The sequence below is a fragment of the Conger conger genome, chromosome 9 (assembly GCF_963514075.1).
Source record: "Conger conger chromosome 9, fConCon1.1, whole genome shotgun sequence".
NCBI classification, from domain to species: Eukaryota; Metazoa; Chordata; class Actinopteri; order Anguilliformes; family Congridae; genus Conger; species Conger conger.
In genome coordinates this window covers 15226075-15340744 of record NC_083768.1, presented here as the reverse complement: position 1 = coordinate 15340744, position 114670 = coordinate 15226075, and the positions used below count along the sequence as shown (strand labels likewise).

Here is a 114670-nt window from a genome sequence, read left to right as displayed (position 1 = left end):
AGTGGCCACTCCACTGAGACCACCCTACTCGTGGTCACTGAGCCACTGCAATCTGCTAGAGCCAAATCCTTCTCCTCTGTCCTCATCTTTCTTGACCCGTCGGTAGCCTTTGATACAGGCACCCATGAGATTCTGCTCTCCTCGCTGATTGGGATGGCTGTCATAAGATCCTCACTCGCATGCTTGACTCTGACACTCTTGACATCCCACCACCCAACCACCTGTCCTCTGGACCCCATCCCCTTTCCCTGTCTGCAATCCGTCTCTAACGCCTCCCTAATCAACACTTCCCTATCTTCTGGCTCTATGCCCTCTACCCTTAAGAGGGCCAGAGTCTCTCTTTACAAAAAACCTACTATTGACCCCCCTGCTCTATCTGTCTATATTATCGAACAACTACCGACCTATCTCCTATTTATGATGGAATTTAGACCTGGAGACAGATGGCAGAACATGAACACTTGGCCATTTCTGTGTGGATTGTGATGCATGTTTGGAGTCATTGTTCAGCAAGACAACGCCCAAATCTCACATTCTAACAGAAACAACCAGATTTTCTGCCAAGATTTCCTTTGCTGAATTTATTATGTGATTGATCTTAAATAGTGCCCCTGGACAACGAAATCTCTCCAAAACATCAAGGACCCACCTCCATATTAGACAGGTATGAGGTGCCTGTCCTGGTATGGGCAGCCTGTAGCGTAGTGGTTAAGGTACATGACTGGGACCCGGTGTAGCCACAATAATATCCGCACAGCCGTTGGGCCCTTGAGCAAGGCCCTTAACCCTGCTTTGCTCCAGGGGAGGATTGTCTCCTGCTTAGTCTAATCAACTGTACGTCGCCCTGGATAAGAGAATCTGCCAAATGCCATTAATGTAATGTAATGTGGTATGCATTCCATGTATGTAATGCCAAACGATTAAATTTTTGTCTCATCTGATCATAGTGCTCTCTTCCGTCATAATTCAAATAATGTTTGGCCAGCTCCAGATGCTTGGTTTTGTATATTGTTCTCAGTAATGGCTGTTTTTTTCTGCTACCCTTCTGTTTTATGGTTCTTTTTGAGATTCAACCAGTCTCCCTAATTGGATCTTAAACTGTGATCCTTGGGTTCTTTATATCCTCCCTCACCATCTTCATCACCATCCGTGGGGATAATGTGCACCTTTTGTCGCTCTTCAGACCACAGGAAAACTAGCTAACACAACATAATTCAAATGAGAGCCTTTATTAGAAAATTGGCAGTTCAGGCAGGCAATTGTCAAACACAGGTAGATGGAAATATCAGATGTAAGCCAGTTCATAATAACAATAATACAGGCAGGGGTTTGTAACCAGGGCTAAGGCAAGGATAATCCAAATCATAGTCAAGGTCACGGGTGATAGTTTGTAATCAGAAATCACAAACCGAAAGTCCAATCAAAGTCTATACACAGCGGGTCAAAAGCAGACAGAAGGGTAATCCAGTAATCAGAACTCAGGGCACACAAAATATGTCGGAACAAAGAAAAGCAGCTGGAATAACCGCTGGAGAGAATGACAGGAGCACATTACAATCTGGCAAAGAACTGAAGAAATGAGCTGACTTAAACACACAGACAATGAGGTGAAATGATTAACAGGTGAAACAAATAACTAGAGAACATAACTACAGAATGTAAAAGGGGACATAAAATGTGAAACGCTAAGGAAACAGACAAAAACTGCAACAGAAAAACACAAATCATGACACCTGTGTCCTCTCAGAAATGTGAAAGCATTCCATTTTTGTATTATTGCCCTTACAGTGGTGAGTGGTATGTCTAACATTATGGGGGTTTTTGTACCCATTACCAGAGTGGTGATGGTCAATTACAATCTGCTTTTTCTTAATCGACAGTTCCTTGGCCTTTCTATGCTGATGGATGACAGGGATTTTGCATGCTTGTTACCTCATTTTTATACTCAAGTGAAACTGGGAATGATGGAATGACACAATATTGTTCCTTTAGACTGAGATAAATAATTTTCACATTGTTTATTTACAATAATTGTTGGGATGCCAATAATTTTGACACCTATGGCCTTCAGAAAAAAATAGATTACTAAATAAAAAACATTGCAACATGAGAGGAAATTAATTGAAATGAAAGCATTTCGTTTTCCCATCTCTTTGAACATAACGTATAGATCAGGGATCATGATCTGCTGGGTTTCCACCCTCTCTGTACTGTGAAGACAGTCTGGCCAATAAGTAGCACTAACCATTCCTAACCAAGTACCTGGGCGGAAAGAAAAAGATGATTTGATGATTGCTGATTATTATCTATTGTTTATTATATATTTTTTCTTCATTGACAATAATTCTGAAGCCAACTGTATATGCAGTGCAAGTATCTTCTGGCAGGTGTGAGAGGGAGGAGACTGTGGTGTGGGGCAGCCAGTGTGTGTGTGCACCAGAGGAGGCTCCTCTAAGACAAAAAAAAAGAAAGAAAAAGAACATACGTATCATACATAACACATTTATTTAATGTTGAATTATCATATCAATGATTGTTACCTTTGTGATTTTGCCTCTGTTCAAAATCATGTCTGCTTCGGGAAAACAGCACCCCCGCTCGTGAGGCAAACGCTTCACTATGCCTATATATTTCAATGAGAGACATTATAAGGCATAAAAGGCATTGATTGGATATTTGTGGATTTATGATGCGTTTTTAAACCCACCCGTGAAGCATGCTTCACTCATGTCTTCCAATCATGCGCGCTCTCTTGTGCTCATTCTTGACATGATGATTGACATAAAGTCTAGCCAATCAGAATATTACAGTTCAACTCAGTCGGCACTTGCTTCACAATTTTTATTTTTTGGGTTGTAAAGGGCTTGCGTATTGTATTGAGAATTGAGATAGTGAGTAAAAGTGATTATTATACAATGTAACACCTGATTACAATGTTACATTATTTTGTTTATTGAATATTCATAAGTGATGGATAGTGAGATGGGTACATGACTACTTGTCATTGTATTCTGTTTTGTGTTCATCATTTAAGAGAAGGCAGTTCAATTTAAAGGGCATGACCATTGTGATTGGTTGTCAATTTAAACCTGTTTAACAGGCTGCCTTTATCTGGCCGTATGATATGGTCATTTATCACTTCAAAATGGCCTAGGTCAGCAGGTAAAGCATAGCACTAACGGGTTCGATTTTCCCAAGGGGTGATGGTGGGTTTGCTTCACCAAAAATTGTGTGCACTGGTGTGCACGTGTGCGTTTGTATGCAGGCATGAGTGCACGTGTGTGTAAAAAAACCAAAAAAAAACCTTTGTACTGAAATAATCGAGGAACCGGTAATATAAAATAAGACCCTACATGATGGTCTATTGGTCTATTAATATGTGCAGCAGCATTCACTTGGTTTTTTCTGTTTCTGCTCTCTACCTTACGCCAAATACAAATTGTAATTCTTAATGCCTCAGATCATTTTAGCGGATTAGCGCGATGTTATGATAACACCTTGCTGGGCAGCCTTAATCTGAATGCTAAGATTAAAATATTTGCTTTTGCGGATGTACTGTATGGTACTGAAGTAAATGTGCTTTGTTTGCCCTCTAAACGTAAATGAATGAATGCATTTATCCTACTAGAGTTCAAATGGCTCCCTGCCTCATTCTGTAACCGTCCTAAATCTAAAAATACCTGACACCCAAATAAACCCCTGGAAATATGCATATTCAGCATGTGGTTCTGCTGACATCACAGCATCCCCTTGGAACATGGAATAAGTGAAGTATCATGTGAGATTAGATTCTGCATGGCAAAATTCACTAAAACATAAAAAAATTAATTCAAGTAGGTTGTCTGCAGTGCTCCAGACAAATCCAGTTGTGTACGTCTTACAAATGGAGAGATGACAAAAGGTCTGAGCTGTGTTTCTCGATAATGGTGTCTCTTAGCGTTTTACTAAGACTGGAAAGGTATACCTTACTAAAGTTGTTTACTTTTCTAGGTGTGTTTCCCGAGCTAACCCTTAGGAAGGGATAGCTTCTACATGCAATGTTACCATTCCCATCGACGGCACCTGGATCAATTATTCACTCCATGCAGCGACTGTTTGACTGCAAAAGAAAATGGTGTTCTTTATGAATAAAACACTGCAGGAATACTTAAAAATATTGCTTGTCACAACTGGTGGGAACTTATTAATAAAATAAAAAATTTACAAACAAAATTATCCAACCCTATACAGTATATAATTTTCGCCAAATGAGTGCAAAAACCCGGCACATCAGATTGTGGTATCACACCTCATCCCACTATGCCTCCTGGCAATACGCCTTCTTTGGCATGTCATGTTTTATTTACATTATTTTCATATCTTTGTCACAGTGCCTTGAATGACTTTGCAATCAGGATTGATTTGCCAGAAGCACTAATTCACTATTTTCTCTGAAACAAAGAAAGAACTATGGTTAAACATCGCTCCAGCCCACAGAGAGAGTGGGAAATTGTCAGTTTATAAATATAATTTAAAAGGCAATTAGGCAACATGTTCAGTAAAGTGTAACATGCATCCATCGTAATGTTTAATATTATTCTTTGCATGAAAACGCTCACATTAATGTGGTATTTTAGTAACATTATTAGCCAACTATAACTGTAGAATTATTAACAGCTGATTTCAGAGGCTTGTGGGCGTAACAGTGGTAGCTACTAGCGGAGTGAGCTGACAGGTATAGCTAAGAGTGGTCCAGACCACCCTTAAGAAAGTATCACTTACAGAAGGTATACTTAGCTAAGAACGTTTCGGGAAACATGCTTAAATGTGAAGGAATAGCTTAAGGTATAACTTACAAATGACATAGCGTTAAGAAGCCTTCGGGAAACGCAGCCCAGAATGCTTTAAAAGCATGGGTTTGAAAGTATGACGTCAAATGAATTAAGGACCCAGGACATGCTTTGGTGAAATGGTCTTAATGAGCAATTGCATTTTTATGTCATATGATATCACTTTACAGCTGTGTCATCGGTCAAAAGCTTGTGGCAGAATAAGCACCGCAGTTCATTGGTCATCCTGGTCACAGGTCATCTAATGCAGGTATCACCATCGCATACTGTAATTCTACAAAAGTACTTGTACATATGAATGATCTATTTGTTATTATCTGCATTTTGTATAGGCTCTCTGGAACATAATGAGCCCACATAGGAGCTTTTCTAACCAGTATCAGTAATGCAGTTGCAGAGAAAATGCGTTACCCCCATCCATGTATAAGAAAATACAGTATAACTTCTGCACAACAAAGAACCGACTATGGGCATGTTATTGAACTGATGACCTAAAAGCAGCAAATGACATTACATTACATTTTCAACGGTGTATAGGATTTTTTTAGCCCGCATAAGGATATCATAGCATTTTCAATACGCACAATGAGACTTTTTTTTATGCTTTGGCAAAAACAGTTCTAGAGATTTAATGCCGAAAAAGGTTGACGTTTTACAAAAAAAATGTATTTGCAATGCCTACATCTAAATGGTAAAATGGTAAATGGTTGGATAAAGTGCCTTCATCCAAAGCGATGAACTATTGATGCTTCTCATTCACCCATTCATACACACATACACACCAACGGCAATTGGCTGCCATGCAGGGCACCAACCAGCTCATCAGGAGCATTTGGGGGTTAGGTGGCTTGCTCAGGGACACTTCAACGCACCCAGGGCGGGATCAAACCGGCAACCCTCTGACTGCCAGACAACTGCTCTTACCGCCTGCCCCAAAAATACATAGAGGACTTCCTCTGGAGTGAATATTCATGAGGAAGACAGAGAAAAAACACTTTTGACTCCACAATAGAGGGCATTTTATATGTGAGCATCTAAATACATTATCAAAATATGTTTTTATTCAGTATGCTTATAAAAAAAGAGCCAGCCAGCTTTTGAATAATAAATAGCATGTAAAATTGTGGAATATGTGTGGCTTGTTGATGGGTGTGAGGGCATTTGACTAAATGATGATCTTCTTGACCTGTTGCTGTCTGGGGAGAGCAAAAGGAGAGGGAGTTTGAGACAGAGAGGTAGGGGGAGGGTGACAGGCAGGCGGAAGTGCAAACCTTTTTTTAGGATAAAAAGTGTTGTGAAATTTAATTACCAAAATGCAGTATTTTACTGATAATACCCATTATATCATTTAGTTTCCATGTGTCCTTTTGGAGTCTCCAAATGTCATTTTTCGAAGCGCACAATAATCTGTATCCACTCAAAAACAGAAAATCTTTTCAGTGCGAAAAAACCTTCCACTTTCACTTTACCAAAAGTGTTTTAGTATGTTTTGAAATAATTCGGAAAGGGTTACCTTTCAGAGGAGACCACGATGATCCTTGTAGTCAAAAGGGTTCAAGAATAGTTACCATTTTATTTTGTGTATGTCATTTTCAAGCTTGTGTCAAGAAAAGGGGTGATACTTAAGGGGTTAAGCAACTCCTCCCGTGTCAGAGCCCACACATTTCCCATAGAAATTCATTAACTGCAGGATTTTCAGCCTTGCTGTGGGCTGTGTTTGCAATCACAGTCTCCTCCATCCTCAACCCCACCCACTCACCCCTTTCTTTACATTTTATAGCCATTTTTATGCCAATTTTATTTGGATGGTATATCTGTTTTGATACCTGTTGTTATTGAGGAGAAGAAATTCCACGGTTCACTGTGGTTTTTGGACAAGCCCTGTATGCTTGTGGTTTTGCTTCCCTGTGCTTGTGCTCCTTGTGCCCCATCATTGCCGTAGCTCGCTCGATACAAACGCTCCACTGAAGCTTGATGCCACCCCACAGGCTCTGGAGCCAGACCCACCCCTCGCCATATAGAAAACAGCAACATGCCCAGAAAAGGTCCCAAGCACATCTTTGAAGAAGAAATACAGGCACAGGAACATGGACTCATATCAATGATGCAAAGACCGAGATGCATCATTGATATGACTGAGCATGGTTTATATTTTCTAGGTAAAAAATCTTACAAAGCATGCCAACAAGTGGTTCCCCTTTAATGGTAAAGTGGTTCCATAAAAGGTAGAACTAAAATCAATGACTTAGAACTGATCAAAATAATTGACAAAAGAACAACTGATGAGCTGACCTGCATGCGGCCGGTGTGTTTTTATGCATAATGTGTGAACACTGTTGTGGTCTTCTCTTCCACCCTCTCTCAGGAATTTTTGTTTATTTTTTGACTCAGTCACATTTCTGTCTGTTGCTCACTTGATTATTTGCTGGGTTTCACGAGGATGCTTCTGGATCAGAGCTGCTGCTTTACTGCTATTACATCTAATGTCTTTCCCTCTGTTCAGTCTGTTGCTAATTTTGCCCCTAACCTGTAATGCCTGCTTCCTCTATTACTAATCTCTCTCTCTCTCTCTCTCTCTCTCTCTCTCTCTCTCTCTCTCTCTCTCTCTCTCTCTCTCTCTCTCTCTCTCTCTCTCTCTCTCTCTCATCCTTTTCTTCCCTCTCTCATTTTCCCCTGCAGTCCCTCTTGCTTTGTTGATGTGCCTGTACCTGCTATGGCTTTGACAAAGTGTTCTTTCCCTGGGTATGTGTGTGCGTGTACAGGTATGTGTGTGTGTGTGTGTGTGTATGTGTGTGCATTTGTGTGTACGTGTGCGTATGTGTGCACATGTGTGTTTGTGTGCATGTTTGTGTGTGTGTATTTGTGTTCACGGGCACACATGCACCCACTGACTGCACATCACATTAATGTGTATGTGTGTGTGTATGTGTGTGTGTGTGTGTGTGTGTGTGTGTGTGGGTCTGCCGGTCCTGATGCGCAGTGTGATTAATGTGTGTTCATGCGGTGGCCGTCCCTGCCTCAATCGGTGCCCGTGTGTGACGTGCTGGTGTGGTTCTGTCCTTCATCACCTCTTTCTCTCCGCTCTCTCTTCCTCTTTCCTGTCTTCTTTCCCTTCCACATTATCATCTTTTTAACAATGTTTTCCTCTGTGTGAATCTCTCTCTCCCTCCTTCTCTCTCTCTCTCCCCCTCTCCTTCTCTCTCCCTCTCATTCGCCCCTCCCCCTCCCCCCCTCACTCTCTCATTGATAGTGGGGTCGACGTGACTGGAATACCGAGCAGCTAATCATTATTCTACAGGCCTGGCGCACAACTCCGGCTGCACATCAGCTCTCTCTCTCTCCCTCCCTCCCCCCTCTCTCCCCCTCCCTCTCTCTCTCCATCCCTCTCTTTCTCTCCCCCCTTTGCACCCCTCCCAGGCCACAGGCGACACAGGGCCCACGGTCAAGCCCCGGGAAGAGGGATGATAACAGAAAACATCAGGGTGAAAGGAGCCATATTTACAGAGCGATGATAGTCTGTAGATGAGCACAAACCCACACCTGCTGCTTCTCATAATAAAGATAACGGTCAGTAATAATAATGAAAATAGAAATATATGCATTACGATATTGTGTAACATGTCCAAAGACGTATTTATCATTTCCCAGTGCAAATTGCTCGATGCAGCAGGACCCCAAGATTAAATCCTTTCACTCAAGGGATGTAGATTACTTGTATTCATTTGTCTAGACAGCTTTATTATGACCACAATACTGCGCACAGGTGTGGAGTGTCACCTTGACCATAGCTAGCAGTTGTGGCAATTGATAGTCCTGTATGAACTCAGAATGGACGATTGACAGCTATTCTTGTCAAGCGAGACAATTCAGTTGTCGTGCGCTGTATTCAAACTGAAGCGGCATCACTGATCCGGTGATGGGTGTTGGTATGATTGATGGCTGTTTAATTATTGTCTGCCCTGATCAAAGATCTGTAACTGTAACATCAGTGATTCAGTGACTCCTCAGGGTTGAGACTCATTCAGCTGAGTACAGTTTGTGATGTTATTATGCCGTTTCTCTGCTGCCACCATTAGTGAAATAGAGATAATATTCCTTCATTAAGAAAAATCTTTTTATTCTTCCTTTGAAGTTGAACTAAGATGTAATATATTGTACATATTAGAGAACACATTATTGTTACAGTCATTTATGAAATGAATGAAGTAAAAATGTAGATAATAGAAAGCCATACACCTGAAATTTAGAACATGCACATTTATTTGGATTTCATAATTCATTGTATACTTATCTCAAAACATTGTAACATACAATACTATTACAAACAGCTTAATTGCAAAAATAATTATGTATTTTGACGTATACCATATATTTAGAATTACGGTCTTTACTGAGATTTCATATTTTACCATATATTGACATACTTTCTCAAGTGTGTGTGTGCAAGTAAAAAAAAAACGAAAGACTATTGCCCATTTTGGACTACAATTTTGCATGTAACCCATTACTTCCCAAATCTCAGTCTATTAATTCTCTATATAAACAGTATGTCTATAATGTTTAATAACCTCTATAATGTCTGTGTGTATATATATATATATTAGATGTATTAGATGTACTGCTGCCAATCATGTGGCAGCAGTGCAATGGGTAAAATCATGTAGATACAAGTCAGGAGCTAATGTTCACATTAACCATCAGAATTTTTTAAAAAATTTTATCCAAGTGATTTTAACAAAAAAAAAAAAAAAACATCCAGTGAGCAGCCGTTCTGTGGGCAAAAACACCTTGTTAATGAAAGAGGTCAGAACAACCAGACTGGTTAAAGGAAGGTGACAGTAAAGCAAATAACCACACATCACAACAGCGGTATGCAGAAGAGCATCTCTGAACACACAATGTGTATACACTCCGCGATCTCTTTATTAGGTTGACCTGTACACCAGATCTGGTCAATACCATTGTGGTGTATCGACCTCCTATTGAATAGCACTTTACACTCAGTGATCACTTTACTAGGTAGACCTATACACCAGCTTGTTAATGCAAATATTTAATCAGCCAATCATGTGGCAGCAACTAAATGCATAAAAGCATGCAGACGTGGTAAAGAGGTTCAGCTGTTTTTCAGACCAAATGTCATGGGGAAGAAATGTGATCTAAGTGACTTTGACCGTGGAATGATTGTTGTTGCCAAACAGGGTGGTTTGAGTATCTCAGAAACCACTGATCTCCTGGGATATTCACACACAACACAGTTAGCAGCAGTTCTCCAGGCAGAAACAAATTGTAAATGAGAGACGTCAGAGGAGAAGGACCAGACTGGTCAAAGCTGACAGGAAGGCGACAGTAACGCAAATAACCATGCATTACAACTGGGGCATGCAGAATATCATCTCTGAACACACAATGCATCAAACCTCTAAGTGGATAGGCTACAACAGCAGAAGACCAATAAGTAAAAAAAAAAAAAAAGTCTAATAAAATACCTAATAAAGTGCTCCCTAAATGCATATATATATTTATACTGTATGTATTGATAGATGGATAAATCGGTAGACAGATAGAGAGAGAGAGATGGCGTGTGCCCGCAGGCACGGCACTTGGACAGAAAGCGCAGGCACACAGAGCTGGATGTGATGTGCTGTAGGGAGCTGCTGTGGGTCAGGGCTCTGTGAAACACTCCAGTGGAGAACATGATGCTCTGTGTTTCCCTCCACTTTGTAATTCTGGCTCCAGCGCTGTCACGGCACAGTTACAGCCCCTAAACTGTGGGCTCTGTGAGAAATGCGCCGCCTTTTTTCTGCCTTCTCTCTCTGCAGTCGGAATATGTTTCTGGTCAGGGTGTTCCCTGCGACCCTTCAGCGATAACTGTACAACTGACATTGGAGAGAAATCACAGGGGAACATTGATCTTTCTCTGAGTGTCATATTTTTTTTTTTACAAAAGACTGGTTGTCGTACTTGTAATACAGTCTATTAAAAGGGTATTACAAGTATTAGTTGTGATTTATGGTGCCAGTGCCTTTACAGTGTAAATGACAAAGAGCCCCACAGTGACTTAATTTGTTTTAAGTCATGTTTTAGCATGAATGTTTGTGTGTTCCTAGCTTGGTAATACCTTGTGTATGTGTTTGTGTGTCCTTAGCAGTTGTTACCTTCATTATAGCTGTTTCCCACTGTGTGAGTGGAAAGGCATAATTTACCCATTTACCTTCTTGGTTGAATTAACATTCCTTTGTGATGCGTGTGTATGCATTTTTTCTAAGTGTGACTACCTTGGAGTTTGCATATTTCTGTATGCACATTTATGTAAAACTGTGAATATGTGCATTATGTTTGTGTGTGAGTATAAATGTGTGCCTGTGTGCGAAAAGAAGGAGAGGCTTTTTGAGCACATGTAATGTGTATGCCTGTGTGTGAGCACATACGTCTGTACCTGTGTGTACACATTCACGCCTATGCGTGTACCTATGTGCGTGTGTGTGCGTGATATGTGTTTGAGACGGTGTATGTCTAGGATTGACCTGGGGGGATGAAAGAGAGGGGGCGGTCCATATTTGCCTTTTTACGAAAACCCGAGAGGGAGAAAGGGAAAGAAGGGGGGAGTGGGTGGTAGGAGCGGGGGTGGGGGTGGGGGTGGGGTGGGGGGGGGGGGGGGTAGGATAGGAGGGCGTAAAGAGATGAGAGGGAGAGAGAGAGAGGGAGAGAGGCAGGGAGTGCTGATTGGATTGGAGAGAGCTGAAGAGGTATGGGGATACAATTGAGCAGGGAGCGAGTGAGAGAGAGAGGGTGAGAGAGAGAGAGAGTGTGTGTGAGAGAGAGAGATAGAGAGAGAATGCAGTTTGCAGTCCTGCACTGTGGAATTACGACAAACCAAAATGTGTCGGGGGCTGAAAAGGAGAAAAGGGGACCAGGAGAGGCGGGAGAAGCGGTAGTGTAGCTTTCCCTAAAACACAGTTCTCCTCTTTAAGAACACTGTCAGAGAAAGGGAGGGGGGGCCAGTGCTTTTTATTCACCAAAGAACGGCCTGCAGAATTCTAACAAGGGTGTCATTGCTGTTGCGTCTGTCGGTATACGCGTGCGTATGTGTGTGCGTGCACGTGTGTGTGTGTGCGCCGACGTGCCAGGTCTTCGTGCATTGATCCGAATCAAATCTTTTTTTTTTTTCTGTCTCTCTTCCTTCTTCTTATCTCTGGAAAAGGAGTTTCATGGTTTTTGCGCAAGAGGGATTTGACGGGCGCGTACGACCGCGTCGCGGTCTCCTTAGCACCTTCGCCCGGTGTAGCTGGGCTCTCAGTATAGCTGTCCTATTGGTATTCAGCTGATGGATGTACAGAGGCTCATTCCCTTCTCAGCCAGGCTGGAATCACAGTGCCGGGATTGTGTTTGCCTGCCGAGAGGGAACTAAAATGGGTGAGTGTGTGTTTTTCTCTCTTTCTCTCTCCCCGTATCTTTCTCCATCTCGCAGTCATTAGTCACACTCGCTATTTCCCCTTCATTCCCTTTTTTCACCATCAAACGCTCCTCTGATCTTTCTTCGTCCTTTACAAAATTTCATTCTGACATCCATCAGCTATCCCCCCCCCCCCCCCCCCCAACCCCCTGCCAACTTGTCTCTCACTAAACACACATCAGTCTTATTCACTGTCATCGTAGCAGCACCATCAACATCAACAAGCCAGTATTTTAGATGTGTCTGGTCTCATTTAATATGTGTTGCTGGAATCGTTTCTTGGTCTCCAACCAACCCTGAACACCACCCCCCCACCCTACCCCTGTCACATTTAATTTCCCATTCTGAACATAAAACTTTGAAAAATGATCTTAATGTATCATACTAGGGAAAGGCTTGAAAATTTAGAACATCAGTGTAAAAATGGATGACATTCAGTCAAACCTATTAAAACCAGCGCTACAGTGACTTTCAAGCTTGGGTACTTTGCATAATATGGTGTTGCCTTGTAAGGACATAGTACTGGTATACTGTTTTAGCCTGTATGACCACATGATGTCTAAGTAACAATGTTTTGGGAATTATGCTGTTCTTTTGGTAATAATGATTTTGGCAATGCTTCCGCATCACATTTACACATAAACACAAATTAGCTGGAGTCTCTCAAACACTGTGTGTTAATATTCTCCCCCATGGCACTCAATTTACCACAATGGCACACAACCCACCTTTCCTATGTGAGTGTCCAGTGTTCCAGTTTTCTTCCTGTGGGATGGGAGCACAGTGCATGGGAACCTGTGGCTTTGAAATCTCTCTATCCTTGGAGCAAAGAGAACAGAGGGATGGTGAGGCACAGATAAAAAAAAGTGTGGCTACAAAGAAGGAGGGATCAGCAGAGAAGGGCAAAGAGGCAATGGAGAACCAGAGACTTTAAGCTGGGGTTATGTGCCTGGTCTTCTCTTTCCCATGCTCTTTTCCCATCTATTTATTTATACGCCCCCCCCCCCTCTCTCTCACACTTCCTCTCCTCCCCTTCTTCCTTCTCTCTTTTGCTGCAGGGCCAGAGGATCTCTATGTTTCCTTTTTTACCTGGAGCCACTTCCTCCGCTGCCCAAGGCAAAGCATACCCGCGTTCGCCCGCTCCCACACGCGCTAGCGGCTAAACGCGCTCCCAGGCTCCCGCTTACCTCTCAGGCCTGCAACCACAGATTTCAGCTGGAGCCCCAGTTGGATCAGTGAGCTGTTCTAGGTCTTCATACAGAACCAGGACTGGGTCTGGGAGTGACTCGTGTTTGGAAGATAAGAATTCTAGAGAAACTGGGTTTGGCAATGCGTTGATAGGCACCTGGAAGCACGAGGGACAGCTATTGGGTTGCATCACCTTCCGTAAACTTGGATTTGAACCTACAGCTGTACCAAGTAAAGGGAAGAACTGGGACACTGGGCCAAATTAATTGTATTAATGCTAACACTGGACAAGATTTTGCTTGGTGACAAAGAGATGGAGCTAAGTTGAGGGACTTACAAAGGAGAGACGTTCTCACAAGCGGACACCACAATGGGATTCTCGGAAACCATCAGAATTTTCCGCCAGATATCTCGGCAAAATCGCCCGGCTTTTCTTACGCAGGCCTTTGTGGGATTGCGGACGGGACTGTGAGCGGAGCAGGGGGATAAAGTTTTTACTTTCATACCTCCGTTTCCTTTTTTTCGGTGTGCGGAGGGAACCTCTGTCAGAGGCGTCGGTGCGGAATCCGGGCAGAACCTCGACGCCACGCGGAGAGGGCCAGAGCGGTAGAACGGAGAAACCGAAGTGAGGAGGCGACAAAGAGAACGAGGGAAGAAAGGGAAGATAGAGAGGACTCAGCCTGGAGAGCTGTGAAGGAAGAGAAGGAAAGAGGGGAAGGAGTAGGTGGGGAAGACGGAAGAGCGGCTCGATGGCTGGAGGGGACGGAGGGGCGGCTGGATCCGTGGGCTGGGGGGGTTAGCGGTTAGCGATCCCTGGGCTGGCATTTCCCTGGCTCCTCAGTCGCGCGGTTGCCCTTCGATAGCGCGGCACTGACGTTAGCCGCTCCGATTAGCCTAGCCGCCGGTGCGTGCTGCTGGAAGCGCGGGTCACCGCAATAAGGGGGCAGCTGAAAAAGCAGGCGATTCCCAGCCTCCGTACCTCAGGCTTCAGCAGGGACACGGAGAGGGGAGCGAGGGACGCAGAGAGAGAGGGTCTGAGGGACAGAGAAGGAAACGGCGAGGAGGGGAACAGGTGCAGCTTCGTTTATCTTCTCATTCAGCTTTTTGCTCTCCTCGTCTTCTCGCTTAGAGAGACATTTAAAAAAAAAATCCGCCTTCAACTGAGAAGGCTTCGTACGTTAGAGAGAGAGGGGGAGAGAGAGAGAAAGAGGAGAGGCCTTTTTTCGGACCGAATCTGCTTTTTCATTTATTTTCCCCCCGCTCCGCCGTTTCGTCAGCCGCCACGGGCTCAGTCACTCCGTCACTCTCCGTCTCTCTGTCGCTGAAAGAACGAGACGCCATCCCTCCTTCTCTCTTCTCTCTCTCCCTCTCTCTCCCTCTCTTTGATAATTGGAGGCTGTGGTATTTTCTTTTTTTCCTATTTCAATTTTTATTTTTCCAAAAGGAACACTGCTGTTTTTAGAGGTCAACAAACGAGGAATCTGACATTTTTCCCTGGTGAATAGTGAACCATACTCCCCGTCACAACCACCACCCCATAAAAGATAATTAACCCCCCACCCCCACAGAGACCTCAAAGCTGCTGACCAAATCCCACACCTTAACCCCCCTCTTGGATTTTTTTTTTTTTTTTTACCTCTTCACTCAATCCTGGCTCTGTTTCTTCTGCTGCTGTGTTGGCTAGCTCCTACAGGGATCTATGGAAAAGCGTGCCTAGTATCGTCTGATTCATTCCGTGAGTACACTTCTCTTTTCATACGTAAACTTGTTTCCAGCGCTTCTCATATATTTTACCTGTTAGAATGTTCCCCTTTATTCACCTGATCTTATAAATGCATCGCGTATTTGTGTACATCCGTTCATTTACTGTATGATTCTGTGTGCCTCAGCTATGGATTTGAGGTTGTAAATACAGTAAATCTTTTTTACATACTTATTTTGTATGGCATTGTAGGTTTTTGTACTGTGCGTGCGCGTGTGTGTGTGCATGTGTGTGTCTTCGTTAAGCATATTAACGGTTCTGTTCACTCAGATGCTCTTAAATGTTAATTCCCTCCGGGTCACATGTTTGGTCTCCAGGGATCTGAGTTTGTTCTTTTGAAATTGCTGTCTCTAAGTGAAAGCTTTGTAGAGTGTGTGTATTGATTGATAGTGAGGTTCCTTTGATAATTGTGAGGCAAACAAAACAGAAAAACTGAATGTGTGAAAACACTCTACAGGCAGCAAATGAAAATTGTGTATGCAATCTCCATATAACTCCATAAAAACACACATTAAGTTGAACAGATACACTGTTCAGCAGCCTGTTTAACTATGGATAGGGCCATTAACTACACTCCTAATGTACTTCTACTTTATACAGTTAGATAATTACTGGGGAAATGAACAGAACAGAACAGAACAGCTCTGATTGGCTTATTGGCCTTTATTGTTAGTACACTGCAAAGGCCGGAGATAATTAAGATTATACGTAATCACTTATAATTGATTACTGGCAAAGTAAAATCATAATGCTTTTCATATTCCATGAATGGCGAAAAGAACGTAAGCTTCGGTTATTCACTTTTAATCCAATCAGAGCTCTTCAATTTGATGACCAATGTACCATTGTACTTAGAGCATCATACTTTTTGCAGGTAAACTACCTTTCTCGGTTTTTGCAACGCAGTTATTACCGTACCTGTGTACCTGTGGTAAAACAGCGCAGCGGATAATTTTGGACACGTTTCTCCGGTTGCGCTGTTTGTTTTCAGAAGGAACCGTAAATGGAGCGCAGCATGATTGGGGCTATCCATCAATTTTTGGCAGCTTTGCTGCAGATCTAGTTATAGTATGGAAGTAGAGGTTGTGTTGCATCCACGTGCAATTTTGCTTTTATCTGACCCCTGGGCTGAACAGTGGAGGCAACCTATGCACCACAGTGTTCAGGTCCACAGTAGAAATTCCTGTTGCTTTGTTTTCAAGATCTTTCCCCAGAGCATCATGGGTAAAAAAGTCCTCCATCACTGTCCCTGCCCTGCTGGCTTGTTGATGTCTGAGGAGTGGGACTGAAGCTCCACTGAGACAATGGAAAACGGCCTTTGTAAAAAGTACAGCTCGATTTGTGTCACTGAACAGGCTTGGCCTGAACAGACAGCTTATGTTAGGATGTGCTTCGCTGTGTGATCCTCCTGAGCATTTTGCCATTCACCCTTGATTAGCACTGCCTGAAACCAGGAAGACACGAATGAGGAGGTAGACATTTTCAAACAGCTTTGGACATTAATGGAGATTCATGTATGTGGAATATACTGATGTTTATGGAGATCATCCGGAAGGCTGATATCAAACCTAGGCCAATTTATTTTATCTGTTTTTTTCTTTTCTTCAATGTTCAAGACAATAGTACAGATTACGCAATAACACACATACCGTATATAGTGCCTGAAAATTATCCAGCTATTTTCATTTTAAAAATCCAACATCTACTTCTGCTACACCTCAGCTAGCTTGATATCCATTTACTGCCCCTGTCGAACTAAGACCAGTTGCGATTCAAAGATGCTTTAAGACAGTTTAAGCTGTGTGACACCTCTAGCTGGTCACAGCTGGTCTGTGGCTAGTCAGAGCTGTTCTCTAGCTGGAAAAGCTGGTCAAAACTGGTTAAACTGGTAGGGTAAGCTGGTGAACATCTGGTTGACCTGCAAAAAGTGTTAAAAACACACCTCAAATCAGCTTGGAAATTAGCTGGAATTTTCAGCAAGGGTCTTACCACCTGCTACTGGATTAGGGTTTAAAGAACATTTATCCAAAAAAACATGAATTACCATACTGAACATTTGAATGTCTTTTTTAAGTCTACAGTTAGATATACAGTATTATGTCAAAGGCCATGTAATCTTATGTTTCACAGCATTGCCCTCAATTCTAGGTGCTATGCCAGGCTCTACAATCTCTGAGGAGCATACTCGGATGTGTTATGGAAAGAAGAATTAGTTGGTGCTTCATTATGGTAAAGTGAGACAGACCTTGTCATATCATTGTAAGTGAGCCATTAGTATCAAACAAGGAATGTAACAATATAATATTCTGCCTCTTAAAGAGCTAATGCAGATCAAGCTGCTATTGCTGTTTACTGACTGAAAAACTACCAACACAAGCAAACGAATCATGTTGAACATTAAATTCTCTCCAAAACTCTCACCAAGGAACAGGTCCCTAGGATTAGTAAGAATGAAATCAATGTTCACCAAGCAGAGTGTAGGTCTTTACGTAGAGTCTTTTAAAGGGGCAGTCTTTACTATCTTGTTCACCTTGATATTATTCCAGTTTTATTTCTAAAAATAAAATTAAAAAACAACATTATGAGGAAGCCCAGAAAGTGAACGACCCAAGCCGTTACCCAGTGCAGACCGCTGTGAGAAGCCATGAAACGGAGGCCTGGTTCGACCAGCTCGACACCATCTGTGTCAGTCACACACTCTGCCACACAATTACTGCGCAACTACGCTGGACTGCAGAGTGACAACTAACTGCACATGCCCTCTGGGACAATGTACCTGCCAGTGTGCGCTCTCTGTGTCCAGGACTAATAGAGGAGATTGCAGCAACGGGGCATGCCTGCAGTTATGAATGGATAGTTTACAAAAAAAACATGGGTGTTAAATTTGTGTCCGGTTGGATCCGTACATTTTTTACTCTGTCTTATTAGGGCTATATGACTGTGTCCTTGCCGTGTTCCAGTGGACATTTGCATCTGGTTTTCAGCGTTATGTACTTGTGCACATGCATTCTTCTTCAAGCTAAATTCCAGTTAATTCTGTTTAGATATTACTATTCTAATTGAACATCCATTTTAAATGGCAGTCATTTATCAAAGTACAGCCTTAGGTGTCCTTTAAGCAACAATACCATTACTGCTCTCCATAGTCTTATTGGCCTACTTGGTGTATCAACACACTCAGTATTTTACACACTGGCATTTTAGTGCTTTATAAGAACAATTTATACAGGACCACAAATAAAATTAATCAATACCGAGATCAGGGTCCATATTCATTCATTGGTCTTTTTTTTGGAGCAGACAAGATAACAGTAAAGTTACCATCCAGATGGGGTTTTTACCATTGGTTAGATGGTAAAAATGTAATTACCCAGGTTGGCTGTAGGCTTGGCTTGCATTAACATTCACGCAATCCTATTCATTTCAACCATGGAATACAATCCATCTCTGGAAGCTGAGGCTACGAGATCAATGGAAGGGCCTATTCATGCATGACCAGCGCACTGGCTGGTCCACACCCCCAACCCCAAAAGCAGAATCAGATCAGCGGAGGCCAAGAGTTCAGCATGCCCATGAAGTAACTGCATTTAATAAACAAATGTGCTACTCCTCTTGTTAAATGGTCTGCATTTATATAGTGCCTTTATCCAAAGCGCTGTACAATTGATGCTCACCCATTCACAGACACTCACACACCAGCAGAAATTAGCTGCCACGCAAGCTTGTCAGGAGCTATTGGGGGTTATGTGTCTTGCTCAGGGACACTTTGACACACCCAGGGTGGGAACAAACCAGCAACCCTCCGATTGCCAGGCGACTGCTCCTGAGCCAATATCACCCCACACTCTTCCCTTTCCAGAAGAAGAGGAAAATGGATATCATATAAGATACTCTAGTGCTGAGACTAGTTAGCCTATCTCAGGCCCACATATGCAGATACCTGTCTAAATACAAGGCATTCAGTAACCTGTATGATGATCACCTGCAAGACAGGAGGAAAGGAGGTGACAGAGAGAGATATTTTCAGGGATGTCAGCAGGAACAGATTGAACTGCCTCCCCCCTCCTCCAACACAAGGACAGACAGACACACACACACACACACACACACTGCTGACCTGGGTATGAAGCGCATTGATTATCTGTCCCCCGGTCAGTCTCCTGCGAGATGCCGGCACATAGTTCTTTCAGCCCAGGCAAATTTGTACTGGTGGGGGGAACATCCGCAGGTCGCTTAGCTAATCTCGCCTGGGAAGGCTGTATGATCAGTGGGCTGCGCTCACTCCAGGGGAAGCAGTGAAGCAGAACCAAAGCTGGTGGGCCCTCAGCTAGCCAGGTTTTTAGGATTCTGCCCGCAGTTTACAGTCATTGCCAGGTTATTCAATTTTTTACAAACATAAATGCGTGTAAGCAGGGTTTTATATTGAGAAACACGTAGGGCTCTATTTTCACCGTCTCGTCTATGCAACGTGCAAGTGCATTCAGTGTGTGAACAGACCCAATTTACCTAGTTTCAAGGTTGATAGTGAAAGCACAACATAAGGCACAAGGCTCAAATGGGCTGGACTTACTGGCTTAATTAATTGGTGTCTTGGGTGTAACATGCGATGAACCAATCAGAATGTCATCTTCCATTCCCTTTAATGCCACCTGCATTTGACCCTTGGTGGATTGCTAATATAGTGACGGATTGAGCAAGACTTCGACAAATGTACCTCTGAGAAAAAAGATCAGCTCATGCGCGACTACATAAAAATAGTCTGATTTATTTGTGTACTGTGGTGCAAATAGGTTTTTTTTCAGAGTATTTAAAAAAAAAAAATTTCTTAGTTAGACTTTTAGTTATATTTCGAATCATTTTGTTCAGTTGTGGAGGGTGAAATCACCAGGGTTGTATTTGCTTAAAGTATGTGAATTTGGTCACTATATTCTAAAACATGCAAAGAACAAAGAATAGGGTCACAAAATGGTGTTCAAATGGTGAAATTATTTTATTATTATTTTTTAGATCTTATCCAGATGTTAAAAAAATGAAAACATAATTCACAGTTAATTCCTGAGACCAAATTAAAATCACTGCAATGCATTAAGGTAAAATGTCCAAATAAATACAATATTCACTGGACAAATTGACAATGGACTTCATTCAATCAAATAAACCACTCTGTCTGCTTACCAGACAATAGATGAAGCAGCTCTTCTGCCAGTGGATTCCTTCTTGACAGAACTGCTGGTGTGTTTCAGTTCATTGATTGGACATTCACATCTAAAGTCCTGTAATGTGTCTTAATTTATGTCCGGTCATCCATGACTTTTGGAAATACACCAAAAATGACCATGGCCACATACCTCATTGTAAGACTAACCCACCCACACAGGTGCAAGGTCATTTGCTATTTTAACAGCCTAGTCACTGGACGGAAAAATTACAACAGCTTCTACCTGAAACTAGGAAAGACATTGTGTTTGGTTTACCAATACGTTATGCTGAGGTAGAGCCCCTAGTCATGCCAAAGTAATGAAACAAAACCATCTGAAATGGTAGCCTTTGGACCATGGAAACATGTGATTCAAGTGTGCTATCAGTTGTGAGTGAATGTGACCTAGTCCATGGGACTAATTCAACATTTCTTCATTTGGACTGTAAATCCTGTGATTTTAATATTTTGGGAGCTTGTTACTCATTGTCTTGTTATTGAAATGAACTGCATTACACATAGGGAAATGCTACCATTAACGAAACAGACACATTCCGTTCGCAATACACAGTGGCGTTGCTGTGAGTATTAATCTGCAAATACATTTGTGTCAGCTGCAACTCATAAATCTAGCTGCTAATTTCTGCTGTTGTCTATGATGACGATGAGTACAACAAGGGCATCCCTCCATTAGATTTAGAAGAAAAACAATATTTGAGAAGACACTAGGAATGATCTAGGAATGTTACCAAGCGACGCTTTAAAAAGCCCTCCACAGTTCCGTCTTCTGGCATGTATTAGCGGAAAATAAATGGATGCATTTCTTTCAAATGAAATAAATTGAACCAAACCCATTTGAAACCAGATTAGCCTGTTTACAAAGCACTGGAGTATGCTTAATCAATCTAACTCATTGACATTTATTTGATATATTCCTCTTAACCGCGTTGTATTTGCTGAAAAGGAAAGGTTGAAACAACATAGAATGGAAGAAATAAGTAGACCAGACCATGAGTAGACCAGACCATGAGTGTGATAATAAAAGAAGATGTATTTAAGTTTTACTTGTTTGTACACAAAGAGATGTCCTGACGTGATACCTTGCTGTTATATAAGACGCACTCCGGAGAGGACGAAAAACCTTGAAATTTGTAAAATCTGTGAACAATTGTGAGGGGAAAAGAGTCTGAAATTTCCCCTGAAGTAAACTAATTTAAAAAGAAACTTTTTAAATCAATTATTAAGACTTGAACCAGAAATAAATGTCAAAATAGCCATGGGCTTCCACAAAGCAGTTTTGTCAGGTTGAAGCAGTCAACCTAGAGTAGTTTCCTCATTCCACAGTCCCGGCTTCATGGTAGATCAGCTTGGAGCTGTCTGAAGCAGGTTTTCTCCACTCTGATCAGTGTTAACCTGGATGATACAAGCTCTCAACAGCATCAGGCAGTAAAAAGTGTACAGAAACTGTGGGACAAGGAGCTGGCAGAAGTTTGCTGTGCAAATTCTGCTAACACACTGTGTTCTTGGACTTCAGCTCTGACCTGTTACTTGTTTGTGCTCTCTAAAATCAAACATCAATTGGACAAGCCAGAAAATACAATTCCACATTCAAAATTGGGTGAAAAGGGGAAGTATCTAGGTTCAAAATGTGTTGGGGGGGTCTATCATGTCACGCTCAAGCAAATGTTCACAAAGCACACCTCTTTTTGTTGCAAATGCCATGGTGCAACATGTGCTTCTCTTCCAAAATGGGGTAAAGGGGCCTGATCTTACCCTGAAGGAGTGGGGGAAGGGGAGATTGGGAGTGGAAATGACGAACTGTGGTGGCAGTTTTAAATCTAGCATTTTGACCTTTGCTGTACGATTGCTTGGGGAATTTATTTGTTTCTGTGCTGAAGCTTCAGTTTATTTCATACAGCAAAGGAAGGACAAAGTGTTCTCCTCTTAGCTAGTGTGTAGTGTCATTTTAATAACCTTTCTGGTGGCTGGAGCTGGTGAAGGTCAAACTGTTAATTCAGAGTCTGCCAACCAAAACATGAATGGTTGCCTTAGAAGCACATCTCCGTTATTCCTGGTTTTCTCTCCTTTTGGTCAAAAACCATTTTGATGTGCTTGTGAGTGTATTTTTGTGTTTATGTTTCCCCCTTCAAAAGGTTCAGACTTTTTGATTATTGGTGAAGAATGAGTTGGGGCATGGCTGCTTGAGGCTGTGATAGTCTATCAGGGTTGTACAGAATAATTGGCTTCACTTAAGAAGATGCTAGTTTGCTATGTGCAATGCGGGTAAAAAGGGGAACCTTGGATATGGGCTATTTGATCAATTCGTTTTTGTTTTAGCTCTAAGAGCTAATAGCTAATAGCTAAGACCCTTAAAGCAGCATTCTTCATGCACTGAATGTATGGACAGAATGTGGTCTGGACAGTTCAGCATTGCAATAATCCACCCCTGAGGAGAATTGGATTATTTATATTTATTTTTTTAACACTTAAAGATTCCATGAAGGACAAGACAGAACAAAGTAAAAAAAAAGGACTCCCTGCTGATTTTTTAAAATGGGAAATTCCAGTAAGAGGTCAGGGTCTAACTTTGCATTCTGTTTTTTGAAAAAAGTCCATGTTTAAAAAAAACGAATTCTATAATCACAGAGCTGCATGCTCTTTCAATTGATAGTGCTTAATATAATTTGATATAGTTTTTCTGTGACTTACAGTGTCTAAACTAATCAGTTAATTCAGTTAAGTTTGGGATTTGATCAGTTGCGTATGTACCTGCAATTGTCTTTTTGACTCACCTGCTATAAAGTTACATTATTCCTTTTATTCAGCCAAAGCTTTCCATTTCTAAAGCTTGGTTCAAGTGAAACGACCACTACACGCAAATAGGTCCTTGTTATGCAAAAATAAAAAAAGGTTCAAAGCTTCAAATCTTCAAAGCAGAACATAAATCTGCCCTGTGCTTCTATCAATCAAGGGACACTACAGCTCAGAGAATTAAACTGTTCCAATTGCTTGGGCAAAATGAATAGTAATTGGATGTGATAACACATGAATTATGAATGAAGTCATAATAATGACAATTATCTAACAATGCTGATTAACGACTTATTAAAGAGATGTGATTAGAATTTCTTCATGCTCTCCTCCTCCTTATTTAACCTGTGCTGTCCTCCAAATGTTGTGTTTTAAAGCATAATCTTGGCTATTTCCCCTCAATTTAGCCCATGGCACAGTGGTGTTACAGTAATATAGAATTGGTTGTAAACAGCTGTCAGTCAGACTTGTTTATTCTCTAAACTTTATGTAAATCTGCCACCTTATCGTCCTCTATACATTTCCCTCCTCATATCTGGACCTCCATCTTTTCTGTCTCTACTTCTTGCCTTCTCTTTTTCCTTTTCATCCTTCTCCACACTTCTCTTTCCCCATTCCCCTTCCGTGACTGATATCCCAAAAATGCCTCTCTTCCTCCGCTTCTCCATCAGAGTCTTCTATCGGAGGCGATGGGAAATTCCATTTAATGTTGTTCTATTAGATGCATCTATCCATTTCATCTCTGCCTCATCCATTTCTTTATGGACAGGATTCTCATATTTATCATATAAGAGGGGGATAATTCATACCCTGAAAGTACAGAAATGTTTTCTTTGGGTAGAAAACAGTATGCTTTTCAAGTGAAAAAGGTAAATTTTTATGTATCTAAAACAACACAACAACAAGTCTTGCTTTCTGATCTCATTGGTATGGAGAGCGATTGAGAGAACGGGAGAGTACTTTTGAAATGCTAAACAGAAATGTTAAAATCAGCCCTCTCCAATATGGACCAGAGTACATCATCAACACTGTGTGTAGCTCTAAAGATCAGCAGATCTTGCCTCAGCTTGTAAATGTAAAAACAAAATCGATTATTCCTCTTGCTTTATCAGTGTACGCATATCCTACAACACATCCTGACCCCTAACGATTTATATTTTCATGCATTTGTAAATAACCCTTTATGCTTGCCCCAGCACTCTAAATGTGCATATGGAACCTGATTTTCTATAAGGAGTAAAATATGTTATTTGATACAAAAACAGAGAGAAAGAGAGAGAGAGGGAGTGATGCATATTACTAGAACAATGCACATTTATATAATATATGGATATATGTATATACTAGTGTGACAGGTAGTGTGAATACTTTAGAGCCAAGAAAAAAAAGGTAGAAAGACGGTGCCCGCCTTGATGTCCGCATTGATTTTCATTATCTGGGATCTACAGAAATGTAATACATCTCAGATGCAACTTCACTAGACAGCCAGCAAACCTCACTCGACGGATATGCTCACTGATCACGTCACATAACACTTTCATTAATAAATAATTTCTCCATTTATATGATGCTTTGTGTATGAGAAATAGGTCCCTGCTATAACATTTCCTTATACATTTGGATAAACAATTGGCTCAAATGTAGGAAATGTATAATTTCACAATATTGGAGTACTGGCCAGATGCAGACGTAGGCCTACCTGGAATCTTGTAGTTCTATTTATCAACAACATAATTGATTTCCTTCTGCAAGCTGATTGGTCACACCTTTGATTTCATTCTTACATCATATTTTGATGTACAGAAATTGTAGCTGAAAATGAAACACAATTTCAGTGACTATAACATATACAGTAACATATCATTTAAAACCAAATACATTTTTCAGACATCTTCTGTAACCAACAGTATACCAAACAGCCATGCAAATTGTTCTGGCGTGTGCTTTTACAGAACTCGCATGCAAGGAAAGCTCATCCTTGAGAGCAATATTGTAGCCTTTGAGGAGAAATTCAGGCTTTAAGCACTCACATAATCTGAAGGAGCATGCAAAACTGTTCTCTGAGCACAACTACTGCTCAAGTTTCTCTTTTCTGCTTGCACAATAGTGGTGTGTTGTTCATGAATGATCTGTTCTTTTTGAATGGATCCTTTTGGTAAACAAAATTAACTGGCTCTGGCTAACTCACCATGGAACAGTTCATTCCTTTTCTTCAGCTCTTAGTAAGTTGTGAACTTGCCATTGGCTGAAGCTGCAGCAACTACTATTTTTACTGTTTTCACCATCGTTTGACCTATCTCACATTTCCAGGAAGAGGGGATAACAGTCTTCCTGTAGCTTGTTTCTGCTTAGTTCATCACAGAAAAGGGATCATTTCAGAGTTCCGAGCTCAAAACGGTGGTTCAGAAGCAAATAAATATACATTGTTTTCCCCAGCTCCATTTCCAAGGTGAAATTAATTTATCTTTATTTATCATTCAGTTCGCAATGACAAACACCAAAGATGGCTGTGGATAAGGGCTATTATGAGAGATGAAGAAGGAGAGGGATTTGTAGTAAAAAAAAAAAAGGCAGGTGGCAGCACAGTGAAATGGCAGTTCACTGCCAGTAACAAAATCATGTATGGTTGTGTTTCCTTTGGCTAGAAGACTCATACTTAATGACACCATCTTTCCGTTTTACTTGGTGTGGTTGAGTGAAGGCAGAGCCTGTTAATCAGACTGAAATTAATACAAAACAGAAAGCCATCGTTCCTCTATAGGCCCTACGTGCAGATATACACAGTAGCTATGTTAAAGTGACAATACTTTAGATTCTCATTTTTGTTGTTTTAGTGACATCTGTGTTGGTAAGTGGTAATTACAGCAGAATTGCACACTGCAAAGCGCATCTCCCCAAATATGAACAGTGTTGTCTGGGTGTGTTGTGAAGAAATTCAATACAATAAAATAAATTATAAAACCCACAGAACTATTCTGATACAGCTCTGTGCGATAATTCCAAAGCTTCCTGTATCAGAACTAGCCCAATTTATAATGATGTGATAGCCCTGTTGTAAAATTCAGCTATGCCAACTTGAAAACTGAGCTGGTCGGGCTAGGTATGAGATAGTCAACCAGATGTTCCAGAACAGAGCTTGAGCTGGTCAAACCATGTCAAACCATTTTTTTAAATCACCGTCAGTGTAGCTGTTTCCTAAATATGGGGCAAAACCTCTCAAAACAAACATTGATTGTGTGACATCATTGGATGTGTTTGGCTGTTACCAGAAGGTAGCAGCTCAACACTCAAACTCCACCCTTGAACGCAGAGACTGGTTTATGGACAGCCACCCATCCAGATGATCACATGGCACTCCCACAAAAATATGCTAACGCTAGCATATAAATATCACAGAACCTAACTTGGCTAGCCTGAGCAATATGACGGACAGCAAGTTAGAGGACAAGCTTTTCGATTTGGAGGAAGAAATACAACCTTACAATTTTGAACCAGAATTTTTCAGATGAAGAATTGCGTGAGCTAGAGAGACAGACAGCGGAGGACGGGGCAGCCGAAGCTAACAGAGACGATTAATTGGAAGAATTAATTGCCCTCCTGGACCCTTCGGTTGTGGATACGTCTTCCAATTAATCTTCCTAATGCTGCAGAAGAAGTTGGTGCTGCAGGACGTAGCAAGGGTTGGAAGTTATTATTGGCAGTGATGTAAACTCCATGTTTGGTTTCTGCCAACAGCCGTTGCCCTCGATTCCATTCGCGGCAGCAAAGGCTCTCCCTCTTGGTAACGTTAGGCATGGATTCACAGTTCCCACACTAACACCAATTTCTGCCACTGTCTGTCTCTCTCACATGCAATTCCGGTTCAAAACTATAAGGTTGTATTTCTTTGTTCAAATCGAAAAGCTTGTCCTCTAACTTGCTGTCCGTCATATTGCCCAGGCTAGCCAAATTAGGTTCTGTGATATTTGTATGCTAATGTTACCATATTTTCGTGCGAGTGTCAGGTGATCGCCTGGGTCCATAAACCAGTCTCTGCGTTCAAGGGTGGAGCTTGAGCACCCGTTCGTTATCTTCTGAGAAACACAGGCTGGAGATTCAAGCCAAACACGTCCAGTGATGTCACTGGACAGGTTTGCCCTGAGAAGTTTTGCCCCATATTTAGGAAACAGCTACACTGACGGTGATTTAAAAAATGCCTAAACGCATAATTTAAGCATTTAATCCAATCAGAAAATAAAAAATGAACAAGACCATAACAAAAAGGTTGCAGAATTTTTCAGCGTTTCGGTGTCGGTCCATCAACAGTACATTACGAAACCGGAATTTAAGGACTATAAACACAGGCAGAGGGTGAGTCGACATGTCAGTGAGCCTTTTTCAAAGATAGCAAGGGATTTACAGTGGTCTTGTAACAATGTTTTAACACAAAAATCTTACCTATTGTACCTTTAAATATTTGCAATAACAAGCTGGTGTACGGGTATACCTAATAAAGTGATCACTAGGTGTACATATATATATATATGTATATATATATATATATATATATATATATATATATATATATATATATATATATATATACCTATTAGACTATGAGTGCAGATAAGGATACAGATAATGTAGTTGGTTGAACCATTGAACTGTATAATCATGCTCCTGTCAGATATGCAGTAGATACTACAAGAATGGTTTCTCCTGACAAATTTTCCTGTTGAACAATTATTGTAGTATCTACTGCCTATCTGACAGCAGCACAGTGGTTTCAGGCTCATTTGGAACTCTGGACCCTTGATGACTTAAAACCATTTAGCCAACAAATGTGTTCCATTCTGTATCAGCATAATTTACAGCTGAATCTAGTCCCACACCCCAAATTCCCATAGAGATCCATTCAAATGCAAAGAGTTCTAGTATCGCTTGTAGGACAACCTGAAAATAAAATATCCTGACTCAGATGATGGTTCACAACATCATGGCATGCCAAGGATATGCAGCCAAATACCAAATGAAATGGGGGACTACATAGACTCACTGAGCAATTTATTTAACAGCTTGTTAATGAGAATATTTATACAACCAATCATGTGACAGCAACTTGTTTTTTGTCTGCTCTTATCTTGTCTGTTGCAACCTGTATCTTTTATATATGTTTTTTGTAAACAGGGCACCCTTGAAAATGAGAGCTTGCTCTCAAGGGACTTCCCTGTATAAATAAAGGTAAAAAAAAAAAACAAAAAAAAAAAAACTAAATGCATAAAAGCATGCAGATGTGGTCAAGAGGTTCAGCTATTTTCAGACCAATTGTCAGAATGGGGAAGACATGATCGAAGTGTCTTTGACTGTAGAATAATTGTTGGTGCCAGGCAGGGTGGTTTGAATATCTCAGAAACTGCTGGGCTCCTGGGATTTCCATACACAACAGTCTATTAAAAAAACAACTATAGAATTATTGGCTCCCTTGATAAACATGAAGGAAAAAGGCTACATATAATAAACACAGATTATAATCAATATTTTATTGTTCAAAATGTAATAAAATTGATAAAGAACTGAAAAGTTTTTTCTTCTTACCAATGCACAATAAAGGAACAAGGTGTGTGTGTGTGTGTGTGTGTGTGTGTGTGTGTGTGCGTGTGCGTGAGCGTGTGCGTGTGACGGGGAGAGGTAGCAACTGCCGACAGAGCCTCCCCAGGATGTCCTCAGTTGTTTTTCATCAATCACAGGCTTGCGTCAAAAGTTAATTACAGTACGACAAATACACCTTTTTTTTGGTTTTTGCCCTCCTCCTCCCTGATGGGGACCAGGTTCTCATTCGCATAGGAGTACTAACTGCACCTAAAGCAAACGCTTTAGATTTCCCTTTTGTGAAAGCTGTAGTTTCAGTTATTTAGTTGCGGATCCCACTAGGGATGGGCGATACCACAGTCTTTTTCATTCCGATACCAAGTAATAATACCAAGGCTAGTATCCCGACAGACACCAATTCACAAAGTGTTTTTGGGTACATTAAAAAGGAATGACGCAACAGTTAACTAAACACACTTATTATCCACAAAAAATACTGAAACACATAAACTCTTGCCAGGCTTTATGTCCTCAAAGCGAGCATTTATGTGTTCATGCTGAAGAGAGTTGGAATAAACGTACTAGCCTGTCCAGTTAGCTAGCGTTTGGCCTCTGCCAAAATGAGCTAACAACAGACTGACAGAATATAAACACTCTAATAGCAGTGAAACTTGACAATGCATCACATCACCAAAAAGGGTTAATATAACCTAATTATCACGGTATACCTGGATAAAGCCTGCCTCTCTGAAAGGCTTCTGTCAGAGAACTGTGCCTCCCTTGGGTGCCAGTTATAAATGGCAGGCATTTATATAGCACCTTTATCCAAAGCGCTGTACAATTGATCCTTCTCCATTCACCCATTCATACACACACTCACACACTCACACACACCAACGGCGATTGGCTGCCATGCAAGGCCCCGACCAGCTCATCAGGAGCATTTGGGGGTTAGGTGTCTTGCTCAGGGACACTTCAGCACAGCCCGGGCGGGGGATCGAACCGGCAACCCTCCGACTGCCAGACGACTGTTCTTACTGCCTGAGCCATGTCGCCCCCCAGTTGTCCGGGTATTTGCTTTTGCTGGCACTCCCTCGCCCTCCTCTTCCGCCGCTATATCCTGAGCTCGTCACGCTCTTCAATGGCTGGTTTTCAGATGTTTTTAGCCGGTTTGTGGTATTGCCGCAATATCGGTGCAATCTTTGACAAACATCATGTTGCCTAATTTTCGTTTATTGGAGTGAAATGACGCCAAACGGTGCTTCGTTTTCTGTCTGTACCCGCGTTCACTTAAAGACCATGTGGCTGCCTGTGACGTATTTCACCGTGCTTGTATGTGGAGGCTCTATGGTGTGCATTAGGAGCCAGTAACAGGCTCCAGGGGGCAGTTGCAGACGTCGACTTGGAGGACGGTCAGCCTGCCAGTGTGCGCAAGCACCTCCCTCGAGCACAACCAATCAGATCACAAGCTAGAGCACAACCTGGCCTTCTAATCAGCCTGCAAGGTGTTCATCTGTACTATCAGCCTTTCAGGCTAGTGGGGTTCACATCAGCCTTGGAGACATCTAACTGAATCATGCAAAGTAATATATTATATGAAATGAAAGTAAACAACTTAGTTAACGTTAGCACTTGCTTACAACGGTTGAAGTTTTCGGAATATCTAGCTCAAATTGCAGGTCTTCGTTGTGACCCTCTCCCAATGAACTAACAATTCCCAGCAGCCATACACACACCACAGACCAATCAGAATCACTCAAATGAAAAAAAGAATAATCCATAATCCAATCCAATAATAACCCATAATCCCCACTCTTAAAGGTGCATACCCCCTTTTCCCAATATGATGTATCCAATGAAGAAAAGTTCTTCGATCACCATGAGCCAATTGCTCGTACAGCATTCGTGCTTTGAAAAATCTCATTAATTGTTCCACTCACCCCTATTATAAACTATTACGATTTCATCACTTTTAGCTAAAAAGTGGCAATGATAAAAGGTTTGGGAAAAAATGTATCGATACAACAATGACATATTATAGCTTTAACCCTATCAACTTGTGGTCAACGACCAAAATTATTGTTGCGTTCATATTTCTAAAATAATAAAAACTGCAATGCAATAAAACCGTGAAATGGCAATTTCAGATTGTTAGAAACAATCTCTGCTAGCGAGAACATCAGTTTAGATGCTTATCTGCCTCATATTAGCAAAGCAGGACAAAGAAACCCTCACATTGCCACAGACTCAATAAAAGGCATATTCTAACAATCCTTGATACCATATCTCTATGTTAAAGAATCAAACATATACAGTTCAGAAGTCGCATGTATACACCCGTTTTTTGTTTTTTTTCTTAGCTCTCTTTAATTGCACGTCCTGCCGACATATTTTCGGTTTGGTAGAAATTAGGGGTTGTGAACAGTTAAAAGTTTAAATGCTTAACCGAAACTGAGTTTACCAAATGTTTACCAAAAATGTGGTAACCGATTCTTTTTTTCTGAAGCTGAAATGGTAAGCTTAGTTTAATTAAGTAAATGCACTTTCACCACCAGTGACAAAATACACAAATTGGTCAAAGCTTCTGGCCGCGTAACTTCAGTCATTCTAGTAAATGGTTGGCATTTATATAGCGCCTTTATCCAAAGCGCTGTACAATTGATGCTTCTCATTCACCCATTCACACACCAACGGCGATTGGCTGCCATGCAAGGTGCCGACCAGCTCGTCAGGAGCATTTGGGGGTTAGGTGTCTTGCTCAGGGACACTTCGACACAGCCCGGGCAGGGGATCAAACCGGCAACCCTCCAACTGCCAGACGACTGCTCTTACTGCCTAAGCCATGTCGCCCCCTAGGCTAGTCCGAGCAAGCAGTCTTTGAGTCTATTTCAGGGGGTTAAGAATGCAAACACCACAGGGAATTGAATGCTGCTGTATTATAGTTATCAAATAATTTCTGTTTCTTAAATCTGTAGCTGTTGTATCATTTGTAGCGTATTGTATGGCATTCCTTCAGGTTCACAGAGGACCCTGTGTTTATTTGTTGACATAGGATCGCAAATCAAACTGCCAGCAAACTGAACATAGCTTTTCACTGTACTGTATATATCATCGGGCAAATTACTACATTACTAAGGAGGAAAGTTGAGAAATAAAGTCTATATGTGTAACCATTGTTCATAATTTTATTAAATCCAACAATTTTTTTCTGATTGCGTCTAAATTAGCCTAATCACATCAACCACATCAACCATCAGAATGGGGAAAAAATGTGATCTGTTGTTGCCAGATGGGGTGGTTTGAGTATTTCTGTAACTGCTGATCTCCTGGGATTTGCACACACAACTGTCTCTAGAGTTTGTAGAGAATGATGCGAAAAAACAAAAACATCCAGTGAGCAGTTCTGTGGGCAAAAATACCTTGTAAATGAGAGAGATCAGAGGAGAAAGGCCAGACTGGTCAAAGCTGAAAGGAAGGTTACATTAATGCATATAACCACACATTACAATAGTGTTATGCAGAAAAGCATCTCTGAACACACAACGTATCAAACCTCTATGTGGATAGGCTACAGCAGTAGAAGACTTAATAAGTCTAAAAAATAAGTCTAATAAATACCTAATAAAGTTCTCACCGAGTGTATTTTCCATGTGTCGTTGCCGGTCATTTGTATGCATTCTATCCAGTAGTGAATAGGTAAGCCGAACGAAGCCGAACGCAGCCACAGCTGTGTTTTGCATATTTATGTCATTGAAAAGTATGAAATATGTACATTAGTAGGCCTACACACAATCACAAGCTTCCCTACTGTCAGTGAACCTGAAATTGAACTAATTTTCAAATTTAAAAAACCTTGTTAGTTCAGTAAAAAGTACAGATGGTAGGTTCTTCGTAATGATAAATGATGCTGACCAAAGCAGTGTTATACTTTTTTTTGGTAACAACGGAACTCTATGATTTCCGGTTTATCTAAATTACTTGAGGGAAAATGATCTTTTCAGAGCATATGTTGATGAAAAGATATATTGTTGCTGTTGCCCTTTAAAGCAAACATGATTGCTCCATTATTTGAGATGCGTAAATTCTATAGACATTCCTGAGCTTCATGACACTTCTTCCACTGGGACAGATCCCAGAGACAGCCAGTGTTTGCTTCAGTTGTTTGCTAAATGTGACATGGGCAAGGCCTGTGGCGCTGTCACAGTTAAAGCCAGCGGCCATAAACTAATTCAGATCTTCCTCTTGGGCAGTTAGAGGGAAACACAATAAAGCTAATAAACCGTGATGCCACAACTGCCTCATTCATTAAGACAAACAGGGAACGCTGAAAAAGAAGTGCTTCGTGCTCTGCTTTATTTCTACATAAACGGCAGAAGACACTTTAAATGAAAATGTTACTTTTTCTGAGTTGTCCTAACTTTCGGGCAAACATGACTCAGAAATTCAAGGATGGCTCCAATAGATTCTGCAATTTCCACCTTTATTAGCCCGAAGGTATGGATGAGGTTTCATGAAGCTGCTTTGCACCTGGCTTAGTTTGTAACAATATCTTTGAAAGAATGCTTCTTGAGGCTGATGAGTACAAGGACATGGCAATGATAGAGATTGTTGTGGTGTACATTCTGCCTGAGCACAGTGGACTCTTCAAGGCCAGGGCTGTCAGTTTAGTTGACACCTATGACAGCAAATTGGAAAAAGTATACATAGGCAGACAGTAGTCGGTATCTCTGTTGTGTTATTTCGAAGTGTGAATATAATGTTAGTACCAGGGATCATTAGAGTGAAAGAATTGCAGGCATGGATCCACAATAAGCATGTGATCAGCTCTGGCCTGATAATAACCATTAGTAGCTGATAATAACCATTGGTTTAGTGTGCTTGTCTGCACCTGAGATGTGAGAAAGGTGTGATATTCACAGGAACCCTTGGGATGAATACAAGAATAGATGACACCTCAGTGCTGTATATAATATGTCCAGTGCTATTGTGGACTGAACATATTATAGCATATAATTACAGCTGTTTAAAATTAAATATTTACTCTAAGATGGTTTGTTGAACTGTAAAAGACGCGTTTACAGTTCTAAAATGCTTTCTCTCTTATATGAACGCAGCCAAAAATGGAATGCTCTTCTAGCAGTCAGTGTGCGTTTTCTTTCTGAGCCATATTTCCATTCTAAAAGATCCTCAGCAGGGGAGCTCGTGCGGCACGTAGCAGCCGAATCCAGCGCGTTCTCTAGCGGCATGTTTGCGTGAGGCAGATGAAAAATGCACACGGATGACGAAGTGAATCACAGAGGCAAAAATTGTGCTTCACCACCCCACATGCTGATTATCTCCTCTCCTGGTTTCCAGGGTAATTTCATTTTCAGAAATGGGCAGGTCCTGCATGCCAAATACCGACATGGTGATTAATCTCCCTCCTGATTATGCCATACACTGCACATTCCCCCGTAATCATTGACTGTAGATTCTAGACATAAATGAATTCTCTGAAAGACAGTGCGGATGTGACAAAATGTTGAAAATATAGTCCCTAACTGGCAGACTACTGCCTGTTGGTAAACAGGCCTCGAGCACCCAGTTTAATTCAATTTGTAAATTTTTGTTCTGTTTGATTTGGACATACACCAAAATATTATTGACACTTTAGACCTGAAAGAATCAGATCTGCACTGCTCTGCAGAGGATTGTAAGGAGAGGGAATGGAAGATATTGGTGGAAGAATAGGTTATGGTTACTAGGTGGCTAATAGAAATGGTTACCAGAAAGATGTCAGGGGTTAGATAGATTCCTTACAATTTCAAAGCAACCCTGTAAATGGCTGAGAGGGAGAGAATCATGGAGGGTAGAAGTAAATATATGGGCAATTCCACAGTAATGTCAACCTGAGCATGAAAAAATGAACTTACAGTCCCGGCCAAAAGTTTTGTCGCATGAGTGGACAAACGTGACAATTGCTAATAACCCAACTCTTAATTAGCTAATACAGTTAGGAAACAAACAAATTAATCATACGTGTCTAAAGTTTATTTAGATACTAGCAAAACAAAAATTTCATAGATGCTTATAAGGTTTATTGCTTGATAATGATGAACAAGCCAGTTTCTACCTGGACAAAAGTCTTGTTGCAAATCAAATTATAATCAATACATTTTATCGTTCTCAAAAAGTAAATAAAATACCAAATGAAAAATCAGTCTAATATTTCATCATGGACTATAAGTTAAGAAATTAATATCTTTTACGGGTTCTTTGGCCTGCAGAACAGTTGCCATCCAGTTTGGCAGAGAGTCGTAGAGCTTGTTGATGAAGTCGTTGGGGATGGCATGGAAGGCCACCTTGCAGGCATCCCAAAACTCCTCCAAGTTCTTTGGCTTGGTCCTCCAAGCTTCCTCCTTCATTCTTCCCCAGATATGCTCAATAATATTCTTATCTGGAGACTGTGCTGGCTATCCCTGAAGGACCTTGATCTTCTTCCCCCTGAGAAACTTCATAGTGGAACCTGAGGTATGGCAAGGAGCTCCATCCTGTTGAAAAATCTGACCCCTCTTGTAGTTGGGAATGTACTGGGAGGCAAGAATCTGTTGATATTTGGCACTGTCAATGTTACCATCCACCTTACAGATCTCCCTGGCACCTCCGTATTGGATGTAACCCCAAACCATAATCTTTCCACCTCCAAATTTGACTGTCTTCTGGGTGAACCGTGGGTCCAGACGGGCCCCAGAGGGTCGTCGACAATATTTGCGCGGTCAGGAGACTTGGACTTGAGATTCTTGATGATCAGCACTTTGGTTTCTGGTTTGATCTTGGGCATGTTGACAGAAGCAATGTTGAGCATGAACTTGATGGCTTAAAGTGTCAAACTTCTGCTTTTATAGCTCAAAGTTACCTACAGCTGACTAATCAAGCCCCTTGTTTGTTTCTTCCTTATTCACTGTGGCCTAGAAATTGGAGTTGGCCATTGTGACAAGACTTTTGTCCGGCCAAAACTGGCCTGTTGATCATTATCAAGCTGTAACATTTAGTAACAATTTTGAAATGTAATTTTGCTAGCTTCTAATAAACTTTAGACACTTATGATTAATTTGTGTTTATGATTAACTTTATTAGCTAATTAAGAGTTGGGTAATTAGCAATTGTCACTTTTGTCCACTCATGCAACAAAACTTTTGGCTGGGACTGTACTTACATCCCAAATAAATGTATTATGTCCCAAACAGTCGACTGTGACCATTTTCCAAAATGTAGACTAGCAACAAGAAAATGCTTAAAAAATGATTTAGTCCCGTTACCATTGAAATCAATGGTATTTGGTTGCTATCTTGAAAACATTAAAAAACATTTCACGTGCTTTGTCAAAACTGACATTCAGAACCATTTCAGATGACAACAAATGTGTTATGATAAAATTTGATTGGGAAGTAGATTGTCAAACGATGTGCATTTCAAATGTGTCACATCCATAACCAGAAGGCGTCACATCCATAACGTTGGTATCTCCTCATAAAAATCAAGATGAAGAAATAAATATTTTCTAAATTGCTGTTTTTATGTTCAGCCGAGCCTCCTGCATTACATGGATATCAAACTTTCTAATTTTTAGAAAGTATATAGTCTCCCCAAAAGTATTTTTGCATTACATCCAGAATGAAAGTTATTTGTCACATTTTTTCTGACTTAACAATGATTGTTTTCTCCCTTCCCCTCAGCCAACTGGGTGCTTTGATAATATGTATTAACATTTTTTTTTATCTTGTAAGAAGAGTAATTATTCAGAGAGATTTTTTCATTTTGTGTTCAAATGTCACATAATTCTGGAAATGCCCATATTGAGCTTTAATTCAAAGGGTGTGTACTATGTAGAATGATACAGTAAGCCACCGCCTCTTCTAAATGAACCCCTTTCTCCTTTTACCACATTCCAGAACTCAAAGGAAATTAATGGGTGCCACCACTTACAGGGTTATGGCTCAGTGCATTGTGATGAACAAAATCAGTTCTATTCTTGTCCATGCACATGCTGAGGGGAATCACCTCCATCCCTCTGTTGCTGAATTGGCCAGAGAGGTGATTTGAAGTGGTTGTTAAAAGCCCATAACAATTTGCCTGCAAAAAAAGTGCTCCGCCTTTGAGGCTACTTTTGGCCTTGCCAGGCTAATGGCATTCTCCTCTCCACAGTTTAGAACCTGTTGTTCTGTCATTGAATGCGAAATGGTAAGAATGTGCACCTCACTCAAATTAATGCAGAGCACGCAAGCACGTTTTTTCAGAGGAATGGTTGTTCTGTCTCAAAGGCACTTTCTCCTGCGTGAGCACGTTAAGTTCTCAGACTGCAAATAGGTTACTGGTTCCACTGTGGTGGTTTTTCTTTGGGGGGGGCGGCATCTCATCGATAAATGAGGGTGCATCATTAGGATTGACATTTGGAGACAGTAATAAGCACAACCATTTCAACTGCCGATAAGCACTACATGAGCCAATCAATCAACCAACCAACCAATGAATTAATGAATTAATGAATCAACCAATCAATCAAACAATCTTTATTTGTTTCTTATTTCTTCACCTTCTACAATTGGGTTTCCACACAGGACTTCACTGTGGATATTTTCTAGAGGCAACATATAAAAATTTTAACAGTTTAAAAGGCTTTCAGGAAAAATAAGTGCTTATCGAAGCTGAAGCCCAGAACTAGCTTATAAGTGTTCTATAAACCTTTATATTTGGACTTCACCTCCCACCAGGCCTCTGCAAATTGATGAGCCATATTTACACGCGCTGAATTCTCCCCAGTATTCTGCAGGCTACAGAAGGCACTGTTAATCAGTGTTTGTATTTTGTATGGAGACAGATAAGCAGCCATAGGGAGAGCAGGATCAACAACAAGATGGAAGCAGAGGACCTGCAGTGAATAACGATGACAGCTGTAGGCATTCTATTTCACCCCTTAATACAGATTAGACAGGTAACACTGCTACCGGCGGTCAGATTCTGTAATTATTGTGAGCAGTGAACCAGGTTTCCCTCTTAAACTCCATTTTCAGGCATCTTTTTCCTTAGCTGCTCCAGTGCCTATTCAGAATATTGTGCATCTGCTGAACTGTCAAGGGAATATTTTTGCCGTCATGTTCTAAATACAAAGTCAAAGGGAAAAAAAAAAAAAATCTGATTTGAAAAAACAGATTTGACTAAAGCCTGAGTAACTGATTCTCTTCAGTAGTCATACATTTAAACATTATCAGAGAGAACCCTGTTTTGGTGAAGATGCATTTATAGATTGCATTATTCATTATTACATTATATCATTATGATTATTTTTTTGTGTTCCAATGTCTGTTTTACTCCATTCCATTCTCTAATTTTGCCTGGGCAAACAGTAAAGGCCTCTCTGTTCCAGTCACCAGTTGTCCTGTAAACACTGTGGCTAGCTAGTGGGACCTCATGCATCTTTGCCAGTTCCGGTTAATTCGTTTTAGCTTGTTGTCCTCATCAATCTTATTTGTTATTTATTTATATTAACTTGCTGGCTGGGCTGGCTATGCAAGTAACATAGTTAGTTGTATACTGTAGTTAGCTAGTATACCCTGCTATATCATGGCTGGAGCTTATCCACTATGGCCCTTTATATAGCAGCATTATAGTCCTGGGCCACCGTGTCTGCTTGAAAGACCAATTTGCCTGAATTAAAGCAGTTCTGCAAAGAAGAGTTGGCTAAAATTCATCCACAGGCATGTGATAGACTGATATCAAATTTTAGGAAGCATTTGTTTGTAATTATTGCTGTGGGTTTATTTGCATTCATTTCTTTTTTCCAGAGTGAAATTTTCAATTAATATTGTCACAGGATATCCTTTGAAAGTATAAGGCTGAAATGATTAAACCTGGTATTGTCACTCATCAGCTGTGCTGGCTTAGCTTCTCTGATGTTGTGGCAATAAAGTTTACAACAACAACACACAATTCTTATTCAATCCAGTAGGCCATAGTCCCTTCTCTGCACCTTGTTAGGGTGCAGGAAGGGTTAACAAGGGAAGACCATCTGTTCTCTTGTCAATCACCCTGTCTCAGTTCTCTCAGGGTTCAGTCACTGACATGCATTAAGCATGGGATGTTTCATGACAAAGCTGGTTTAAGGTATATTCATGTTTAGTATTATTTCGCTTGTATCAGTGTGACTGGTGCAATGGTCTAATTTCCACAGCAATATCCACAGCAATATAACATCCAGGAACCTAGGGAGAACTGTGGAAACCTGCCTCCGTGAAGCCACCTGTCTCTATCTCTTGACCAGCACCCACCACCTGGAGAGCTATGTTTCTAAATCCGAATTGACTAAATTTGGATTTGGACCATTTTTAGGTGGAGATCAAAGGCCTTGTTTTGGCTCATAAGCAGGGGAAACCAAGCAATCTAGGTGTGTCTGTAGCCAGACCCCCACGCGCATAGTGCATGTAGATTTTGTTGTGGAGACTGTAGCCAGAATCCCATGCACACAGTGCATGTAGTTTTGTTGCCAGGTGTGACTTTGATTTTAAGACTCGATTTGGTTGATTTGATTTAAAATTCTATTGTAATACTTTTATTTATGACTAATTTGGAATTTGAGTGTAATTCTCTAAGTAACCAACCTGGTAAAATAAATTACATTACAAAACTGGATCTGTGCCGTTTCCCTTACTGAACACTCAATGTTATGCAGCGATTGCTTGGACACCCCCTTCAAGTTGATCTAGGGAGGATGCAAATTTATGCTTATTGTATCACGGCGTATTACAATCGTGGACCTCTGATAGTAAATCAATCGCCTCCGCTTGTCAGTTCATTCATGTCGAGAACAGTCGTAGCTAATGTTGGTCTTCTTGGGTCCCTGAGCTGCCATCGGCCACACCCAAAAGCAGTTATTCCTGCGACCTCTGAAATGACTGCAGATGTCTAGCCAGCTCGTGAGACGTGCACATAACGGCCGACATGCGGTGAGGACTGTTCAGGGAGCCTGTTACGGTACAGGATTCCTTCAGCGATCATGTCTAAATTATAAATAAGTATAGATAACAAAAATCTAAATTATTGCGAAAATGGTGTCAGATATAACAACGGTGGATTTATTAGCCATATTTTGGAGATTCTTTGTCAGCCAGGGACCAGTATAAAGTGGAAGGCAGAGTGGTACTATTGTCTTTGTAACTTGGCTTATCTATTGGCTGATCTAGTCTCTCCGCATAGCGGTCATTAACATTTAACTCTACTAACTTTCTTTCAGCAACACCAGAAGTAAAATTCTGTCATTGGGTTGGCGCGGGGAATTAAAACTCTGGGTTCTATCTGTATCGGTACCTGTTTTTTGATGCAACTGGTTTAGCAACAACGGTTCCTTATTTTATAATGTGGGGGAACAAAACAAGGGTTGGGGGACCTCACCTTCTCTGTGTTTTGGCAATCCATAGATGATATCAGGGTGTCGAATGCCAAAAATTCTAAAAACTTAAAGAAACATTTATGTCCATTTTTTACTTAGAATTTAGAGGAATTATAATTTTTGATATTTTCCACCTTTGCATACTTGTACAGAACTACTTGCTCATAGGACATAGTAATGCTATTATCTACATTTTGTGTAGGCTCTCTGGCACATGATCAGCCCACCTATGAGGTTCTCTGACCATTATTGGAAAGGCAGTTGCTCACTATAGGCAATGTGAGCTGAGTCACTCTGGATAAGAGTCTGCTAAACACCTAAAATAGAGTGTGGAGTAGGTATTTGAATAGACTTCCTGTACACTGTCTTTTGCTCGCTAGTTACTTCTCAACAGTTATGTGGGTACATAACTGTTGAGAAGGAAAGTGTGCTAATGGGCCTCCAAATGTCCTTTCAAACAATGGAATGTTTTTTCTAGTTTGTACTATTTTACTATGGATCATCCCCTGACCCTTATTGCCCTGCTTTGTGCCTGTTGATTTATGTTAATAAGGGAAACTTCACCCTAATAAAAGTTATTACAACATAAAAATGTACATCATATCTGTTGCCCTGGAAATGTCTTCTTGATATAATGCCAATAAGCATTCCGTGTCTTTGTTGGCAGTCACATCCACACTCAATGTAGCTGGGACAAACAACTGAGTCAAAGAGGTGTGTTTCAGAATCAATGTACTGCAAGCAAGAAATATAAACTATAAACAGAATTTTTTTAACCTTTAATCAGTGGAAGGATCAGTAAAATAAAAATAAAATTAGGAAGTTGTTCTCCTTTTTAAAATGAATGGTTGCACTTGCACAACCAGCCTTCCAGGCTGTAGCCTACTGTTGCCTGATGACTGAAGCTGAGGATAAGTAGGGCAGAGTTTGACTACAGTAGTACTTAAATGCAGGATCTCCTGGGAAACCAGGCTAGGGCTGACCTGTTGTGGGCTCTGTAGGGGAAAGTCTTCCCTCTGGACCGAAGCAGATAAGCAATACCCCAGTGGAGTGAAGGGAAGCTGATGTCATCTTTAAAATGAGATGTTAAAGCAAGCTGCTGACACAAGGTGGTAATTAAAGATCCCATGGCACTTATTCCAAAGATTAGCACGTTCTCGGGAGTCCTGGAAACATTCCCAATCTGGAGATCAAATCACTTCCCAATTTAATTGGGTTTAATAAATCCTTCCTTCTCCACCACACCTAATGTGTGGTGAGTGTTATCCAGCCTAATGGCTGTGCATCACCTATTTGGGTGTAAAATCTGGTGCTGGTTGGATTACTGTCTCCAAGTGTCCACATCCGTTATTGGATATCAGAACTAATAAATAAAAATACTTCTGACATTGTTGAACATTTTTAAACCCTAAAATGTGAACTATGCCATGGCTGAATATTTACACATTGTAACTTCCTGATGTCAAAAAGGCCATCCAAAGAATACAAACTACCTATGATTTTTTTGGCAGTCTGGAATTTTTAAATTGATAGAAACACCCTTTCCTGCCCATTATTCTGTACTGCCCAGATGTGCAGTAGCACACCAGTAAGAATAGTCAGAAATAAGGTCAGATAAAGAGATAGAGCACTCTCGTTTGAATTTTCCATCTATTTATGTTTTTCTCCACAATTTTAACAATGGTGTATTTCAGGGGTTTAATCAGCTGCAAAATCACAAACCATTCAAAGGAAACTAATTAAATCTGAAACACAGGCCTCAATTCAATCCACAATTGTACTTTAATTTGACACGGGATTAAGTTAAAATTGTATTTTGTTTTTGTTCACCAACACTGGAGTTAAGCAATTAGTGAAATCACCGCAGAATTTCCATTTTATTCCATACATACACTCAGTGGATACTTTATTATGTACACCTGCTCAGTAATGCAAATAGCCTGCTCCTCCAAACTCCAAATTCAACTCAATATATAAAGCCTGCAGACATGGTGAAGAGGTTTAGTTGTGGTTTGATACAAGATTAATAATTGGCAAAACTATGTGGCGTGATCTAAGCAACTTTGATGACGGGACAAATTGTAACAGCTCTAGGGCACTTGTGACCACATCCAAAATGTTTTAAAATGAATGAGATTAACTACTCAAAGGTCTTTCAATCCAGCATTACTTACCATTTACATTTTTCTTCTGACACATGTTCTATACACTCATTGAGCACTTTATTAGGTACTTATTAAACTTATCTTTTAGACTTCTACTGCTGTAGCCAAGAGATGCTCTTCTGCATACCACTGTTGTAATGTGTCAGCTTTGACCAGTCTGTCCATTCTCCTCTGATGTCTCTCATTATCAAGGCATTTCTGTCTGCTTCTTTTTTTCTTTTTTTTTTGCATTTGTTGTAAACTCTGGAGACTAGTGTGCATGAAAATCCCAGGAGATCAGTAGTTTCTGAGATACTCAGAAATCTGCCACCAACCATCATTCCACGGTCAAAGTCACTTAGATCCCATTTTTCCCCATTCTGATGGTTGAACATTAACTGAATCTCCTGACCTGTATCTACATGATTGTATGCATTGCACTGCAGCCACACAATTGGCTGATTAGATAATCGCATGAATAAGTAGGTGTATTCAAATAAAAATGTTCCTAATAAAGTGTATGTTATGGATAGGAGCCAGTCCTATATAGGACAGATTAATGGTATACATAGTACATGAAAAGTTATTGTGGCTGATGCATAATAGAAGAGTGCATGTTGTAACATAGCGTCACAATATGCCCCGTGCTGTGCTAGTTGCACTCACACAGTTGGCTGACAGTTTCTGCAGGCTAGTGTCAAACCCATACTATTTTATAAACCACATGGCATTCATACATCATCAATTAATCAAAAACACTGGTGAAAATAAATGACTTGCATGATACGAAAACAGACTTTTGAAATGTTTCGATTTTTATTTAATTATAGCATTTTTTTATACTGTACATAATCCCCCCATTTCAGGGCACCACCAGATTCTCAGGAGTTTCTGATTAGTCTGGTTCAATTGCTTCCTTAGTGCAGGTATATGCTTTCATGATCTAGTCTTGATATTACTTGATCCACTTCTGGATTCTGTTTAAATCTTCTTGTATTACATTGGTAGATTCCAAACTTTGCTAAACCTCCCAGTTTTGTATCATCTGCAAATGTAATTAATGTACATTCAATGTCCGTTTCATTTATGTCATTTATGTAAATGAGGAATATCGGTGGCCCCAGCAACAATCCTTGTGGGACTCCACTTTCCACAAAAACTCTGAAATGTCTGTAAGTCTTCGTTTTGATAATGAGTTTGTAATGTACCTTATCAAATGCTTTTTGGAAATCCAGCTGTGTAATATAATAAACCCTGCTACCATCAAGACACTTGGTAGGTTCCTCAAGGAATGCCAAAAGGTTTGTCAAGCATGACCTTTCCTTGTGAAAACCTAGTGCTCAGAAATGAAAGGAATCACTAGGGTGAATGATTCATGTGCAGGCAGTTGCCAAAATATTGCAGGGTTATATTTTTTATAGGGTTTCTGTTCATTTGTGCCATAAAGCAGGTTGTTTTATTTGGATTGAGCACTGCATGAATAGTGAGTGACCCATATCGTTTACGGTTGAATTCATTGTAAACACAAGAGTTTATATAATGGAAAAAAGGACAGCAAAACACTAGGCGAGATTGGGGTCTGTTGTGACAGGGGTCAATTGTTACACAATGTTTTCGATCAGAAACAAGCTAGCCTGTTGTAAATCACAGTTCACACCCTCTTTCTGCTCGGATTCCCTCGGACCAGTTTCAAGTCAATTTCGTGCTCCGTTCACCAACCGTCATATTTGAGAAAGTAAATTTCATGCTTATTTTTCAGATACTGTCATGTTTTTAGCTGTGAACAAATGATAACATATATCATTTTAAACCACAATATGTAGTTACCTTTGCTTGACACACAGATGTAATCAACTAAAAACTGGCATATGTAATTAGTATACGGGCATATATAAAGCTATGTAATCAGTGTACGTACCAGTTGGAAAAAGCATGTGGGGTTGTAGCATTTCCTATTCTATTGATTTTACTGCTGCGCAGGTCAGATGCGATGGGATCCAGCTGGGTTAGATGTCCTCCCGTGAACTCAGCTACAATCTAAAGTAATTTGAAGTACTTCAAATTAGACAGTTTGTTCTGATTTTGGATTAGTATTTTAATTTAGTATTAGTATTTTTAAGCGGAATCTCTATGAGAATAGAAAGCTTGTGTACACTCAGCTAATGGTATGCTGGCCACTCTGAACTCTCTGAATCACTTTTTCATGTCTCTTACCTTAGCCATAAAGTCACTGCGGTCACAGCAAAGTCTTCAGACACATTAAACTGTTCCAGCGGGAGATTATCTTTGACGGCAATGGGGTTGCATTTGGAAAACGAAATGAGCCATCAGTGGTCTGTATCTTTAAGGGTGTATACAATAGTGGCTGGGGAGTTCTCTCCTCATATTTTCATAAGGCCTAGGAAGTGAACCTCAACTGTGAATTTGAGTCTAAGGTGAATTAGGACTCATAGAATCAGAGCATAATTTAACCAAATTACAGAATAGCGTAGCTTCAGCATATTTCACCGCCTGCATACGCAGTGGGAAGCCTCCTTCTCCACAGGAACGGCAGGTGCCCAGCATGTGCTATCCCCCTCTGTCATGCTCCAGCCATGACCGCACAATTAATTTAAAACTCCGTGTGAAAAAGCCAGCTTTCTTTGTGCCTCCGTATGAGCCAACCTTCAAAGCATGTCACTGTTAAACCATTTATAGCATTTGCTTCAAACTGAAATATTGCTATTTCATTAAATTACATGAAACTGAGCTGCATATCATTCTTTTAATTACAGTATCTTTCTGTTCAGTCCCCAGAAAGCACCAGGAAGGTGGAATGTTACACGTCTGTCTGCCTGCATAAGACAGGCCCACTGTTAAACTCTATATTTAAGATTTAAATTCCTTGCAATTAGACACACATAGAATTTAGAGTATATATACAGCTACGTGGTTCAAATTATGCATAAAACCCAAAACACCTTGTTTCATAAAACCTTTACTAAGCATTTATCAAGTTTTCAAGATCTTCCGACATTATTTTTAAGTCAGGAAAAATGTCTTAGAATGTGAGTGAGGGGTGACATTGCCTCAGGAGGTAAGAGCAGTCGTCTGGCAGTCGGTTCAATCCCGCCATGGGTGTGTTGAAGTGTCCCTGAGCAAGACACCCAACCCCCAATTGCTCCTGACGAGCTGTTGGTGTGTGAGTGTGTATGAATGGGTGAATGAGAAACAGTGCTTTGGAGAAATGCAGACCGTTTGCCATTTACCAGGGGATGTTAGAAGTGAGCATATGCCATGTGTGAAACATTTTTCTGTGACCTGGACAGACCTAATGTTATATCTGCACACTGGGTCAGTGATGCATTGAGTTATAGCATTGTTCTATTGTGCTGCAATCATTGTATTATGACTGAGTGATGGGTATCGTTGCTTTGTCTGTGGGTGTCAGGAATTCGGTAAAAACATGTGTTGATGCTACAATCATGGTGGGATCCTTTCAAACTCAGTACTTGGCGACGAGGATGGCTGATATTTCTCTCCCGCCACCTGCCCCCTTCCTGGCATTGCTTGCGAGCCTCCGATACTCTGGACCCGCTGATTACAGTCCTTCAAAACTGAACTCATAGCACTGGGTTTAACAGACGTGAGTGTGGCTCAGAAGAAGGCACTGTAACAACACTGCTCGGGAGCTGAGGGTCAGCGTGTTCTCGGGACACTAGGGACACAACTGTGGGACTTCTGAACACCCACTTTGCTGCTCCACAAAGTGCTCTCCTTCGGCAATTTTTATTCTATCAGCGACACCAACTGCCTGGTGAGTCTGGGCACCAGTATGTGGCTAACTTGCGGGGGCTGGCTGTAGGATGAGATGATTGAACACACCAACAAAGCGAATGTGCGCAAGACAGAAGGCCAAGCCTCCCAGTCTGCACCCACCATTATTCACGATGTGAACTCAGCGCCTGTGCCATTGAAATCATGCGCAGTCAACCTCAATTATGTGTGCATTGGACACCGGTGCCAGTGTGTCTCTCCTGAATGTTGATAGTTACAGTCTAAAAGTTGCAGTTCACTGCAGCTATTCAAACCCTCTACTGCCCTCTGCAGCTATAGCAACTCCAGAATGTACTTTGTCTGCTCCCTCTGAGTGACTGTTCACTTTGGAACCAATATTGTGCCCAGCTTTGTCTTTCATTTTGCCCAACGTGAGGCCAACCTGATAGGCCTGGACCTGTTCTCTGCCCTGGGGTTCTCCCCCATGGACCCGGCAATCCTGACTGTCACCACATCATGACAGCAAAAGTGGTAATCGCTGTTTGAATGTCTGGGCTGAGATCAGGGCTCTGTTGGGGCCATACCATCACTTCCAGGACTCCTTGTTCTTCTTTAAGCTGAAGATTGTTCTTAATGACATTGGCTGTATGTTTGGGGTCGTTGTCCTGCTGCAGAATAAATGTGGGACCTGTTCAACGATCCCTGACAAGTATCCACTACCCACCTCAGAAAAGCTCACAGCTCTATGGTGTTCTCAACCCCAGGCAAATATACTTACATGCGCCTCTCCATCCCAGCTGCAGAAACCTCACAGCCTTTGTGACACATGCAGGAGTGTTTCGCTACACCTGACTGCCTTCTGGTCTCAGCTCTGCCCCCAGCCCCAGAAGGTCATGGTCCCTGTGCTGGCTGGCATACTGGCTGTGGCCATATATCTGGGCAATATTGTCGTACACGGGCCCGCTGCTGATTTCCACGACGAGCCAGTCAACAAGGTCTTTGGAGCCCTTGCGAGGCACAAGCTAACTCTCAACGCTGAAAAAATATGTTCTCTCAGTGCCAGCCATTGAGTTTTTGGGGTTCCGGCTGTCAGCTGGTGGCATAACTCCACTCCAGTCCAACGTGGACACCATTCAGGCCATTCCCGAGCCCAGCTCAGCCACTCAGGTCGCCTCCTTCCTGGGCATGACGGGCTACTGCCTGAAGTTCCTCCCTCAGTACTCGGCCACCACAGCCCCCCTGCACCAGCTGCTGCGTAAGGACAAGCAATGGGTGCCCCTCTTCTCTCGCTAGGGCCTGCCAAAGCAGTTCACTGCCTACCTGGAAAGCAAGGGCATCCAGCATGTGCGCACTGCGTATCATCACTCCCAGGCCAACAGCGGTGTTGAGCGCTTTCACCAGTCACTGAAAAACTGCTTCAGAGCACACCTTGCCCAAGGTGCTCCTTCACACAGGCCATCTGTCAAACTCTGCTACACTACAGGGCCACACGGCGCTCGACCACGGGAGTCTCCCCAGCCTCTCGTGCTGGGCCCGGAGCTCAACCTGCCCCTCAACAGGCGCCAGATATCACAGCCTCCGTAGGCCCCACCAGGACAATAAAATGGCCTCATACTGGTCCTCTCTCCAAGTCACCCGTCAGCTGGGCCCAGCCACCTACCTCCGCAACGATGGAACTTGGTGCCGCACATCGGACCCTTGTCCTGTTGGCACACGTGCACGCCATGGTTTTGAATTGTGTTGCTCAGTCTGTGGGTGTCAGGAATGCGGAAGTAAACAAATGTTGACGCTGGGGCTGTGTCATGGTGTGATCCTAGAAACATTCTTGTCATTGTGTTATCTAACATAAACTGTAATCTAACTGGTACATTTCCAAATGTTCTTGGAACAGTCCTCATTAATGAGCACACATGATTTGTAGGATACAGAAGAGGATTGGTTAGCTCTGAGCTTTATTGGAGGGCTAGATTGCCTGAAGTGGATTATGAAACGATGTACTGACTCCAAATCAACTTTTTTTTTCTATGAAAACCAGTGGCATGCTTTAAAAAAAATATACACTTCATAATATAATGACAAGGAACAGCACATTCAAATTTATTTTGATTACATTTTTAATGAGGTTACCCTTTAAGATAATCAAACAATATTGTTCTTTAAAAGGAGTAGCCTACTTCCCTAATGAATCAGAAAGGAAGCAAAAGGCCTGAGGGCTAAAAACTACAGAATTCCCCCCATTCAATTACTTACATTCAGATGTGATATGTTAGAAACAATAGCAGCTCCCATGGCATGGTACTGAAAGCCCAAATCACTTTTGAGTTACAAGGCGGAGTGTCTTACCTCCATTTTATAGATAACATTAATTGAAATTAAATTAAATGTTTAAAAAAATTGTAATTCAGCTGTGCCACTCCATTTTGTGCAATAAATATAAACCCTGACTGAAGGGTTTTGTTTGAGCCATGTCCCAAACCATGACGTGGGACCAGATTGAAAACCTATATAAACGTAAGTAAATTAACTCCACTCCTCTTGGTGATTGGTGGGTAGGACTGTTAACTGACAATGCCACCTTGTTCCAAATCGCATCTTTTAAAAATTGTGCAGTGGGCGGAGACTAGACTAAAGCTGGTGTTTCATTACCCTTTAATGTGTGGGTAAGAATCATTATCACATGTATAAATTCTTTAAGAGACACAGTTCTGCCAGTTCTGTAATGAATTAAATAGGTGGTATGGTGCCTGCTGTGCAGACAATACTATTTCAGAGTTACAGCATTGGCTAGTCTGCCGTAGAACCTCTGAAACCCTTGAGCTACAGCTAACAGATTTCCAAGTGAGGGTTGATGTTCCTGTAGAGGACAGAAGTAGAGTCGAAAGTGCTCATACACATGGATTTGAACAAAGCTGCTTGAGTCCCTAGAGTCACTGGTGTATAATGTGGTTGACTGTCCTTAAAACAGTCATTTTCCACCTGCAAGAACCTGTAAATGGGGTGGAAATATTTTTTGGAATGTCTTTGGTTGAAGTGACACAATTGTGTAAGAAACATAACGGCTGTACTGTACCTTGGGCGTGCATTTTGCATTCACCTGCATTGTTCAAACTGAAAGAGGGTGTGTTTCAGTTATGAAGTCAGGGCTTGTGAGCTTTACTGTATCCTGTATCACACTGTATCCTTGTTTGTGTGAACCTCATTTGACAAGTGTAGATGCTGTCACTGCTCAAAATAGATAGAGCTGAGATCTCTTTTTTTTTCTTCGGTATGACAAAAACCCTGTCAGATCGCAGAAGGGAGGACGTGATGACGGGGTGTGAATAGGACACTCAGTCGCCGGTGACACTTCGCCAGACATTGAGAACTAACGCCTGAGAACGGCTCTGCTGGTCACTCCCAGTTCCACTCAACTCTGAGGCATCTCTGTGGGTCTGCACTGCGTATTTGTCTTCTTAGAAGCACGGTGGCTGTAAGCCAGGATGAGGTCATATTTTGGGGCCGTTTTTTTGAGTCTCACCCCCAAAAGCCCTCGGGCAGCGTGAAGTGCCAGCTCTGACGTTTTCCCTCTTTAAAGGGAAATGCCTCCAACGGGGACAGCGGCGGGAATTGTTCCCGAGTCGAGACACGCTACGCTGGCTGGCTGTCACAGACGTCCCCAGCCATGGCACTGCCGGCACCCATCACCCACGTACCCAGCGAGACCGAGGCGTCTTGACACCAGTACCATTTCTGCCCAGAAATAGGGCCTTTCTCCTCTCTCTATTCTTTCCCTGAGTGACTGTGACAGCGTTAGCATTACTGCAACATGTGTCCACCCTGCCGCGGCTCACATTTCAGCTCCGTGCACATTTATAGTGTCGGAATCGGGAGTATAACATACGCGGTGGACTCAAGGGCACTGCAGCAAGTGTTGTCATGTGCTGTCAAAATTGGAAAGTTGTAATAATTATTTGCTGTCAGCGATAGGGAAAGTGTATACAGCAGGGATGTGACTGCTTGACATGTGACAGCTGAAACTTAAAATAGCTTAGAATCCAAATCATTAGATTACCGCAGGCAAAGGCATTTTAGAATACATAGAATCCATAATCTGAAAATACTTCTTGAATCTAGAACCTCAAGGCGTCGCAATGGTATTCTTTGGAATGAGATAACCTGGCTGAAAGTGTTTCTGTATTTTCTTCACAAACAGCTGGGCGAGTTGGGAGAAATAAACATGCCAAATTGTTTTTGTGTAGGAGGTAATACTTACATTAGTCATACATTAGGAAGAGTACTGAATGAATCTAGGGTTATGTATTTCTAATGCCTTCATGAAGGATGTATAATACCTTCATTAATATGATTATTTCAAGTGCTTTGAGAGAAACAGACATCCCATAAATGCAAAAAATGATTTCCAAGAGACCGATGAGTTCTCCAGCCGATTACGTGACCTGGGGGGATTCCCTGGCACTCTGCGGTTCCTCAGTTCATGACTGTTCGTAAATTTGTGACAGGATAATGCAAATTTCTAAACTGTGGGAAACGTATGACCACTTGCGGGTATCAGGGAGCATCTGACAAATTCTGCGAGACTCCCGGACCTTCCTGGAGAGGTGGGATGCCGGGTAAAGAACAGCACGTCAATATGCGAACACTTTTATTAACAGTTATCCTGTAAAAAAGTTACTTCAGAATATTATTATGCCAACATTATGTGGCAGAATATTATTATGCCAACACTGCTTCTTATCACAACACAGCTTTCAAGTCGGATTCACATAGGCATGAATTAGAGGAGCACACATCATGTACAGCTCAACGGGCATACTTGCAGGCGCCCGATCCACTGGCGGGAGTTGCTGATGTATGATGTGATGCTGTTATCCAGCCCTCCCTTAATTGGGTGATGCCAGAGCCAATTATGCATCGCTCTGGGGGGCTTCCTGCCACAGTTGGCACTACCTTGGTCTGGATTCCATGGAGCTCATCAGTACTCTGGAACGTGCTTAAGCATTTCTCTCAGCTTCTTCGTCTACAGCTGTGCTTAGTCATTTTCTCGCTGCTCCCACTGGTCTAGGAAAACGTGAGGTCATTCCCTCAATCCTTAACTCGTGGTACGATTGTCATCGCCACAAAAGCCACCTGAGCATCATTCAAAATAGCAGAATCCAGACCTGACAACGATATGCAGAAAGTCAAGGTTACACATAAAAAACTGCGAGAACAAGTACAAACTCGTCAATCATTCCACTGGTTCAAAGCATTTATATCATATAAATCCTCGGGAAGGTTTATAGGAGTCATAAATGATCCTGCCTTCAGCCAGATATAGCCCGGTTGAAGCTGCTTCCTGCTTGGGAGTCTCATTTGGCCACAGTTTATTCTGCTTTCCGTTTTGATGGTGGCCTGTTAAGTAATCACACGGAACACGCTGCCTGTTTCAGAGCTGTTCAATTAAATATAGATCTCTCATCCTCCCACTCTCTCTTTCTCTGTTCCTGTCTTTTTTCTAACTCACTTCACTTGCTTGCTCTTTCTTTTTGTCTCGCTCTATCTCTCTCACCTACTCTTGTTCTCAGAGATTTTCATTTTCACATGTCCATTTTCCCCACAACTCCGTACCCTCTTCTCTCTTTCATTCCCACATGCTCAATGTTCTTTTCTCCAAAAGTTTTCTGTTTCTCTTTCTTCCATTTACATCTTACTCTCCATTTTCTCAAAAGATCCCTCACCAAGCTCACAATGCATATGGTTTTATCTGGCAGAACCTGTTCTGTGCTCCCACATAGAATAACTCATCTCTGGTGTGTTGGACAACAACAATACCAACAACAACAAATCCTAAAATGCTTTTTAGAACTCTTAGTCCCTGACAAGGGATGTTTTATGAGTATGATAAAATAAATGATTTAACATGCTGTCGATATAAATACTGCATGGTATAGCTGAGATATAGGTGGATGTGATTGTAGGGAAGGGGCCCTGACACACTGAAGCTGGTCAGATGGGTGAATCCCTAGTACACTTGAGAGATGCTCACCTATTGGAATTTTTAACCATCTGCAATCACTGCAGTGACACAAGGTGAAAATATCTTGTGGTATTTCAGGGTCCACAGAACCTGGCTCTCTGATTATTGTCTCAATATATATATATATATATATATATATATATATATATATATATATATATATATATATATATATCGCACTCACTCACTCACTCACTACCTCACTCACCACTGTGTCACCCAGCCAACCTGTGTACTAGTATCCATAAACAAAATAATAAAAAAAATGGATGAAATATGGACACATCTAACATCTCATTCACTATTCATATCATAACGTGGTTATGCTTATTCCCTCATTAGCATTTGTATTTCAGAGGTTCTTTAGTCAGTCTTCCTTCTTCATAATAATCTATTACCATTAAGCTGGAGCATAATTATTTGATACCTGAGGCCACAGTTCATAACACTATATGCTGATTGATCACTACTAATTGAGCATGCATACATAAATCGATATTTTCCCTTACACTCCCTTGTACACAGTTTTGCACTTTCAATGATTTCCATTGAAAGAAAACTGTTCCTTTTTCTGTGGCAGAATGATTGTACACCATGCATTAAACAATCACAAACTTGTCGCACAAATTTGAATTTATTGTGGGTTTTCTATAACCAACACATACAGGGTCAAAAAAATATATACAGCACACCTAATTTTTTGTTAAATGTCCCTCAGCATATTTCACCTTGATTAGCCGCTTTTGGTAGCCATAAACAAGCTTCTGGCAGAATTCTGATGCAATATTTGACCACTGTTCTTGGCACTTTTAAGCGCAGTCCACATATTTCCGATAGGGTTGAGGTCAGGACTTTGGCCATTCTAAACGCTAAATATTAGCCTGATTTAGCCATTCCAAAACTAGCTTTGATGTGTGTATAGGGTCATATGGTGTCCAAGTTTCAACCTGGTGAAAAATTCTGAAGTAATGCTCGTTCATCATTATTTGTTTTGATACAGCTTGTTAGCTAGACATTCCTTTACTCTAAATTAATCCTCCTATTGCTGCAGAAGAAGTTGATAAGTACTGCAAAATGTAGTAAGAGTTGCATCCTGCAGTACTTACCATGTTCTTCAGCAGCAATAGGAGGGGTCCAGGAGGGCAATTAAGTGACGGGTTAGGAAATATCTAGCTAACAAGCTGTATCAAAATGTTGGTTGTAGATACTTCTTCCAATCAATCCTCTCGGTTAGCTTAGGCTGCCTCGTCCTCCACTGTCTGTCTCTCTCGCTCACGGAATTCCTCCTTGGTAAATTCCGATTCAAAACTGTAAGGTTGTATTTCTTCGTCAAAATCGGACAGCTTGTCCTCTAAGTCGGCGAAGTCCGAGCTGTCTGTCATATTGCTCAGGCTAGCCAAGTTAGGTTCCATGATATTTTTATGCTAATCATACCGTATTTTCGTGGGAGTGTTATGTGATCGCCTGGATGGGTCGGTATCCATAAACCAGTCCCTGCGTTCAAGGGTGGAGTTTGATAGGATTAACCAGATAAAGAGCTTTACCTGGTTAACTTGTTGAACTTGGTTATTGAGCGTATATTTATTGGCAAAAATGGCAATTATATTCATTTTAAATTAAATCTACAACACAACAAAGTAAAAAATAGTGAAGGGGTCGGCATACTTCCTCAAACCGCTGTACATAATAATACGTTGTTATTATTATTAAATGGAATAAGCTAATATGCTATTTACCTTCTGTGGCACACACTCCGAAATACAGTGTGGTTTCATTTTAGTGTTAATATTAGTGTATAATATTTATACACAAATAAAATGGCTAGCTAACGTTAACAACTATGAACAACATATCTAGCTAGGTGGTCACAGTTTGCTGCAAACGTGCCTGTGTTCTTCATTGAAGTTCAAGCTATTCTGGCTGCATGGATTGCCTTCAATCGAAGAAAAAAAAAACCCCAAAACATTCTTAAGCAGCCATCAAAGCAGCAAGTTCTGCTTACCTTTCTTCTAAAATAAATTAGTTAACAATTGCCTCACTTCAGGTTCCTTTATTTTTCTAAGGTCCCTTTCTTTTATTTTTTCGCTCTCAGATTTTCCCTTCTTGGGGGAAGGCATCGTTGCATTTAAACATACTAACGCTCGGCTCTATCATCAGTTGTCATGACTCATGATCATTACCCCCATTCCAGACAAATTCTGCATGTAAGGATTTTCTCCTTTTGATATATAGTTTTAATCTTATATTTCATATGCACTAGAATATATAACTCATGATGAATTACGCAATAGTTATTGGGGTTCAATGTAAATGCAAACTTTAGCGTCGGCTCTTGAAGGCATGAATTAGGAATAGCAGGATAATATCGGCAATGGCAGCATTCCGAAACAGGAATGGCTTTAATGGCTTTTATATGCGGTACATATTCACTTTTGCCATCGTTTTTGTATTAAAGATATTTAGACATGCATGCACTCTGTAGCTGCAGTATTGATATTCACAGAGGTGGTGCTTTGTGCTGCTTCGATAACTTTGGTTGTGGTATTTAAAATGGTGCCATGGCTGTGATTGACCATTTTTTGCTCTAGTCAAGGGTGACAAAATTATGCAAGAGACAAATGGTGCAGCCACCAGCCCCCGAGTCTGCTTCACAACATCACTGCTGGGATTTGACCCCAATCTTATGTATTCCCGTCCCCCATCTCTCTCTCTCTCTCTCTCTCTCTCTCTCTCTCTCTCTCTCTCTCTCTCTCTCTCTCTCTCTCAGTTGCTACAGTAGCATTATTTGAGGAAATGCAATAAAAAAAGGACAAAGAGGGGAAACGGAGTGTCCTTTGATGGGCCCTCTGTGTGTTTGATATCATGTGGAACACACATGTAGCGTGGTGTGCTAGTGTATACTGTAGTAGCTATATAGCCTATATACATTCACTGAGCCCTTGTTTTTCCGCACCATTCTCTGTAAACTCTTGAGAGTATGTGTGAGAATCCCAGGAGATCAGCAGTTTTTGAGATACTCAAACCACCCTGTCTGGCACCAATAATCATTCCACAGTCAAAGTCACTTAGATAACATTTCTTCCCCATTCTGACATTTGGTATGACAAACAGCTGAACCTCTTGACCACATCTGCATGCTTGTATGCATTTAGTTGCTGCCACATGATTGACTGATGAACTATTTGCATTAACAAGCTGATGTACAGGCCTACATAATAGTGATCACTGAGTGTATCTCTTGTAAGTATTGATTGAATCTACCGTTACAAAGCAGGCCTTTATGCCAATAAGATTATGAATAACCAACAATCCAATAACAGATAAATAATTCTCACTTGTGTTGTAATAAATAATGTAAACAAAAATTCTCATAGAGCATAGCTCACACTGACAGGAAAGTTGGAATGCATGACCTTTGAGGTACAGTCTTAATTACAAAGAAATATTGATATGTTCCAAAAAAACATGCCCACTGCTATCCAATCCATTGTAACTATTGATTTTACTGTTGGATTATGACAAAACAGGGCTTTTCAATCTCATGAACCTTAAATGTTTCTACAGGTCAATGGGAAGTGCAACCATGCCAGATTTGTTGATCATAGATCACATAAAAAAAAAACTGTATAAAAATCAACACTTTTAACCCTTTGAACCTTGGGTTATTTTGAAATGTTTTCACTATTCTTAGTTTTTTTACAGATTGAATAGGTTTATCTAATAGATAACCTCTCATGCAACCTCTCATTCTTGCCATGGCGCACATATGCGGCTGGAGGCTGAGAACCACTGACTCAGTGCAGGTACACACTCACTCACTCAGGGAAGCTGTATCATAGGCTGTTGTAACCCATGTGACACTGCTCACAAGTGCCTGTTACAGATCTGTGGGGAGGGGAGAGGGTCACAAAACTTCAACATGGTAGAATAACAAAAAACAGCACGTACTCGTGAGTGATATGAACCTTTAGCATCAGTGTTTCTATTCTTGGTTTTCTCACAATCAATGATGTAGAAAACAAACAAAAAACGTATTACTGAACATATTTCAAACCACAAATACTCATCTTGCTTTAAATGTCTAAAGAGCAAGTACAGTTTTTTTCAAGATCGTTTTCTTTTTTTTTGTTATGCCGCAGAGATTTATTGCAACTCCGAAATACATAGGAATGACCGAGGGTGAAGTTTGCGAGGGAAAATGACGACCAGGTAAAATGCAGAGGGGGACAAAATACAACACAGTTTGAATGAGGAAAAAGGAGAGGAGAGTGAAAAAGTATTGGAACAGCAAGGTCAATTCCTTGCCAGGTTTTTGCTATTCACTGAAGATTTGTTAAACAACTTAGAACATATCACCTTTTGTATCAGACCACTCAATTTTTAGGTGAGCAAAAGTATTGGAACATGTGACTGACAGGTGTTTTTGTTTCCAGATGTGTCCTGTTAGATTGATTGGTCAAACAATAAATAGTTCTGAATATCTACTCTTGCTTTTAGCCTTGGGTTTTCCTGTGAAGACTGCATTTGTGTTAGAAAATAAAAACTGTGTCTGCCAACTAGAAATGCATGCAAACTAATTGGGAGTAACTTCATCATGCAGCAGGACAATGAGAGGTCTACCTAATAAAGTGCTCAGTGAATGTTGACCATCCCACCCCTAACTACTAAGGGAAAGCTATTACGTTTTGGGTCAAATATATTGATTGTTCTGACCATTGTGATATACACTAATTAAGTAATTGCTATGCTATTATGCAATATATCTCAGCAATAATCAATAAGTATTTGTTATTAGCTAGTTATTATGTTATTTATGTAGATTAGATTAACCTGCTGCAATGGTTACCTCATCCCATCATCCCATCAGCTACAGTCTACAGGGTCCATCTTACATTTCCACAAATGCAAGGCATTCTTGCAGTTAAAACCATTGAATAGGGAGACAAGAAATTGGACATTTGCTGTATGTTTTTTGTTTCCCCAAGACGAACAGACAAAAACAGGTGCAGTGAACTGGATTTATTGGGTGTTATATGGCAAAAACAGATCGAAGTAATTGTCCCTTCCCTCTCTGTCATGGTGATGGGGCCTGGGCTTCACTGAGGCTGCCTCACCCCCTGCCTTTCTCTCTCTTCTCCTCCCCCGACCCTCCCAGCCACTCTATCTGCATGTAAAACTCTGCAGCAGACTTTCTACAAACACACTCACACGAAAACATACCGTTGATTTTCCTTTAAAGTGTCACAAGTTGACAGGCCGTCAGGCCGTTTGTGGGCACTGCAGGGTGCATCTTTTCTTTCATGTCTAGAACATGTTGTTTTTCACATCTTTGCGGTGAGAATGCTACTCTCAGAGCAGCCTGTACCTATCAAGTAGAGGCCTATATATTAGGAAATGGGCAGCTCACCTGACGAGTTATAATGTTGCTAATTATAGTGGGCCTTATAGCTTTAACTTAAAAAGGTTGATAATTAACCCTTAGTCAATTGATAAGTAAACTTAATATCTTTTATGTGTAATAATTACCTTTTGCTTTGTTTTGAGTCCAATATTGAATTTTCAATATTTTCTATGGTGTTTGGGGCAAAATGTGTTTTCTGGTTCTAGTAATAATTGTGGCTTTAGTGTGAAATGATTCTACTTGTTGGAGGTGTTTTCTCAAACACCAGCACCCTGCAAAGTTTATTGACTGGGATTTGTCTGTCGAAAGAGAAGTGCTAGGAAGACTATACATGGGCACTTCCCGTCTAAGTTTAAATCAGCCCTGTATATGATAGTCTCCAGGAGAAAGCTCTCTGTTCAGAACATGGTTTAAATATGTAGACTAGGGGTGTGACCATTTAAACGTTTAAACAATTAACCAAAACTGAGGTGTAAAATAAATAAAAGAATTGCTAACCTATAACCAATCATTTTTTCTGAAGCTGAAATGGTAAGCTCAGTTTAAAATAAATGTGGTTTCACCACCATACGTATTATTGCCGTTTACATTCTGAACTAGCAGTTGGTAAGCTACAGTAGTTCTGGCAAGCAATCTTTAAGAATGCAAACACCACTGGGAATTGAATGTTGCATTACATGGGTGGCCTGTAGAGTTGTGGTTAAGGCACATGACTGGGCCCCGCAGGGTCGGCGGTTCGATCCCTGATCGCAAGGACGGTGGTTGGGCCCTTGAGCTAGGCCCTTAACCCTGCATTGCTCCAGGGGGGATTGTCTCCTGCTTAGTCTAATCGACTGTATGTCGCTCTGGTTAAGAGCGTCCGCCAAATGCCATTAATGTAATGTAATATAACATTACTACAGTTATAAAATAATTTCAGTGTGTTTTAAATAGCTGTTGGTTCACCTATGGCTTATTGTATGGCGTTTCATCCGTGTTTATTCGTTGACATGTGAATTCAAACTAGTGGCAAACTGAATGTAGCTTTCCACTATGTGGTATCTACATAAAAATAAATTAAGCAGTACATTATCTTTAGGCTATTGGCCCGCATTTTATGTGTTTAAAACAAAAGGGGGAGAGCCTTGCCCTCAGAGGTTTCCAGCTAGATTTCCAGCTAGAAGCTAGAAACTGGGAGAGGCAGAACTGACTTAGCTGAAATGGCAAAAAAGTTCCCTTATGTTCTTAGAAGCAGGACTGAGCAGTATGATATTGTCATCAAAAGATTCATGATTTTAGTCTCTTTCTAAGGAGACCTCTAAGAGTTAACTTTTGCTTCTAACAATAGATGTGATACTTGTAGACAAATAATTGTTAGATAGTTAAACAGCTGCAACCTACACCTTCAAGAAACATGTGTTCCATGTAACAAAACCAATGGTGGGGATGATGTGTGCTGTTCTTCCCAAGCCATAAAGTAATATCAGCATAGTAGGATCAGGATAAGAGCACAACCAGAAAACATTTCACCAACATGGCTTAAGAGCAGGGTCATCTTTAACACAGGGGCAGTGAGAAGTTTCCTAAAATAATATCAAGTCTGTCTCAAATGCACTATTCAGACTAGTTATCCGACAGTATATATTCTTATATTTCTCTCAGTCCTTTTGCCTCTCTCTTATCACAGATTTTACGCCATTCTAGAGGCACTCTCTAGAATGAGCCTGCTGCCAAGTCTCAGACACAGTCACGTGTATACTCACTTAAATTCACTTATACTAAGACATGCATGTACATACAGATATTTGGCCACAAATATACACGTGCGCACACACATACACTGTCCCATAAAGGCATGTAAGTATGGCTAGCACATGCAGGCTCACACACACAAACATGCATACACACACACTTTCACATACACACACAATGCTCACGTTCAAGTTCACTGCGTTTATGTTTATCTCAGTATTTTTAATCTACTGTATGTCCATGCGTCTTCTCTGTGCTGCAGTTATCTGGCCACTGACAACAGAACTTGTTGTGCCATGATATTAATTAATCACCAGCCCCTGGAGCCATCATTAACTTTGTCTGATGATGAATAGTCCTGGCTGCATGTTGCTGGTTGTGCATGGCATTTTTAGAAAAAATCGTAATTGGTCATCAGGAGTTTGCAGCTCTCCTACAACTGTGAAGCAGTGTGCATTGTTTTCATTGGCTACAGCTGTGAGGCTCTTGCATGGAGTAATAAAGTGCCAAAACCAGGGGAAAAACTGAACAGAGATGAACTGTTATACAGATATAATTAAGTATCCACAGTCACTTTCTTAATAATGTGACAGCATGATCCTTTTCAGAGGTATCTATTGTTCTGCCATCTGTTGTCTAGAAATTACATCTGCCATTGTGTTTGTTGATAATAAATGATTATACAAATAGAATTCAAATGTAATAATATTTTGATGCTCCGATATTCTCTTATTTAATGGTTTCTTCTGAAAAATGTATGCTGTTAGACAGTCGGAACCCTCTAATGCAGTTGTGAATAATTGTGTGGAAATTCACTCGCGCACTCCTACCTGATGCTATACATTAGCAGGGCAAGAAGACGGAGATTTGTTGAAAGAGAAGGAGGAGAGTCTTCTTCTATCCAGTGAGTCAGATACATTGTCTTTGTATAGAAGGGCTGGAGGTAATATCATGCTACCTCAGGGATTATTTCTGAACTAACAGGAACCCACTACAGGAAGAAGTTGGTAACCAATTTGGTTTACTAAGACCCCTGCTCAGAATGATTCATTACCACTCACTGTGCCTCATAACTCATATGAGCTTCCTTTATCTTTCTATGGCATTTAAAAAATGTTTTGTGGATAAATATGAGAATTTCAAGTGTTATAATTATTGCTAAAGTAGTGCATTTCCCTTGTAAATGGGATTGCTTGAAAGGGGAATTGAAATAACTTTAAACATTTTGTCTCTCAATGCTCCTCGCAGTGAATACCAGTGTCTTTGAAGTGGGTTAAGTGCACAAATTAGCAAGCAAGCATGTATTATAAGTGAAAAAAAGGTACATAGTTTCAAGGACCTATCTTCGACCATGGAGTGTTTCCATCCCAGATTACACACTCTTTACAACAGTGGTCTCAAACTCGTTACCTCGGAGAACCCTGTCTATGCAGGTTTTCATTCCAACCAGTTAATGCCTTGATTGTCTTAATTGATTTATATGACTCATTTAGCCAACCACATTAAAGTACAGAATATAAGCAACCATTGTGATTTATTATAACTGAAATAACACATTTCACTTTATATGCAGTATGTGTAAATGTACAACCCTAATTCAGCAAATAATTGAATTCATTTGGCTGTATAATCAAGATTTGAGGCTGAAATAAAGACCAGCATGCACACGGCCTTCCATGGCACTGAGTTTGAGACCACTGCTTTATAGAGTGAGCCTGTAGTATCTTTCCAGCATGGTTCGTGTTAAAAATGGCTTTTTTGTGTTTTTAGTTTGGCTAGGTAAGCAGTGTTTGGCTAGTTGAGGGGTTTGGTCATACTTTTGCGTTTGTTTGTTTGTTTGTTTGTTTGTTTGTTTGTTTAATTTCAACTGTTGTACTGGTAGCAGTTGAAATTGTACTTCCCTCTCGGGTCTTTCAGCGCACTTATCCCTGGTTATGGGTATGCACTTTGTTGTACGTCGCTCTGGATAAGAGCTTCTGCCAAATGCCATTAATGTAATGTAATGTAATGTAATTGGTCCTCCTGTCCAGCAGGTGGCAGAACAGGCAGCCAGAAGACCGTTCTCCATGAGGAGCAGTAGAAGATGCCGGCTCTGCCAGCGCTGCTGCTGTCGATTCACTTTGTCTTCCTGTTACTGACCATGGCCCCATCCTCTCACAGCCAGTCCACCGTGCTGTCCTCTGTCAGAATGGGTGAGTCGCCCAGTTATAATTGCTATACAGCTGTGCCCAGTGCATCATTCGCCTCTCTCGCTTGCTGAAGTGCCAATGGCTCAAAACAACCGGCATGTTCCTCTTGTTGGCGGACAAAACTGGCCATGTCAAGCTGATCGACGTGCTGCCGGCCTGTTACTACCGGCCAGCGTGCCAGACCGATCAGTATTTGTCTGCTCCCTACCCCTCAGCGGCGATCCTGGATGACCAGTCAGTGTGTGGGCGAGGAGAGCGGCTGGCTCTAGCACTGGCCCGGGAGAACATCAACAGCTTCCTGGAGGGTCCGGCTCGGGCCCGTGTGGAGGTGGACATATTTGAGCTGCAGAGGGACTCCCAGTATGAGACCACCGACACCAGTGAGTGGCCCCCCTTTCACCCTCTCTCCCCTCCCACCCCAGAAGCACTAAGACAAGATCTCAGGCTCTCTGATTTTGAAGAGCTGACCAATTAAGGACTGAACTCAAAAACTGCTAATCAGGAATGGATGTGAAATGGACCACAATGCAAAATAATGGGTCGCAGAAAAGGTCAAGTAATTTCTGAGCTCTTTGTCAATTTTACGGTTTTATCTTTTGTAGCTCTTTTGCTAATTATATATTTGAACTTCCGCATTTTGATGAATTAAATTTGAATTTGTGTGACTGTGTTTGAAAATGTAACCTTTAAAAATGGGTAAAATGGCAAGTCATCAAGAGATCATCTAGACTGTTAACTGTGGCTCAGTGCCATAGCAACCAATAGCACCTGACTGCAGTCATGGTGACCATGAACATGTCATATTACAAAAACATAATAATTACTTTCAACGAGAAAGGCATAAATGTGGTGCATGTGATATGGAACAGAATAACAATTTTGTAGTGAAGATGAAAAATGACATCAGGTCTAATATTTTCTCTCTTTATCAGTGTGTCAGATACTACCAAAGGGTGTGGTTTCGGTTATTGGCCCTGCCTCGAGTCCAGCTTCTGGCTCCACTGTCAGCCACATATGTGGGGAGAAGGAGGTGAGTTACTACAGCCACTGTTCATACACTCTGGCCTTCTAGATGGCCCCTGTTACTCCCACAGGTCTCAGATGGTGTATTTTCAAATCCCATATCCCCTACCCAAAAGCAGCTCTCCTGGATATAAAAACCCATCAATGAGAAATGTCTTGCATGGGCCTCACATAACTGTGATCCACTAGGCTACCTCCAGAGGTGGTTTATATGAAATGGTTGTTGAAACTTTTAAATATTCTACCATTTACATTTTACCCTCTTTAAAGCTTACCAAAGATATGGTGAAACTAATTTGCCCTGTGTAGTAAACGTCAGCATACGGTAAAAGAGGGTCTCGGTTTTTTATTTACCTTCCCCAAAGTGCTTTTCTGTCTCTCCTTGCTTTGTGTCCTGTTTTATGTGTGTATTGATCGTCTCTATTCTATCTCTGTACCTCAGATTCCTCATGTGAAAATCGGCCCTGAGGAGACGCCACGGCTCCCGTACCTGCGCTTCGCCTCCGTCAGCCTGTACCCTAGCAACGAGGACCTCAGCCTCGCCATCGGAGCCATCCTGCGCTCTTTCGGAAACCCCACCGCCAGTCTGGTGTGCGCCAAGGCGGAATGTGAGCTGCTCGCCCGTCCTCCTGTCCAACCTAGTTTGTGACGAGGTTCTGTCATTTCTTTGATAGAGTGCCGAGTGCACACTGTATGAAGACACTGACAAACTGGTCTAGCAAAAAATATGAATTTCATGGATAAACAGACTCACAGTGCAAAAAAAGAAAAGGTGCATGACATTTAATTATAGGAAACAACTGAGAGGAAAGTATTAATTCATGCCATGGGGTGCCAAAGATTTGAGCTCAAATATCCAAAAAGCTTCCCTTTTCAATAATAGAGCATGACAGTCACCACCTCTATGATGTAATTGAATCCATTCTATACCTAAAACTCATACATTGTTTATTTCTTGAATAGAAAAATCTAACTTCCTTGAACATTTTCTCACATTGAACGTAGTTTCTATGTTTCTATGGGGATATCTTAACATTTTTTATTTTTTATTTTACAAAAAGCTGGAGCAAAGCTTTCTGTTGCCAGTTTCTAACTGTGGCTATGAATGCTGGTCGGGATGGTGCTGGCTCAAGGGACACTGTTGTTGTTTCAACAGCTACTAAACCTGAAGTGAACCCATCAAAACCACCAGGCTGAAATCTTGCCTTAATTCTATGTGTTGCTGCACTGGAAGTGTGAATTTATATTCATGACCTCTGTAGAAGAATACACGGGAGAGCTTTTGCAATCCAGTGAGAACTCACTCTTTGTGCTTGTTTATCCACAGAGTAAAAAAATGAAAAATTTGTTCACAAATAATGAACACGTGTATTGAGTTCAGGAGGGATTATTGTTGCAATAAAAGTGAGCTCATTAGAATTCAGTGTTACCAGAAATGATACATTTAGGGTATTCTGCCACGAACCAGTCCAATCCCCTCAGACAACCTGCCATTTGCAATCATAATTTGGCACCCACAGCAAAAAATGGGAAATTCAAAGAAAGTGATCTCAGAAAGTTCTAAACAAGCAGCGAATATGCTTGTAGTTATGAGGCAAGAAAATGTTTCATTGGAGTTCATTTGTTTGGTAGATTATTGCCAAGTGCTTTCTGCAATCTAAATATGTACTCAGACTGTCCTGGCAGTGGAGATGTTGAGCGTTTGGAACAGAAACAATTGTGGGTTTTCATCTATTGGCAGGTGTGGTTTGTTGACATGGTTTGTGTCACTATAGTGCAAATATGCCATGCACAGGACTGTAGTAATGCAGGGGCATCCAAAAACACAGCAAAAAAGAACTGGTTGTGGACTTTTTGATTGGTACTTTCAAGGTTCAGGTTTATTCTTTTTCACAAGCAGGTGGGCATCCATCTTCATGTTACTCCTGTCAATGGAAAACCTTCATCTCACTGACCCCACAAACAGTGCTACCAGTTCCTCTCAACACGATAACAGCTGGGGTTGAAAATTTTTTTAAGGGATCAGATTTGGTCCCACTGCTGCTCAGCAGGCTAATTAAGGGTTGATGCAGGTCACTGGGGAGAAGTGTGGCTTATTTTACGGGTGAAAAGCTTGGCCCTGGGTCTCAGCCATCCTTTTGAAGATATAGTAGCGTGGTGCTGTAGAAGCATCACAAGATGGCCTCCAGGATATTTTGAAAATCAGCACTTCATCATAAAATAAGGTATTTTCACACTCGGATACATTCAGCTGTCTTGGCTGGTTGTGGGAGAACACAGTGCCCAGATTTTCCTCTGAAAACATTCCAACATTTTAGCTCTTGCAGCTGGCACCAGACTTCATCCCCCAGTTATGTTCAGGCCTTAATACTTTGATTTGCCATCTTAGATGGATGGGTTGGGAGGTAGGGGGAAGAACATTGATCCCCCCCGCTCCTTTTTGGCTGGTTTCCATGATTATCACATAGCTCACAGACCACTTCCCCATAAATGGAACAGTTACTTTTACTTCTGTTTTTAATGGGCATTCTCAAGAGACAATATTATTTTATTTACATTTATAGTCCATTTTATCAAGTTTATCTAAGGACTGGTTTGTCTTCAATGCCCCTCCCCCTCCCTGCCTGGCCACCATTCCTCTACCCCCAGGTCTGCTGCGATTGGAGGAGCTGGTACGACGCTTCCTCATCTCCAGGGAGACGCTGTCCATCAGAATGCTGGACGACAGCTTAGACCCCACCCCCTTGCTAAAGGAGATCCGTGATGACAAGGTGGCCACCATCATTATTGACGCCAACGCCTCCATATCTTACCTCATCCTCAAAAAGGTCAGTGTCGCCACAGCAACACGTAGGAGCAGTGCCTCGCACAAAAGCCTGAAATAGAAAATAAGAAAGATAAACTGTCAGTATGCCACAATAGTTTCATCCATTTACTGTTCTGACAATATGCAGTTAGTGCTAATCCATACATAAGGCTCATCATTTTACGAGTTTATTTTTTATTTTAAAATATGGGAATTCTTCGGGTTTTATTCACCATTTTATTTATTATAAAATTGGATTATAATAATGCACATTTCTGGGATACATTATTTATTTTTATTTTAAACATTGTCCTTTCTTTTAACCGCAGGCTTTGTTAATGGAATTGATGTTGGCACAGTGACATGTACAAGAAATTGGCCGAACATTGCTGTAATAATGATAATCATTATAATACAAAATATTATACAGGAATCTTGTTTAATCCCTTAAACCACACGACCAGAGTGTGAAAAGCAATATGGTTCCTTATTTTATAATGTGGGCAGTGACAAAACCAGCATGGGAGGACCTCAACTATGCATTTTAGAACTTCACAGACAACATGAATCAAGATAAAATTTGTATTCTTTTCACGGTTTTTCCTTTACCTGCTTCTGTCTCTGACATGCAACAACAGCTAAAAACACCACTCACTCGCCCAGCAGCCTCACATACACACACTGACCAATCACAACCCCCAAAACAATCCATGATTCCCACTCTTAAATCTGCATTCCCTCATTCGCCAACAGCGACAATGATCCAGTCAACCAAATCTATAACATATTTTAATTCTAAAAATGTCTCAGGCAAAGAAAATCAAAAATCGGGATGAAAATCGGTTTAATCTGAACTGTCCTTTTTAAAAAAGAATTTCAGGGGAAATTGGATGAGCATTGTGCATACAGTACATAGATTTAATGTATGGAAGTAGATTTAATTTATCCACTGTGTATACAGTGGGCTCCAGAATTATTGGCACCCTTGATAAATATGCGCAAGGAATGCTGTAAATTAAACCAAAGTCTTACAATTTTCAAATAAAGGAATATTTCTCCAAAAAGCAGGTTCCACAATTATTGGCACCCCTGGATTAATACTTTGTGCAAACACCCCTGGCAAGGATGACAGCCATGAGTATTGTCCTATAATTTGTGATAAGGTTAGAGAACACATTTGGGAGGATTTCTGACCATTCCCCCATGCAGACCTTTTCAGAATCATTGATATCCTTGCGATACGCCCCCTTTTCTGTTCAGACCCCAGGTTATTCATGGGATTTATGTCTGGAAACTGAGATGGCCATTGCAGAACATGGTTTTGGTTTTACTTAACCTTTTCTGTGTGGATTTCGATGTATGCTTGCTGGACAATCTACCTACAAACAGGTCTCAGCTTTTAGATTTTTTTCTGTTTTTTTGTAAATTCATTGTACCATTGATCTTAAATAGTACCCCTGGACCACTTGCAGAAAAACATCTCAGTGAAACAGGAAGCGATGGAATGACACAATATAGTTCCTTCTTCCTTTAGACTGAGATTAATTAAATTACAATGGGGTGCAAGAATTTGGTTTAAATGTCTGTTACAATGAATCTGTATGTGATTGAAAGCAGACCTGAACTAGTTAAACATGATACCTTTCTGCAAACGTTAAAAGCAAGATAGCTTTTTATTTTTATTTTTTACTGTTGAGAAATGATTTAAAAAATGAAAAAGTTTGGGAACCCTTTCGGATTATTCTTTATTACTTTTTAAAAAGATGATTACTGAGGCCCAGACCCAGGTCATTACAATTCCAGGGCTGAACTTTTTATTCTGAAGTAGCTGCCTTCTACCCTAAAGTATCAAACTGCAGTGGCTCTTCTGTCTGGTGTTATATGCAGTCTTTTTTTCTCCATTTATATTAAGGGTGCCAATAATTCTGGATCCTTCTGTACATGTCGCGTAACAAACTGTGATCATCTGAAAAAACGAAATGCTTGATATGCCTTTATACTTTACTTGTGGAAGAGAACATTGTCTGAAATATAATGTGCTGACCCAAGTTCCACCAGCAGAGGGTTTCATGTTCTACAAGATAACCAGCGCAGAATCATGTCTTGTCAAAGAGCAGTTCATGAGCCCAAAGGATCTCTTGAGATCTGTCTCCTTCTGTCTTTCTGCACCTAACAGGCATCAGAACTGGGGATGACATCAACATTTTACAAGTATATCCTCACTACTATGGTAAGGCTACATCCACCACCCCCTCTAATCCCTCCATGCCCTCTCCTCACTCTGCACTACACTCCTGCCCACCCGCTGTCTGCACCTGACCCAAAGAACAAGAATGTTCCAGAACTGAAAAGTAGGAATAGGTGTCCTAAATCCTAATTAGCAGAGAATAGAAATACCATAATGACAAGATAAGAGTAGTAGTGTGGTCGTAATATTTATCCAGGGATCCACCTCCATTTCTCTTAGTGTGCTCTCCATCCATTTTCTTTTCCTTCCCCTTTTCCATTTCAGTGCTGGTGAAACACTAATGGTTTACCCTCCCCTCCTCCCCCAATCCCTCTTTTTAAGTGCAGTATTAGTGTACTTCCTGACACTCAGTCTCAGTGCCTCTTTCTCGCTCTCAGGTTCATGTTCACGCACCTGTAGACACTAATTTGCCTGTCTGGCTCACTCTCCCACTTTCGCTGTAGCTGATTACTGTCTCAATATCTCTTTCCCTCTCTCTCTCTGTCTCTAACTCACTCTGCCTATCTGCCTCTCTCGCCATTCTCCCCTTCCTCTCTTCTCATTCTATTGGTGCGGTGTTAATATACAATACCTCTGTGTAATGCAGACCCAGTTCTGAGCTCTCTGTCTGTCTGCCTGTCTGTGTCCCAGGACTTCCCCCTTCTCAGGTTAGATGACATTGTGGATGAGCAGTCCAATATTGTGGGCTTTTCAATGTTCAACACCAGCCACCCATTCTACCTGGAGTTCCTCAGGAGTCTCAATCTGTCCTGGAGGGAGGGCTGTGACCTCAACCCCTACCCTGGGCCTGCAGTGAGTCCTCCAGATGGAAATGCTGTCACTCAACACAAGCCGACTGAACCTAGCTACACTAGCTATTTTAGATATAAATAATCCAAAGTGACTTACAGTTGATTAGACTAAGCAGGGGACAATACCTGTAGCAATGTAGGGCTAAGGGCCTTTCTCAAGGGCCCAACTGCTTTGCGGATCTTACCATGACTACATCGGGTCTTGAACCACAAACCTTCTGGGTCCCAGTCATGTACCTTTGCCCCAAGACTACAAGCTGCCCCCTATCACAATCATGTGAATTTGTTTAACTTCAAAAATGTCAGTTTTATATTTGTGTAATGGAAATGACTGTGCAATTTGCACATAAGAATATAATATTTGCTTGTCAAGAAAATTCAAATAAACTGCAGCAAGGTAAATGGAAACAGGTAATTTGCATTAACCTTATGCCACTCCTTGGCTGCATTCAGATATTTACCCACGCATTTGGGAACTATTACTTCAGTCCTTCTGACACTAAGCTGTTTTTGGCAAGTCCTTTTCAAATTCTACAGGAAACATAGATTGATAGCTTTATATACTGTCACCTTCATTGATTTGTTGAAGTGCAGGACGGCCAAACTAAGTCAACCATTTATATAAACTTAAACGCCCACTATTGCTCCTTCCCGCATTCAAGTGTGGACTTGCGGACATAAGTACAACATCACACCCAGTATGTAGCTGAACCAGGGTAGAATAAACATCGGTAGTGAGTTTAGTACACTGCTTTGCTGACTGAACGACGTACTGCCACTCATACAGACAGTGTTTTATCATATGAGCTGTATCGGTTTCAGGTTGCTGCAGCAGTAAATCAGGTCGACTGATGCAGCGCTTTACTGATGGCTGGCCTTATTGATAAGCTCATTAGCGGACGAGGCTCTGATGTGATCTGAGTGGGGTGACATGGCTCAGGCAGTCAGAGCAGTCGTCTGGCAGTTGGAGGGTTGCCGGTTCGATCCCCTGCCCGGGCTGTGTCGAAGTGTCCCTGAGCAAGACACCTAACCCCCAAATGCTCCTGACGAGCTGGTCGGTGCCTTGCGTGGCAGCCAATCGCTGTCGGTGTGTGAGTGTGTGTATGAATGGGTGAATGAGAAGCATCAATTGTACAGTGCTTTGGATAAGGCGCTATATAAAAGCCAACCATTTACCATTTACCATTTACTTGCCGTGGCCCCTCCCCCAGCTGTCCTCGGCGCTGATGTTCGACGCGGTGCACGTGGTGGTCGGTGCGGTGAGGGAGCTGAACCGCAGCCAGGAGATCGGAGTGAAGCCGCTCAGCTGCACCTCGCCCCAGATCTGGCAGCACGGCACCAGCCTCATGAACTACCTACGCATGGTCAGTGCCCCCCTGATATAGACCACTCTGGTTCCAAATGGATCCCAGTGATTTCATAGGAGAACCCTATCTAGTTGAGGGGTTCTTTTGTTTGACGAAATGGTTCTTTGTCTGGGAGCTTCACATCTATGATAGAGGGTTCCATAAAAATTGTGTCTGGTTTTGGTCTGGTAGATGTGTTTATCATGTTTTCAGATTCTGTAACCCCTTTGTGTTCCTGCCTGACTGCTTCTTTTTGGACCATTACTTCCTCTCAAATCCACACATGGTTTCCTGCCTGTACCCTTGGTTTTCTGGCTGCCATTTTTATGGCATCTCTGATTCGGAATCCCTCTCCGTCACCTCTCTCTCACTAAGCCACCCTTATCTCTTTCTGCCATTCTTCCCCTTTCTTTATCTACCTCTCCACTTGTTCTGTGCTCCCCTCATCTCTCTTTTCACTCGTTCTATCTCAGTTAGAGTATCACTCAATCTCCATCTCCCTGCCTCACGTAGACTTTGGCAGCCATTCTCCCAGTGTCAGTTTGTCACTTCCCTTTCCCTCCGTCCATCATCCCATTATCTACCCATGTCTTTCTTCCTCTTTATTTGCTTATTTCTTTTCACTTTTCATTTGTCGCTTTTTTTCTTTCTCTCCCTGTTTTTCCCAGTGATGTCTTTCCCTCTGGGGTGCCTACAGTAATGGCAGATGTACTTGACCCCTCCTTGTTTCACAGGTGGAGTATGATGGCTTGACTGGGAGGGTAGAATTCAACAGCAAGGGCCAGAGGACCAACTACACCCTCCGGATTCTGGAGAAACACAGAACGGGACACAAAGAGGTGAGCGGTTGTTGGACCCTGCCCCCCCCCAGCGTATATTAATAGCACGGCCCGAACTCTTGAAGGCTATGTACTGCTATGTTGGGAGGATAACCGCAATATTAGTATTCATTGTACTATCGAAAAGTTATGTGTGATTGCATATAGCAGTCAGTGTTGCTGTAAGTTAACTTACCTTAAATCAGCCAAATATCTTGAGAGATTGAAGACATACTTTATTGAACCCCGTGTTGACCCATCCTAGCTACTTAGGAGCAGTGGGTAGCCACAGTGCCGTGCCCGGGGACCAACTCCGGTTCTGAGGCCAGTGCCTTGGTCAAGGACAATGGCAGGAGTGTACCTAACCTGACATGCATGTCTTTGAGTGTGGGAGGAAACCTGAGTACCGAGAGTAAACCCACACAAACACCACCCAAACTCCATGCAGAGAGGATCTGGCAGGCCGGGAATCAAGCCCCAGACCTCCTTCTTGTGAAGCAACAGTGCTAACCACAAGGCTTACCGAAGCCTTTTTTTTTCTTAAACAAAACTGTTAACAAAAACTCACTGTAGGCTAGGTATACCCTAGAAAATAAAACCTTACTGTCAGTTCCTGTATATGCTAGCGAGCCATCAAGTTGAATAACTTGATTCACTTTTCTGCAAGGAGTTTTTTCCACTATTTTACCAAATAACTCAGAAAGACAAAGCAGAGTGACAGGTTATATTTTGGAGCAGTACTGCAACGAAGGGTGTGGATAGGGGGTGGACAGTTCCGGTTTCTTTTATAAGCTTTTATGAATTACTTGTTGGTAGTGATATTGATACATTCACATGTTTGCAGTTGTCAGCTCTCCAACAGAACTTTAGCCTATACCAGCGATTTTTGAACCTCGCCTTTTCAAAAACAATCGCCTCTCTTTATTTTCCACAGTGAACGTGTCAGGGGCCTGTCTCACAAAGCAGGATTATGGAGTTTGCTTGATAACTGCACTCAGTAATCCTGCTTTGTGCCCCCCAAAATGCTACATTATAGCAAACAAATGCTCTTTGACATACAAACCATCACCTGCCAATAGCTTTTGTTCGTTGTTAGACTCATACTTTGTGATACGAGTGTTGTCAGAATGTATTATTGTATGATAACTAAATCCTTTGTGCATAAATGGAAAATAGCAATAATTAGCTTTCAACACAATTTCAATTTGCAATGTTTTATATTATTTTGGTTAAAATATTATAATTGCTTCTGTTGTAAATCCTAGAAATAGCATTGAATTATGATTTCACACCAGTCTGCCTAATTATCTTGTGTTAAGTCATTTGTACAGTGGATTATCCTTCAGTATTGCTTTAGACTTTTAACCGATTCATACCAAAACAGAATTAAGGTGATATACCAATAATATAATTTGAATTTTTGATGAAGTAATTCATTCAGAAAGGAGATTCTTGTGATTTAACATACATTATAACTGACTAAATTAATCACTGGGTTTTCTAAAACCTGGATGCCCCCCCACCCCTGTCTGAATTTGGGTTTCTGCCCCACCACTTTCATCTAAAGTTAGGTGCCAGTGCACACACACACACACACACACGCAGACACACTCACACACTCAGAGAAATACACATACAGCCCCTCGGGAAAAAGTAAATATGCCGCAAGCTCTGCCAGATAGTGTGATCAATATAATATCTGTTTATTTCACAAACAAACAATATCACACACACGCACACACAGAAAGCATACAGATAGGAATGTGAAAGCCTCTTTGAGTAAGGAATCAAGTCAGTTAGCTTGCTAGTTAGTGATATGGTTTATGACAATGTGACATAATTGCATTGTTCACATCAATAATATAAGATAATATACGACAAGTACACCATCCAGTTAAATTTTTATATACTGCTAGTTCACATTAGTTATCGTTATCTACTGTTAAATAAATTACACAGGCTTAATGTAATAAACTCAGTTGAAACAAGATAATATCAAATTATCTTACATTATATACATCCTAAATGTAATGGTCAACTGTTATATGCTAGACGTACAAGATTATTTGGGAAACATTACATTACATTACATTACATTACAGGCATTTAGCAGACGCTCTTATCCAGAGTGACATACAAAGAAGTGGAAATCAAACACTAACATCAAAACAAAAATCGCTAAGTTCTTTAGTGACATAAAGTGTGGCTACAAGTAATTTTTTTACCAGTTTCTCTTTCCTTCTTCCATGACCTCTCCATTTAATATATCTGTCCCCTATCACTCCCTCTTTTCCTCCCTTATCTCTGTCAGATTGGAATCTGGTACTCTAACAACACACTGGCCATGAACTCGACCTCTCTGGATATCAACGCATCCGAGACACTGGCCAACAAGACACTCATCGTCACCACCATATTGGTAAGGTCGCCAGCATGATAGAGGAGCTCCGTGCGGCAGCCATGTTGGTGAGGTCCTAGCGTCCCTCATGGAACCGACACGCATTTTACAATTGTGCGGCTGTGCATTCTCCTTTTACCCGTGCAGGAGAACCCGTACGTGATGCGCAGGGAGAACTACCAAGACTTCAAGGGCAACGACCAGTACGAGGGCTTCTGCGTGGACATGCTGAGGGAGCTGGCCGACATCCTCAAGTTCTCCTTCCGGATCAAACTGGTGGACGACGGGCTGTACGGAGCCCCGGAGCCCAACGGGTCCTGGACGGGAATGGTGGGGGAGCTCATTAACAGGGTAATTACACACTTTGCGGCCATTCTTCCCACAATTACAGCAGCTAACCCGCGCGTCGCCCTCCCTCCTGACGAGGGCCCGACAAGGCCCGGGTTCACAGCACGGACTGTGAAAGACGCACTTAACTTGATATGGAGTGGCTCTTCATAGCTAATTACTCAGCGGTGTGCTTCAATTATGACGACGCCCCCCGTGTGCCGCTTGCATGCGGCCGATGCGCTACGCCCTCCCCCGGCACTGCAGCCTGACGGAGCCCGGTAATGAGCTCCCCTTGTTAATCAGTTCAGCTGTAATTAAAGTATCAGAGTGGAATCTGGGGTGCCTTTTCAGTTCATAGTACACTGATGACTCTCCTTGCCATCTGCTTTTTTTTTTTCTATGTTTTTCCTTTTTCTTGAATGTTCCCTCTTTACTCCCCATAAACCCTCTTCCTTGTTTCCCTTCTCTTTTTTTAATTCCCTTCATTTTCTCATGTTCTGTTTTCTCCCTGTCTACTTTGCCTTCTCTCCTCCCCCTCCCTGCTCCTGCAGAAAGCAGACCTGGCTGTGGCTGGGTTCACCATCACATCAGAGAGGGAGAAAGTCATTGACTTCTCCAAACCCTTCATGTCGCTTGGTATAAGCATTCTCTACCGGGTCCAGCTGGTAAGGACTGAGAGGAAGAGAGGAGTGTGGAAAAAGTTACATAGAGATTTTCAGTATATAAAAACTTACTGTGCGCTGCTAATTTAATGTCATTTTTTAGTCATCAAACCATAAAAGTGAGTAATATGCGTGGTATACAGTGCTGAACTGCTGTGCCCTGTGGCCACTGAAGGGCCTGCAGTAGAGCAGGCTATGAGTTGTTTGTGTACGTGCTGTCTGATCTTTCAGGGGCGGAAGCCTGGCTATTTCTCCTTCCTGGATCCATTCTCCCCAGCTGTGTGGCTTTTCATGTTGCTCGCCTACCTGACCGTCAGCTGTGTCCTTTTCCTGGCTGCCAGGTAACCGATACATCTGTTTTAAGACATGGAAGCGAACGAAGCAAACAGTACTCGAGTGAATATAGGCAATAGCATGAATGAATGAATGTGACTTTCACAACCACATATGTGTAAATGTATACACTCAAAAATACCTGCAAAAATAGATTCCTGGGCATTATCTGCACACATCTGTGTGTTTGCAAATGGCTTTTGATTCAATATGGTATGAATGTTGAATGCTGAATTCCTCCAAACTGGAACAGGGAGTTGTGATTATGATATCAATGCAATTATGTATGCCCAAAGAAATTGTGTTCAAACATGCAAAAAAAAGAATAACCGGCTTCTTCGATCAAGGGTATGGAGAGTGACAGGGCTGCAGTTAGAGTTCAACACCTGCTCAACATCTACAGAAATAAACTGGCCACAGTTCCCATCCGCTGGTCTCACTCTTGAAGGAAATTAAATTAGTTCTGTATTCAGGTGACCTAGTTCCACTGTTACCCACCAAACAAGGGTTAGAGAACTTGGCCCTGCTGTAGAAATACTGTCAGCACAGGGTTCTGGGTAAATATGAAGAAATAGACATTGATTGTTTAAAAAAAGAATTAAGGAACCAAATCCAGTTTCAGTACATCCACTCATTTCAAACATTGGCTACTAAACCCAACATGCAGTGAAGAAACTGAAAAGGAAGAATTTTGGCTTAATGAAAAGAAACACTGAAATTCACTCACAAATGTGGCAGAACTATTGCCATTATCTTTGTGGATCTATGGTCTGGACCCCTGTAAAAAAAATCTGAAAGTGTCCAACTGCATATAATACGGCAGGCAGAATGAGGCTTGTACCTGGTGCTATTTTTTTTTATTTAAGAGCAACTAATTGCTGGAACCATCTAATAACAATTACCAGCATGCCTTTCACTGTATGACAACACCAGAACCATAGGAATACGCATTGACCCTCAATAACACTACACGACCTCACAGTACAAACGCATGTACCAATTAAAACGCATAAAAACAATGTAAGCCTGCCCAGTCTGCACTGCAGCAATCTGCACTGCTGTGGGTATTGTAGATAATCTATTATGAAAATATAATTAAATATTTACACATTTCTAAATGTTATAGACCCATAGAGAATCGCCTGGCAAGAGACCAAATGACCAAATGAGGTGATGTAGACTGGATCGACAGTGCTGATGTCACTGCCGTCAAGAGGTCAAAACAAAGTTGTACTTCATCTCAAAATGTGAAAAGTACAGGGAAGTAAGGGATACTTACTACCCAAAAATAACACTAGTCTATCCACAATTCCCCATACTATTGGACTAAGATAAATTACCCATCCTCCTCAGAGAGGAACAGAGGTGTACAGATCTGGCAGCCTGTTATGTTGCAGCCGGCTCATAGCCTGAGGGACAGAGTGACACTAGTGCTTTGCTCACTCGTTTTAGCTGTTATTAATATATTCCTGTGCTAATGTTTTATGACAAGACAATTAAGTAAATTCAGTGGTACCGAGAGAGAGAGAGAGAGAGAGAGAGAGTGATGAGAAACACGTTGAGACACTGATTAGTTGAATATGTAGAGAAGCACACACATGGAGGGAGAGAGCACAAGCTATATCAGTGAACAATAGAAACATCCATAGCGCAGTTTTCCATAGCAAAGGATGTGTTGTTTGTTGTAAGTCACCATGTAGGACATGCATGTTAGTATGGTAATTAGCGTACTTCCATTAAAATGTCATTCGTCAAATAACACAAAAAATACATTTGAAAATGCATACATTTCATACACTGTAAGTACATTACAAAGTAAGTAGAAGTAGCCAAGGCTGTGACTTTAATTGTCCTTTTCCATGCTGAATGGGACGCAGTTGTGATAGCAGTACGATCTTGCCCTTGGGGTCTTTAATGGGTCACTGGCCTGTGACTGTCCTTGAGTGAAAGTGATGCCATCAGCACATTGGGCTAGCGGGATGAAGATCACTGAAACATTTTCTCATGTGCTGGTTATAAAATAAAATAACAGTGATGGCCATTTTAAACTCCACAATAGTGTACAGGCACTTTGTTCAATTTGTTTAAAAAAAAACAAAAAAAACACAGAGGATGTTGTCATTCCCTTTTTCTCCCCGGACATACTCTCCGCTGCCTGGTTCTAAAATGGACGCCTTGCGTACAGAGACGCAGCAGTGCAGCGCAGTCCCATGTGAACTCCCGTATCATTCACACCGCGGTGTTCTGAAGGTGATTTGTGGCGCGAACATATGGGCCGATGCTAATGGAGCGCACCGCACGCTGACCTTATTCCGTCTCCCAGGATGAGCCCGTACGAGTGGTACAACCCGCACCCCTGTCTGCGGGAGCGCAAGGACATGCTGGAGAACCAGTACACGTTGGGGAACAGCCTGTGGTTCCCTGTCGGGGGCTTCATGCAGCAGGGGTCCGAAATCATGCCCCGCGCCCTCTCCACCCGCTGTGTCAGCGGCGTGTGGTGAGTGCCACGCTCGTCTGCCCGCAGCCTCCTACACCCCGTTCCCCCTGTCAGCATTTCCCCACAGGAACAGCTCGCTCATGAGCGTCTCCCAACTTTATAACTTCAAATAGGTTGTGATGTTGTGGGATGTAACAGATTTCACAGCTTTGTAGCATGCCCGTGGTTGTGTAGCCAGTATGCCGCTGTCATGAATTGAACCTGAACGGCCATGGTCCTTGTCAGTTTCCAGAACTGTGCATGCCCAGCTCAAATGGACCTGTGCTATAGCTTTAAATATGCTTGACATTCTTTTTTGGTGAGCAGTGCAGTGTCATGTGTTGGTGAGCTGAAATGGCTGACGTGCACAGTACTGATTCCCTGAAAGAATAAAACTATCCCATCTTTGGGAAAACTTAGAGGAAAATGTCATATGAAACATGCAATGTGATACGAAACATGCATTACAATAATGCAGATTTAAATATGAGAATTATTGCTTGGGCAGCAGTGAATGGCACATGGTAAGATGCTTAACATGGAAGTTAATTTCATATGGCGTTTGAATCTTGGTTTCTCCACTCCTTTTGCAGGTGGGCATTCACTCTGATCATTATCTCCTCCTACACGGCCAACCTGGCCGCCTTCCTGACCGTACAGAGAATGGAGGTGCCCATCGAGTCACCAGACGACCTGGCGGACCAGACCAACATTCAGTACGGCACCATACACGGGGGGAGCACCATGACCTTCTTCATGGTACGATTCCTGTGTGCGGGCGGCCTCCGTGTGCAGTCACCACCCCCCTCTCTCCACTGATTTATCAATCTGCTGCCGTACGCACTCCTCCGGTGAAAAAACGCCGTAAGCAGAACTGGACTGTGGAGTGAAACTAAGCATGCGTGCTCCAAACTTGGAGGAAAGGAGGAATCAGAGCTACAAAATTTTTGCACAGACATAACTTGTGGTCAAAGCTATTAGTCAATCGGCCTACAATATTTTTGATGGTTAGTCATGTCAACTGATTTTTTTATAATAGAGCTCTTTTTAACTTATTGTTACACTTATTACATATTCCAGCCTCAGTGGATGGCCGCTCATTTTGTTTTCCCCTGCCCTTGTGCAGGTCTTTGTTTGTGGGTTTGACTTTGTGAGTGTGTTTGAGGAGCTAACTGTTATTGATCCTGCATCGTTTCATTTTCTATCTGTCATATTCTTTGATCAGTGCTCTGATGGGCGGCAGTTTGGCTGGTTCTGTGTTCACTTCATTCTTGGGGTTTATGTGTCAGTGGTCTGTTGTTGATGCTAAGTGCCCAATAGACAATAAGAAACTATGCTCATGTGCTATAAGGTTTGTGACCTCCACTGGTGTCTGATGCACCTCCCAATTAGCCAGAATTAGTATTTTCAACAGGGAGGTCAATATTCTCTTCTGTACTTGGTGCAACTGGTGCTGCGCTGTTGGTGCTATTTAACAGCTCTGAGGTTGACTCACTGCGCTTTTTTTAATGTGATAACTTTGCTGCAGTGCTGGCACACAGTGGATGGTGAATCAAACAGGGCGTGGATCTGACCCCTCACGTACTCTCTGCAACTCATTCCAACTGCTCCCATCAGGTTGCTGTTAGTTACACTGCCGCGGAAAAAGAAGAAGAAGAAAAAAGACGCTATAAGGGAGCTTTTATCCCCTGTCCAATTTCCATTTTAAACAAGAAATAAAGTTTTATTGTGTTTTCATATATTATTTATATGGCTTTTCCCATTCGCCTCATGATGCTTTTATTGTAATGTGCTAATACGCATTGCTTTTAATCGAGGTGGATGGCAGTGAGCAGAAAGGGGTAATGGGTATTATGGGTAACTGGGCTTGTAACCTAAAGGTTGTGGGTTTGAGCCACAGGTTGACACTGCAGTTGTACACTTGACCAAGTTATTTAACCTAACTTACTTCAGAATGCACCCAGATGTCTGAATGTATACTATTTAAAAAATAATAATAATGCAAAAGTTGGATATGATGCTTTGGATAAAAGTCTTCCAAATGCCAAATACAATTTAAAATTTTTGTGGAACAGTGGATGTTTTAAAAATTTTGACATTACATTACATGATCGTTATTTAACAGACACTCCAGAGCGACATACAATAAATTGCAAATCAGAACCAGGTGAAATCCCTGGAGGGAAGTACGATTCCAAGTCCTAGAGTGATCACTTGAACCCTTGTAAAATAATAAGATAAATGTCCAGGTAGCAATACCACAATTGGCAAGTAGAACACATCAAATATTAAAAGAATGAAACGCAAGTGCAGTCATTACATACAGCATACACATAGCATACATGTCTGATTATTACAGTGAGGTAGGGAAGGAAAGGTGAGTTTTGGATTCTGACTGGTCATCCATCCTCTTTCACCCTCATCCTACATGTGTCCCCCTCTTCCCTCTTATTATCTCCCCCTGGCCATCCTACACGCCCCAGAACTCGCGATACCAGACGTACCAGCGCATGTGGAACTACATGCACTCTAAGCAGCCCAGCGTGTTCGTGAAGAGCACGGAGGAGGGCATCGCCCGCGTGCTCAACTCCAAATACGCCTTCCTGCTGGAGAGCACCATGAACGAGTACCACCGCCGGCTCAACTGCAACCTCACGCAGATCGGCGGGCTGCTGGACACCAAAGGCTACGGCATCGGCATGCCGCTGGGTGAGTGGGGAGGCTGGCCTTCTGACCGCTAATGCATGTACAGCGGGCTCCTAAAGTCTGAGACCACCAGTGAAAATGCCTCTATTCTTTTATAATTTAATACAAACTTCTAAATTACAAATTATATTTTCAGTATAACAATTTGAGTGAAAAGTTGAATCTTTCAAAAAATGTTTGCACTCGAGCTGGCATGGATTCCACGAATTTGTGCAAAGCCTGATGATCCATGTTGTTCCAGCATTATTTGACAATGTTCCAAAGAGCATCTTGTGATGTTACTGAATGCTTGGCTTTTGTCAGTCTTCCAGTGTCCCCATAAATGTTCAGTGGGGTTTGAGGTCTGGTGATTGTGTATTGTGCAGCACTCCCAGCTCTTCTTTGGTCTTTGCTTTGAAGTAACTTTCATTTGTTTGTTTCATTTGTGTTCTCAGACCTTTGTACCCTATGTATAGTGTCCATTTTAGGACCGACTGACCGACTGTCCCACTTTTCTACTTTCTAAAAATCTAAATCAAAAAATGGGCTCTGGAAAATAACAAAAATAGTGCAGGCATGGACTTATTTATGTTTGTTAGCCAACTAGGAGACTAGCTCACTAGTTTCCCCTGTAGAACTCTACCAGTGCTAAGTGTTGGTAAACTGTAAGCTACCCCATTAGTGTTAAATAAAAAAAATATTTTGTTGCCTAAAATCAAAGAACTGTACTTTTAGGGTAGATTAAGTGGTTAATAGCCTTAACCACTTATGGGTTTCTGGGTTCCCACTCTGTACTTCACTGTGGTTTCATTATTTTGGCCACCTTCTCTCCTCATAGACCTCAGACCAGGCATTGAGACCCAATCCCACACACCAAGCTCCCAAAATCTAATGCATTTAGCCCATGCTGTGTCTTTCCAAAACTGAAATGAGCAAACATAAAGTAAGTCAGGCACTTTTGAACAGAAAAATTGTTTCGCGAGTTATGTTGGCCAACGTTATCATTCCTGTGAGACGTATTCCAGGCCGCTGGTTGGGCCGCGGTCAGTAAGGCCTCACCGGAGACAGCCCGGAGGCGCGGTGCTGAACTGGCGCTTTGCTGCTCCCTCTCTCAGGCTCTCCGTTCAGAGACGAGATCACGCTGGCCATCCTGCAGCTCCAGGAGAACAACCGCCTGGAGATCCTGAAGCGCCGCTGGTGGGACGGGGGTCAGTGTCCCAAAGAGGAGGACCACCGAGCCAAGGGTCAGTGTGTCTCCACCACGAGCACTGCTGTCCTTCAGCAGAGGGGAAACAGAGCCTTTTTAAAACTTTGAAGAACCAAACAATGAAGCAAATGCAATATTACAGTCATTATATCACACTAAGTGATGCAAACAAAATATGACTCATTGTAAACAAATTGGTAGAACATTTTACAGGCGAATCAGTCAAATCAAGCTTATGTCCACACAAACAAATAGACATAACCTTTTCTTTTCTTCTTGAAAAACAACATTTCACATATTCCATATCCAGGGGAGTGATTCACACTGCAGTGCTTTCTTCTGACTCCAAATGTAAGGGCGATTGTTTAGGAGGTGTACGGTCGTGTGTGCAGCTACGCATGACGGGATTAAGCTGGAATGTGTCCTCAGGTCTGGGAATGGAGAATATCGGGGGCATATTTGTGGTGCTGATCTGCGGCCTGATCATTGCCGTGTTTGTGGCCATCATGGAGTTTGTGTGGTCGACGCGGCGGTCGGCCGAGACGGATGAGGTACGCCCTCACGCCTGTCCTCGCCGAAATCACAGACACACCCCAGTAGGTCACTATGCCAACCCGCAAGCATGCCTCTGCACGCCTGTAGAGCACTGTGTGGTGTAGTCATGTGACTGGTGTACTACTGATTTTATTTAATTTATTTATGTATTTATTGCTACTGTGGTGCTGCTTGTGCAAGGCCACATTGTCCAAACAAAGACGATGTGTGTCGATTGGTTTCTTGTTTGTGGTTGTGTGTTGCTGCTGTGTCTGTGTGTGCGTTCTTTGTGTGTATGTGTGTTGGTGAAGCGCATGTCTAGTTGTGCTTGTACAGTAGCACTTTTTCTTCCTGTTGCTCTTCTTTCCTTCACTTTGGTCTCCCTCATTTTCTTGTTACGTTTCCGTCTGTACTCTCTCTGCTAAATGTCCTCTGTCTCTGCCGCATCTGGTCTATACATCTTCTCCCTGCTGTTCTCTCTGAATCCTTCTGTTCCCAACCTGGCTCCGTTGCTTTCGGTCCTGCTCTCTTCTCGCTCTCTGCTTCTCGGCCTCATGTCCTCGTTTCTTGCCCCTTCCCGGCTCTCCTCCCAGGTGTCCGTGTGCCAGGAGATGCTGACGGAGTTCTGTAACGCGGTCTCCTGCAAGAAGACTTCCCGCTCCCGGAGACGACGACCCCTGGCTGGCCCCGGGGGGCCCCGCCACCCCACGCGCGTCTCCCTGGGGGCGCCGCGCCCGCTGCGGCTGGTACGGGAGATGCGCCTGAGCAACGGCAAACTGTACAGCGGCTCAGGGTCCCTGACGGGGGCCGCCGGGGCCGGGGGAGGCCCCTCGGACCTGGGCCCGGGGCCACAGCGCCTGCTGGAGGACCCGCTGGGGGCCAACACCACCCCTCCGCCCTCCCTGGGCCCTGCGGTGCCCCCCCGCAGCTGCGCCCACGTCCGCATCTGCCAGGAGTGCCGGAGAATACAGAGCCTGCGGCCCTCGTCCTGCAGGATGACCCCCCCGTCCTCCTCCATAATCCCAGCCCGCCTGCCCCCGCCTCCTCCCCCCTCGGCCTCCAACACAGACAGCGAGGGGGGCGGTGGGCCCAGCCCCCGTCGGCGAAAACTCACGCCCCCGCCACGACCTCTCCCTCCCGCAAAGACCAGTACCAGCACAGACCTCCTGGGGGAATAGAACCAGGGGAGGGGGGCAGAGGACACGGGCAGAGGACACACATCGCCAGGGGTGGGGGGTGGGAGAGGGGCACTGCTTGGCCCCAGTTTGTTTTTGAGGAGGAGCCCATGGCTTGGACAGGAGAGGACTCCACTGAAGGGCGGGGACCAGACGATGGGTTTTCAGAGACTCCTATACCTGAATATTCAGAGGGCTTCAGCAAGGCTCTGTGAAACGGTGTGTGAAGATCTAACCTTTCAGAACCAGACCGACTCCCCCCTGGGCCACAACCTTTGCTCCTCTCCTCCACGCAGTTTCCCTGCAATCTGAAGCTGGCTGCTAACTGAATACCCCGGTGCATCTCCTAAAGACACAGTACCATATCAGACAAGGAGACTCAAACCCCTGTGTGCTCTGCAGCCGTTTCCTGTGCAGAACCGGAGTTGGCCTTTTCTGTGCCATTACTGCTTGGATAGGACCTGCTTTAGAGCCAGTATGGATGCTGTTATTTTCACCCTCTTCTCTGTATCACCTGATACAGGAAGTGAACTAGTACTCCTTACTGGTAGACTCAAAGGACCATAGAGACTCTTTCTCGTGCACAGAGCGGCCGGTTCACTCCACAGCATAGAAACCATGGATACGGCAGGAGCACACTTACCTACAGGAAGACCTGAAGGGGGGGGGGGGGGGGGGGACACAAATGAAAAAAAGAAAAGAATTAATCTGGGCTGGATGCTTTCTCTTTATTTCTGTTTCTTTTTGGACAGTTTCTTGTAGACTTGGTGTGGCTGGAGTGAGGACGAATACAGACACTTGCGTTTCTGGTGTTTGTTTCCCTCCACTCTGTTGTTACCTGTTAACCTGCTACAATGTGAGGTCTGTGAGTCAGAGAGGTTCCTGCCTGAAGCACACTGATACACATTATAATAGTATTATGCATAAAAAAGGCATTTACATTTACAAACTGGCTGAATCATACTGTATTTAGTGGTGGTACAAAATGTGTGCGTGGGTATATTCTGTTAGAGTTTAATGAACCAGTTTTCTGAAGGGTTTCGAGCAAACTATCAAACCTGTTTGAGTAAAATCTGCCCCAAAACCAGCTAAACTGAACCTTACTAAAAAGTGAATGATTCCAGTTACTAAAAGTGACCTGTGGTTTATTGCAGGAGGTTTTGTAAAATATATGCCTATTTAGAATCTAAGTATGCTATAATCCCTCACAAAAAAAGTAATACATGTTACAGTAATGAAATAAAATTTATATACTCCATATATTAGTGTTTATTTTCCATCCATTCCTACCAGGGGAAGCTTTTATCATAATGAAATCCCTGTCGGGAAAGTGCTGTTTTTAATTCTCTTTATAGTATGTCTGTTCTGATCTTACAGAGAGACTATTCTGATTCTGATGAATTAAATGAAAATTAATAACCAATATACACTCATTACATATGGGGGTTGTGTTCCTTTCACATTTTCAAGCTTATATACAATATGCTTAAAGCTATATTCTCATAGACATATGATTGGAAGTACAGAAGTGAAAGTGAACATTTATTGCAATATTGCCATCTATTTTGGATCTATTTCTTAGATTTATATTTCCATAGCTTATAAAATTGTAACATATATTACTTTTTTTCACAAGGGATATAATGTATGCAATGCCAGGGTGCCTGAAGACTGAACCTGAAAAAAAAGAGAGAATTAAAAAAATTAAATCGATGTCTGAGAGTCAAATATAATCCAATGGAGCAGCTTGGGAGAAGGGACTGCCCTTTATTTACTTTTAAATATGACGATATTACAACATTTTCGGAAATCTTCAAGTAAACCAGTTCTAAATTCATCCACTGTGCTTGGCTGAATACTTTTTTCTCATTTAGACTGTGGTCATCTTCAGCAATGAAGCTGTAGAGAAAATAGTCCTGCCCTTTGTATCACAGTGTGTCTGTTAAATTGTCCGCCTATTTTTGGTTTCATAGTGATCTATCTTCCACAATATCGCAGATCTCTTTCTGTTTATAATTCTGAGAATCAGAACAAAGCTGAGATGGCTCCCTCCACACCCCTTTACCTTTCGCTCACCAGTAACCATTTATACAGTAATATCCCAACAATATACAGCATAATGGATACTGGCAGTAGTACATTCTGAAAATGTACATAAATGGTCTTAACCACTGACCACAGAGGCTCTGTGAACTTCCACTCCCAGCCACTCAAGTCATTATATGAAAAAGCACGAGCTAGTTCTTCGATCGAAATGGCTAATGCAGACCTACATGCACACAAACATGCACGTGGCTGGAAAGACAGACTGCACGGCCTTCAGTGCGTGGTTATTGAGCTGCTCTTGTTGCCAATGCACCATATAATGTGAGATAAGCAACAGAATTGAATACACTGAACTGAAACACAGACCACACCAGGCACAGGAAAGCAGAAGATGGTGTTTCAGCAGAGTGGGGTATCCAGACTGGCACAGGTGCGATTTGTTGTTGTGATTTCTATTATTGTGATTCCTCTGAATGTGTGTAGGAATGGTGATGAACAATGATATGGTGAGTGGAGAGAGAGAGAGAGGGGAGGGGGGACGGGGGTGTGGAGGGTTTGTTTGGTTGTTCATTTTTTTTCAATCATCCTTTGTTTTCTTAATTATTTTTTACATTTCTATACTAGTGCTAAATGGATTATTAAACCCATGATTATGGATATTATCATGATTATATTATTGTTATTAGTATTCCTATTGATGTGCAGAGGTCTGGAGAAGGATGGCAGGTGTATGGGGGTCGGCTGGGCTGGATGTTAAACGCTAGGCGAGGGGCGAGGGTTCTGTACTCTCCATCGTGATGCCCAAGATGTTAAACTTATACACACACAAACACCTTTGGAATAAAAAAAACAAACAAATTCAAGCTGCGAGACTAAATGTCTCGTCTGTAATTGTGTGTTGGTGTGTGTTTCTTTCTGTGCGCCTGTGTGCCTGTCTGCGCACACTTTTGAGTGTGTGCCTATCTGTTTGTCACCAGCTGTCCGAAGGTTTTCTGTCAAATTTATCTGTCAAATATCTAACCATTTGTGAGTGTAAAATGTGATATACTCTTGTAGAAAAATATATGTTGAAATATAAAATTCATACTCTAAGAAATACATTTCTAATATTTATCAACAGCGTTTCCACTCTTTTCAAATAACCATTTTCTAAGACTTTTTCAGGGAATTTTAACTACAGTCTGCAAAATGTACTGAACAATCCCATTTTTATGAATACAATAACACAACCAATAATTATCAAGTGGAAAAACATTCAAAACATTCACTTCTATGGAAATCGAGGTTTGATTTGAGGGCTTGTAATAATATTATTATGATTGCATCTCTAATTCATCTCAACATTATTAAAACACTTGCTGTAAATGTAATATGATATGTAAACCTCAGAGTACTCATACACACCCAGAGAGATTAATAATAGCCATGTTAAGCCATGCTTGTGGTTAGGATTGTGAAAAATATCATTCTTAACTTCAATGAAAAAACATTCAAATGTGTTTTTCTAACTTTGTCACAGGGTTTAAATGAGTTTTGTTCCGGCTTGGCAACTTCAGTGGTGTGCCTGTGCTAATATATTCAGAACTAAAACCATCATTTTCTGCTTTAGTCCATTGGCAGAAATAACATGGATTTGTTCCTTCTGAGAAACTATTTAGGGATTCTGGAATCATAAAGCCGTTTGGCACCTTTATCGGCAGATGTTTGAAAATAAGAGGCCATGGCTAAACTAACAAGGTGTGCAATTATTTTTGGGCATGATGACATTTTTTTTGCAATGTTCTCTTGGGGAACATTTCATGGAAGAGTCCAGTAAAATGTCTTATTCAAGAACACACTTGGTTGAAATGTAACAAGATGCAAGGCTTGTACTTGATGGTAGATTGCACTTTGACTCCACATTGCCACTTGGTACTACCTCTCACATAACTTTTGAAAATGAGAAATATAATGTTGTTGCTGTCTAAAGCCCTGTGCATCTTCTTCCAGTTCTCACCAGTACCTGGGGGTCCTCCATCTACTAATAGATAGATAGATAGATAGATGGATAGATGGATAGATGGATAGATGGATAGATGGATAGATGGATAGATGGATAGATGGATAGATGGATAGATAGATAGATAGATAGATAGATAGATAGATAGATAGATAGATAGATTATTATGTTTATATAGCACTTTTCTAGACACCCAAATCACTTTACATGTTGAGGGGGAAACTCACCCCAACCACCACCAATGTGTAGCACCACCTGGGTAATGCACGGCTGCCATTGTTCCACCAGAACGCTCACCACACACCAGCTGAGGTGGAGAGGGAGAGAACAATGTGTTTGCCAATTGAATCAGGGGATGATTAGGTGGCAGGTTGAAAGAGTCAGGGTTGGGAATTTAGCCTGGACACCGGGGAACCCACTTCTCTTTGCGAAACGTGTCGTGGGATCTTTAATGACCACCGTGAGTCAGGACCTAGGTTTAACGTCTCATCTGAAAGACATCATCTCCTACAGCACAGAGTCCCCATCACTGCGCTGGGGCATTGCGGATAATCTAACCAGAGGGAAGATTGCCCCCTACTGGCCTACAAACAGCACATCCAGCAGCAACTTGTAGTTTTCCCAGGAGGTCTCCCATCCAAGTACTAACCAAGCCCACACCTGCTTAGCTTCAGCCATTTGGCAGGAGCTGGGTGCATGATGGTATGCTGAAATGATATCATATTCATTGTTCCATTCCAAATCCAATGTGTTGGCATACAGAGCTAAAAGAAGAGACATTGTACCATTGTCCAAATACTTACAGACAACACTATGAATGTGACAGGTATGACTTTGAAACTTTGGAATGTTGGCAGTATTGACAACAAATAATTGGTACATAGATAGATACTTTATTCATCCCAAGGAAAATTTTACATGGTAAATGGTTGGCATTTATATAGCGCCTTTATCCAAAGCGCTGTACAATTGATGCTTCTCATTCACCCATTCATACACACACTCACACACCAATGGCAATTGGCTGCCATGCAAGGCACCGACCAGCTCATCAGGAGCATTTAGGGGTTAGATGTCTTGCTCAGGGACACTTCGACACAGCCCAGGGAGGGGATCGAACCGGTAACCCTCCAACTGCCAGACGACTGCTCTTACTGCCTGAGCCATGTCGCACATTGCTAATTGGCAATGAAACTGTGCATGAAGCAAAGGATGCTTCACCAAAAAGGCTAGAAGAGTTACAGCCTGGCCTGAGGTTTTCATTCAATATTAGCTTGGTTTAAAATCAGATGGCAAGATCAATATTTTGTCCCATAAACTTGAAAAGTATACGTTCTCAAATTCAAGGATTTTCGTTATGAGCACATTTAATCACCTTTCTATTGTTAAACTGTACTGAATATTAAGCTTTTGCACCTAGCAGGCTTTTAATTGTTTTAATGAGATAATCAATAATTTTCTTTACACCAGTCACAAGGAGATAACTGTGAGGATACTAATACATGTACGTCTATTACTAGTGTTTGTATTAAGCCTACAACTGCTACAGTGTTAATCAATTTATGAATTTCCACAACAATACATAATACAGGTGTTTTAATTCAAATAGTTTTTTTGTACCTTTGATGAACAAAGCAATTTGGGGGGGGGGTTACTATGGGTGGGTGAGGTGATCCAGGGGCTCCATTCCAGAAGATGGAATGGGACTCCTGTGGGGGGTAGCAACTGAAACTAAGTGTAGCCTGCACATTGAAGGCATAAGGATCCGGATGACATTCAATATACATGGCATTCCCAAATGCAGAGACAAAGTGTATCTCTAGTAGGCCTACTAAGCTGCCGCTACACCACAAGGAGTCAGTAAAACCTAAGTAATGCAACTTCGGAAACCAACGAAACGTCCCACTAGCGAGACAACAGCGCCTGTCCAAAATTAGCACATTTAATGCTCCTTTGAAGCTAAACCTGTATTTAAAAAAACTTTTCATATTCGCCAATTGGGCCAATTAAAATAAAATACAGCGATACATCAATATACTGGTATTATATAGCCGACATGCTATTATAATTGTTAGACTAATAATGATCGCACAGCAGGGTTGTGAAGGGTCGGCGAAGTTCTTATAATAGTGAATTCAGATCTTCTTTTATTAGACAGTGGTTGTTAATAGGCACCCCAAACTCTTTGGTGGGCAACATACTGAGACAGGCTAAATGATAGAATGTGGTTTATGCGTGGCTTAAAGTTAACATTGCATTTAGGTAGCCGTAACCCGCGCTACCTGGAAGACGTATTGCCGCAAAATTGGTCGCACACGGGATGGGCGGGTTTCAATGTGATGACACTGTCTGGGTGCGCCCCAATTTAGTTTGTAATAGAAGCTGCGAAGAAGCAAATTCCTCAGTGCCGGTTCTAGTTGTCTTTCCGAATGGATTTTCACAATTTGGCGTTTCTGTCTGTGCTTCTGCTGTCAGCTTTAGGTAAGGCAAATCCACCCGTGCAAAACCTGTAGCGTATAGTTTATGTGAAAATGATATCTGAACAGATCTGTGACACTGTTTTCAATTGAAAAAAAGAAACTTTAAAAATGAGTTACACTCTGCCTTTGGCTTGGTAACGGGAAATTGTAAGTTCCCGATTTGTTTTGTTCTTTTTCAAAAATGAAAACCTTTCTTAAATATCTGAATAACTAACCACTAATATTTGTAAAATAATTTTTCAATGATTTATAACATAACATAGCAGTACAGAATATATTAACTCATTTAAAATCAACTCGTATGAACGAATTGAAAATAACCTATTATTTGTACAGTTCTTTGTAGAGACCAAAAAAAAACAAAAAAAAACAACATGCATAATTATAGCCTACATTAGGTTGCCTCGTCAGTTATGGTCAATTTTATATTGCTTTACCATGTTGACCTTAACAAGAACGCCTTTGTTATTGCGCAAAATAATTGCATTTAAGGTTGCAGCAGTAATGGTGGGTGGACAGACATGCGTGTAGCGTAACCTACTCAAACGTTGTTCTTTTCCGGGATGGCACTCATGGCAAGTGACCTAGTCAATAATGCATTATTGTTTTCTAGAAACAGGGCAGAGACTAATCGTATCTTGCATTTTACCTTTAAGAAAATCTTCTTCTTTCTACCAGATTGTTTCTTATTCAATTAAATGTTCCTGGACTGTGATAAGCAATTTGCAGCATAGTGAATTATAATCCAACCCCTTTGATTATGGGTCCACAATTGATATCTCCTATGAGGTTAGAGTGGAATGATTTAGTGATTCTTGTGCTTCACATGAGTGCATGAAGTTCACCTCTAATAACACATAATTTCCCTTCCTAGGATGCTGTGCTGGCCAGAAGCAGGCCCTCAAATCAAGCAGCTTGGAGTCTTTGGTGGGAAAGAATGTAACATTCAGCACTACCGTCGACCCCGAGACCGAGAAGTTTGTCGTAGTAACCTGGGTATTCAATAGTGGTTCTGGCCCAATTTCAATCATCAGTTCTGCAGTTGGGGTAAATTTGAATGATGCATACAAGGATAGGGTTGAATTCGACAGGACAAGTGGCTCTCTTGTGCTCAGAGATGTGACTACCAGCGACACCGGAGATTACTCTTTAAGCTTGGTCCAGGAGGATGGCGCACAGATCCCTGGAGAAACTAGGCTTACAGTTTATGGTGAGTCCCTGGCACTTTTTGCGATTCATGTCCTACAGTCATTCAGGCTACGTAAATTGCTGAATTCACAGGATTGGACATTTTCTGACTTCCCTACATTCTCTGTCATATGATTTGTGTGCTTTGCTTTGGGAAAGATGCTTCAGATATGGCACGAGAGCACATTGGCCAGACGAGTTCTTATGAATAACCTGGTGAACATTACTAAGCCAGCAAGGATTTTAGGATGCTGTTTCACAGAGCCTAGTTGTTTATTATTGTTGACAGCAAGCCCAACTAATTTATGAACAAGTATGTGTATACAACTTTATATATATTACTGATTTTTGTTTGATCAATTGATCGATCCATCCATGTAATTTATTATGGAATAAATACAAAAGGCTGACAGAAAGGTAAGATTGTTCAGTGTTTTTTTTCTCTTTCTCTTTTTTTTCTAAAAGTGTGCATTTTTCTAGATGTTGAAATTGCCCAGATGCTGATTTGGATGTAGAACATAATTGGTGTTCCTCATTAATTACAAATATTTTTCCCTCGTGTCTCAATAATGTGAGGACCAGCAGAATACATTTGGGTCCTATTCATGAAAAATAATAATACAATCCTGTCCAAGGAGCATATTAAATAGAGGGTGGATGAAGGTTGGCATTTTGTATTAAAGTATACTTAACATGTAAAACGATCTTTAAAAAAGCAACCCAAAGAACAATGTCCTCTTGGGGGATCAAAGTAGGAAGATAAGAGTCTATTCCAGTGGTATATCAAAACATTTCAAAGTGGAGATGTGCAGATGCTGATACCCCAACCCACCCATGCAGCATACATCTGCTAGCTTTGCTTGGGTGTGGCTATATATGCCATGTTTGGGAAAAAAAAGAAAAATCGCCAGAGGCCTTTACGTCAATGAGCTGTTAGTTTAAAAACATGTTTAATCCTCAATCATCTGATGCTGTACATATACTGTACATTGCTAATGCTTATAAAAGTATGCTATGCATATTGAAAACATTTATAATTTATAAAAGTAACGATATGTCGACTGGATATTAAAGAGCTGTAAAAAGGCCAACTTTCTAAAGAAAACAGAAAAGATTACAACCAAATTGGCCTAGGTAGCCCTCATATGGGTGTGGCATTTGAGCATGTCGGTTTGAATAATCACATCATTGGTCAGAAATATGACGTCAGCCATGTTCAAAATCCACTGTTTTCTTCCTGCTCATCTTTATTTCACAATGTATTATAAGGTCTTTCTTGCATTATGCAGTGCTGCTTGTCCTCATCATGGTCAGAGTTAGCACGTCTCAGTAATCGAAGACTCAAAGCGAAAACTATTTTTTTCCCTCTACTCCAGTACGGGGTGGCCTAACAGGTTTTTTTAGTGGTCTGTTAGCATGCAAATTATGAGATTGCATGTCTGCAGTGTTAACAGTGAGAGGTAGGTGTGGTAACATGATAGGCGTTGTACTGTATATGTTGTGTGGTATATGGACTCTTAATTTTTCTCTTTCTTCCCTGAACTGCAGAACCAATCTCAGATGTGCTGGTGAAGGCCAACGTGACTGATCCGGTGGAGTTTAATGACACCGTCAGTCTCACCTGTACTGCCTCGGGCACCGATCCTGCTTTCAGCTGGATGTCCGGCAGTGATCCCATCACAGCCACTGACCACCTGCTGCTGAGTGAAGACAAAAGTCAACTCACCATCGCTAGCATCCTGAGGTCCGACAAGGGGCCGTTCACCTGCGCCGTTTCCAATCCCCTATCAAAGGCGTCCAGCTCTCCCCTCTCCTTCAACATCAGCTGTGAGTCCTCTTCAGATCTGCACATCAACATCTCCATAACTGCGGGCCATTCTAATCTACTGGCTTTTTAGATTATGAACCACAGGAAGTAACCTCAGTGATACCTTCCTCCCTGTGTTAATAACCACATTACTAATTATCTTGTCAGAAGCTTAAGCACTGAAGTCCAATGCTTATACAGTACCAATGTCTGTGACTAATATGACAAGCTCTTTTTGAGTTGTGATGGGGTTTTTTTGCATGCGTGATTAGTGTCAACAACTGCTCATGCTACTGTTGGTACTTTGGGTTAATCTATGTATTGATGGTGGTATAGCACCTTTCCCAGATAGGAGCAGCCATTAATTGAAGCCTTTGATCAGATCCTCAGCTAACATGAATGGTGTGTTACAGATGGGCCTGAGACTGCTGTAATGACCGCAAGTCCCCCAAAGAAGGTCCACCGCACCGGGTCCAACATCACCCTGTCCTGCTCGGCTGAGTCCGTGCCTCCCGCAGAGTTTGAGTGGCTTCTAAATGGCGAGAGCCTCGAAAAAACAGGACCGGTGCTGAAGCTGGAGGACCTTCAGGTGGATCAAAGTGGCGATTACTCCTGCCTGGCCAGTAATCCTAAAACCATGAGGTTCCTGGCATCTGACGTCACTAAGATCATGCTGTTGGGTGAGTCAAGGCATGGGTGGAAGGATTTGGTTTGTTTTTGAGTGTGACATGGCATACTGGAGGGGAAGGAGCCAGAAGGCCGGGTTAGGGAGTGTGGACTCAATCTCCACTCCACTACAGCTTGCCGGGAAGGTAAATCCACTCAGAAGTGAGTTTGTGAGTTGGTTAGCAAAGGGCATGGTGGTGGCACAGTCTTTAGAGCAGGCACAGCACATTCCTTTGTATCCTGCAGATTCTTTTGTCTACCAATCCTATATTCCAGGTACATATTGAGCTGACACTGAGCGTTTGGTGACACCTCAATTGTTTGCACTGTAAGACAAATTATTTTGGATAATTATATATTTAGCCCTGCGATGGACTGCCGACCTGTCCAGGGTGTATTCCTGCCTTTCACCCCAATGTATTCTGGGATAGGCTCCAGCCCCCCTGCGACCCTGTTCAGGATAAGCGGGTTAGGATAATGAATGAATGAATGAATTAATTATATATTTATGTACTGCATGTCACGCCTTCCTGCAGATATATTAATATATTTTTCACTGTTACACAAAACACATACAGTGTGACCCAACTAACAGTGAGCTTGAATCCAAACAACACAACCTGTGTTGTTCATTAGTGTCTTCTCAGTAGTGGGGTCCAGTCAGTTCATAACTATCCTCTAATGTGGACTGATGTTCCTCTCAGTATTTCCTGGCTGGATTAAAGCACACTGACCTGCTGCTTCTGCCGTGATGTGTGGCTGAGTCTGTTGTTTTGGCGATGCGCATGCCACGTTATTTATGTTCGTAAAATGTTGAAATGTTTTCTCTGGCACCAAGCGGATGTTGTTTTGGTCATAGTCCAATTCATGTAAAAGTGGAAGTGGAAAAGTTGCTTTCCTGTCTATCACTCAGTATTGCAAATGTCAAATATGTGTAAAAAGATGTGTAAAGGTGTATAAAAAGTTATATTTGTGAAAATGTACTGGTTATGTTTACTAAAAGCAATAATAGCAAGGTTAAATGCTGCATGTCATTTTATGCATGCATTTAAAATGATATTGTCCTACTACTGTATACTGGTAATACTGGTATGTACCATGTGCTTGTACATAGATTATAGGTATATCTGTTGCATTATATATTTTCAGCTTATATTCTCTCAGTGAGCACATTATTAGGTATTTATTAGCTCTGCTTTTCAGACTTCTGCTTAGAGGTTTAAAGCGTTGTGGGTTCATAGATGTTCTTCTGCATACCACTGTTGTAATGGGTTATTTGCGTTACTTTCCTGTCAACTTTGACCAGTCTGGCCCTTCTCCTCGGACCTCTCTCATTAACAATGCATTTCTGCCTCCAGAACTGCTGGTCACTGGATGTTTTTTGTTTTTTGCATCATTCTCTGCAAACTAGAGACTGTTGTGCATGAAAATTCCAGATCAGCAGTTTCTGACATACTCAATCCACTCTGTCTCACACCAACAATCATTCCACAGCCAAAGTCACTTAAATCACATTTCTTCCCCATTCTGACATTTGGTCTGAATAACTACTGAACCTCTTGACCATATCTGCATGCTTTTATGCATTTAGTTGCTGCCACATGATTGGCTGATTAAATAGTTGCATTAACAAGCTGGTTTACAGGTCTACCTAATAAAGTGATCACTGAGTGTACATGTATTTGCAGTACGCAGTGTATTGGCCTACAGGTATATGATTCAGGTATATGGTTTCGTTTGACGAAACCATTAGTCACACCTGTAATGACTCAGTCTCCAAGGCCTGAAACTTCACAGGGCTAAACAACAGAACTGTTCATGGTTCTTCCTGATTGAATCAGTTAGCCATTTGTTCAAGACATTGGAAGTACAGCCTTCTTGGGACCTGTCAGTAACCATGATTTGCAGTGTAATGGCCTTCAGGGTGCTATTGAGCAAGTCTCAAAAAAACATTTTTCCTACTGTCAATGTCAGTTATTCTATGAATGCACAGAGGGTCACTAATCTACAGTGTCTGCAGGGTAGCGAGAACATCATTTAAGCAGTACAGCAGTCATACTACTTTGTCATAAAGAACTGTGTATCCAGTTCTGACCTGAACAGTCTGCAGCTTTGTGCTGGTGCAGTTACACTCACTGAGCACTTTATCAAAGCATGCAGACATGGTCAATAGGTTCAGCTGTTTTCCAGACCAAATATAAATTATATAATTTGGTGTGTGAACTAATTGTCCTCTTACATGGGAATAAATGTTTTTTTGAAGCTACTTTCTGTTCAAAGACTTAGACTTTCTATCACTACCAGGTGTTACTAGTTCAAAAATTGAGAAGGAGAAATGAAAAAGAGAAATGAAAAGGTGAAATGAACCCTTTCCAATTTGATGACCAATTCCAATTTCCATTTTGTACTAGCCCTATAAAAGTGTGAATATCTCAAAAACTTTTTAATCCACACGGATAAAGATTTTAATTAAAATGTCTTGCACCATAAAAGCCTTATGGTTTTTAGTTCAGCACTGAATATCTCAATTTCTAAGTCAATGACAAACCCAGAACTTACTTACATATTTGTGGACAAACTTGATGTTAACTAGATTTCGACCGGCATTCCAATTCCACATGCGTTTTTCTCTAAACTGCACCCAAATGTCCTCAACTGTCCCCAAATCTCTCCAAACACAAAACAACATTTTTTTCCACACACATGAATGATCAGAAAAGCTTATTTTTCTATTGAAACTGATTTTTTGAAGAAAATGTACCTTCACGTGTGTTTTATTCACATATTCTCACTGAGCATTTTACTAGATGCACTAGCTTGCACACTAGCTTGGTTATGCAAATATTTAATCAGCTAATCATGTGGCAGCAACTAAATGCATACCAGCATGCAGACATGGCCAAGAGCTTCAGATGTTCTTCAGATCAAATATCAGAATGGGCAAGAAATATGATTCAAGTGACTTTGACTGTGAAATGATTGTTGGTGCAAGACAGGGTGGTTAGATTATCTCAGAAATTGCTGATCTCCAGGGATTTTAGTGCGTACTCAGTGCATTTGATTTTAGGGAAATGGACACATGTTTTTTTTAAGGTTTTGCAACTTGTTTATTTTTAAGCTTTTGTGCATGAATGCTATGGAGTTACAAAAATGCTTGCCTGTGTTTCCTGTTTGGGGACAGACCAGGTACAAGTACATATACTGTCTATACAAAACAGTATGTGTACATGAACATGTGAAAAAACAAATACTCTCCCGAAAAGGCAGACAACATTGTTTCCCCTTTCTCTTTCTAGAGCAAATATCTGGAGTTGAAGTAACTGGACCCACAGTCGCTCTGATAGCAGGAAACAGCACTGCAAACATTAGCTGCCAGGCAGCGAAGGGCGTCATCACCACCACAGAGTGGCTGAAGGATGGAAATCCCCTGTCACGTAGCGACAGAGCAACCATCTCAGCCGACAAGAGCTCTGTGGCTATTTCTCCAGTAGAAAAAGATGACAGTGGAGTGTACAAGTGCGTGCTCACCAATGATGTGAGCACTGACTCTGCCAGCTACACAATGACTGTCAACTGTGAGTATAATGCCCGGCTAGCAGTGTACCTTTTTATGATGTCCTCAGTAGACTTTCTGGAATGTTTTGGACAAACCAAGCTAATGATTAAAAATGTTTTGTGTCAATTTTGTTTCAGCAGTGGATGTGTTAACAGTGAGCATCAAATACACACACAGCATTCAGAGTGGTTGTCACCGCTAACACACTTGACTTTTTCTGTATCCCCATTGCTGATACAGCCAGGAGGCCCACAGAGTGACTAAAAGTTTGGCATAGTCTCACCCAGGAAGGGAAGCATTCCGTGAACAGAGTGTTCCCAGCCATAGTGCGCAATAGCAACTCCTCTGATTGATTGCAAGTTATATAATGAGCGCACAAATAAGATTGGGCATTCGGAATTGGGATAAAGTATAGAAATAGGTGATCAAATCTTCTTCTTCTTTTTTTTTTTAAGAAACTGCCTCTGCACACTGCAAAATGTCCAGTGTTAACCCTAACAGAGTATGAGTCCAGCTGAGACCATATGTACTCTGTAAAAGTTGATTTTACACTGGAAACTTTATTGTGCATGTGCATGCTTCCAGGGAAATTTTTCCTGTCACAGAACCCATCAGCTTTTTTGACAGTAATTTTTTCGATATATCTCTTGAAATAGTTCCAGGAATGGGGCGGGCAGAAGTTCTCCAGTGAGCGTTTTTGCTCCATAGAGGAGGTGTCAACATGAAGAATGAAAGAGATGCACAGTAAATTCCCAATCTGGCTCCCTCTCTATCTGGCCACTTAATCATCCCCATTTTAATTGGCTTAATAATTCCCTCCCTCTCCACCTCAGTTGATTTGTGATGAGTGTTCTAGTGCAAAATGGCTGCCATGCATCACCCAGGTCTCTGCAGGTGGTTGTTGAGGTCCCCCACGTCAGTGTAAAGTGCAGTGAGGTGCGAAAGGTGCTTTTAAGATTAAATTGTTAATGATCAGATTTATTTATATCTTGGTCCAAAACAGAGGAATGAACCTTCCTATTTGTATGTGAGGTGAGGTGACTGGCACCCTGCTGTAAGGGTTATGTTGATTTATTCTGTTAAATTGTATTTGTGTAGCCCTACCTGTATTATAGAGACACTGTCTCAATGACACTTTACAGGGAAATACGAATGAGGAACATTGGGACAGACCAAGCTCAAATCCCCCAGCTAAATGAAAAAGCACTTAAATATTGCTTAGAAAAGAAATATTTCTGGGAAGAAATCTCTGTTCTGCTTTTCCTCAACATGGAGTGACAAATCAGTATCAGAGATCTATTTGATGTCATATCATCAGAGAATCTCTTTTTGAGTGTAGCGTTGCCAATGACACTGTAAAACGTTCGATATTACTTGAAAATGAACGGCTTAGTATGAGCAAAATGGATCACATGAGACAGCTACTCTGTCAGAGAAGTAATACCAAACATTTTACTTTGTATGGTTGCGGGCATTTGTTGACCTGCTGTGTTCACCTCTGCCAGGCACAGCTTGCATATTGATGTCCGTCTGTTGATTTTTTAGATGGACCAGAAAATGTGGACATAAAGGGAGTGAAGGAGGTCAAGGTAGGCGAAAAGATGGAATTGATATGCTCTGCTTCATCGGTGCCACCTGCCACGTACTCCTGGACCATCAATGGAACCCAAAAAGATGTAACAACACCAATGTACACCATGGACAAAACCGCCTACCACAACAGCGGAAATTATGAGTGTGTGGCCACCAACAGCGTGACTGGAAAGAATGCCACTGCTGTCCACAAGCTAGAAGTAGTAGGTAAGAACAGTACCTGTAGCGCATCAGGTGTCCTTTTTTTGTACAATGAGCTGTTTTATGATTACAATTCCATGGCACCGAACCCCAGTGCGCCGAGGGGAAATAGGCATTTCATTTGTCCCAAGAATGTAAAGGTATTTTTATATTTGTAACTGTAATTGAACACATTGCACATTAGTGGTTATAGTTTGTGTCTGTTAACTTCTTCAGCAGAAGTAGGACTGTCATCAGGAGCCATCGCTGGGATCGTGATTGGTGTCCTGGTTGCCGTGGCGCTCATCGCTGCCATTGCGCACTGCATGATGAAGAAGCCGAAGTGAGTGCGCCAGAAATTATGGCATGAGTTTTCTGTTCTCAGGTCGACTTAGTCGTAATCCAATGGAGTGCTGGTTGCCCCCAAGTTGGCACATCTGTTTCCTCACCCCTTTGCTCCACACCTCTCAATCTCTTGCTCTTCTTCCTCATTTTTCTTTTTCTTCTCATTCATATCTTAACTTATATGCTGTGAACTCAGCTATCATTATGACATTAGCTATGAACGTCCCTCAGCACAACCACTTTACATTTGACCCTTCAATCCCATCCTCGACCTTAATCAAAATTACTGCTATACTGTTGTTTTGAGCCCCTATTAAACCCATACTAAATTCTCTCAATGTTCTCAACCAAAGCAAAAAAACCCATGTGATTTGGGTGGAGCCATTTCATATTAGGCTTGGGACTGAACGTGAGTTTCGGAAGTGACTTTTGGTGAGGCAGGCTGAAGGCAACAAAAAAGCAGCCTCAGCCTTGTACAAACAAAATGTCTGAAGCGACCCAAAAGTAGAACTTCCCAAGAAAATTATTTAATAACCTATGCTCTGTTTATTAAGGTCTTAATGCAGCTTTCCTTTCCTGGTGTTCACTGTCTGGTAAAAGTACGAGCTAAATGTGATTACAAACTGTAAAAGTATTTCACTGAACAGTTCTCACACAGTGCGGTCTTTATGTATGACTTTCAAATTTTTATTTTACATAAACTATATTCAAAGTTCTGTATTGAGCGCTAGAGGCAAATTATATGGAAAACATGATTACTCAATTCTTTCATCAACACAAAAATACAAAACTGAATTGAATTTTACTTCAGTCCAGGGAACATTGACGGTATTTTCCCATGGTTGTGAGGTGGGCAGGGCAACACTCGTGCTTGCTGTCATTTTTGTGCTTGCTGCTGTTGACCTCCGGTTAAATGGAAACACCCCTGTCTCCCCTGAGCACGACTCACGCCCTGCTTACTTCTCCTCTCACTCATCACAGGTTCTGTGTGATCTTTAACCTCCTACAGTGTCTTGGCAGAAGTGCTCCCTCAGGCCAATGGATGCCACATCCACTATGGCCTACTGGTGTGGTCATGGATTGGATTTGCATTTCCCATTGTTTGACTGTGTCACGGCCCCTTTGGCCAATGCCAATCGGCATTCTTGTTTCTGTCAGTTAGTCCACTATTCACGGATGGGGATTCCTCCTATACTTCTATAATGTCTATCAGTTACTTCACTTAATATTTTCGAAATAGAAAAAACTTAGATCACAAAAAAAGATTAATGTTGCAGTGACGCATAATCTACTTGCCCCAGGTTGTTATGTAAATTGAAGCCTGTTTCGGCAAAGGAGGCGTTTTTGATGAACTTGTTGGTCAGGCTCTGGGTTCGTTACTTTTTTGTTGTTGATGATTGTTTCTTTGTCATTGATAGCACTAGTCACTGCTTTATTAATAAGCAAAGATGACACTGGAGGTTGGCAGGCACTGGTTCACATTTAAAAGAGCTACCAGCTACGATCACGGCCATGACTGAACTTGGATAGATCCAACTGTAGTCAACACCTGAGTCTCACGGATAACTTTTACTGGAGCTGCTCGTGTCTTTGTATTTGCTGTTATTTGCCATCAGCTCCAATATTTCCTTCCCACAGCTCAGAGAACTGTAAAGACACTAGTGCATTCTTTGGACAATGAAACCGAGCCAGTTGGCCCAAGGGAAAAGAGGAGAGGATCATGGGATTGCAGAGGAAACCGGATTGACTTGTCTGTAGTCTCCCCTCTAGCCTGCACATTTAGCAGCTACTATAGTTTTGCAAGTTTATCAACGGCCACGTCAAAACTGCACCCTTCAGCTGCTCCTAAGTAAACTCCAGGGCTATGGTTCACTGGCAAATTTGAAAGAAGTACTGTTTACTGAACTTAGTTCATTCTGTGGTGAGCTGCAGTGCGCTGCCTATGCTGAGGCTTTCTAAAAGTCTTAGGACTTACGTGTACATCTGTTGTGCATTATTAGTAGCACCTACTTTCTGAAAATAAGGATGCCCTTGCCTGAAAAATTAAGTCAAATAGAAGAAAATAAAAGTGGAAGATTACACAGGCAAATGAGGCAGACCATTACCGTGACACTGACAGAGATGGTTGCACAAGATAAATGCTCCACATTACTGTGTGCCCTTATTTTGAATTGTCAGAATGTGCATGAGAGTGGCCAAGTCGGATACTTCTCATATGCAGGAGTTGTGCTAAACTCGTCTTAAATCTGCATAGATGCAGTTGAGCCACTTCCAGTGTTGTCGACAGTTTAGGTCTATAGGTCTATAGTTTTGGTTAAATATGGAATTTGAACTTGAACTTCTGTTCCCAAGACAGTACTGACTGTCATGCCATGCCATGCTAGGACTGTCAGAGTAGAATTGTAGTGGGATAAACAATGTGTGTGAGTCAGACAACTCTGTGCATAACCCCAAACAGACATAAGGCCCAAAGGACTGGTTTAGGGTGTACAAATCACCTGCCTGCACCTTTTCTTAAGCCTTGATAGATTAAGTCTCAGTTTCTGTGTTTTGGAAATATTGTCAGACCACATTCCAACACAGTTACAACAAGCTCCGGAGGAGAAGATTCCTGTTTGAGAAACGCCCCACCCCTCCCCCCGAGCGCATACATACATACACACACACACACACACACACACGCACATGCATGCACATGCACACACACACACATGCTGTGCCACTGCAGAGAATTACTGTAGAAAGAGCTGAATGGCTGTTTTAACAACAAATATCGCTACATCAAGGGAATACAGACAATTACTTAACATGAAGAATCGTTCACTTTATCCTATCTTTTAGCAAAGAATCCGGAGATTTCAAGTTGCTAAAAACATTCCACTCCTTTTTTTGTTTCATAGAACATTTAGTTCCCATTTAAAGAAAATAAAGCAATGAAAAACATCTTAGTGGACCCACCTATATGAAGGTCAGTGTAGAAACCAGGCTGGCATTAAGGAGGTTACATACACACACACACACACACACACACACATACACACACACACACACACACACACACACAGCAGTGTGATGTCCAAAACCCACTGTTTGATTGTATTGTCTTTGTTGTACGTGAAATACAGCACTGTGGATTGACATTAATGTGACTACCAACGACTAGGGTGTGTCCCTTCCATTTATTTTGCTGTTAAATATTCTTACCTCTAATGTGGACCCATTGTGAGTTACTCTTGAGACTGATTATATTCGATTGTAGCTCATAATTTCCGCAAAAACTATATCAAAATATCATGGTTTTTTTTTTCATTTAACAATAACAATGCTGGTTAAGGATTTCTGGTGGGATTGCTGGCCATTCATGGTTATAACAGCTGTTGTCTCCAGCAGTGAAAACTAAGTTTCGTTGTTTTAATGCAGAACAATAAAAAAATGAAGCATTTAAGAGTGAGCTTTGCGGCAGCGTGCGGTAGGGTAGAAGGTGGAGGAGGAGTTTTCTGCGGGAGTATGCCTGGAATGCTGTGACCATGTCTTGACAGGTCCTCCATCTCCCTACTACTGCTCAATTTGAACGGCGTTTTTCTGAGCCAGCCGTAGGGTGAACCATGAACCCCAGCCTGCAGAACACCACTAATGTCCCGTTTTTAGAAACCCTCCCCAGACAAGCACGCACACAGGCATGCAAGGCACACCTGCACATTGAAAATGCAGACTTTATGATTCCCAGTCATCATGAAATATGAACTATGTAGCCATGCCTGCTACATAGTTTCAATCAATAATATGGCTTTTTGGGCCCAAAGGGCCATGCTAATGAATAAAAACACTAGATAAATTATATATTTTAATGGTGTGCAAAACATCTTACTAAACATATTGAACATATTTTTTGTTTGTGAAAATGCTCATTTACATTGATTATCTTTGTCTTTTTGTAGAAGCAGATCCTTTTAAGCAGGGTTGCCCAACCCTGTTCCCAGAGATCTGCAGTCCTGTGGGTTTTCACTCCAACCCTAACAAAGCACACCTAATTCAACAGCTAGAGATCTTGTTGAACTGCTATTTAGTAGAATCAGGTGTGCCAAATTAGGATTGAAAGGGCAACGTACAGGATGGTACAAGATCTCTCGCTACTGAATTAAGTGTGCTTTGTTAGCATTGGATTGAAAACCTGCAGGACTGTAGATCTCCAGGAACAAGGTTGAGCAGCCCTGCATTAAATCCATGGATTAAATCTGCAGTGGCCCACAGAGTGTGAGAACACATTCTAGAATTAGTCATTTTAATTTCTTTAATGGCTACTTCCAGATTAGTTTCTTGCAGATGATTGGGATGATGGTGTGCAGGAAATTTTTACTTTCCTGTTTAACTTTTTGTGAGTCTTTCTGATGCGATTATTTCTCAAAATAATGGTGGTGGCGTGTGTGTGTGTGTGTGTGTGTGTGTGTGTGTGTGTGTGTGTGTGTGTGTGTGTGTGTGTGTGTGTGTGTGTGTGTGTGTGTGTGTGTGTGTGTGAGGATCACAGGCAGACCTGAGTCAAATATGGATATGGTTTTGGATTTAAATGCTTTTCTATGATTTACTGAGCTTGTCTGGTGTATTGGAACCTGAGAAATGCTCTCAAAAAGTATAAACCCCACCTTCTGGTCCTCTTGGCTGGCTCAGTTGCACCAGGCAAGATCAGTCAAGCACAGAAAAGTATCATTGTCTAAAACAGTTATGTATTTGACCCAGATCTGGGCTCTATTCAACAAAGCAGGATTATTGAGTTCACTCAGACCCCAGATCAGTCAAGTCATGCTGAAATTAAACATGCACAATGACTAACACCACAAATAATTCCATTTTCTTTTTCCCCCCATTTTAGAGTCACCGAATCACCGTACTAGCATGGGAGAACCGGTAAGTCATGACTCAAAGTCACACACAGGTGACAGTAGCTGCTATGCTATCTCCCACTATGGAGGTCCTGGGATGAACAGAAAGAGTCATTGTTGTGTGTAACTGTGTAATGTGGGTGGTATGGTACAGTAGGCTTCAGCTGTTTGCTCTGCATATCCCTCCCTTTCTGTTATTCTTTGCATGACTCTTATCAGTAATGCTGGCTTTGCTAAAGCAGATAAGATCTTTCAGGCCATAAAAGTGATGGTCTTGGTGTTAGCGACAGGGAGTTAAAGGGAGTCTATGGGACAGTGTGTCAAAGGTAGCTCCTAATTGGCTCCTACAAAGATGGCTCCTCTATTGTTATTTGCTTATTTAAGGTTGTGCCAGTTAATGTTGGTTATATATGGGGTATCTGGGACTGTGTCAGTAGCGTAGTTAGTAGCATTCCTCAAGGTCCTGCCACGCACAGATTTCTCAATCGTATGCGGTTGAACCTCACCCTCCCAGAAACCCCCTTGGCACAAAACTTCATATTTTAGGAATTTAGGTTGAGGTTAGACAGTGTCTGCTGGTGCTTGGCTAGGGTTGGCTTTATTTTGAACTGGTACCAAAATGAAGAGGGGAATGGGCGTGTTTCAAGAATTCCAGTTTTAAGAGATTAAATTGACATAGTAATGTGTGCTGGCTCTGTTCAACTGGATAATTACTCTTTAATTCATTTATAATGAAATTAAACAAAACATTTTAATGCTTAAATTTGGAAATGATTTGTTTGCAGTAAAGCCCCCCCTTTCAGTGAAGCACTTTAAAAAATGTTATGATAGTAATTTCACAATGCTATGTGACCCATACCAGATACTGTATGAAAATTCCACTGCAACTGCATTTTAAACACCTACACTCTGGCACTTAATCTTTTTCAGCAAGAAAAAAAACTGATTAAGCCTTTCCACCTTCCCTCTTTTCCCAGGAGTTGAAATACACGGACAGCAGCCAATTTCCACAACTCTTAAAAGGCGGGGCGGAATCCAGGTCCAACAAAATATTTGGCCCCATGGTGCAGTCCCGCCTGCTACCCAAATCTGCATGCAAAACCCATAGTGGAGGTGAGAAGACACACCCCATGGGCCCTCACCACGGTACCCACTCGAAGGGCGATGAGCCTCCGGGCACTGGGAGGGTGGAGCGCCCATGCGCACTAACACGCTCGTTTGAAACAATCTTTTCTTTCATCAGTGAGGTACTGGGGGGCCACGGTCACCCACTGTTAAACAGAGGAATGTCATTGCTTACATCCCAGTTTCTTTACTGATTTTTGACACGACAGTGATACTTTTATTTGAATCCCCTGTCCACTAAAAAACACACACAAGTAGCAAATGTATCTATAACCAGTCTGCCCTCTGGGTATGAGTGTGGAAACCATAGACGGTTCCTGCATTTTGTCTTCCTTCTTTAGATGGTGGGAAAGTGGCTCGTGATTAGCGAGTTAAGTTGGCTTTTGACAATCCTCTAAATAATAAAATAACTCTGCCTATTTGTTAGAAAAAACACATTGTTACTGTCATGTCCACAAGAGAGCTCACATACACTCCTACTTCCTATGTGTCGAAATATAGTTTAGTCCTGTTGTTTAATACTACTTTAATAGTGATTTTTTTTATAGTTTGCATACTTCTGCTTACAAAAAGATTTCCAAGACATTGATAACAGATACAAATATCTTGTATTTGTGTAAATAAACTGGAATGATTTGTGGGCAATGATATTCCTCTTTTGTGGATGTGTTCTTGGGTGTGTAATTGCTGACTATTTCTTTAACCCCAGTTACAGACTGTCCTAATTCAAATTTGATTCATTGTCTCTTAAGCAAAGACAAACCATTGAAGTTTAAAGCACAAGTTATGTTAGTGTGCACAGCATTGTAGGTGGCAGGTATGTCAGTGTATCTTAACACTTTTCTCTGTAATCCCCATTTTGAAAGTAGTTGTTCCAACCATGCTTAAGAATCTTAATAGACTCAATATATGCAACCCTCTCAAAAATTGCTAAATTAGCCTTTTGTTACAGGATTTTAGGACAGACATATTATGTTGGCACAAAAATGAACTTGTTTATTAAGAGTTGTCATTTTTTCATTTTTTGCTGACCAGAACTCTTAAAGGAGCCATGTACTCATAAAGGAGCTTAGAAAAATATTGCAAATTTAGCTTTGACACTCTTCCTTTAGAATGTCTTAAATTATGGCTTACCGAGTTGCTCCACAACATATGGCATTCAAAGAGTATTACAACCAAATGCACACTGAATGGGGATGTTTGAAGTGGCACACTAAGTTTTGAGAAGATGTGTCAATGTTTCTTTACTTTATTTCCCTGAAAATTAAAAAGATATATGTGTAGTTCAAACCAGAAAACATCCAACACAATTTTGTAAATGTTGGGAATCATTCAAAGCTACTTTTCTTTTTGGAAAAGTGACTTATTTATTGAAAGTACCTATTGACAAGTGGAACACTCCTCTGTTGTTGTTTTGGTGGATTAGCACTTGTTAAACCTTATGAAAACTGTTTTTAAACAGTATGAAAAGTGGAATTGGAATAATATTAAGCATGATAGAAAAATGTAACTGGAATGAACTCAACACCTCTACCAAACTGTGACCTATCTGGCTTAAAATTACAAAATCATTTTCAGAGGCAGTGGCATTCAATCAAATAAATAAATAATACATTAGCATAATACATTAGGAAATTAGTATTATTATTAGCAACTGGGTTGTTAATAATAGCAGGTCAGAATTTTTATACAGTTGTAGTCATGTATTTTCTTTTTCTTTTTTAAGTGTGAATGCCAGAAATGAAACTTTAGCTTTTTTGGATTGGGTGGGGGTTGGGGTTTGAGGTCTATGTCTTTTTCATGACTTTATCTTGCATTTAACCCTAAATGTTCAGGGGCAGATTCCAAAGGGGGTTACAGCTTAAATAAAATACCAACCACAGTCGTTTTTGTTTAACTCTGCTGGAGTATGTATCAGGAGATTATTTGTATTGTCTTTTTTTATTTATTTTTTGAATATTGACAATAAGTGATGTTGAACTATCCAAGTTAATGACTTTAGCTCATCAGTCCCTGATGTGGAGTACATGTGTATTTTGTTGCACGGTAGTAGCCAGTATTCAGTGTAATATCTTGTCCGTTCTTCTTCCCTCTATACCGCTGCTACCTTAAACCACTGACATAAATATGCTTTAAATTGTGGGATATAAACATGTCAAACAGTGGCCTTGAGATCCTGTGTGTCATTATCTCTAGGTGACATAGATGTCGAGTTTCAGCAGTCTGATTGTACTCTACCGTATCTCTTCTCCGACCGCACCCTTTTCCCTTGCGCTAAAGAAATGGAGTAGCTCTAAAAAACAGCCTTGAAATCTGCTTTCAATATGTACGTAAGAGCCAGGGAGTGTAAAGGGTGGGGCTAGCCTCAGGTTCATTGCGTAAAACCGCACTGAGAAGTTGTGTGAGTCTGAGTGTCCCTCACTACAGTACCTGTTCCTCCTAAATCAGACTGGATTTTGATCTTCAGCCCACGCGGTCACTCGTCCGACCTGTTTTGCTCAGGACATGGTGTTGTTGTGTGGTCGTTCCCACTGTGGATGGAACCACCTGCCCAAGACAGTCCCGTGTTACTGTTACTGGGCATGCCCAGTGGCGAGTTCCTCTCACTCCAGGCCAGGATAAGAGCATGGTTGTTTTCCCATAATGTTCATATGGCAAACAAAATGAGGCAGCTGCAGGAACTAATTGCTGTCAACTCATTTTGCCATAACCATAGCCTTACCCAGCAACTGGAGGACCTAGAATCAAATCTGTTTAAGTATTCAGCAAGACCATTGCAGGCACAATGTGTGAAATCTCATTTTTTATTTCTCCCTGTGATCATGGTGCCTAGGTGCAGCCTCTGTTTGCATTGTGTGCCCTTATGGCTTAAAGGAAGCATGGAAGAGTGAACTTCTCATTAACCAGAAAACACTGGCATGAGGGTATATAGATATTAAATAAATATATCCTTATTTTGGTTTACTGTGGAAAACAGTAATAACAATATTATTGGCATGCAAGGACTTCTGGCAATTCAGGTGACTGCAATATCATAATTCTAACTCTGTTTGAATGTATAATCAAATAATGTAAAAAATACAAAAAACAAAACAACCTTTGGAACTGCCTGCATGTTTCATGATTAACAGGGTCCACCCATCTCTCTTACTCTTGTTTTTATACAACAAATAAATAAATAAATAAATAAATAAATACATTGGAGGGGAAAAAAAAGATAGAGCAAGGGAGAGCGGGATGAGAGAAAGAGAGAAGGGTGGGGTTTGAAAATTGGTATACCTTGTTCCCTGTGCTGAACCGTTTTTTTTGTTTTGCATTGCTACTGCGTCATTCCCCTGGGGCGAGCCTTGCTCTCATTCTTGTCTACAAGGTATTTTCCTTTTTTGCTTCTAATTTGGAAAATAAACATGTAAATGTCTGTTCTGTTGTATGTAAAGTACCTATTTTTGTATGTTAATAAAATTACCAATAACAACTGAAAATGTTTTAATCTCTGTGTGTAGGCAGTAGTACAAGGCTGAGATATTTTGTGTGACCTACTGCCACTCCCCAAAGCACATGAAGTTTCACAGAAAAAGCCGTTTGACAGACAGCCTGTAGTCATAAATGAAGAATTTCAGGTTTTCTCACATACTGTCATTTATCAGTATTGTGGAAACCCATTGGCTGGTGAAAAGTTGGAGACGTTCTTTTCTAAAGTTGACTCAAATCCACTCCTTCTATACGACAGAGCTGTAATTAATATCACCCATAATTAGAGGACTGCTCTGTGAGAATGTGTTTGAGGTTGTTTTCATGAAGCACACGTTTAAAAAAAAAAAAAAAAAAAAATCTGCTGGTGAGCCAGAAAATGTTTACAGTGCTCATAGTGGATATGTTAACTAAGGTCTCCATTAGCAACCCTGTATTTGTTTGCATTTGTTTGCTTGGCCTATGAGGAAATGGCAACTCATTAATTCTTGAAATCAAATATTCTTCTCAGAAACACTAAAATGGCACCTGAGTGCCATGAAAACACTGGGATACCTAAAAAAAGAAGACTTACCAACGAACTGGAACTTGATATAATTTGAATATGTAAAAAAATTAAATAAATAACATTTTAAAATGAACGCAAGGGAAGAAGAAGCAAATAATTACATCTATAACTAAATGACAGATAATAAGGAATAACAACCTTTTTTAACCCCTTAAATGCCCCCCCCTTTCTTGACACTAGATTGAAAATGACGTACCCAAAATGAATGAATGTAACCCTGGGCTGGTGAGACGTATGGGGTTAAACTGAGTTTCATAGAAGCAGACTGCCCACTAATGAAAAGAAACCGTTCACACCTACCTGCAGTCAGGATTCTTGCTAAACCAGATTAACATCTTGTGCTGCTTTCTTGAGTTGCATTTGAGTGACTGCATAAGAACAAGTCTTTTTAAGTAGCTAAAAAAAGCTACTTTCTTTTCTGAAAGAGACAGGGAAATGGCATTGGTTTTAAATTATATTCAGAAAAATCCCATAAGTAATGACATGGTAGTGACATTGTTTTTAATGGAGGAACATTCTCACTTTAGTTTTGGATTTTGTTGAAAAAAACAAAAGGCACCGGAGGCATATGAGGTCACTGTAGCTCCACCTCACCTTCATGAAACCTCACTCTGCTATTGCTGCAAAATGGCTCCAGCACCAACTAACAGAGCACCTACTAAAACTGCCAATTGTCCTGAACATTTAATTGCTTCAAAAATAAGCCATAAAATTAAAGAAGTGACTAGCTGCTTACAGATGATCCTGAAGTAAGGTGACGCAATTCTTAATTACGTAAAATGATTGAATGGCTGCTTGGTACAGTTACTTGTCTGAAGTAAGTTTCAGTGTCCCCTATTCCAAGCCCAAGTTTGCACCGATTGAAAGGAACACACCTAACAGGTTGGGAAACATTTCCAGTACCACTATCTCTGGGCAGAATTGTTAATGTTCTATTTCGACGTTGGATGTTTGGAATGTATTGGTGTTGCAAACTCTCTTAGAAAGGGGCATTTCTGTTGCTGTCCTGAAGCCAAGTTACACACCTGGATTCTTTCCACAGAAGCAATCAAAGTGCCTTGCGCAAGAATACAATAGCAGTGTCCTATTTGAGACTTGAGCCCATGATCCTGAGGTATAAATCAATAGGTTTATATAGGCTTACTTGTATATTGTTGTATTTAAAATCAAATCGTCAAATCAAATGGTTACTGTATCTTTGTTGTTTGAAATTCCAAGAGGTTTCAATGAACTAATCGCATTTCATCTGGAACACCTGGAACACAGTGAAACTGACACAGGGCTGTCACATGCAACATCAGGACTTGAACGTATGTCCATTGGGGCTCGGAATGTGGATACTGGAGCTAACGTGAATGTAGTAAATCATAGGCTTGCAAATTCTGACTGCCTCACAGGGATTATGGGACCGTGTTCTATATTTGCATGTTGGGAACTAGTTCCATATGGAAACTACATTTTGTATTTTTTCAGCCGCAAATGGCTAGCATTTTTAATGTTGGATGAAGAAAAATCCTCACTTTTTAAAATGATTTTTTTGAGCCTATAAGTGAGCCTATACCTCTGTATTTAATTTAGTGTATACTGCAGCATACAACAAATTACCTATTTATTATGACGACACTTTTGATGAAAAGATGTTTGAAAAAACAGGTAAAACCTTAGAATAAGTAGATGGTTTTCCTTCTTTCACAGACATCTCCAGCCTTGGAGTACAGAAAGATCTGTGTTTGTCCCTGGATGATATCTAAACCAACCACTTAGCAATGTTCTCATGGGTCCTTGACGATGTCTGAGGAATTTGACTGAATGTTGAACATTTAAAGCTATAAAATAACTTTCATTCTGCAGAGCGCCAGACCATTCTTCCTTTATTGTGGTATGCAGTTTTTTAGCTGAACACCAGTAGCGATACTGTCTCGAGTCTCATTTAAAAATAATCCCAAGGAGCTTTTATCAATTTAGTGACATCAGAATTATGCTTTTGAAAGCACACAATGCACCCCTGATAAACTGGTTACAGTGTGAGGGCAGGATTAAAAAACAAAAACAAGAGCCTTGTTGAGTGTTCGGACGTCGTTTACAAGGTCCTTGAAAAGCATTAACGTTTGTGTTAGAAATAGAATACCCTATTATAGTGAGGGGCCTGTCAGTGGGTGCTGCTGTTTGAAATATTCTTGCATTGTCCATTCAGCTTTCTTATCCATTCACTATGCAAATAAAAAGGTGAATCACCCATGATATGTGAAAAAGGGCAATCCGCCTAGGAAAGTCAACATGGTAATGAAGTAAGGAATGCAGCCACCAGTTTACAAGTCTTTACAAGTCCTTACAAGCCTTATGCACCAACGGTGTACCTGCAGTAAGTGATGGCGAGGTGGCTCACAGCACCGTACCCTTCTGTTCCAGAGTGGGTACCTAGCACCAGCCAACCATGGAAGCACACGGCTGCTCTCTTTCACTAAGCAAACTGAGCAGGTTAGTTTTGTTTTTGAAGACAAGCTGACTTGCTTTCCAACAGTAGCATAATACACAGGTACAGTAGTGTCTAATTATGGTTTCCTCAACATGGAACGAGCGACAGCTGTAGGGTAGAATAACAGAGACAAACACCGTTGTAGTCAACAGATGACTCATAGCTATGCTTTTACACAGAATGGCATGTGTCGAAGCGAGTTCCCATTAGCAGTAAATATCACCGTCCGATGAATAATGAAGCATTGGTTATTGGCTAAGAAATTGCAATATCATTTAATGGGGGAAGCCTGTGAGAAACTGTGCATTGGGAACATTGTAGGGTAGTGTGAAACTGCAAGGATACTTACTCACGGAACCAAATACAATTGCACATATTATTATTATTATTATTCATTTATTCATTATCCTAACCCGCTTATCCTGAACAGGGTCGCAGGGGGGCTGGAGCCTATCCCAGCATACATTGGGCGAAAGGCAGGAATACACCTAAATAATAATAATAATAATAATTATTATTATAATAATTATTATTATTATTAGCAGTGACTATAGCACCAGGTTACAGCTCCAAATAATAATTCACTGTAGCTGCTGTTAAATATGGCTGAGAAAACCAACACTCTGCAACAACAGTCTAGAGCATTATCATGCTCTATTGACAGTAGAGCTCATTGAACCATTTAACGCCATAAGTGCTGACTTCTTCCAAACGTCTGGAGTTACTTCCGTGCATATGCCTGTCAGGCTCATCTCTTTTTCACATTGGGTATTCAAATAAATAATTTACCTCCTCCTTTTGCATCATTGATTGGATTTGTGATAATTGCAGAGGCAGAAATTCCAGTACCTGTTTTTAGGACCGGAATTCATCCTTCCTGTAGCTACAGTGGGCTCCAGAATTATTGGCACCCTTAATAAAAATGGAGAAAAAAGGCTGCCTATAATAAACAACATGGAAAATGACCTATATTTTATGTTCAAACATACAACATACAGGAAAACGATATACTTTTATTTCAATACATTTACTCTCATGTTTCAGTGTTTTGTATTTGGTAATATATTTCTTTCTGAAAACCACATATGACAAAATGATTGGCACCCCTAATAATTATTGTAAATAAATACATTCATTCATTCATTCATTCATTATCCTAACCCTCTTGTCCTGAACAGGGTCACAGGGGGGCTGGAGCCTATCCCAGCATACATTGGGCGAAAGGCAGGAATACACCCTGGACAGGTCGCAGGTCCATCGCAGGACACACACACCATTCACTCACACACTCATACCTATGGGCAATTTAGACTCTCCAATCAGCCTAACCTGCATTTCTTTGGACTGTGGGAGGAAACCGGAGTACCGGGAGGAAACCCACGCAAACACGGGGAGAACATGCAAACTCCACACAGAGAGGCCCCGGACGACGGGGATTCAAACCCAGGACCTCCTTGCTGTGAGGCGGCAGGGCTACCCCCTGCACCATCCATGCCACCTAAATAAATACAATTTTACTTAATTTAGTTCATCTCAATGTAAAGGAACTATATTGTGTCATTCCATCACTTCCTGTTTCACTAGTATAAAAATGTGGTAACAAGCCTGCAAAATCCCTTCAGCCATCAGCATGGGAAAAGCCAAAGAACTGTCAATTCAGAAGACACAGATGCTAATTGACCATCACAAGTCAGGTAATGTATACAAAAACATACATAAATGGTTAAACATACAAATTAGAACTGTATGGGCAATAAAAGGTGGAAAACATATGAAATGGTTGCAAATTTGCTAGGAAGGGGATGCAAGTGCATATTATCCCCACGGACGGTAAGGCAGATGGTGAGGAGGCCCAAGGATTGCAGTTGAAGAATTGCAGAGATTGGTTGTGTCTTGGGGTCACCAAGTCAAAAAAAGTAAAATGGCACCTCCATAACAGCAAACTCTTTAGATTGGTGGCACAATAAACAGAACAAAGCATCTTGAGTTTGCAAAACCTCATTGGAATTATGACTGGACGATGGTCAGATGAGACCAGAATAGAATGTTTGGCCATTCACACCATCAACAGAGAAATGGTTCATTAAAAATAACAAACAAGTTCTGCAATGACCATCTCAGTCTCCATCTCAGACTTAAATCCCACAAAAAACATGTGGTCTGAACTGAAGAGGGGGGTATCCCGAGGACATCAATGTTTCTGCATGGAGGAATCCCTCCAAATGTGTTCTTATCACAAATTATAGGAAAAGACTCATTGCAGTCATCTTTGCCCGGGGTGTTTGCACAACGTATGAAACCAGAGGTGTAATAATTGTGGAACCTGTTTTTTGGGAAAATTGTCAGAATTTGCCTGAAAGCTAAATAGAATCTAACACTGTATCAAGCCTGGTCTTGAAATCCCCCAGTATTTCTGCCTGTACTGGCAAGCTGTTCTACACATTGACCACTGTGTGAAAAAAAATCTGTATGGAATTTCTCCTTTGCCAATTTCTATTTGTGCCCTCTTGTTCTGCTAACCGAATTCACCCTGAAGAATCCCCTATAATTCACTTTCTTAATCTCGTTAATTAATTAAATCCATTATCTCAACCCGCTTATTCTGAACAGGGTCACAGGGGGGCTGGAGCCTATCCCAGCATACAAAGGCAGGAATACACTCTGGACAGGTCGCCAGTCCATCGCAGGGCACACACCATTCACTCACACACTCATACCTATGGGCAATTTAGACTCTCCAATCAGCCTAACCTGCATGTCTTTGGACTGTGGGAGGAAACCCACACAGACACGGGGAGAACATGCAAACTCTGCACAGAGGCCCCAGCCGATGGGGATTAGAACCCAGGACCTCCTTGCTGTGAGGCGGCAGTGCTACCTGCTGCACCGTCCGTGCCGCCTGAATTAAATCCCTCAATTAAATTAAAGCCTCGATTAAATCCCCCCTACGCCTTCTTTACTGAGCTTAAAGAGATTAAGCATCTTCAGTCTATCATTGTAACTCTTATATTTATACATGGAATCAATCTGGTTGTCCTTCTCTGAACCTTTTCCAGTGCCTCTAGATCTTTTTTATAGTGTGGTCCCCAGAACTGCACACAGTTCTCCAAGTGTAGTCTAACAAAAATATTGTATAAGGTGAGTATAGCTTCCTTGGACTTATATTCAATACTCTTGGCTATGTATCCTAGCATACAACTGGCCTTTTTGTACTGTTACCACACATTGACTAGAACCCAAAAGGCTTTGGTGAACTATGAACCCAACGTATTTTTTACCTGTCTTCGTCTACTCTTCGTATGCCAGATTGTCATGTGTTTACCTATTCTTTCCAGCGGTTTCCTGACTGTCTGTTTCGTGTACCCCTACCTTCAGTTTTTGGACTCCCTCTTGTGACATCGACTGGGCCTCTGATTATCCCTGCTGTTTCTGTCTGTCGGGGATTGACCCCTGCCAGTTTGATCTGCCCTGTGCTGAATAAAAACATCTATTCTGCAAACTTCCTGGTTGCGCCTGGTTCATCTGTCCTGCACCCTGACAGAAAAAAAATTTTTATTTAAAAAATGTAACACTTTGGTTTGGTCCATTAGATCATTAATAAAGCCCACTACTTTGAAAATAAAGCTTATGTCAATAATGATTATTTTTTAGTTTACAGCACTTTTATCAAGGGTGCCAATAATTTTGTAGCCCACTTTATGTTACCTCAGTGAGCTGCTGTCAACTTCACTTTCTGATGAGCTCTTGACTTGCCTATCACTCCCAAATAATAGAAACAGTCTGAAAGACTACACTTAAGTTTTTCAGACCATGTTTTCAGATCCCGAGGGCAGTTTTTGCTATAATGCTGCACACATCATGGCAGGGTATCAGATACGATACTACCAACAGATAATGCACAGCATTGTATTAATTCCCCCACCTGAGGTGTAAGAATGACATCACCACGTTGTGTTCTACAGTTACTAGGTGCTGGAGCCATTTTGTGGCA

General features: G+C 41.4%; 2 protein-coding genes across 2 annotated transcripts; both read left to right on the top strand.

The window, feature by feature from the left end:
• Positions 1–15113: 15113 nt before the first annotated feature.
• Positions 15114–82305, top strand: LOC133136168 (glutamate receptor ionotropic, kainate 5-like). Its single transcript, XM_061253430.1, has 20 exons — positions 15114–15208; positions 61315–61473; positions 61686–61850; positions 62403–62500; positions 62936–63101; positions 65143–65321; positions 67476–67529; positions 68178–68339; positions 69550–69702; positions 70419–70523; positions 72814–72921; positions 73048–73251; positions 73782–73895; positions 74124–74233; positions 76549–76722; positions 77295–77460; positions 79185–79410; positions 80502–80630; positions 81023–81189; positions 81721–82305. Exons 2-20 carry the CDS (start codon positions 61365–61367, stop codon positions 82303–82305), a joined length of 3174 nt encoding a protein of 1057 aa, XP_061109414.1. The 5' UTR covers positions 15114–15208; positions 61315–61364.
• A 6402-nt stretch (positions 82306–88707) lies between these two features.
• On the top strand, positions 88708–107646 carry si:ch211-264f5.6 (carcinoembryonic antigen-related cell adhesion molecule 5). The gene is made up of 9 exons (XM_061254963.1): positions 88708–88828; positions 89702–90037; positions 91564–91842; positions 92236–92502; positions 95785–96063; positions 97590–97844; positions 98055–98160; positions 103030–103064; positions 104017–107646. The coding sequence occupies exons 1-8, from the start codon at positions 88777–88779 to the stop codon at positions 103049–103051; spliced, it is 1596 nt and encodes a 531-aa protein (XP_061110947.1). The 5' UTR covers positions 88708–88776; the 3' UTR covers positions 103052–103064; positions 104017–107646.
• Positions 107647–114670: the final 7024 nt, after the last annotated feature.

Excerpts from the sequence above, each read along its gene's own strand:
- LOC133136168 (XM_061253430.1), top strand. The coding sequence starts at position 61,365 with ATGCCGGCTCTGCCAGCGCTGCTGCTGTCGATTCACTTTGTCTTCCTG. Across the intron at positions 61,474-61,685 it reads GCTGTCCTCTGTCAGAATGG|CGGCGATCCTGGATGACCAG; the intron begins GTGAGTCGCCCA and ends CCTACCCCTCAG. Across the intron at positions 63,102-65,142 it reads GGTGTGCGCCAAGGCGGAAT|GTCTGCTGCGATTGGAGGAG; the intron begins GTGAGCTGCTCG and ends CTCTACCCCCAG.
- si:ch211-264f5.6 (XM_061254963.1), top strand. The coding sequence starts at position 88,777 with ATGGATTTTCACAATTTGGCGTTTCTGTCTGTGCTTCTGCTGTCAGCT. Across the intron at positions 88,829-89,701 it reads GCTTCTGCTGTCAGCTTTAG|GATGCTGTGCTGGCCAGAAG; the intron begins GTAAGGCAAATC and ends TTCCCTTCCTAG. Across the intron at positions 97,845-98,054 it reads CCACAAGCTAGAAGTAGTAG|CAGAAGTAGGACTGTCATCA; the intron begins GTAAGAACAGTA and ends TAACTTCTTCAG.